A 125,499-nucleotide genomic window follows, 5' to 3' on the forward strand; every position below is an offset into this window, starting at 1 on the left:
TATATCGTGGATCAGTGGAACATACTACAGGGAAGTGACGACTCGTAAACAAAGCCGATCACTCTACAACTTAATCTCTCACATGATCACTGCGCATAAAGAAGTAGCATGCATGACTGCATGGGAAAATAGAAAATATCAACTTCCTCTTTATAATTACATTTTTTATTTCTAGAATAATTTATAGCGTACAATACCAATACAAGGAAGCATATTTTTTTTGGATTTTGAACATTAAATTATCGAAATAAAAATTGCAGTCAGTACGATTTTCTAAAGATGCCACGAAGTGATATTACTGCGCAATATAAAGTTTTGATGCGCAAAGCAAAAAATGATGTTCATAGTACTTTTTTGAAAGCGCATCATGCATTTTGGCAACTCGGGGGAAAACACTGGTTTATTGCACGTTATCTACAGTACATACATAGATACACTAAAACACCTGCTAACCGATGGGAAGTTGGAAAACTATGATGTTCGGTAGGTTAAGGTTTGTTAACCTCTCACAAAAGGAGACTACTTGGCAGGGAAGGTTCCTCTAATTAGGAGTCTCTCTAAGGGGTGAAGACCTTAAAGCAAAATAAACATGTTAAAATTAAAACACGTTATAATTAAGGTTCATCTACTCTCAGGTCAAACAAAGTATAAAATTTTACTCAAACGATTATGGTTTATCAAAAGAAATCTTATCTATCAGTAATACAAATAATTTCAAAATTGTAAAATAATGGCAAATATTTTAAGAGAGAAATTAATGACATAAATGTCTATTATTCCTTTAAAAAGTTGAAGTGTCCTTTTTGTCAAATTTTTTGCTATGCTAAAATTGTTTGTATTTTACCTATAAAATACATTTTTATGAAAAGGAAAACATTTTATTAGAAATTGAAGAAAACAATTAAAAATCATCTATTAAAGAAAGAGTTATCTCTCTTATAAGAGAGTCAATGAAACTTTAATGAAAATTGATTCACTCATAAAATTCCATCTAGTCAATTTCATAAATAAAACCGATTGGCAATGAATTTAAGTCTTCCGACAAAAAGAAATGGAAATATTATCCTATTTTATCTCAAAATAAATCATCAAATAATTTCCGAAACAGATTTTTCTGCGTACAAATTCTTGAAAGAATTTATTATAAATTTTATATCTTACCTTCAGACGCAAAAGTGTCAAAAGGAGAAATAGGTGCCGTCATAAGATGGAGAGGTTGAGGTATCCGCCTTATTTCACAAATTGATGTGACGTCACGTCCTCGTGTTTTAAAAATAGGGTCACATGAGTCGCACGAGCGCCTTGGAAAAAAACCCCATAATTATGATATACATAATAAAATGTTTATATATTATTAAATGAAACATGGAGACAACGAATAGTATCCAAGATCAAAAGTCCATAAAACAATATAAAACAGGAGCAAAGCAAACACGGATCTCAAAAAAAACATCAGAGATGGGATCAGATGTCATGGACGAGTGAGCATCCCCTGCTAACCGGTCACATCCGCCGTGTGCTCCTTGTCATGATCGGGAAATAACTGAGAAATCCTTTGTCAATTCAGTGCATAAATAATGGACTAACAATTTGTATGATAAACTTCAGTCAGCATTTGACTCAATGATAAATTGTACATGTATTTGCTAACAAGGTCATTATATCGACCATAGAACTTACAAAATGTGTTAGCTCTTGGATCTGAAACCAAATCAATCTACTCCCGATTGTTTGAATGGACTTCAAAGCTTGAATACTGTTTGTTATACATTTCATAGATTAATAACCATTTAATCATCATGACAATAATTTTGGAATGCTTTTTATCATGTTCGTATTAGAGACCATGTTTTACATTTTGTGTTTTTACCCTCTATTGAAGATTAAGGGATGCTTTTTCTTTAGAGAAGTGGACAGGCTTTCACCTACATGCACAAATGAAGGCCTATCCACTTCTCTAAAGAAAATAATAAAAGGATACTAGTATTTATGATAAATAAAAGCATTTCTATAGTGATACTTACTCGCACTGTACCCCAGCTATATTGGAGCAGTCCCACGTGGCACATGGATCTGGATTACACTGGGCCTGCACTCTACCGCTGGGACACAAAACGGCTGGGGCTACAGGATACATATGTTATCAGGACCGTGTCTTATATGTATTTATATTCAATTAAGATTTAAATTCTGCATATAAACAATTAATTTTATATGATGCATATCTGCTTACCTGCATACAGCTGTTATATATAACCTATTTTATGTATATTAATATAAAATCTTCATATTAGATTGCTTTCTGAATTATTCCTTTCTAATGACCTTATATTTTAAAAAATCTTCTTTGTCTAAAATAAATGGTTGTAAAAATTACTCGTATACAAATGGCAATGTGAATGCACATCTTTCATTTATCATGAATATAATTCACACATGTACGATCCATTGAACTTTAAAACTTGAGAACTAATTTAAATAATGCTGTAAAACCACTTATTTTCGTGACATGTTTTTGTGGTTTGAAGCCAAACTATACAATTTAGTTTCATGGGATACCGGTAGTACTTTCCAGATTTGCAAGATGCTGCAGCATGTAGTATGAGAATTTTGTGAGTAATCTAAATTAATGGTTTTCTTATTCCATGAAAAGAAAAAAATCAAAATCACGAAAAAATGATTTTACAGTGAAATAAAACTTGAAAAAAGGGAAATATGTATGAAATACAAAAATAATATACTACAGTAAAAAAATCATACAATCGCCGTTATCTCGATCAAAACCAGAAAATCTTCCTGAGATTTCTGATGACTCTGAATACGAATGTAACAATATGACATATTTTAACATTCTCTGATCTTCGAGTTATTGGTTATCGAGATAACGAAATTCAACTGTACATATCTAAAACAACATAAACATGAATGTAGTACAATACCGTGGAATCGTTTCAATTCGTGAGGGTTAAAAATCTTTGGCAAGCAAATTTTTGTTGTTTTGCGTGAATCTAATTTCTTGGGGGTAATTATATATATACAAAAAATATTTAACATTTTGACAAAATATAGTTGTTTGGGGGGTAATTATATATATGCAAAAAATATTTAACATTGGTGATTGTAAAAAATAAATATATCTAATTAAAATTTCGTTGGGGGCATGCTACACCAACATCTAACAACATCCCATTGAGGGATAAGGATGAACATGCAAAGTTATTCGCTTCAACAATATGATGATTTTGCCAGCGGCGATTTAATTGGTTGTGATTCCAATGGGATGTTGTTAGATGTTAGAGTAAAAAATACATATTAGAATAACATCTTAACTACATATATTACAAAACTGCATCTAAGAACACAAAACTACGAAGATATTCTAAGTGAGGGATTGCTGTTATTAATGAATATCATATCAATGATGGATCATTCTCATTAATATACTGCGTGTAATCTTACAAACCATAATTACTACAAACGTTGATTAATGGCAGAATTCATAGGCCATTAAAATAGGAACGAACTAACTCTTCCACCATTTATAACTTGGAGACATATACCAACACAATACCAAATATGTATTATTATATTACCACAAATATGTGAGAAAAATATATTATTCTTGAATATTTTGTATTTTCAACAATTTGTATCAAAATGGATATCAAAAGAAATTTTACGAAAATAAAAGCTGCCAAGGTACATGAAATTTTTCTATCTATCTGTAACATGTGTAAACATATCCTTATTTTAAACCTTAGAATGAAATAAACACAAACTTCTGAAAAAAAGAAAGAAATCAGTATCAAACATGCATGGTCGATGAAAATATAACTAGGTAATCAGTCTGGAACTCGTTAACACAATTTTCTAACAATACTTTTCTGCGAATATATGACTACCTTATCTATAAGAAGGAAGGGAACTTCACCTAAAAGCAGAGAGAGAGAGGAGAGAGAGAGAGAGAGAGAGAGAGAGAGAGAGAGAGAGAGAGATCTTTATTAAAATGAGGAAAGGAAAGCAGAAGTCAATTTGTCAGACAATTTAGTTGTGACACATCTTTATGAAACAGATTTGACACACTCTGTGTCTTATACTTAATGTTCTCACGTATAATATCTTTCTACATGTAGTCCGCTTATCTTTGCATTAACGCCTACAATATTAAAGAGTTAAAAGTGTCTCAAGACTAGTCACAGTGAGAAATCTACAATAAAAGAAAGAGAGGATGCTAAAAACAATGAGTAAATAAATGCCTCTATAACATTCCAGGAAAAGTTACTAGAAGATTTCCCAGGGAACCTGTAATGGTAATGTTATTGCATCCAAGGGAACCACTAGTGGCGGGAACTTTTATGGGGATTTTTACCGATATAATTTTTGTTTACTCTAACCTTCGGTTGCACTGAGGAATTGTGAGAAGGCATCGGTGGTGGAAAAAGGAGGAATGGTGGAAAAACCTAGTGATGGAAATAAAGTGTGCTGTATAAAGTGAAAGTAAAATGTGCTGTTTTGTCTAGTTGTTCATGAAAGGAAGAATGAGAGATACATGTAAGCTGGCGGTGTAATCATGAAAAGGGATAAAAATTCTTATTCTAAAGAAAAAAAAAACAATATTTTCTTACTAAAAAAGATATTTTGTCAATCGGATATCTATCAAAACAATGTGAAGAAAATCTCATCATGAATTCTAAGTGAATTCTAATTGAAATTTAAGTGAATTCTAAGTGCAATTGTTTTAATTACTAATCGTAGTCATGAGCTACCTCCAGAAAATGTGTCCTTCCCAGCTGGAATAAGACTGCCTGCTGAAACATTGAGATTTGAAATAAAAATCTTACACATTATAGAAGCAAACGAAAAAGCACCAGTGAAGCACAAATAACACATATACATGTATGTATAAATTAGTAGTTGACTGAAAGACGAGTAAAAGCACATGTATATTTTCCATTAAATGCATTACGTATTGAAGCATATACTAGTACGCTTTTATGAATATTTGAACAAAACTTCTATGTCATATTTCATTTCCATATCAACCTTACCACTGCCTCGTTTTAAAATTGAAAGAAGCTGGTTGGCTGTGTCGGCAAGCGTCTCTGCTAACTTGATTGCCTCTGCGTTGTTAAGGATTGGTTGGGCACTCTGGTTTCCTGCATTGTTAGTTATTCCTCTGTGTTGTGTGGCTGTAAAGATAATCAATTCAGCCTTTACATATACACACACTGAATTGTCGACAGGTTTTTTCCCTTATTTTGTCATGTGGAAGAGTACGTTTTACATTAGGTCTAAATTTTCCTGAACTCTTAAGAAATGGTTTGTTGGGTAATAGACTAAGTGTGTATTTTGTGATAAGTCATAATGATAAATTATCACTTATATAAGTATGAATGTTTATATAACCCAAAAAATAAATTTTTTAATAATTTTGTTCATTTTGTAAAGAAGCTTTTCAAAATGAAATTTGGTTATAAAAAACTAAGACAACTGAATTTCTTGGATGATTTGTAAGGCACAGCACCTTAATATGAACTACATGAATTTTGAGTGATTTTAAAACAGAAGTTCTTTTGAATGAAAAAAACATAATTATGGGATTTACATTGTGTGAGGATATCTTTTTCCACATTGCACCTTATCAATCACACAAAATCGTGAAACCCACAGATACAGATTTATTTGTTGAAAAACATGGGGAGAGTTAATGAGTATTTTTTCTTTCATCTTCATTTTTTTCAGTAAATTTTTTTTAAATTTTGTATTCTTTTTTCAGATGTATAGTACATAGCGTGTACACATTACAACTTGAAAGAAATAGAAATAAGTTCTATTCGGGAGAGTATTTACTGAAATGCTTTTTTTCTGGAAACGATTCTTGGTAGAAACAATCAATTTCATTGAATATTTATATGTTGTTAGTTAATAAATAGAATATTAGCATAGTTAAAGGTACATGTTTGTTATTTGCTAGTTTTTATTCCCACATCAAAAGATAGTTCTATAAGAAAAAAATGCCGCACTACGGTATCCTTAAGTAGGGATAAATACCATTTTCTCTGAGTCAGAATTACAAAGGATTTCTTAACATAATTTTTGTACATGCAATGCATATAGTTTGACAGTGATTTATACACGGTTCCATATTTTCTGACATTAATAGTGTAAGATATTTTAAAGATAATGAATTCATAATTAACTCATCATCTTATGTCAATTACAATGAAAGCTGAATAATGTCATAAGGTGTATTCTTAAATGTGGAAAGACAAGATATTCTAAAATTGTCTTCAAAAAAACTATGGTTATTTAATAAGTGAACTTTTTCTTGAGACTTTGATCTTTGTGGGATTGCAAACCATTAGTTTCTGTGAAAACGAATTAGAATGTAACAATTAAATGATTATTAATAGTTTTACATTATAAAGACTTTAATTTATACTTACAATTTCCTTGTCCTTCCACTCCAAGAACTGAAAAAAAAGAATAAAATATTTATTTATTCATATCATACTTAGTATAAAGTGCAATGACATTGAAAGATTTATGAGATTGATTCTAGATTTTCCTTGGAATCTAGTATCGGGTACTTTCGTAATGTATGCACATTGGTTTGATAACATAATCGCAATGGAATTTCTAATTATATTTAAAAGCATTTCTGAATTTCCTTTTTCATATAAAACAATGAAGGAGTAATTTGACACATGGGATGCTTCTTTCTCCATTAACACCTGATTCCATTTCTTATGTATCCTCCTCATTTGTATTTATCAATTGTTTAATGAACTATTTAATAGAATCTGTTCGTTATTTTCTCATATTTCATTCCACAAAGACAAATCGATCAAAGAAACATTAAGATTTTCGCCAAGATTGATGGAAAAAGTCATTTGAATGCAACACGAGTTAGACTTTGCTTTTTTGAAAATATGTATTATGTTTTCTATGCATATTTTAAAACTTAGAATAATAGAATATATTACAGAATTATCTGCTCTTCTATTGATAATGAAAAGGTATTAAAGATGTTCTATTTCTGAGTTAAGGGATGATAACAGGAAACAGGCTTATCAATTGAAGACATAACAATATTCCCATTGAAAGTGACAAGTATAAAAATTCAGATACTGTGTTTCTTCATGTCAGGCATGTAGAAATTGTTTTTAAGTACGTATACAGACACCTCTGACATATAATTACAATGTCATTATAGGAAGGGATGCTTCTCAGAGATATGTCCTTAAAAACTCTTCTAAATGTGCATATCAATAAAATGACTCACATGACTTACATATTCACTCCAGAGTAATCTGTGAATGATGCAAGGTTTGTCAAAAAAAAGTTCTTTAATTCAATGAATGTTACATTCATTGCTTTAATTGTATTGATTTTTTTTCCCACAAATTAAAACTAATGGATGATTAGCAGTTAAACATTAACTAGACTACATGTGTTCATATGTTTTTCGAGTTTATGCTTTAATTTACAGATTTTTAAAAGTGTTTTAGAATTTTTACAAAGCCTTACAGACACTTTTTATATAAATGTAAAAACAAACATTTTCATTTTTCAATTTTAATGAATTTTGCATTCTGAAACTTTTTAGTGCATTTGTTAACACAAATCAGGCCCATCAAAAATGATGAAGAAATCACTTGTCATAGTTTTGCTAGAAGTAAAAGTTTAGGAGAGCGGAAACAAGATAAAACAGCGAGGAGTAATCTCGTAAATGAATACATGTAATGACAGCACAAAGTAAAAAATAAAGTCGTTATGAGAATAATAATAGGCTGTGAAAAGGAAATAGATCTGCAATATTAATTTGATTTGACATTCAAAAAGTATTCAGTGCATTTCAAAAAATCTCAAGTAGTTAACGTCTTCCCTTTATCAAAAGGTAATACATGTATAAATAGTTTTCAGAATCTTGTCTATTAGAACGAAATTAATTACATTGTAATTGGAAGTACCTACTTTTTTCTTGGACGTTTCTATAATTTTTATTTTTTACTTTGACAGACTCAATTTCTAAATCTGGTGCATATATATGCATTTTATGAATATAATACTAAATATTAAAAGTGGAAATGAACAAAATTCATTACAGGGAACTAGTGCTATATAACCTTTATCTTGGTTTGTGTTCATTTTAATGCAAAAAATTTACATGTATATAGAAAACGAAAAGTATTCGAGATCAAAAGTCTATTTACAAAATTGGAGCAGAGCAAACACGGACCTCCAAAACATTAGAAGTGAAATCAAATGCCAAGGAGGAATGAGCATCACTACCTGAGGATGATTCCACGGTCACCTTCAGTGGTTTGGAAGTTCTCTTGTCTATATATTCAGAAAATAATTTTGGGAAAATAATATCAGTTCAATTCCTTCAGAGTTTTCTAGGTTACTAGAATATGGCCAGATATTTCAAACTATCAACATTATATTCCAAGTTTTCTTAGATTAAAAAAACTATCGCTTTAAAATTAGGTTTTTCAGTTTTACTTCCTTTATAATAAACAAAATTACAAGATTTTTGTAGTTTTCTATAACATATCTGTGAATCTAATTCAATGACCCGAGTTCTGATTTACGATAACATTCGCCTTATTTTGGACAAAATAACGTTAAATTAATATTAATATTCAATTCCTTCAGAGTTTTCTAGGTAACGTCATATATCAAACTATCATTAAACTTTTCTTATATAATTTTGATAATACTGCCTTTAAAATCAATAAGTTTTCTCTTCTTTATAATAAATAAAATTATAATGACAACATACTGTGAATCAATAGCAGTTTTATGATAATCATTAATATATAATCTCTTTGGTAATGCAAACGGATTACCAAGAACTATAGATTTATTTTATCAAGTAATAATGAGTAATAATAATGATAATACAATTGTGCATTGTACACGTTATATTTTTCGGGTCTTGTCCGCTGAAAAGAATTTGTGGTTCCATGTACATTGTTTTTGATTAATTATCTAACTGTCAAACGGTGTTATATTTCATAATTCTTTAATTAATTGTTAATGTAAGCTTAGATAATACTTTATGTAGGGGGAAAACTATTATAGAAGATTACTTATTTTCTAAAAGCTTTTAAGACAAACTTCTGTTAGAAATATCTATATTAGAGGATTACGTTATAAATTGATGTAGAAAAAAAATGCATTGGCATATTGTGATGTATTCTATTGCTGTAGGTGCATTTCGTTGATATTAACAGAGAATGTAAAAGGTAATCTTTGCTTTTTCTTTCTCATCTATATTCAGTCCTCCTAGTTTCATAACCAAAATTTCATTTCCTCATTGTAAGCCATCTCTGCCTCTGACTAATTTTTCAGAATTCGAAGTTCATATATATCCTACCAAATTATTAATTAACGGCATTATTTAACTTAATAATAAAGTTTCATGTTTGTGTTGTAATTAACATGCTGAAGTACATAACTTTTGACAAGGAGAAATTGAAATGAAGTAAATTCAAGATAGCAAAAATGTAAGAAATGAAAGTGCACACATCGATGAAATTCCATTCACATAAGGATAATGTGTTCATGTACCAGATATGATTTTTTGTTACATATTGTTAGAAAAAGACCAATTCTAAACATGCCTGCAGTAAAATAATTATTAAGATTTCTTCAGGAAATGTTTTTTTATAACATATTGTCAGAAACCCTTTTTGTTTACTTGCATTTGGAAAATACAGACAGATATTGCATTCAGTTATACTTGGTCATGGTATGAAATATAGATCAATAATTATGTAATGGTAACAATACTTTAGTCCATTAAAATTATAACGTATTATTCTTAATTCCTTTGCCTATATAGACTGATCACACCTCCCGTGTGCATTGTTCAGAGCTTCTTAAAGAGGAAATGGAACAGCTTCCTTCCTATAGAAAAAAATATTTAGAGCTTCTTTCAAAGGAAATCATAGATCTTTCTTTTTTTCCGATAGACCACACTTTTCAGGGTTTCTTTAAGGGGAAAATATCTTCCTTCCTATAGACTGAATGTTCAAAGCTCCTTTATAGGAAATTATGGAACTTTCTTGTTTCTTTTGGAGGCAAAGAAATTTCCGTCCTATCGACAGAATGTTCAGAGCTCCTTTATAGGAAATTATGGAACTTTCTTCTTTTCTATAAACTGACTGTTCATAGTTTTAGGGGGATTAGGAATTTCCTTTCTACATGTATAAACTGACTGTTCGAGATTTCTCAGGAACTTACCTAGGAACTTTTCTATAAAATGACTGTTCATGGTTTCTGTAGGGGAAAAGGAACTATCTTTGATTTCTTCAGGAGAAAAAAAAAGAACAAACTTCTTCCGTAAAGGAAGAATATTTAGAGATTCTTTCAGAGCACATTATAGAACTTTATCCTTTCTACAGACTGAGTGTTCAGAATTACTTTAGGAGAAAAAAGAACTAACTTCCTTACTATACAAAGAGTGTTCAGACCTTCTGAAAATAATATACTTTTATTCTTTCATGTAGAGAGAATGATCAGAGCTTCTTTTGGGGGGGGGGGGGAGGGTGTTATATGTTTCTTCTTTTCCTATCGACTGACTGTTCATGTTTTTTTCAGATGGGTTAAGAATTTTTCTTCATCTCTATAAACTGACTGTTCAGGGTTTTTTTAAGAGGAAGAGAACTACATTCCGTTCTACAGACTGACCGTTTAGAGCCTCTAAAGGAGGAGGAGTATTAATAGTACCTTCCTTCATATAGACTAAATGTTCATGGTTTTTAGGGGGATTGAGAATTTTTTTTCCTTTCTATAAACTGACTGTTCGGGGTTTCTTTAAGAGGAAGAGAACTATCTTCCTTCCTATAGACTGACCACAGATTGACCGTGGCTAAGTCCACGGCTATTTTTCCCTCATAACTGTCCACACGTCATAATGTTGCAATCATTTTCATATGATTAAGCTATTTGGTGTCCCCACCACAATACTAGAGTCTTTTATTTCTGGTTCTTATGTCTTAACCAAATAATAATCTCTAGGGGTTTACTAGATATTTCGTATAAGTCCCCATTGTACTACTATAGAACAATACATGTATATTCTAAAAATAATAAAATACGTAGAGTGCAAAAACTACATTACCTGTAATTACAAACTTAATGTTTGGAAGTTATTTGTTCCCTGATACATATATTTCATACTGGAAAACTTTTGGAAAACATTATCTATTTAAAAAAAATGAAAATATGCAGTTTTAAAAGAAACAGCATTTCTCTCCATTTTTTTTAAAAGAGGCAGTTTAAAAAATCTGCCTTCCTGTTCAATTAAAAAAATGTCTTCAATAACTTGAACTCTTATAAAAATAGAGAACCAGACTGACAAAGACTATATACATGCTCATTCATTAATTGTGCTTTTATTTCTTTCTCAGGTGCCAACTAGATTAATAAAAGCAATAAACCACGAATCTGAGAAAAGTTCAAAATAACATATCAAAGAAATAAAACATCTCTGACCATAATTAATTAATGATTGTCAATTTTCATTACGCGTGGTTAAGGTTACGTAAAGAGAACGGACAATCTCGATTTAACCATATGCACCGCGCACCTGCCAAGCTCATAAATTATCAAGGCATAATTGCCCAATCATAATTAAATCTACCAATAAATGCTTCTGGTACGGTAAATTTTGTAAAGACAAGGTCAAGTATTTTTCTGTTTCATTGTTATTATTTAGAGGTACATTGCTGGCCTTTCTTCATTAATCCCAAAGACACATTGTTTCTAATGGGAAATACATAAATGTATGTACATGTATAATCTGCATTGTCCCTATGTTGATATGCAAAGTTATAATAGGACTGTAACTGTCATGTCAAATAAGGTTAATATTTGTTCTGCCAAGATATGTAGGAATTTAGACCAATTTTTAATGAACTTTTCGTCGTTTTCAGTCTGAGAAGTTGAGGTTTTGACGTATGAACACATTGCACAACGAAGTATGGAGCGACATTGTAATTGTTGCAGTGTTAAAAATAAATGTTCTTATACACTTGTAAATGACATTAAAAAGATATTTAAGGAAAATAATTATGAAAGGCGTTTCTGTCGTTTTTTTTAAATATATTAATAAATTCACATATTTTTGTGAAATTTTTACAGTCTCTTAAAGTTAGTCTGCACAGAGAATTTTAATTTTTAAGGTAAAATTATCTGTATTCAGATACATTAAAAATTGAGACTTCTTTACCTTCAAAATGTTCGGGATTTTTTTTATATACTTTCATTAAAATTTAGAAACGATGTGCATAGTACCCAAATAATATTAACATCAAACTACATGGAGAGAGTGACTGAGGTGGAGAGAGAGAAAGAGAGGCAGAGTTAAATTCCAATGTCGCTATTGATGGTTAATTACTAAAAATAAAGAATAAATTCTAAAACTAAATCTTTCAAATGAGAATACTAATTAATTAATTAATTTTTTAAAATTAAACAAAGCTATCTTACCTACAGCAGACGATATTACCAATATTAACAACATTTTTCTGTCTGTTGAATCGTTACGCCGATACTTCTTTACTACCACACACCATATATAGGTCTTCTCACCTGCCAAAGACCACGTGACGCATACAGGTATGATAATTTATGAATACAAACAGACATAAAATATTTTTTATATAAACAAAGGCACTTTCTGCAATCCTTCTCACTTGTAATTAACAGAAAATTGGCAATAAACTCATGCATTTTTCCTCACATAAATTATTAATAAAATTGTATTGTCATCAAAATATAAACGCACAGTAAACATATAACATAAAAAAATCATTTCATTGCATACAAATAATAAAAAAGAAAAAAAGTTTGATCAATTTTAAATGAAAATGCCATGTTTACCCTTCCCTATCCCGAAAGAAGGACTCTAATCTTTGCATGAGTGTACATCATTTTTTTTTTTTAAACAATATTTTATTCACAGATGTTGTCATATTTTAGCCCTCTCCCTACATTTAGGTCAAGGTACAAAACAAATAGTGATATTAAAAGAATGTACAAAAGAAGAAAAAAAAACACAAACAAAATTGAACAAAGAAGCAGAGAAAAAAACAGAAAAAGTCATATGTAGAAAATTAAACAAAAGAGAAAAATAGAATGAACAAAATAACAAAAAGGGAACATTACAGGGGGAGACAAAATACAAAGTAGTACCGGTTTGGGAGTACTTCTAACAAATAAAAATTATATCTATATATAGATATGACAGTGTTTATATAAAACGTTTTGTTGCTGCTATAAATGTATGTACAGCTTCAAATATTTGTATATTAATGTCAAGTCCATGGTTAGAACTACCATTTAAAAATAAAAAAGCTTATAATATTATGTGTTGATTGAAAGAGTACATCTTGGAATTGTATATTTAGGACAAACAATAAAGTAATGATGCATTTTCAATACAAAATGTTCACACATGGAGTTTCAGCTAAATGTTGATTATATAAATCTGCTTTCAGATTACTAGCATTATTCCTTATCTGGCAATGTATTATATTATACTTTCTTTTTCCAAAATTAAAAAGTTCAATACTTTTCCTACAGAAATGAGATTTTAAAAGACTTTTGAATGAAAATATTCCTGGGGCATTTTTAATATAATCTGGCAAGGTATTCCATCGTTTGACTGTAGAGAGAAGAAAACTTTCCATTTAAGATGTTGTTCTAATGTTAGGAATTTTAAATTGAGCATCATTATAGTTCTGAGATTATACGAATGACTGGATGGGCGATAAGGTTCAATCAGATCATACAGATACTGTGGAGAATAACCATTAATAATTTTATAAAATAATATTAACTTATGAATTTTTCTCCTTGTTTTTAGGAGATCCCATCCAAGTTCATTATACAATTTTGTACGAGAAGAGTCATTTACATCATTTACATGTAACTCTGCTTTATTCTTTCAGTTGTACAATTTCTTTTTGAGTGACTGCTGTTAATTCTAATAAAAGACATAACGTTTGAATTTTCACAAACAAAAATAGTAAATAGTATGCTTAATTTTAGTATTTTTCAATCGGCTTTGGATTTTAGTAAACTTCGAAATATATTAATGATGTACATGTATAATGTAAGATCTTTCAAAAATCATTTTGACACTCAGTGTACTCATGAATTTAATGGAAATTATTGAGAATATTAAAATTTAGATTCGGGCAACAGGAATGGCATTGAGATTCTGAAAAAAGATATTTGACAAGAAATATGTTACATTTAAGCTGTGCAATTTAATTAATTAGCTGTGCAATTTTATTAATACTGCAATATAGATCAACTAATTACAAGTTTCTGGACCTTTATAGGGTTAAGAAACACAAGGCTACACAAACTGATGTTATTTACAATCATTTAAGACTTTCAAAAGTAGCCATAAGCATCTTGTTGTTGACAGTTTTGAATTTTAATAAAATGTAACAAATTGATAAACTTGAATTTGTGTTATATTATTAGGTTTTTGATTAAATCTTATCATAATTGATATACATGTTTTTGTGTTAACAATAAAATGACTTTATCTCCATATCTTTCATTCAAAAGTTCGTCGGCCAGTAACTGTTATGATTGTAAATAACATCAGTTTGTGTAGCCTTGTGTTTCTTAACCCTATAAAGGTCCAGAAACTTGTTATTAGTTGATCTATATTGCAGTATTAATAAAATGTCAATACACATGATAATTAAATAATACTAATCAGATAAGATCTTTGGCTATTAATAGAAATAATCCGAACAATGCCTTGAAAAGGAGGGCGCTTCTCCCTGACAAAAAATTATTATGGTTAACTAAAGTTTACTGTAGTTTATAGTAAATACTTCGATACTTTGATTAACAATAAAATTTTACTTTAGAACTAATCTTTTTTTTTTTTTAGATTTTGATGCTTAAAATCTAAAACTCAATAACAATGAGGTAAAAAGGCGAATATAATAGTCAGAAATACTTCCATTAATATTTACAAAAGTATGCAATTGTGAATTGTAGAACATAAAATATAACAATCTGAAATCCATAGTAAAAATACATTGATGTAATATAGTAAAAACTTTATATACTATAGTAAACATTTATACTATTAAAAGTAAACTATGATCACCTATTTTTTATGCTTAATACAGTGTATTTGATTGGGCTTGAATGGACTTCTATACAATGTACTGAGTATTTGAATTAAGTGTACCTGGTAAAGACTTTTTTTTCCAAATACGCTATCCTTCATCTTAAAGTAATATACGCTATAACGTGCGCCATTTTAAAATACGGCTGGAAATTTATATATACGAAAATGCTGTAAATTACACCATTTTAATAAAATTCGTTATAAAGTTATCAAATTATAATTATCTATTATCCTGCAAGGAGAATAATGTCTATTTTTAAGTAAATCCACCACGTGACGCCGTCGCTACTTTTAGATTGATAAACAAACACGGCGTCAAGAAAACGAGGTAAGCCCTTTGAGATACAACTCACTTTTGACATGGATGGCGTGTTACTATTAATATAACTTATCTTTAAATGTAATCAGTATCAACCATCTATACTCTGTTATGACGCATATTAACCTTTTATTAATAATCGTTGTCAAAATGCAACGTGCCTCATTGTCTATAATTTCCCGTGGACATACGTATCTATATTTAGACCTACTGTTTACGCACTTCCTTTATCAATATTCATGAAAAGACTGAATTCTTGATTGCAGATATTGCTTTATTGTTCTGTTATTACAACGAGTTTTATAGTTAAATTTTGTGGAAATATTATTTTTTCATTACACTTTACGTGTTTCAAATCATTTAATCATTTTGTTTCACATACAAATCGGCATCCATACGGCGTATATTACTTTAATATTGTTTATATAACTCTTTTTCTAAAGCTGAATGCATGTAGGCATACCATGTTTACAAACACGGCAGTCAGATTTGATCATTTTTGGGGCATTGCTCTGAATATGATTGTTAATACACGATATATTTACTAGCATTTTACTACAATGAAAATTGTTATCTTATTAATATTATTGCATTATATTACAACCAATAACAAAAATTTGAACCCATCTACGGTTAATGCTCATGATGTACAAATTGTAAGCTATTTACAGGAGTGAATTGGTCGTGAACTTTGAATAAATGCCCTTTTATGAAATATTAATTTTCAACCTAATTTTCCATTTTTAGCAACTAACATTATAAAGCGATCTTAATCTATTGATTCTTAAATTGGCGTTAATTTACGGTGACGAGGGAAATGCATTGTTACTAATAAATTGTAAGACGTACGGAATTATATTTTATAAATATTTTTAGTTTATTGTTTTAGAAAGGTTTTCGGTCTAGTAAAAAAAAAAGTAATTATTTTGAAACTCAACATTTTTAGAGTTATTTTTCACAAACATACCAATAAGTAAGATGGATGAAAATTTTAAGTTTCAAAAGTTTTCTCTCCTAAGATTGAGTTATATCAGTCGCGGTTATGTTTGGTTACCGCAATCGCCGACCCTTACCGCATGATATCCACTAATTACAACCAAATAAGCAAAATGACGCAAAGAACTATACAATGTACTTTGTTCCTTATTCATTATTTCCTGAAAAGTTTCACCTATTGTGTATTCTTTTAATTAGTTTATATGTCTATGTTATCCATATCATTTCATATATTACATACATTAATAGTAACCCAAGGTATACTGTATAACCTGGGTTGGGGCAGTTTACGCTTTGTAAACCGCAAAGCGGTTTATAACAAGAGGCCCACGGTCCTTATAGGTCACCTGAGTATCATGTAACAACTTTCAAACAATTAAATTTGGTCCGTGTTTTAAACCAGAGGCCACGAAATTCGCAATTCACAATTCTGAAAGAGGCACCATTGCTTATCATGATAATTATAGACTTAGCATGCTTACTCTATTTACTTAATACCCAGAGGTAGATCAGAGTAACAAAGAGAAAATGCACTCCCACTGTATAACCAGTTGTGCACCTCACCCCAAAGGAACCACTGACCCTGGGGCCACATATTTCACAATTTTGCAAATTTTATCATAAAATGGTTGATTAATACCAAAGAGCAGATTTCAAAGCATTAATTTATTTTCAGACCATTTCGCTAAATGCACCTTTCTTCATCATAAGTATATATACGTGGATCATTGGCATAAAACCCCGGAGCAAAGGAAAAGATTTTCAAAGGATTAATGTATTTTCACTATATAATCAATAGAGCCCCACCCTAACACCAGAACCCCTGACCCTGGGGCCATAAAATTCAGAATTTTGAAAGAGGCACTCTTGCTCATCATAACTGTGTGCTTGGTTAGTTTATCTAATACCCAGGAGCAGAGAAAAAGATTTTCAAAGAATTAATGTATTTTCACTAAGTAATCAATATAGCCCCACCCTAACACCAGAACCCCTGACCCTTGGGCCATAAAATTTATAATTTTGGAAGAGGCACTCTTGCTCATTATAACTATGTACTTCATTAGTTCACTTAATACCCCGGAGCAGAGAAGATTTTCAAAGAAATCTTACAGTTTCACTATATAATCTATATAGCACCACCCTAGCACTAGAACCCCTCACCCTCGGGCCATGAATTTCACAATTTTGGTAGAGGACTCAATGCTCATTACATTCATGCCAACAGTTTGCCTGCTTGATGTCCAGGAGTAAAGAAGATTTTCAAAGATTGCAATAATTTTAGTGGTTTTGGCCCCACCCCTCATGCCTCAGGGGGGCGGGGATCACAAAATTCAAAAATTTTGTTCCCCTTCACCCATACATGCTGTATACCAAATTTGGTTAAAAATGGTTCAGTAGTTTCAGAGAAGAAGCTGAAAATGTTCAAATGTTAACACACGACACATGACGCACGATGACGGACGAAAATGGATAGCAATAGGTCACCTGAGTTACTCAGGTGACCTAAAAATGACCTTTCAATCATTAAGTATCCTAGAAAACAAGACAAAACTTTCTTTCTTAAAAATGTCTTTCAATTGTTCATATTTTAAACGTAATGTCAAGAGGATTGATACGTTCTTGACGTACCGCCACTACCGGTATGTCATTGTGACGTAGGCAACCCAGGTTATACAATTTAGATAATTTTTTTATCCAATGAAATGAAACGTTAAAAAAAATTATTCGACTCTACTTGAAAAAAATTACAATGTATTTCCTTCGCTCTCTTGTTTTGTCTGTTCATATGTTTGTGTTTTACAATATAGTTCTCATACGGTTGGATCAGGCTATCTTTACAATAATGTTTGCATGCCCTCTACAGACTCAAGTTAAAATTATTGGGTCGGTAGGTAGATAATTAGGTGGGAAAATCTTTTTTTTTTCCAGAAAATTTAAATATACTAGCTTGTTGACGGGATAAGAGAAATACAATATTGTGTCTTGGGATGTAAAAAAGGTTTGAGTAGAACCTTTTTACTCAGTCGTTCAGGAGAGGGCAACCAAACAATTTTCTTAAAGATGACCTTGTGTACATTTCGCTGCAATACTTTGAATAACGAATAAATGAAGCTGAAGTATTTCGAGCACCAGTAAAAACATACATAAGATTGCTATGGAAACAAACATGGGATGCTGACGTCGATGAAGATGCTCTATATATAGTCTCCCTCCACCCCCACCCCCACATCGCCGAAACATGGATGAAATATTGCCGACTCGGTGTTAAAAACAACAACCAATGAATCCCACAACCCCAAAACCCAACCCTGGAACTTCGTCTGTTTCAGCTAAAAGTTTTCTTTCTGATTTTCATAACAAAATTTATTTTGAAAATAAATTTCAACGATATGAAAATGGAATGAAATCAGTATTTCTCTAAATAAAAACACAATATATTCCATTTTAAAACATATTAAAAAGAACTTGGTGGCTTAAGCCTGTAAATTGACATGAATATGATGTGTCAAGTCTTTTACTTCCTGAAAAATTTTATCCTTGTTACAATCAAATACCAGAAAATATTATGTACACTACTATATCTGCTTTCATCACTTGAAGACAGATTTTCAAAACATTTTCAAGGTTTTCTACCACGCAATCTCCTATTCATATTTTCAATCATCACACATAAGTTTAAACATATTAAAAGACAAATAAGAATTATAACACAACAGCCAGTGTTGTTTGTTCACTTTGTTGTGCTGAAAAGGTTCTCGTTACATTTACACTGCATTCCTTTCCTGTTATCATGGTTATACAACATTCTGTCATATCAAATTACAAGAGGCCCAGGGGCCACATCGCTCACCTGAGCATATCGGCTAGGAAAAAACACAGATCAGATCAGAACTGAAAGTACTTGGGGTGGGGGGCGCTTGAATTTTACACCCCCCAGGGGGTCATGATTTGAACAAACTTGAATCTACACTACCTGAGGATGATTCCATATAAATATAACGAAGCCTGGCTTTGAAGTACTTGAAAAGAAGATTTTAAAAGGTTTCCCTATATGTTCCTATGTAAAACTTTGATCCACCATTTTGGCCCCACCCTACCCCCGGGGGTCATGATTTGAACAAACTGGAATCTACACTACCTGAGGATGATTCCACATGAGTTTCATCTTTCCTGACCCAAAGGTTCTTGAGTAGAAGATTTTTAAAGATTTTCCCTATATATTCCTATGTAAAACTTTGATCGGCCATTTTGGCCCCACCCTACCCCCGGGGGTCATGATTTGAACAAATTTGAATCTACACTACCTGAGGATGATCCCAAATGAGTTTCATCTTTCCTGGCACAGTGGTTATTGAGAAGAAGATTTTTAAAGATTTTTCCTATATATTCCTATGTAAAACTTTGATCGGCCATTTTGGCCCCACCCTACCCCCGGGGGTCATGATTTGAACAAACTTGAATCTAAACTACCTGAGGATGATTCCACATGAGTTTCATCTTTCCTGGCCCAGTGGTTCTTGAGAAGAAGATTTTTTAAAAATGCCATTAATTTTTCTCTAATTCATAATTATCTCCCCTTGGAAAAGGGCCTGGCCCTTCATTTGAACAAACTTAAATTCCCTTCACCCAAGGATACTTTGTACCAAGTTTGGTTGAAATTGGCCCAGTGGTTCTTGAGAAGAAGATGAAAATGTGAAAAGTTTACGACGACAACAACGACAACGACAACGACAACAACGACAACGACAACGACGACAGACAACGGACAAATTTTGATCAGAAAAGCTCACTTGAGCCTTCGGCTCAGGTGAGCTAAAAATTCAAATCAATCACTTTGCATTCCATCATTTTTAAACAATATTTCATTCAATTTCATTTTTATACTCTCTTGCACCTGAACTGCATCAAGATGTGAATCACAAAACTAAGAAAATCATGATTTAACAGTATACAGATAAAATTGTACACCCATATTGACTTTGTTGTAACAACTTTAACAATCAACAACTCACAGCAATTATTGGCTTTAAAATTTACAGTTATCTATGATTGGGTAATGAGTCAAGCTTCTCTCAAAATTTTGAGGCTTCTGTGTTTTTTTTTATGATTTCGCAGTGACTCTAGGTTCCTATAGGCCTTTGTGGTGCTTTTTTCTATGATTCTGAAATGACTCTGGGTTCCTGCAGACCTTCGAGCTGCTTTTTTCTATGAAATCTTGGACTCAGTTGTGAGTCAAACTTCTTGTAGACTTTTGTAGTGCTGTTTTTCATGTTTCTGCAGTGACTCTGGATTTCTGTAAGTCTTCAAGGTGCTGTTTTTTATGATTCCGCAGTGACTCTGGATTCTTATAGGCCTTTGTACAGACGTCACATTTATACTCCCTTTCTTTAGAGTGACTCCTCATGTGGCCAGTCAGCACATCTTTCCTCACAAAGCTCTTTCCACAGACATGACATTTATGTGGTTTGTTTTCTGTGTGATTTAACCGATGTTGTGACAGATACTTCTTTGACTTGAATGTCTTCTCGCACTGATCACACTCAAAAACTTCCCCCGAATTGTGAACTCTACTATGTTTCTTTAAAAGAAATGGCTTTGAGAACAATTTTCCACACTGTTTGCAGGAAAACTTCTTTTCCCCATGGGTATACATATGTGTACGTAGGGTGGAGGAGTCGCTGTACGCTTTATCACACAGTTCACATTTAAACGGCTTCTCCCCCGAATGCCTCCTCATGTGTCCTTCTAGATGTTCCCTCCGGGCAAACTTTTTACTGCAGACTTCACACTCGTGCTTCCTGTTTTCGGGGTGTGTCAACATATGCTGCCTATAACTGTTATAGATGGAGTACGACTTCTTACACAGAGTACATTTATAGGGATTTTCGTCGGTGTGGAAGATTCTGTGTTTTTCCAAAAGATGAGCTCTGGGAAATGACTTCTCACAGTCTTGACAAGGAAATGAATTTCTTTCATGAGTCCGTTTGTGTGAACGTAGCGAGCTAGGGTCTTTGTATGTTTTGTCACAAACATCGCAATGGAATGGTCGTTCGTTTGAGTGAATACGCAGATGGTCCTTCAGCGAAGATGTCCTCGTGAAACCCTTTCCACATTCTTTACATTTATGTCGCTTTTCCCCTGTATGTGTTAAAGCATGAACTTTCAAATAGCTCAATGTTTTAAATGCTTTATCACAAACATGACATTTGTAAGGAGTTTCATTACTGTGAATAATGCTGTGTTTTTCTAACAGTTGAGTTCTTGGGAATGATTTTCCACAGTCTTTACATGGAAATAGTTTTTCTGCATGGGTCAACTTGTGTGAACGCAGAGATCCAGGGTCTTTGTAAGTTTTATCACAAACACTGCAACGGAATGGTCGTTCATTTGTGTGGACACGTAGGTGGTCCTTCAGCAAAGACGTCCTTGTAAATCCCTTTCCACATTCTTTGCATTTATGTGGCTTTTCCTCTGAATGTGTAAGCATATGGACTTTTAAATAGCTCAGATTTTGAAATGGTTTACCACAAACATTGCATTTGTTTGGATTTTGTTCAGAATGAATAATCTGGTGTTTTTCCAAAAGATGAGCTCTGGGAAATGATTTTCCACAGTCTTTACATGGAAATAGATTTTCTTCATGAGTCAACTTGTGCGACCGCAAAGAACCTGGATCTTTGTATGTTTTCTCACAAACACTACAACGAAATGGTCGTTCATTTGAATGAACACGTAGATGGTCCTTCAGTAAAGATTTTCTTGTAAATCCCTTTCCACATTCTCCACATTTATGTGGCTTTTCCCCTGTATGTGTGAACATATGGACTTTTAAATACCTCAGACTCTTAAAGGATTTATCACACACATGGCAGATAAACGATCGTGAAGGGCTGGACTGCCCTGACTGTGTGTGAATTTTCTTATGACGGTTTAGAAAAGCCCTTAAAGCGAACGACTTTCCACAAGCTTCACAACTGAATGGTTTTATGTGTGAGTGCAGCATTTTGTGTCTACGTAGAGAAGGGGGGTCTTTAAATGCCTTGTCACAGTGATCACATTGATAAGGTCTGTCATTGGTGTGAGTTATCATGTGATCCTTTAAAACATTTTTCCTGTGAAATTCCCTCCCGCACACTTCACACCGATAGGGCCTGTAACCGGAGTGAACATTTCTGTGGTGCTTTAGACCTGTGGGTCCAGAAAAGGATTTCTGACACAAGTTACACTTATAGGGTTTAACCCCTGCATGCTTGGCCAAGTGAAGTCTCACAGATAAACGACAACGGAACCTCTGCCCACACACCTTACAGGTGTACGGTTTCTCTCCAGTATGGATTCTTCTGTGTGCCTGCAGTGATGATGAACACGCCAACGCTTTACCACAGATCTCACAAGTATAAGGCTTCTCTCCTACAGGTAGGTGTGTTGACATATGTCTCTCTAATACTTGTCGCTTCGAAAAGGTTTTTCCACAAATTTCACAAATTCCTCCAATTTCCTTCACACTCTTTGCCTGGCTCACATTATGGGTTGCTCGATGACGTTTGAGTCCATTAAAGGATGTGAATTCCAAACTGCATTCTGTACATTTAAAGTGATCCCTATGGGTCATTCTGTGTTTATATAAAGTTGAACGTTCTGCGAATCTTTTCCCACAGGTTTCGCAGCCATGAGGCCGGTCACCTGAGTGGGTCCTCATGTGACCTTGAAGCGTACCTATCCTAGCGAAGGTCTTCCCGCAGAGGTCACACGTGTATGGCCTGAGCCCGGAATGAGTTCTCAGGTGAAGGGATAGAGAAATCACAGTTAGGAAGGTTTTTGTACACACTCCACACCTAAACAGCTTATCACTTGTATGTGTCCTCAAATGTTCTGAGAGCTTTTCGCTCTGACGAAACTCTTCCTTGCAGACTTCACACGTAAAAGATTTCCTTGTTCTACCTCTTCTTCTTGTCACTTTTGGAGAAATCTCTCTCTGTGGTCTGGCTATTTTGGTTGACTTATTTTTGTGTGTTAACTTGTGTTTATACAACGTCTTCCTTGATGCCAGATTTTTTCCGCAGACTTCACAATGAAACGGAGTTCCACCTAGATGATCCCTGATGTGAAGTTCAAGGTCAGACGGTTGATGGAATGATGACTCACAGACAACACACTGGTAAGATTCCTATATAAAGAAAAAAATTATTTTAAAATTAGCTTTGAGCAGGCTAGCTTAGTAGGTTACTTTATTTTGTAAACTCAATTCCCTTTAAAAAGTCAAATGGTCCTTCCCATATGATACCCCTCCCCTTTTAAAAAATATGAAGGTCTAAATATGGAATCAAAGATGTAAGCCAGCCCCTCAAACCAAATACTCTAATAATTGTACTACACATGTATTTTTCCCAATTTTGGCCAGGCTAGCTAAACATATTACCAGTCTAGTAAACATTTTTTTCAATTTAATACTAAAGTCTTATGTCATGATTGAGCTACAGCTAAGGCAAAAAAAATTTATTTCTTGGTTCTCAGGCCCTCCCTCATCTCTTTCAAGGGTGCCTCACTGACCCTTTTTATTGCTAAATCAATAAAATATAAACACCAAATCACCTCCCTCATCATTTTTTGAGGTTTTGTACAATGTAAAAAGCTGCCTCATCATGTTTTGGGGGCAATAAAAAAGAAAAAAATGCCTCCCTCCCTCATCATATTTCTTGAAAAAAGGCCTGAGAACCAAGTAATTAACTTTGCATGGTCTAAAAAATTCTCCTATTCTTTTATCATATTTTATGCGTATCATATCATTATTTAGACTCTACAAGTGTTGTTGTGATTGTGCATTTTTAAACTCTTAGACTATCACATTTCCTAGGGATATATCATTTTTATAAAGCAACATGTCAATAAACCTATGTTCTGATTTTTTTTTAGGAAACATATCTGACTCAATAAACCCATTGTCTTAATAAATTTCAAATTGATTCATTACCCAATTCACAATGATCACAACTCTTTACATCTTAACCACATATCAGAATCAATGTTTGAGACCTGTGACTTCTGTTCATCTTCATCTGACTGGTTCGTGTTCCATGGATCTGACTGGTTCATGTTCTGATCCTCACGATGTGGTGTTTCATCATCCTCCACTGGTTCAAAGCCCCCATCTGGTTCATTCTGATTTTTATCAAGAACCTGCATCTCTGATTCATCGGGAGACATTGCACTGAAAACACATATAAGTTTGATTTATTATTTATATAATATAGTAAGGAAGTTAATAAAACTGTTTCATTGACAAGTAATATTTAAATACTACAGACATAAATACATGCAACACAAAAAAATTGTTAAAATTTATAAAATTAAATCATGAACATGCTGGGGACACATTTTATACAGTCTCATCTGAAGGAACGGCCTCCACATCCTACTGTACGATTCTAACCAGTGATTTCTCCGTGATCCGTCCATCTATCAGTGATTTCTCCGTAATCCGTCCATCTATCAGTGATTTGTCCGTAATACGTCCATCTATCAGTAATTTGTCCGTAATACGTCCATCTATCAGTGATTTCTCCGTAATCCGTCCATCTATCAGTGATTTGTCCGTAATCCGTCCATCTATCAGTGATTTGTCCGTAACCCGTCCATCTATCAGTGATTTGTCCGTAATCTGTCCATATATCAGTGATTTGTCCGTAATCCGTCCATCTATCAGTCATTTGTCCGTTATCCGTCTGTCTGTCAATCATTTGTCTGCCGTCTATCAACTTTTTCACATTTTAAACTTCTTAAAAAGAACCACTGGCGTAGTTTTATCCAAGGATTGTAAAAGTATCACTGTATAAAAGGGATAATGAAGTGCTAAAAACCTTTTAAAGGGGGAGCTAATCAAGGAAAAGCAATTTAAAATTAAAATAGGATGTTGGTATGAGTCCCTTTGTGCAGGGTCTATTTGCCATAATTCTTGTTTGCCCTGTATTCTATTCACAATGTATCTCGATTGCCCTATAGTAAATATTTTATGTCAACATTTATGTTTCAATTTGAAGTCATTTCTTTCTTTTTTCTTTACTTTACACGGAGAACACCTCATCTCATCTAAAAATACAATTTTATCTGTAATGTGTTATTTAAATCTTTTGTATGCGGATATTCTTCACATGACATAGAAAAGTCATCTTGAATCCCCAGCTATATAAATTTAAAATGTCATATAGGTTAAAGCAATTGATATAGAGTTTTCTTAGGTCCCTGTGAATTTATAAAAGTTGCTGTCTGGGTTATATAAAGTAATGATACAAATAATAATTCTTATAAATTTATGTCTTTAATAATTTTCATAAAAATTGCACACACTGCCACATATATGGCTTTAATTAAAATTATTGCATATCACATAGATTACTTTTACAATTTCTCATTTTTTTTTTTAAATTTTACAACCACATTTTCTGAATGTTAAAGAATAATCAAATTTATATATTTTAAAAACAAAAACTTATGAAAATCAATAAAATTAATAAAGGAAATGAGGAAATTTTGAAAATTAATTGACTGAAATATTATTCTAGTGGCTTCCAAATAAACTTTGTGCAAACTCATTTAAGACTACAAACTATCTGTGTGATTTTTACATCAAATAAGGGGCCAGATTTTTACCCTATCTTGTCCTTTAATTAGTTTGTTCAAACTAATTTTCCACAGATTTTATTACTTTGAATTTAAATGCATAAAACCAATGGTTGAAGTTAATTTTTTCAATTGATCTTAATTTAATAATTTTAATGTGAACATTTTTAATTGTATACACAGATTTGATGTTAATATTTTTTCTATAATATTACAACTTATATATTTTAATAGCATTTCACACAAAAATTAATGAAAAATCTTATTTCGTTTAAAAGTTATTAAAATTTTAATTTTTTTGCGCGTTTGATTGACACATCTTTGCACTTTCACAAATTTTAACTTTATTCTTAATCCTTAGGAAAATTGACATTCTTGTTGTTTATTAATGAAAAATATTAATACTATAATCCAGAAAATTCAGAGTTGACATGTTGGAAAGCAAAACAAACACACAATATATTGTCAGTCCGTGTAGTTGTTGTGAGCAGACTTTGGCGTTTAAACGCACCCGGTGAATCAAAACACCAAACAATAACAAAGCTTTCGCGCTGTTTACACAAACTGTGTACATAACACGAGTGTGCTCGATTTGCTAAACTCTGTACACAACGGAATGACAATACTTGTGAAGGAGTTTTGCTTTCTAACATTTTTACTCTAAATAAAATTATTTTCCGGATTTAAGTTTTAATGTTTCTCATTAATACAAAACAAGATTGCCACTTTTCCTAAGGATTAAGAATAAAGTTAAAAATTGTGAAAGCTAGTGAAAGGATGTGTCAATCAAACCCGCCAAAAAATAAAAAGTTTTAATAACTTTTAAATGAAATAAGATTTTTAATTAATTTTTGAGTGAAATGCTATTAAAATATATAATTCGTGATATTATGCAGAAAAAATTAACTTCAAATCTGTGTCTAAGTACCTTTAAAATTATTGCATATCACATAGATTACTTTTACAATTTTTTTTTTTTTTAAATTTCTTCAACCACATATTCTGAATGTTAAAGAAAAATAAATTAATATTATGATTAAAACAAAAACTCATGAAAATCAATAAAATCAATAGAGGAAAAGAGGAAATTTTGAAAATTAATTGACTGAAATATTATTCGGGAACAAATAAACTTTGTGCAAACTCATTTAAGAGCGAACTCTGTGTGAATAAGAAAAAGAGTGGATGGCGTCAAGGGTGAATGCATTAATTTGTGTCTAAAGGCTAACAAACATAAAATCAATTAATGGTTGAATTAATTTTTTCTATTGATCATAAAATTTTGCTGTGGCAAATGCATGGTCTGATGGTGGGGGTGTCTTTCATATGGGCCGTAGTGTCAATGATTTTGGGCCAACCTGTTTTGGCAGAGGTGTCAACCGTCACGGGCCGAGGAGTTGTTTGGCCGTGATGTCCGTCTATCGCTGGGAGGTGGGCAAATAGGGACAATGCAGCATTATGATTATATACTGTCCACATGCACCAGTGCAGTAGACAGACTACTCGGCCCAACGACACCTCGGCCCGTGCTAGTTGACACCTCGGCCCTGACAGGTCGGCTCAAAATCATTGACACCTTGGCCCATACCGAAGACTGCTCGGCCCGTTAGGAATAATATTAAATTTAGTTTGTTTAAATTAGTTTAATTCTTTTTTGTACTTTCTATGCCTCGGTAATGTAAATGTCTACTATGTATATTTAATCACTATACGTATGCGATAAATATAACGATAATTTCAATATTTCAGTATTTTCTAACAATCCACAGCACAATATCAAATTACAATCCGTTCATTGGGAGGTACATGTAATAGGTCTACACATAAGTTGATGCCCTGGTTTGCAAGATTTATTGATTTGTTTATTTTTTATATATATATTTTACTGCTTAATTTTAAAAACTCATATTTTTTTTCAAATCAATTCAATAAAATATCAACAAGGGTTTCTTAAAAGAACTTTTCATTAAGATGAGTAAGTCTCCCAATTATGGCTTCTCGTAAAATTTTAACTCCTCATAGTCACCAGTCCCACATGACATGCGTCTTCTTGTTTATTTAATGATTAGCACTTATGATCAAGTTACTAATGGATTTTCTTTCTTTAATTACCGTCAATTTGCTGTCGTGTGAAAGATTGCAAATGTATCAAATTAATTTTCTTCTGCATTTCATAGATATATAACAGCATAAATAATAAATATATTTAATTAAAATATTATACATGTGTATTTCTGTTTGGGCCGAGGTGTCTTTTATGTGAGCCGAGGTGTCTGCAAATTTGGGACGAGCCGTCGGCGCCGAGGTGTCAATGGGCCAAGGTATCGTTGGGCCGAGGTGTCGTTGGGCCGAGCAGTCTGACATTCACCAGTGCTAACCAATCAAGACTGTGCATTAACTTAATGATTAAGACTCTTGAATACATATAACATCATTTTTCTCTATGTACAAATTAACATAAATCATCATAATAATAAAGTTAAACACAAATGTACCTGAAACATGCCTCACAACTATCCTGTCGCCTTTTGAGCTTTCATTTTGCATCACGAACCCGACTTTTTAAAGAAAAATTGAATGCCTAAGAACTAATCCAATTAGTGATAACATTATAGAAATACACACAAAAGAAACAGTATCAGCATTATTTGTTATTAAGCATATTTTAAGGGAGAAAAGACTGAGTTATTTCAACTTATTTGACATCGATGTTCAGTAAAATCGAGATCGAGATACAAACAATATTTTTCTTTGTGAAAGGAAAACACAATGTCGGTGACAATGTTCAATGAATGATTTTTTTTTTTTATTTTACATTGTTTCAGTGTGACTGCTATTCTTAAAGGTACTGTAGGTATATTTTTTACACTCTGAATTTGTTTAAATTGATGTAAAACAGCTGTAAAAAAAAAAAAAAAAAACTAGCTGCAGAACTGTAGCTCTCCAAAAAAAAAAATTGACAGACCGGAGAGCTACAGAGCCATTTGTAATGCCCTGTTCACACGGAGAGTTTAATTCGAATTAAACGTAAGTTTACTGCGAATTAGCTTCGCTTAGCGTTCACACGGAGAATGTAATGCAAATTAGTTTACTTCGAATTAGTTTACTGCGCATTATAAATTACTTCGCATTAGCTCCGTGTGAATTAACGCTAACCGAAGCTAGCAAAATATGACGCATGCGTAATGGCAAAATTTAGTCAAATGCCACTTGTCGGTGGTCAGCTATAGGTACTTGTGCTATTTTTGAGTGGAAAACTAAGGAAAATTTTGTTAATCATTAAAATGTGTATACAGACACTTTGCCATTATGTCAAAGGATCTGCGTCAGCATCAGGTGACGTGATTTGCTAATGACGTCATAATAGCCGTGCTGACCCTGGGCTGCAGAAACAAAATTTTAATTGGCTTAGAAGTTTACTTCGCATTAGCATGATTAGCTGTCGTGTGAATGCAATTTAATTCATATTAGTTTGATTTGCATTAGTTTACTTTGCATTAATTTACTGCGAATTAAACTCTCCGTGTGAACAGGGCATAGAAACTCTATCTTTTTATTGCGCACAAAAAAGTGCGTTGTTTATTGATTTATTTCACTATGTTTCTAAAAGTGGCATCTCAAAATATTACTTACCATGTGATCCTTACATATTTTTTCATAATCCGAGATTCCTCTGACTCTAACCCCCACTTTTATATTATGACTTGTGCGGGGGAATGCATTTATGTGTTTTTTCACAACACTTTCATATTTTTCCAAAAGCCACACACTTGTTTTGAGCACATGTTACTTTCAAAATGAATTGAATTTTGTGTATAATTTGTGTGCTGACGTCATGCGCAAAGAAGTCAAATGGCGAGGAGACGACCAAATTCAAGTGATGCTTCATTTGTCTTTGAACTGTTTTGGGGAACCAGGTTATTGTTTTTACGAGAATGTGTACCAACTATGAGTGCAAAGTCTCTTGTCATGTAGTTTCGACAAAAAACATTATTTATGTACTTTCATAGATAGCCTATGTACCCATGTTTGTTCTGTTCAACTGTTTATTCAAAACCATGCAGAGTTAAATTGATGACAAAATGCTAGAAAAGCAAAATTTGAGGATTTTTTAAATGAATTTTGGTTATCCAACTATTCCCTATATGAGGATAATTTTCCCAATATGAATGGCCCCGGCCCCAGTCCCAAAAAGTGGTGTGAGAGCCCTGGCGTCCGCTCTGACTCTCCCATATAAGTCATAATATAGAAGCGGGGGTTAGAGTTGGAGGAATCTCGGATTAATTTTTTCACTGTTTCCACAACAAAACATTCCTGATTAATATTAATAACTACCTCCTGGCCTTGAGATCATCAAAATTGCCGTCTATTTATACTGCCATTTTGGTTTGCAGGATAATTTGGCCAGCGCACTTTGTGCAGATGTCAACTACGAGATTACTTGACAGAGGAGTAAGGAATTAATTTAAAGAAATAATATATTTTTTGCGATTTAGGTAAGAATTTGGAAGAATAAATCTAGAACTAAGCGCAACTTTTTGTGCACAATGAATATACAGTTTTACAATGGGTGGCACTGTAGCTCTCCGGTCTGTCAATATTTTTTTTCGAAGAGCTACAGTTCTAAAACTTAAGCTCCAGAACTGTAGCTCTCTATCGATATATTTTTTTTTTCAGAGAGCTATAGTTCTGCAGCTATTTGTCTGTTTAAAACTGATTTACTCAGAATTCATTTTGCATAATTGCAAACAGTAAGACAGTAAGGCCAAAACCTACCCTATTTTTTTGCACCTGAGCCTCAAGTTTTTTTTCAAGTTAATTGGAGAGAAAAATTTTGGAATTTCATTTTCAAAAAGGGAAGAAAAAATATAATCAGGTGACATTAAAATCATGAAACTGTATGTAAAGATTTGATATTACATGTATCTAATTTTAAAATATTTTAAAATATAATACTGACCTATAACCTATATGACATGTTTTATATGGTTTTGTACGTATTAGTTTACATCCCAAAAATACCACTGGAAAAAATAGAACAAGAAAAATAATAATTTTCCTTCTTACCAACCTTATTTTTTTCAGGATGGTAGCAGGAAACTAGGCTATTATTTTTTTTTGGTCTGACTTATGTCTATATTCATGATATTCAGTTTTTAACTATCAAATCCATCTTTTTAAACCACATGTGATATTTAAGAAATAAGGTATTATTTAACATGTTTAAGGTTGAATTATTATAAATTTTTTCTTTTGAAATATGTATAAATATATTTTTTGCAGGTGCTTCTGAAAACTGTTAAGATATTTATTGAAGCTTCAAAATTCAAAGGATGATGGACCAAAAGTCTGATGAGTATTCTTGTGATTCTGCAGAAGTGATGAAAAAAAGGAACATTGCACACAAAGAAGAAGTAGACAAATCATTGGAAGAGTCCAAGGAGAAAATTCACAATCATCTGGCTCATGATGACGATGAACAAAACATGTCTAGTGAAAATGAAGAAGAAGTAGTTAAATTATCAATATACTCAAAGGAGAAAATTTGCAATCATTCAAGTGATGATCAATATGATAAAGTTATTATGTCAACTGAAAATAAAGAGGGAAACACATCATCAACAGAAACAAAGGATAAAATCAACCATTATTTTCATGAGAGTGATGATGAGAATAATGATGAAGATGATGATGAACAAATTTTGTCAAGTGAAAAAGATGAAAAATCATCAAGAGACACAAAGAAGAAAATCATCAATCATCTTACACCTGATGATGATGATGATGATGATGATGATGATGAACAGGATGTGTCAAGTGAAAATGATGCAGAGGAAGATAAAATAGTAGATGGACAATTGGACGCCAGTCACTTAGTAGAGGAAAAGAAATCTTTCATTAAAAATGCTGTTGGTGTGAAGAAAAGTGAAGGAGAAAAACAGAATAGAAAATTATTGATGTCATCTGAGGATGATTCCTATAATTCTGTGAATTGTGAATCTGAGATGAATCAGCTCATAGAGGAAGTTGATGATCTGAAACATAATGGAGAACTATCTGCCCAATCACAGGAGGTGTTAGAAGACACTGGAGAATTATCTATCCAATCACAGGGAGTGTTAGAAGACAATGGAGAATTATCTGTCCAATCACAAGAGGTGTTAGAGGACAATGTTTACATTTGTAAACTCTGTAATAAGACCTTCTCTCGTAAAAGCACTTTCCAGTCTCACATGAGAAAGCACAAAAACAAAGATCGATATAAGTGTGAAACTTGTGGAAAGTGTTTTGATCGCCGGGCGAATCTAGAGGGACACATCCGCATACACACAGGAGAGAAACCCTTCATGTGTAGCGTGTGTGGTGAAGCTTTCAATCAGACATCAACGTTACAGGGTCACATGCGAGCACATACAGGGGATAAGCCATACATCTGTACAGAGTGTGGCAAAGGTTTCAGCCACTCCAGTGATCTGACTAGGCACGTTCGTATTCACACTGGTGATAAGCCGTTTGTATGTGACCACTGTGGACGATCGTTTGCCCAGTCTTCTTCTCTGAACAGACACGTACAGATACACCTGGGCGGGCAGATAAAGCCTTACCAGTGCGATCAGTGTGAGCAGGCCTACACGTACGCACACCAGCTTCAGATCCACAAACGGACTCACACTAACTACAAGCCACATCATTGCCACATCTGTGGAAAAGCCTTCAACCAGGTTAAATACGTCACCAAGCATATCCGCACACACTCTGACGTGAAGCCCTTTGTGTGCTGTATTTGTGGGAAGGCGTTCACTGACTCGGGCTTTCTACAGAGACACATGAAGATACACTCGGGTGAGCGTCCACACAGGTGCGAGGTCTGCGAGAAGACGTTCGTTCTCAAAGACAGCTTGAGAAAACATTTCCGCCGCCACACTGGGGAACGACCGTATAAATGTGAGGTTTGTGATAAGGCTTTCGCTGACTCTTCTGCTTGTAGGAGACACGCCAAAAAACATGAACAACTCTTACCCACATCAGATGGTGTGGAATAAAGCCATATTGTGTTAACACAGATCTGTGGGGATGATATGACATGGTGTCATATTGGTGTGAAATTGACATTGATCTGTGTGAACTGACATTTTTTGTTGATGTCAATTTGTGTGGAATGTCACAATATTGTTTTTGGCATTGACCCATGTTGATTAACATGACACTGTACCCATAATCAATCTGTGTTGATAAATATACATGTAGTAAGTTATGCATTTTATCTTCATCAATCAGTATCATTTAAGGTAGTACAAAACACCCCTGGATTCTATTATACGCCCGTCTTAAGACGGGACGTATTATGTTATAGGCTTCATGTCCGTCTGTCTGTCCGTCTGTCCGTCCGTCCGTCTGTTAGCTTTTCTCGTGTCCGGCTCATAACTTGAATACTATAAGGCCTAGAGTTATCAAACTTTGTCAGCTGATACATCTTGGGTAGAAGGTGTGTCGCGCACAAAAAGTAGGTCGCTCTGACCTATAATTAAAAAGTTATAGCCAAATATGGAAAAATCCTGTCCGGTCCATAACTTGAAAACTATTAGACTTAGAATCATCAAACTTGGCCACTTCATGCATCTTAGGTAGAGGGTGTGTCGCGACCTATTTCAAAGGTCACTGTGACCTTTAATTTAAGTGAAATTTTTAAAAAAAATGTCTTTTTTTCTCTTCATTTACACACTCCAAAAAATGTAAAAGTATTGCACTATCCTCATTAGAAAAATGTTAAATCAAGAAAAATACTTATTTTTTTTAGCATATACTTGACAGCAATCTATAACAAATGTAATGTATGTTAAAGAAATTCCACCACTCCCATGAGTTTAATTATCAAGCACTGGTCAAGAAGAATTTTGATAACAGAAAATTGCATGTCAAATCAGAGCGAGAAATTAATGAGTTTAGTGTGAGGAAGAGCATCGGTGCTATCTATATCCCTTGAGTATTGGGCCAAATGGGTAATCCTGTTGGATTAAAAATAGCTCTTGTTGGCTAGCATAAGTTTTAAAATGAATTTGATGAGAAGTAAATAAAACTAATTTGATTTTGCATAATAAACTGTTTTGATATTACATAAAATTATGAAATTTAAAAAACTAATTTTATGGGGGTGGGGTGGAATCAGCATGTCCATATGAATTGCATATTAAAACCTGTCTGCCATTAAATCTAACAAAAAAAATCATTGAGGTTTTATATGTTTTAAAAATGCTTTATGGTAGATAGTGCAGATCCAATAATCTCTTGGGAGTAATGAGTAGACAAGCATCCAGTTAAAGATTAATTAATATGTTCAATGTAGCAAGGCTATAGCTGTCTCAATTATTTCTTCAGAGCATTATCTTAACTGACAGTGTATCCTTTGGGAATTAGACAGAAGAACTGTTGGTCATTTTATATTTGATGGCCAGCCTTTCATTTTCAAAATTAATTAGGTATAGATTAAGTTGTTAAGCCTAATTTGATATTGTTTAATATGATAGGCATTTGGCAAGGTCTAACACAACCAGTATAGAAATCTATGAATGATGCAATACATGTATATGTTATAATTAATGCCTACACCACAGGAAATGGATAAACAAATTTTTTAAGGAGTTTAAAAATCATGGAAATCTGAAATCAAGGTTGACATGATTTTCTTGCACTTTTGATTGTTTAAGATAATTGTAATTTTTTGAAGGGCGTATCATGCTGTGGCGTGGCACTTTATTTTTACTAAATTCTTAAAAAATACTGGGGAAAAATTTTTTATTAACTAAATTGACAACAATGAATGTCCCCTGTAAGAAGAATAACAAGTTTTGGCATGATTGCAACATATTTTGTGAAAAATCAGAGAATCCTATATGTTGGTCACTTGGGAGTTTATATTTTGGAATGTGTTTACACTATCTAAGTGCAATAAACAAGCATATAACAGTTTGATATAAAATGCAGTGTAACTTTTGTTCAATAAATAGTAGAGAGCCCATATTTGGTCACACATACAAGGAATCTTCGATCTTTGTGTACTATACAGGTCATGGTCATATCAAGAGGTCAGAGGTCAAATATTGTGACGTCATCTACTGAATCTTTTATTTTTTTGCCATTTAAATTTTTTAATCACAAAAATATCAGAAACTACAGGGGCTGACAAATAGATTTTAAAGGCACTTGCCCAAGGGCAAGTACATGGTCAAAATTCACTTGCCCTACCTGAATTTTTGCCTGCCCTACCATTAACTTATACTGTATTTATAAATATATATATAAAAAAAATAATGAGTAGAATATTTGCATACATATTGATTTTATTTTTGATATTTGATTAAGTCACTTGCCCACGGGCAAGTAGTTGATAAAATTTCACTTGCCCAACCCTAAAATTCACTAGTATTGGGTATCCGGCAATGGGATTTGTCATCCCCTGAACTACCGCTTCAGTTTTCTTTAATTTTACACATTTTTTTTCTGGGACCCATTTTTATCATTCTGTTAATTTTTTGCAAAAATTAAATAACATTGTATTTTTTTTTCTTTACTTAAAGTGTAGGATATTTACTTTTTAAAAGTGTAGGATATTTACATGTGAATTTTCAATACTGACTCTATGTACATGATGTATGTTCTATTTTGACTTAATATTTTTCTCAAATGGTCCAGTATCCATATGACTAACTAAGTAACAAATAGGTTATCTTCACTATCAAAATTATAACACAAACTTGCAATAGATCAATTGCATAAATTCTAAAATAAGGCACATTCTCAAGTCAAGTGTCTGATTTCGCAATCTTCTTACAGGGGTCTGACAGACCATATTTCAGACTATGTGGGCAAAAAATGTGCAGTTGAATTTCTTTCATATTATATATTAAGAGAGATTTGTTTCCTAGAAAAAAATATTAAAGTTTCAGAAAAAAATGAATTTGAGGAAAAATATGGCCTATCTATTTTGTCCTAACTTAAATAATTCCCATTGATCTACACAAATTTTAGAGACAATGTTTTCATGGTAGACTTCATCACTGTTCATCTTTTAAGACCAGTATTTAACATACATGATGTATTTAATACAAAGTGGTTTGATGTCCTTATTTTATTGATTTAATTATTAGTCTATATTCTGATATATTATATTCATCATACATGTGTAAGTTATTTTTTAAAACACACAAAGTTATTTGTAAGCATTGTTGCCAACAAAAAAAATTGTGTTATAACTTCTAAGTAGTTGTAAGTAAACAATATTACTTTGTTATCAAGTTTTTTTTGTTTGGATAGTTATACAATAAACAAGATGTGTTTGTGAAACACTGATGCCCCCGTATGGCAACATAGCGAAGGTTAAGCTTTCTCAAATGCAGATCAAATATGTTGGTAACAAAGTAAGGCCTTTTCACAAGAAATGCCAAATATAAAACGCTAGCTACACCTGTTCCAGGGTTATGACCAAGGTTAACATTTTATAATATAGGACAAACTCCATTTCAAGGTGAAGGGTCAAGGTTGTTGCATGGGTTCTAAAGAAAGGCTTTGTCTCAAATATTACATATGGGAAGTATGAAAGCGCTGGCCCTCGCTGTTCAAAAGTTATGGTCAAGGTTGTAGAAAGTACTTCAAAGTCAAGGTCAAAGGGTCAAGATTCTTGATATCCAATGAAAGGTATTGTCACAAAGATTACACATGTGAAATATGAAAGCTCTAGCCCCTACTGTTCAAAAGTTCTGATCAATGTTAAAGTTTGTAAAAATTAAGTAAAACTCCAAGGTCAAGGTCAAAGGGTCAAGATTCTTGATATCCAATGAAAGGTCTTGTCACAAGGATTACACATGTGAAATATAAAAGCTCTAGCCTCTACTGTTCAAAACGTATGGTCAAGGTTAATTTTTGTTAAAAGTAAGTCAAACTCCAAGGTCAAAGGGTCAAAGGTCTTGATATCAAATGAAAGGTCTTGCCACTAGGATTAAATTTGCGAAGTATGAATGCCCTATCCCGAACCCTTCAAAAATTATGGTCAATGTTGTATTTTAAAGTAGGTCAAACTCAAAGGTCAAAGTCAAACGGTCAAGATATCCAAAATAAGATCTTTTCATTAGGATTATATATGTGAAGAATGAAAGTCGTAGTACTTATTGTTCAAAAGTTATAGCCAAGTTTAAAGTTTTTTCATAGGTACAAAAATTTCCAAGGTCAAAAGGTTAAGGATGTTGGTATCCAATGAAAGGTCTTACCACAAAGAATATTTACATGAAATATAAATGTCCTGGTATCTATTGTTCAAAAGATATGGCCAAAGTAAAAGTTCAAAATTTTTGTGTAAAGGTGGGTCAAACTCCAAGGTTAAATTTGGTGGTACCCAAAGAAGTTCTTGTCACAAGGAATACACATGTGATATATAAATGTCATAGCTCCACTAAATCAAAAGTTATAGGCAAGGTTAAAGTTTTTGCAGACAAACAGAGAGACAGATCTAGAGAAACAGAGAGACAGACAGACGGACACGACAAAAACTATATGCCCCCGAAACTTCGTTTACGGGGGCATAAAAAAAACTTGGCTTGAAAGAAGTCACAGGAAGTTTAAAATTTGCTTTTTACTATTCGAATTTTTTATATTTAACGGTAAGGATTATAGCGAAAAGACTTGATCTCCAAGATTCAGGAAATTTACCTTATAACTATGATTCCTTATAAGTAGGATGTAGCAATTTGTACAATGATTTGCCTCTATAATTCAAGTTTTTATATGGCATCCGAAGCAAGTTTGAGAGTGTCCATCCTTTAAAGTTCTGCATCATCTATGCAAATTTGGTTCAGATAGGCCTTATGGTTCATTAGAAATAGATATGCATCAAACACTTTTATCTGGCCTATTAAATGGTAAATGTATGTTAGATTCAACATCTGAATGTGCACCCTTAGATGTTATGATCTTGTAAGTTTGCTCAATATTGGGCTTAAAGTTACTTAGAAATAAGACCTGCAGCAAAATTTAACTTGTTGACTTATCCAGTATAAGGTAGGTCAGATCCAGTATATGAAGCAATCTTGGTAGTATGCCTCCTTTGATGTATCAGATATGCAAGTTTGTCGTTAAAGGACTCATAGTAAATTAGAAATAAGACTTGTTCCAGAACCTTTAACCTGTTTAACCATCCGAAAAATGTCCGTAAGATCCAGCATCCGAAGCGAGCCTGGTATTGTGCATTCTAAGGTGTATCTACATGTATAGTCATAGGGCTCATAGTTACTTGGAAATGGGACCTGCTTCATTATAACTAAGCCTGTTCACTCAACTTGAAAATGTAGGTCAGATCCAGTATCCGAAGCAAGCCTGTAGTAAGCATCCTTAGATTTATCATCCATGCAAGTTTGATTAACATACGAGGGCTGTTCAATAAATAATATCCTCTATGACAACCAACACAGAAATCATATGACATTAAGCTTGACTTCCTCTCATGATTGAATCTTTAATGGATTGGTATCAGTTTATGTGACCACTTTTCATCTCATATTTTCATTGTGAGAAGCTGGAAAACCAGGGCTATTTGAGACACAGCATTAAAAAAGAATGATCAAAAATCAGTAAACAAAAGTAAAAATAAATGCTTCATTAAAGCAGCTGTAAAACTTGTTAAGAATCCGAAGAAATATTCACTAAAATATGTGAAATTTATAGCAACCAATGTCTGTTTTAAAGACACATGAGCAGGTAGATTTCAATGAACAATAATGATATTATGATGGGCATCAAAAATGGGTACCGTTCATGGCGAAGAGGACTTACAACAACCAATGTTCTGTTTGCCAAAATTCAACAAATTAAATATCACTTGTGATTTTTGATTGGTTGTAAGACACTTTGCAAATATAATCAGCATCAATTTGGGACCACTTAACACTATTTTAAGGAAAGATTTGAGTTTTAATTAAGAGAAAATGTTATTAAATCATTTAGGCTAAATCATTGGAAAGCGTCTTTTGCTTCTTTCCGAGCACCGACATTATTCATTGAACAGCCCTTGTAGGGATATAGCTTATAGATACTTAAAAATAAGATCAGCATCAAAAACTTTAAACCGGTTCACCCAACGGTCAACCGGAAAATACGTCAGATTCAGCGTCTGAGGCAGCTTCGTAATTTGCATCCTTTAGATGCATGTATCATTCACAAGTTTGGTCAACATAGGGCGTATACTATAGCACATGTAGTTACCTGGAAATGAGACCTGCACCAAAAAGATTAACATGCACCAAAAAGATATTGAACATGCAACAACAAGAGATGTTTGTAAAACGCTTATGCCCCCTCCCCCCAAATTGGAATTTTTCCAAGTCCAAAAGGGCATAACTCTGTCAAAATGGCGCAATTGTACCCAGATCAGAACTTGACCTAAATAGTCATTTGATAAGTCTGTATACCAAATTTCATTTCAGTATGTGCAACCTCTGCAAAGAAATAAAAGGAAAGTGCAAATAATTGGAATTTTTTGTAAGTCCAAGGAGCATAACTCTGTCAAAAATGGCGCAATTGTACCCAAAACAGAACTTGACCTAAATATTTATCTGATAAATCTGTATACTAAATTTCATCTCAGTATGTTCAACGGTTGCAAAGAAAATGAACGGAAACTGCAAAAAAGTGGAATTTTTCTCACTTTTAACTCTGTCAAAAATGGTGCGATCGTACCCAAAACAGAACTTGATTCAGATATAAATGTGATATACAGTAAAATTTGTCCAATCCGGACTCTGAGTACTCCGGATTTTTGTCCATTCCGTCTATAAATTTTAGTCCCATGCACTTCTTTAATAAATTCATTAGAAAAAATTCTGTGTAGTCCGGATACTGTCTATTCTGTATTCCGAACGGCCACACTGGTCCCAACTGCTCATAATTAACGGTAATTATTTCCCCTAATCCGGCCACACCTGAGTTACTTCTAAGCAATTAACACCTTTCGTGGTGGATGTGCTAATCTGTGTTTACATTAGCATAGTGCCATAAGACGAACTCATTGAAATGCGGCGGTGATACAGCCCGCTTGAAAAAAATATTATGATATTAAATTACAATTTAAAAGAAAAATTACCCTGTTTTAACTCATTTTACCACATTATAACATAAATACAAAAATATAATATGTACCCGATTTACAAATCAAAATATAAATCGGGATCGAAAATCGAACGCATTTCAAAATGGCGCCATAACAGTGTGGGGAAGACGAAATGTTTTACATAAAAATTAAAAGTTCAATCCAATAATTATCACATCCTAAATAATTGTGCATTACTGGTTAAACATTGAATGTGCTCTTTGACAAGCGAAACCCGGTCCGCTTGATATATAGTAGGCCTATAAAACTCGTGTCTGTAGATTTTGATTTAGGTAACATTTCACCAGACTTTCAAACCTCGTGAACAAACAAGAAATACAGTAAGTCATGCGAGACTATTTTATAATTTCTAGACTCCAAAATGTTGATTGATTTTATAATTTAATTACACTTTATATTATGTATATGATGTACTTGTAAATAAACAACGAAATGTCAAAATTAATATTTTCCTGCATTTTTCCTGCACTCCGGATTCTGTCTAAACCGGCCAAATTTTATGGAACCGGCGGTAGCCGGTTTGGACAAATTATACTGTATCTGTATACCAAATTTCATTTCAGTATGTGCAAAGGTTTCAAAGAAAATGAGCTGAAACTGCATATAATTGAAATTTTTCTAACTCCAAGGGGCATAACTCTGTCAAAAATGGTGCAATGGTACCCAAAACAGAACTTGACTTAGATATAAATGTTATCTGTATACCAAATTTGATTTCAGTATGTGCAGCGGTTGTGTAGAAATGAACGGAAACTAAGTGGACTGACAGACCGACCGACCAACCGACAGACAGCAGCAAAGCAATATGCCCTCCTTTCTTCAAAGGGGCGGGGCATAAAACCATTAAATCTGCTCCAAAAATATTAACCTGCATGGTCATTCCTTTGCTGAAATTGCAGCATCTGAACACTTGGCTGGTACAAGGAAACACACATAAAGCACCCTCCGTGCTTCTATGGCTTATGTATAGGGCGTAGAAGTACATGTACTTAAAAGAAAACTGGACCAATAACTTTAACCTGGGACGCCAAGGGTATCATATTGTCCACTACAAAAATTTGAATTTTTCAATTAAAATTTGTATATTACAATTAATTTTAATTGAAAATTTCAAATTTTTGTGGAGGACAATATAAACTCCCCCCTGGCCAACTTCGTTGAGGTGAGCTAAAATGTCTTCTTGCAAAATAGTTTAAAGTTTGTTCAAGTTCGACCTGTAGGTTTTCGGACTATTGGCTGTTTGACATATTTGTCTTGTTAAATTTATATCAAACTACACAGCATATAACCCAATGTAGCTGCATGACTCCTGTGAGACAAATCAAGCATCATAAGCTCCAGCTGTCTCCTGCCATTTTTGGTCTACTTTATCTGCAATATTTACAGCTGTCTTTTTTTCAACAATATCCACTAGTTAAACATTATTACATACAAGTATTACAACACCTTACAAAAGTACAATACATCTGTCCTTTTCAAGTGCGAATAATCAATAGAAACGCGTGCTTCGATTAGAAACCGTGGCGCGAAAAATCGACCCACTTTTCCCCGCCCTATCGATTCGTTAATTTTCGTTTTTATCTATTGTTTTTCTTTCTTTGTCAATATTATTATAAATTCATTAGGGCATTAAGATATGTCTGCTTCTAAACATATAGCAAAGTACAAACATTTTCAACCAGACAGGATTCTGAATAAACTCGGATAGATTTATAGAGAATTTAAAATTTCCACTAAGTTTCCATATGGAAAAGAATTTATGTTGTATCGGATGTGAAGGTTAATAAGTTTACTTTATACTTATCTCATAAATTAATGCTTTAATTAAGCGTTAACGAAAATGTCTAAAGAATTTATTAAAGGGAAGCATTGCAGATATTTTAAAAGGACAACTTCAGTGGCATAGAAAAGAGAAGTATACTTCCCTGCCGTTAAAAATTTCGTAAAAAATAAACAAAGTTGTATTTGTGTTTTTGAAAGTGTATGTTTTAATGTCACTGATGGATTATGTCTGCCTCCAAGAGAAGTAATAGTGTTACTAGATCCCGCACCTCATCTGATTCAAACTCCGGACAAAGCACCCCAGGACACGGAACTAAAACTCCACGCTCATCTGCCAAATCCAGAATTTCATTTGCACGGTAAGTGATTGAGTGTTATATTTATTCAAAATAAAGATAATGTCTATAAAATGTTGACACGTGATCACCTTCCCCAGTTTTAGATTACATCATCTCCAAATAAATTTAAACAATAAAATGCTTTCTTTGTTTGTTATTACTGGAATAAACGGTCGCAGCTATTGCAGGAAAAAAAATGATGATTTTTTTCTGCAACAGCTGCTTCCGTTAATTCCAGTAATAACAAACAAAGCAGGACATTTTATTGTTTATATTTATATTTGTTTAAATAATCATTTAAAGAGGCTAGAATTAAAAAGATTATTAATTGTATTAATGATGCGAACGTCTTTATATACGCTTCATTGATAGAACAGCCACTGAGCAAGAAGTCTGTACAGGCGACATGCCTGTAGTTCAAGCAGTGATTAACGCAATGGGTTTTCTTAAGAAATAATGGAGAAAATATTCAGTGGATGTAAATATTACTTGTATTAATCTTTAGTTTTAGTTTTGGATTTATTTCCATACCAAAATTATTTAATTAGGAATTTTAATCATTTTTTGGCGAAAGCTTTTTTTTTTTTTTTTCCCGAACAGAAGGGTCAATTTTCCTTCTTTTTATTTTAATTTTGGTAAAAGACGCAACAATATACTGCATACACGGCTTCAGCACAATTGCGTGCTAAACGCTGATCTTTATAGATGTAATATAATATCTAGTCCACTATGTTCCTGCGGTAAGGTAGAAAATACACATCATTATTTTTTCTCGTGCCCTAACTACAACGAGGCCAGGATAGAGTTTTTTTTGATACGTTCTTGAGATTTAATAAAGTCCATATTGTTGACATTCAGACTTTACTCTGGGGGGATACATCACTCAGTAGTGCTGAAAATGAGTATCTATTTTCTATTGTACATTCTTATATTCAGCATTCTGGTATATTTAACTGATTGTACACATTTCTTAAAACTATGTGTATAAACAATAATGTAGCAGTCTATATATGTCCACAATGAGAGTTTATTTAATTTACTTGTTATTTATCTTGTACAAACTGTTGAACACTTCTAATTCATCCTGTTATAATATCTCATGTAGGGAGAGGGCGATTTAAGTTTTTAGAACTTGTGCCCAATCCACTGTATATATTTTGTGCAATAAAATATGTTCAAACCAAACCTTCTTTCGAAGTATTCAGTTTTAAGTTTGGATTCCTGATTCAGCCTGCCCACAGAGTAGTTTGTGCAGTGAAATGTTCTACGCTGTTCCTAAATCATATATACTAAATTTACTGTCGTGAATTCCGTCATCATATTTGGCAAATATATTAAATAGATGGTGAAAGTCCTTGAAATAAAATAGCCCAATATAAGATTAAAATTAGCACTATTTTAGTAATATCTATAAATTAACATCACAACCCCCACTTTTAATTTTATTTTCTGCATATATATGACAATTTCATGTTTTCTCTACTTGATTTCAGAAAAATGTCATTACTTTCAATTGATTTTATTGTATTTCATAAACTATGAGTACTACCAACAAAATTATTTAAACTGACTGATACCTTTGATTATGTACTAGACTTCAAACTATCTAACATATCCTTCATTAACCTGCTGAATCACTATCAATTCATTATAAGCCGGGTGATCGTCACAGCCCCAATATAACACCAATAAAATTGAATGAAATCATTAAGTCTTGCAAAATTAAGTCTTTGTTGTACTCGAAGTGGATATTTACGTGACTCTGTTTTGTTGGTCTCTTTTATTGTCTTGTCAGTCTAAAAATGAATTATTAATAGCACATTATTATGATACTAGCTACATGTAGTACATGTATCCACGTGTTCTACGTTTGCTCCACTTTAATTCAAAATAAAAAGAACATTTATTTACCTGTATTATGATAGTAGCTAGCTAGTATCCATAAAGTAATTGTGTTCTACAAATGCACCACTCAACATTTCATTCTGTATTTTACATGTACATGGTATTAAGTGAAAAAAATGCTACTCTTTCTTAGTGAGTTTGCTACTTCAAAATTCCACAACATATATGATCAAATTTATTGAATATATATTCTAATTGATATATTGATATATAAATGCTACCCTGATTAAATTATTTTGTATCACATGGCCATCTGAGAATTAGTGATGTTTTTCAACTCAGTTAATTACACCTGCACTCAAATTAAGATTACTGTATAATAATGTTTCCATTTTGGTTTTTTCTATCCTGACTCCATTAAATATATATATATACATGTATATATATACAAGTGTATAAAGTGTATAAGATGTGTTGGCCATGGGGTGTCCTGATACTGTAGATCATGCACTCAATTTTTGCGACACCTTATTTTCGCAAGATACATGTAGTCATTGATCGACTCTTTATTAGCAAGACAAAATTTTCACGAATAAAAATTGTGTTCATTGCTTTATATAATCTTAAGGAACTCTATCAAACGCGAGAATGAAATTTTTGCGAGCATATCTTATCATCTCGTGTACTTGCGCGAAAATAAAGTTCTTGCGAATAAAAAGTGATCTACAGTAGTTGTCTGTCTCACAGTCTGTTACCCTTGTCAGCCCCATCTCTTATCTGTCAATCCTTAATTTACTGGTACTTTACTTATCACAGAATAAACTCTGGTGAGGCTTTTACAGATTCCTAATATTGCAAAGTGCCATTGTCAAGTGTACTTTCTATATTAATTTGATGAGACATTATACATTGGGGTGTCACATTAATAAGCAAATTTTTTTTAATATAACAAATTATATTAGGAGTACAGTATTCGCAACTCCTCCTAGCTATAAAAGAATGACTCTTCATAACATTGCGATCTGGCCCCTTTTTAAACACGGATTTTTGCCTTTTCAAATCAGAACATTGACATATTTTAGCTAAAATGTACAAGTATGGTATGAATACAAACACTTCAAAATCCTTTTGATAGAGAGACTCTCAATATATACAAAATATCAATGAAATAAAATTGCATACATCAGTGCCAAATCTCAACTTCGCCATTGTGGCTATGTAGGTCATTCACTGATTGTATTATTTGAATAAGGAGGCGGAGCGTCAATCAAGCGTGCGAATAGTTTGAATATATTATCGAGTGTTCGACGTGTACTTAATATAGTTTTTAAGTGATATCTTATTAAACAACTAAACAATCTTAAAAACCCCTCACCTTTTCTTCGGGCTTGGGACCGACAATAATATTATGTAATAATTTTGGCAGGTTTAGGATTTGTTTTTACTGCTTAGCTTTTAAACGAGTATATCAATGAAATAATTCTTTTTGAAATTCGTTGAAATAAAATGTAAACACAATGATATGGTGTCTGTAAACATAATGTCTTACAAACGATGGTATTTTTAGGACTTAGGAAAGTATTTTTAAGATTTTACAGTAACCTAGCTTACTCACAGTATATATTTCTCAAGGGATAATTATTTTAATTCAAAAGCGATAATAATTTCGTTAAAGTTTTTTTTACACGTAGAATTGATTATCAATAGCTTATAATTTTGCAAAAAAACTGAGTGTTCCAACAAATATATGTATGCGGTTGAATATTGATAGAAAGCCAGGATAATGCTGATCTTTAATTATGCGTTCATTGGACAAGTGAGAGGGGCATACACGTGCTTTTTCGTGCAATATAAAATTATGTTTAAGAAATACCTGTCCACAGGCTTTCTTAGAAACAGTTTTCATTGACTTTTTACGAAATATGCAAATAGCACATTTGTTTGACTTTGTGTCGATGTAAAATGTTTTAACTTCAACATTGCCCCCATAAGTCTGAAGCTTCCCCCTATTCATATCGAGGGTGCATTTTGTGCAGATGTGGTCATCCCCCGTGACCTTTCCTCCCGTAATATGCGCTAATTCAGTCCTCCGTACTTCGTTTATCTTTCCCGATTAGATTTATTTGTGCTCTTTTTACAAACAACACAGTTTATACTTTTAGGCATGGTGAATACTAGTAAGTGTTTTCCGATTGTAACAGTGTATAATGACGGTTTTTACAGAAAAAAGGACTATAATTTTTAATATCTTCCAGCAGTTTGAGTGAGAGTTTATTTAAAACAGACGCACGTGTATAATATATAAACACAGTAAAAAGCAGAATCAACGATACCTAAAGAGAATTTTTAATTATGTTTAATAAATATATGCAGTGATTAACTAACAGAAACTAACCCCCCCCCCCCCCCCCCCCCCCGAAGTAGATCGATATATACTTACCGAAAGAAAAAACAAACAAACGGAAAATGGCAAAAATAACGCTCAATAACAGGTAAATAAAACAATTCAACCTTGGAAATAGATAAATCAAGTTTGCACTCCTCCAAAATACATGTTTTTTTTCAAATAGAAGGGTTGTCCAAGTTTTTTAGCCGATGGAATATTAGATTTGACAATGGATAGCTTGCAGACACTCTATAGACACTATGTCGAAATGGTGTGCTCAAAGCGTGAAAGTGGATAGATTTAAATCACATGTTCAATGCTTTGTTATTCATGAGGTCAAAGACGGGTTGAACTTTGTAAACAAGGTAGCTTTCAGGGATTTATCAAGGCTGTTTTTACTACCGGTAAACGGTACCTTTCCCCTCTTGAAAAAGGTGAAAAATTCCCCTTTTTCAGATAGAAAAGTCTCCAATTAAACGGAGAATATTTAAAACATCGTACTGAAATTTTCCGTTTTTGTCCGATTGAAGTTTAACAGCATATCCTAATTCACAATCCTAGTCATTCAAGGGCTTTTAAAAGCGAGAGTAGATTATTCAAGCTTCGATTCTAGTTGATATTGATCGGTAAACATGTGCCATGTCCATGATGTCAAAATATACGTATGCGATTGCAGAGTTATGAAAAGTGTAGATGAGTAAGATGGAGCTTAAATCACTATGAATTGGAAGAATGGAGTAACAACAAAAACAATGTTAGTAGTGAAACATAAAAGACAGAATTGATTTGTGATAGACATTGAGAGAAAAAATTTAATAAAGTACTGACTTGGTTCAAATTTTTTTTTTGTTAATATTTTGTCTCAAAAGTAAAGTTTTTATGGCCTTCGTAAAGGTCTACAAATGACCCTCAGAAGCTCTAAGAATGCAGGATTTTGCTCCATTTATTTAAAAATTTTCAGGGGGGGGGGGCATGCCCCCGGACCCCCCTTCGCGCCTCCGGCGCTCAGATCGAGCCTGCGGCTCTCATTTTTCCCCTTTACTTATAAAACGGTAGTAAAACAAAATAGCTAGATAAATCCCTGGCTTTACTATAGAGACAAGTACCCATGATTTTGAGGTTTTTGGAAAAATAACACATGAGCGCACGATTGTTTCAATTTCTTTCATGGATGTAAATGATTAGTATTACTTTTTACGTTGTCCATAAAAACAGCAAATTGAAACATCTATGCGCTCATATAAAAAATTGGCTTACAAAATGGGGGTGTGGCCTAAAGTCTATGAGAAATTGATGTAAACAATGTACCCCTGCTATATTAATTAGAAAAATACCGAATTACAGTTTATAAAAGCAAATTTTTAAATTGAAATTAATAAACTACAATGTTTAATGGAAAGATTAGGGCAAAATTATGTAAAAAATCTGCAAGTTATATTTTTGCAAATATTTGGGGGGCCAAATGTGGACGTTTAAACGATTCATTCTTTAGAGACTTCCAAGGAATTTTTATCACATTATGTCATTGTTAACCTCCTATTGACCTATTGTACATTTTGATTAGGGATATATTTAGGGTTTTCCATGTATAACAATACATGGACACTGCCAGCACTCCTTCTGTAATACCTGGCATACCCATCACTTGGAAGAGCAAATTCTTATCGAGATAATTGCATGGTTTTACTTTTTATTTGCTTAACTTTAAAAACTATGGATAATTATTTCCTTATTATCTTCTACATACTCAAGTCAACTTTGAAAACAAGGGGGAGTACTCTAAGTTTTTATACATGTAAATTATATTTCCTTAACCAGAAGTCTCTGTCGAGACTGTAGCTCTACTGGTTTATACTTAAAACAAAGGAAGAGAAAAGTAGCAGTTGGGACTTAAAACTTTAAAACAGCAATAAATAGAAAATGATCCTTGCCACTCATCAAAATAAAAACTGATGCAGAGAACTATGTATCTTAGTATAGTCTACTTGTGCGCCAAGTTATATTGAAATCAGACCAAAACTGTAGTAGGAGTAGTATTTTGAAAGAATTTCACAGAAATTTCTACTTTTAGCAACCAAGGCAACACCGTTCATCGAAATCAAAAACCGATGCATAGAATTATGTATCTTAGTGTAGTCTACTTGTGTGCCAAGTTATATTGAAATCGAACCAAAACTGTCGGAGGAGTAGCATTTTGAAACAATTTTACAGAAATTTCTATTTTTAGTAACCATGGCAACACCGTTCACTGAAATCAAAAAACCGATGCACAGAATTATGTATCTTAGTGTAGTTTACTTGTGTGCCAAGTTATATTGAAATCGGACCAAAATTGTAGGAGGAGTAGCATTTTGAAACAAATTCACAAAAATTTCTATTTTTAGTAACCTCGGCAACACCGTTCACCGAAATCAAAAACTGATGCACAGAATTATGTATCTTAGTGTAGTTTACTTGTGTGCCAAGTAATATTGAAATCCAACCAAAACTGTAGGAGGAGTATCATTTTGAAACAATTTCACAGAAATTTCTATTTTTAGTAACCATGGCAACACCGTTCACCGAAATCAAAAACCGATGCACAGATTTATGTATCTTAGTGTAGTCTACTTGTGTGCCAAGTTATATTGAAATCGGACCAAAACTGTAGGAGAAGTAGCATTTTGAAAAATTGTTTACAGACAGATAGACAGACAGACGGACAGACAGACGGATTGACGACGGACGCATTACTATTGCATAAGCTCTTCTGGTCTCTGACCAGTAGAGCTAAAAATGGAGTGCTGCCGATGTATACTTTAACTATTTTTTATTCATTTATTTTGGAAGATTTAGATATTTTGAATGTTACAGAATCTACACAAGTCATGCAGTAATCAATAGTATTGTACATAATAAAATATATAACCAGAAGTCTCTGTTGAGACTGAAGCTCTACTGGTTTTTACTTAAAGCAAAGGAAGAATAAAGTACTTAAGCAGTTGGGAATTGAAACTTTTAATTATCCAAGGTAATAATGTTCATTGAAGTCAAAAACGGATATAAAGAATTATGTACCTTAGTGTAGTCTACTTGTGTGCCAAGTTATATTGAAATCAGACCAAAACTGTACGAGGAGTAGAATTTTGAAAGAATCTCACAGAAATTTTTATTTTTAGTAACAACGCCAACACCGTTCTTCGAAATCAAAAACCAATAAACAGAATTATGTATCTTAGTGTAGTCTACTTATATGCCAAGTTATATTGAAATCAAACCAAAACTGTAGGAGGAGTAGCATTTTGAAAGAATCTCACAGAAATTTCTATTTTTAGTAACAACGCCAACACCGTTCGTTGCAATCAAAAAACAGATACACAGAATTATGTATCTTAGTGTGGTCTACTTGTGTGCCAAGTTATTTTGAAATCAGAACAAATCTGTAGGAGGAGTAGCATTTTGAAAGAATTTCACAGAAATTTTATTTTTTAACACCGCCAACACTGTTTAGTAATCAAAATCCGATACACAGAATTATGTACGTATAATCATATATGCCAAGTTATATTGAAATTAAACCAAAACTGTAGGAGGAGTAGCATTTTGAAAGAATCTCACAGAAATTTCTATTTTTAGTAACAACGCCAACATCGTTCGTCGAAATAAAAATCCGATACACAGAATTATGTATCTTAGTGTAGTCTACTTGTGTGCCAAGTTATATTTAAATCAGATCAAAACTGTAGGAGGAGTAGCATTTTGAAAAATTGTTTACAGACAGACATGCTTTAAACCAATCAGATTGACTGTATAATTCTGAAGGATAAATTAATATACATTATGTCGATCAATACAGACCAATCTTCCCATACCTTCGCTTTTCTGGGTCTTTTTTCCTTTTGCTCCTTTACTGGTACTGAAAATCTAACTGTCTGTTTCTTTTCTATAGATAAAAAAAACTAAACCTTGATGTTTAATTTTACATGAAATGGTATACTGGTATTTAATCCTAAACATTATCAATGCATAAAAAAAATTATTTAAAAATTATAAATCATAGCATACATTGCACCTCTCTTTAATTTAATATTTTATAATTCAAAACTTTTAATAAATAAATTAGGCTACCTAAATTTAATTCCTTGGTTCTCAGGCCAATTTCCTCCAAAAAAAGATGCGGGAGGGCGGCATTTTATTTTTCATTTTATTGTCAATAAAGTAGATGAGGGGGGTATTTTTTTTTATTTTAATTTCCGAATTTTCTTTAACATAAAGATAATTTTTTTAATCACAGATATATACTTTTCATTTCTGGTCAAAATTTCTGCTTTATCCATTGCTTAACAGAGTGTACACATCATAGGTAATGTCCTCAAATGTATTTTCAAACGAAGTTACGCCAAAATCTCATTGTAAATGGCTACCGGAAGTGATATTTGAATACTAAACTACGATACAAATGAGGTCAGAATTTTTTTCCCGGATTGGTCTCCGCAACACCAACTTTTTATTTTTATCAAAAATACAATAAAATTTGCAATGCTGCTACCTCAAAACGGATGCGCGCGGGCCTGAGAACCGAGATATCAATTTTATATGGACTTAATTCAAGAATATTTAATCCTGTTAAATACCATTATTTCAGTCTCCATATTTTGATAATTTAAGGTATCATTGAAGCAAATTAAAAAAGTCAAGATATTTACCAAAATAGTGCAGGATACTAATAAAAATGCAAATTCCAGCAATATTTATACATGGTTAGAATCTGTGAAATACTGTGCTATGCAATGACAGTGAACATGTCATTATGAACCAACTAAAGAGGAAATTCAGGGCAAATTAGAGGGAGTGAACCAGAAAAAAACAAAAGAGAGAAAACTGTGCAAGAACTGTCAGTGAGTAGTGTAGTAATAGTAAAATATTTCAGGTACTGTACCCCTCGCAGACTTGTAAGGCGTCCATTCCTCATCGCTGTCCGATTCTACTTTCTTTGGTTTTCTTTTTGCTCGAGATCTGGGTCCCTTCATAAACTCAGGCATCACTGCTGGTAATCCTGAAATTATTAAATATATATATAAATCAATTACGAAATTGCTAATTAGTGCATTTGAAGTTAACCATTAAACATATACATTGGATCATAATACACAGTGCCTGGAGTTGTACCCCTTTTGCTGCAACTTCAGATCATTTTCAAATATAAATCTTTGGAAGAAATATTATATACTTTTAATCTTTAAGTTGAACATACCAACAGCCAGCATTATTTCGTAATTCTTCCTCATGTTTTTGTATCTAAGCAGTTCCACTTCAGAGAGTTTGGCCAGCTCAGCCTTGGAGAAGTATCCCTCTATACTGTACTCTCTGTTCTCCAGTTCTCTGATCACTTCATCACTGGGGAAATCCATTTTTCCGCTGAACAATCTTTTAATTTTAAAGTCTACAAAAAGTAAATTAAATTTCAAATATTGTACTATATTATAGCACAATCTCTTATTTTCAAAAAAAAAGTGTTCAAGATTTTACAATTATAAGTCAAACGTGAAATAAGCCCTTGTTTCTATTAAAGCCCCATTCTTATTTCAAAATGATCAGAAATATGTGTGAAAATAAGTACTTTTAATGCTTTATTTATATTTTAAAAATCTTGTCTTTCCTTTCAATACTTTGTGTGCAGATGGAATGATGAACTTTCATAATGCCTGTTGCATAGTGTTTAGTTTTAAAACAAGCCTTACTATGTAGCATGTGTGTCATGCAGCCCTCATCCATGTTATTTATTCAAAAGTATAGGTCCACTCCCACCCCCACCTCCACCCCTTTTTCAAAAAAAATCCCCCTATGAACTTTTTTTCATTCTCAGTTTCTTCATCAGACATACACATATGCTTCCTTAACTAATATTATTCATTTTTTTTACAAGAAAGTTAAAATTCATACATATGCATACTGCTCCGTGCTCCCTTCTAGTGTTAAAGTTGTCAGACTAGGAATTGTACATTGTAATGGAGAGAGGACCCGGGAACTCCCCAGGAAATAACAAATATTCGTTTGAAATATTGGATGTCAAGAATGTCAGAAAAGTGAGACTTGGAAAGAAAGAAAAAAGTATTTGCTACGAAATAATTTCAAAGAAACGTTCACATAGAGACTGTTCGTTAAAAAACTTAACGGGGATTCTTAAAAAATTGAAATTGTAAATTGAAATATGCATGCTGAATTTAGCATAGAAAGAAGGCAATTTTAACAAAAATTAATAAAAGTCAGGAAAGGAGAATATATGATACAAAACCAATTTTAACTTGTGTTGAAAAAAGTGATTTTAGAAATTTACAAAAGACTTTTTAAAAAGAAAAAATTCAAAATTTTATCTTGAAAGACATTTTATTGCCATATATGCTTCTAATTTAGCAGTTAAAGCTGCTATATTTATTTATTTATTTATTCAAGTTTATAAATTATTATTTAGATAAGATATTATTATAGATTTAAAAAATATAAAATATATATAGTCAATAGAATTCAAATTTACTTATACAACATGCATATTTAGAGGATGAAAACTTGCAGGAAGTGGAAAAATATTTCTTGCAAAACTGTATACAAACTATACTTGATGAAGAATTTCATAATGATATACATGTATTATTAAAAAGATTTTGAAAAAATTGAAAAAATATTTTGAGAATATGTTTATATAGAGGATATACAAATAAAAAATGATGTTCTACTGCCAGTTAATAAGTCAAGGGAATTTTTACAAATTGAAATACAAAATTTTTCATCTCTTGGTATAATTGGGTTACAATAGTGCTCACAAATTACTGTAATTTGTGAGCACTTGTAACCCAATTATAAAAAGAGATGAAAGATTTTGGAAATGTAAAAATTTAAGTATGAAGATGAACATGATCATTTTTTATTTGTATTCCCTATATAATTAACTGGCTGTGGAATTTTGATAATTTTTTGATAATACAAGTTTTTCTCTGATATTTATTATATCCTTAAAAACTATATTCTCAAAATATTTTTTCAAATTATTTTCAAAATCATTTATTGATAATGCATTAGCATTTGAACAATAAATTAATAAAAGTATAGTTTGAATAACAGTTTTGCCAACATGTTTTTCCAAAAAAAGTTTAAAAATTATCTAAATATTTGTAAATATGGTGCATGTTGTAAAAGTAAGTTTGAATTCTCTTGATATATTTTCGACTTTTATAAAGTGCATATATTATTAAACATGCATTGTAACATAAACGAATAAATATTTTTGATTTTATGAGCAATTTTACCTGTTTATAGAACCAATATAGGCCTATACAATTTGTTCCAGTTCGGTGACGGGTGACCTTCTCGTTAGTCGAAGCAGACGACAGAAATATATATTTTTTGACTGCCGAACCCGATTTAATAAAATTGAGCGCGTGACTTTTCAATCGAACTCGGTGCGCAAAAAAATTTAAATATGAATTAAATCTAATTATTTTTTTTAAGCGGTCAATTTTTTTGTAAAGGAAAAAATTTATAAAATTCTCTTTTAATAGCCAATATGTCAGTGTTACAAAATTAAAATTAGATCATCTTCTATATCTCCCCCCCCCCCCACCCCATGATTTTGCCCCTATATATAGTATACTTTACAAAACATTGCTACTACGTACACGTGCACCTTTTTTATGCTTGTCATAAGAATTTTTTGGTAATTTATATTGCCCCAAACTGAAAATATTTGGATTTGCCCCCAATAATTTATTGCAGCCACGTAGTATCGTTTTTGGAGGGGTGTGTGGGAGCTAGAAGGAGTTTTTTTTATACTAATTTGAAGAGTTTGACAAGAAAAAAAGAGGTGAAATTTTCCACAGTCGAAGAAAATCCTATTCCGTGGGAAGGGGGGGGGGGTTAGATGCCAACTTTTTTTTATACCAACTTCTTTCAGTACCAATCTTTTAACCTACAATTATTTTATTTTATTACAAAAAGTTGGGGGGGGGGGGGCAACCAGATTTTAAATGAACATTAAGTAAAGTATTGTTTAAAAAAGTGGGGGCTGGGGGGGGGGGGGGGGAACCCCCCCCCCCCCCGCCCCGTTGCTACGTGCCTATATTGTAACTCTATCCTCAAAACATAATTAATGTTAAGTTAATTTTATTAATTCTCTCACTTGGTTGTGAAATTTAATAATGACAACGGACGTCCTTTCAATATAAACATTTTCTTTTCATTAAATTTCAATTGTTCGTGAGTATACGCCTGTCGCTATTTGTAATAGATAAGACTAAATACCAGATAAGTCCCAGATAAGCGGATCACTGGATATCAATGACGAGGTTTAACACTTCCTAAATCAACCTGTTATTGTATCACTTCCTTAAATCCTCGCTCTCATAACAATAAGTGAACATGCTATAGGGCAGGGTGGTCTTAAATCGTATATCATTCTTTTTTATGTTGAACTTTTACCTAATTTTTCGCAATTTCTAAAGTCAAGTACCACGTGGCTCTTACCCGTGTTCTTTATAAATGCATAAGTAAAAAAACATATAGCCGAAGAAAACGAAAGATTAAAAAGGAAAAAAAAAAGAAGTTTTTCAGATATATGATAAAAATTGCATCAAGTCATACATGTCATGAGTATAGCTAAAATAAGATTTTTTAAAAAGCCGTTGGACATTTAAACAATAAACAGACATTGTTGACAGCTTTGGACATAGAGCCTGATTGATGATAGAACTTTAACATGTGTCTCAGGAAAAGTTTGACCAGGTCGCTCCACTCTAAATATTGATTGATTTCTATCTGAAATGAAAGGAGACATTTGTTTATCTTAATTTTCGGTTGATTCTTTAAATCTCTTAAATTTCTAAAGGATTTGGGTATAACAACTATACCCCAACCCAATGTTTCAACTTTAATATTACATCTCTTATTGCTTGTACCTAAATCAGCGAAGATTTCGAAGGAATTTGTCACTGGGGTTTTTCTCGAGTGTTGTCGTGATCCTTGGACGCCTGATTTCTAAGAACTGGATTTTCGTACCGTTTTCGTAAGATTTTCTCAAGTGAGCATTTTCAAGAGATTTCTGTGAGATTTTGGATTTAAAAAAAACAAAAGAAACTAAAGCAAAATGACAACACAAAAATTGACTTTTCTAAGGTATGTGATTTTCTCTATCGTTTCACCATGTACATTTTGTAATTATGTTACAGTCGTAATTTTTTGGAATAGTTAACAAATTGTTTTAAAGTCTTTTCATAACATTTTTTTCCTTTAAACATTCAAAATATTGGAAACAATGGGATTTAAGCAAAAAAGCCATTCAATTTACACTTATCCCTTTGAAAAGGGTTATATGCTGAAGCGTTATTAGTTTCCATGTACGAAATCATTGAGGCAGTTCTAAAAGTTTCAGATTTCTTTTTATTAAATGAAGATTTTGATGAAACTTTTTCACTGCGTGAAATCGCTATGTTCAGTAACATTTACTTTAATTTAATCGGCTTACCAATAGATCTTAAATATCAATGAGCCATCTGCAAATTTCAGATCGAAAACTAATATTATCAATGCATGTACATTGATCAATAACTTATTATTGAATGATATCTTATAGGTCTACCTTCATTTCGTTGTAATATATAATTATAAGGTCCAAAGTAAAAAAAAGACTAACAAAACTAGATATAGTGAGTCTACCAATGTATCTTCTCCATGACGATATTTGTACTTTTCAAAGGATAGAACGACAATTGTTTTTACTGGAGATAAGTAACTAGTTATATGAATTACAGTAAAATTATTGGTAAAGCGTTTGATATACGTTTAAAATATATTTTTTTTAAAAATCGTGGGTTTTAAACAGAGATATATAATCTGGTTTACAAGAAATTAGGTGTAATAAATTTACCACTAATAAAACTTGACGCATTGTGTGTATGAAGAGAGAGAGAGAGAGAGAGAGAGAGAGAGAGAGAGAGAGTTACACTGAGAATAGTTGGTCCCTCTTTTTAATACAGAACTTTACTTTCCAGACTCAAATAAAACTATATTTTCTTTAGATCGACATATTATTTTCTGTTCCTGTTTTTCATTGTTTTATGAGAACCACTTTTTACAGTAAGCAATTACCATGATTGTGTGATTGCACCACTTATTGAACATCTACTACTATTAAAATGTAATAAACGTTTTAGTAATACTTGCATTTTACAGGTAAAATTGCAGCTTTTTACGAGAGAAAATATCGATAAAACATAAAACGAATTGGATCCTGGTTTCCACGTCGAATTTTGTTCATTTATAAAGACGGTGAATAGGGAACAGACATTCCCTTTGATTGTACAACAAATATTTATGTAATTCCCAATGCAATTATCTATCAATTAAGTTGTAAATTCTGGATACGGTGGTACATATGTATCACGGTGCTCGCGGTCGAAACACGTATCATGGCCGTAGGAACAGGGGAGGGGAGGGGGTTCGGTTGAAAATATAGGGTTGCCCCCTCCCCCACCTCCGCTCAAAATGAAATTGCTTCCTATGGGTCTGAGTATTGCTGATCTTATTTTATGAAAATGTCCATTGAAGGGCCATTAGGATGTACATGCATCTGAATTGTGGATCCATCTACTGGTGGAATTAGGAGAGGGAGGAGGGTCCCCCTTTGTCTCCAATATATACATAAGATTTGATTAATTATTAATTTGGATTTGGCCCATATTCCTAGATGCGCCACTGCAATCCCCCTTTTCGATTAAAGCATATAAAACACGGATTCTTACTAAATTACTTAGTCCTCTTTTTACATATAGAATAGTAAGTAAATGTCCTTCCACGTTTTCAAACCTATAGAACATCTGAAAATCTTCATTTTTACAGAACCAAATTGTTAGAACCCTAAGGATATTCAAAACAAATAAAGATCAGGGATGGGCTTAAGTCACTGTACAGCAAATATCATCGGACAGACAAAAATCCAGCTCCTGGGTTCAGATTTTGTGTGCCAAAAGTTTTTTCAACGTACGTCAATGACCAATTTTAAATGGCTGTGATCTTGCTGCCAAAATATATAAAACTGTATACTTCTTCTATTCTGTTGCTGATTGCTTTAAGTTCCTTATCTATCTTTATATTTATTAACTTTCTATTTTTTACATATACTTATAACTTATATCTCGTCCAAAACATAAAATTGTATCTGAAGAAATTGATATGAACCTTTGACAACTAATAAAGTATTTTGATAATTTAAAAGAAAATATTAACTGCAAATAACACATAGACAGTTTTGACTGTGTGCATATCCTTTTATCGAAAAATTATTAGTTCGTACCTGATGAAATTGTGAGTTAGTAAAGTGATGTCAAATCTGAAAAAGTGAAGTATATTCTTATAGTTTTGTTTTTAGTATGTTAATGAAAAAATAAAGTTGTTATTAAAATAAAAAAAAAATCACATTTGTGAAACCCACAAGCCAGTCTATACTTTGATATATACAGAAGGCAGGACAAGAGAAATGTGATAGTAAAGTGATGTCACCTGCTAAGTCAAGATCTTCTAGTGACTATAGAATTAGACTCACAAGCCAGTCTATACAGAAGGCAAAGAGAAACGGTGAAAACATACATCCCTGTCGTACCCCGTCTGGATTGGGAATGTGTCTGTCACTTCTAAATCACCTTTAATTGAAAGCTCTTGTAAAGCATATATATGATGTTCTTGTTAGGGATGGCATAATGATTAAGAATCTTCCATAAAGCAGGAAAATGTACACTGTCGAATGTTTTGTCAAAATTCGATGAAACTGGCATACAGCGTGGTGTTCCATTCATTTCTCTAAACCTCTGCTAAAATTTGTCTCAACAAAAACATATCTGGTCTGTGCATGATTTTCCTTTTCTGAATCAAGCTTGTTCTTTACGAAGGTACGGGTCTTCCACTGTGTGTCTTTTCAGGTACATGTAGCATGTCAATTATTTTTCTGATTGGTCCCAGCCGCTTTAAAAATAATTCCAGCTACCTTTTAAAAATGATCGGCGATGCTGCCTATCGAATGTTTCAAAAAATTTAAGGTCTGTTTTAAAAATGTTTGTACATCAGTGATGTATGTTATGATGGTACACATTCAATGATGTCTCGCCATGAATTATGGGGGCATACTAGAAATGAAATTTAGAAAGTGAGTAGACAGGCAAAAAATGAAGCAGAACCTGTATTTAATGTAAAAGGTATGTAGCTATGGCACCTGATCCCACCTCTGATATTTCGGAGGTTCGTATTGCTTTGCTCATATTTTGTATTGTTTAATGGACTTTTGATCTTGAATACTGTTCGTTATGTCCATATGTTTCATACACAAGAAACATATTGTCGCAAGCGTCAAAAATCGGCCGCAAACCAATTAATTCTTCCTTTGATAGAAGTAATTCGAAACTGAAATTTGCGTGATGTAAAAATTTATCTGTTAAAATATAGTGACATGAAATACTTGCATGCGACATTGCCGATTTTCTTCATGCATAATGCAAAATATTATATGTGTAAGGTAAAGCAAACTGCCCATAGACATCTGCATCTCTGTCGCAGTTTTAACTCTGGTGGAAGTTTGATGTTTAAGTAATTATTACATAAAAGTACACTTAAGTTTAGACTCATAGCTATAGTTTTACTTTAATTTAAACGGAACAAATATGAAATATGTGGGACTCTCTTAGAGGATTTTAACAACCCCCCCTCTGATCCACCATACATTTCTTCTCTTTCAGTGTTGAGATGTGGCGGGAAAATGCTTGGCACATTGTAAAAACGCGCTTTATCTTAGCCTCATGGACAAAATTGTCGTACGGTTCTGTGCTTTTATGAATCAATATTTCATCAAATTTTTGAAAAAACTTCCATAGGTAATGTATAAATATACGCGGCATTTTAAAATGTACAACAAATGTGTTTAAAAACAGAAAGTAAAATTGTTGATATGTCTTTGTTTTAGACTATGCCTACATAAGATTTCTCCGCACTTCAGTAATGCCAGAGTCTGTCAATCAGGATTGGATGAAATATTTACCCAATTATTTATAAAAAAAAAATTATTTTATGATTATAAACAATATTTTTAATAATTTTATTAAATATTTTTAATCAAATTGTTTAAAACAACTAGTTAAAACTTTCATTACGGTAATGTCAGAATCCAAATTATCACATCTTTAATAATTTGTTTTAAACAACTATACAGTTATATTTCATGTCGTCTTTACACATAATTGTAAGCTCTCAGACAGCACGATATTATCATATGTCCTTGTTTGTTTGATCTTTGTATAATTTTGCACCTCACTTGAGATCACGTCATGGCGGCAATTGGACCTCGTATCACCATGATCACACGAGCGCTTTGATAACAGCAACAGATAGCATTATTTTAATGACATTTAATTGACAATGACTGAAAGCGTGCACGTGATGCGTAATATTTAAACATTCCATGTCCATTGATGGGGCAGATCGATAATTTTGAGGACTTGATCAAATTTTATGATATAATTAAAACCCAGCAGATGATCGAGTAACACGTTTATAATATGATACCTGACACGTTCTTAATGAAGTTAATCCCAAATCAGCACACAAGCTACATGTGTAACCTGACAGATTAATCCAATACTCGACTGAACCTAAAATTACGGGAACTTGTGTTTGTTTATGCATTTACCGCATTACAACTTTATGCACATATCACAGAGGAATATACAAAAGTGTTATATTTTATAACGCTCGATTGAATTTTGAACAAAAAGTCTGGAACCGCTTGTGAATATTGACCTTTTGTCTTGAGCTAAAATTTGGGATGAAAATTAATGTTGTTTTTGAGGAGTTGAAATTCTAAGGATCGTGCACTTTGATCTCATATAAAAAATAAGGATCTGAACTATCTGACACTTGATGCAAAGGATTTAATTTGACAGATTACGACCATTTTTTTTTTTAAATTTTCACATAAGGTCCAACTGAGTTTTTGTGATGTCCAAGGCAAAGGGCTCATTCTTTAAGTAAGTACTAATTTGCAAATACATGTTCAAAGGGATTAGACACCTCAAAGGGATTAGACACCTCAAAACTTGATGATCGATCATTGCACATGTCTTAATTTAAAAATGTAAAAAAAATTAAAAAAAAATCTATGCTTAAACAGTGTGTGTGTAAAAATGTATGAAAAAGGGGGGGGGTGCTGAATACAAATTTTACATACAGAATGGAAGCATCAGTAACGGAAAGTTTTCTACTTTACTGCATAAATAATACTGAGAGATATCCAATAGGCAAGTTAAATAGACAATACATTGTGTAAAATTTATATACTAGTAAATGTACTTTTTGATAAAATTAACTTTTCATCAATACCCTTACGTTCTTCCTTTGCTTAAAATTCAAGATGACGTAAAATAAATCCAAAACCTATGCATTTTTAGCAATTCAGTCTAATCTAACATTTGATTATATGCAAATGCAAGGTGAAATAATACGATTTACCGATTAAAATAACTTTGGTTGTAATACAGCTTAACATTTATTCTGTTGTACTTAAGATATCATTCACCAGAAAACTATATAGGTACAATGAAGGTGTACATTTTAACAAAACTTGCTACAGAGTATAGTTTATATATACAGAAAATTACTGGAAGGATATACAAATATTATACAGTTTTTGTGTAAAACTAATGATTTTTAAAATTTGTAAAAAAAAACACACACACACACCCACAATGACAGATAACTGTGATTAATTTGTTGTATCTATTTAAAACGAAGAGACCCCCCCCCCCCAAAAAAAAAGAAAGAAAAGAAAAACATAAGATATTGCATAAACGCTTCTGGCCTTATTTTCAAAAGCTCTCTGAAAAAAGAATAGAGCTTATTAATACGATGTATTTAATCAATTACTAGTTCTTGATTTTACGATCTTTGATTTGACAAGGGTCCACGTGCTCCAAGTCCTGCTTCTGAATCCACTAGGTTATGTCCCGCCATGCACGTGTGTTTTTTTGGAAGGAGAAATACATTGATGGAGAAATAAAGTACATTTACATTTGGTAATTTTATCTCGGACAAAGACATTGGAAATGTAAATATTCAGTGATGCATATGGAAATCTACGTTGTAAAAATTTATAATATCTTGCACTATAATTCTTCAACAAAATATTTACAAAATAATAAAACTCCTCTAAAAGTCTTAAAAAGAAAGCTACAGACAATTTGAAACAAATCAGATGAAACACAATTTGAATCAAACTAAACATAATTAATTTATAACAAACTAAACACATTCATTAAAAATTATCTGCAATAACTTAATAATTTAAAATATATAAAAAAAAATGAAATGAAAATGAAAAGGCACATGATATTGGATTCCTAAATCTTTCAAATCGTTTCGACTTTTTCATTTCAATATTAATGGTCAACTAAGCGAACTTTCTGATTTACTGCTTATCTGGAAAACGCTCTAAGCCTGCATGCCAATAGGAAGAAAAAACAGAAATTGAAAAGGAAAAGCGCATCGACTTGGCAAATTGTGCAGATTTTGACATTGTTTTGAGTTTAGACTTTACATGTTAAACTTAAATACTTAACGTCAAATCGCCCCTTAAAAGTGTCACTTTTAGACATTTAAAATTTTTATTTGAAATGAGATTACGTCTGAATACTACTTAACAGGGATTAATTAATTAACACCCGGCAAATGTATATCAGGTACATACGCTCACTGTTGATGTTCTTGCAACTTGCACAAGATATACCGGTAGATAAATCATGATGTCTCAGAGATTATAAATTAATTCATGTATCATGTCAACATCTCGTCCCACGTTTTACAGGTAAGAGAAAATCTCTATACAAATAAGGTGATAATAATATGACGAATTAGATGCATTTTTTAAAAAAAAATAATTATTTGAATATTTTATCTCGAAATAAATATACCATATGCAAACATACAATGTATTGAGTGAATATTTAGGTATTATGTTTTAATGTCTTTGCATGTTTCTCTTCCTTGGGGCAAAATTCTATTCACAATAATGATCATGTAAACTTTTGCGATGATTAAAAAATGTTAATTTTTAAAATTGTTTGAAATTTTATTTTGAGCTTATCAATCAATATCTTTTTAAGGTACATTAATACTCTGATAAGAGAGATAAATCTTAATGAGTCTATTATAACAGATTTGCCAAATTGAAGTGTCTTTTTTGTCCAATTTTGACCTGCAAGCTATTCTATAATTTTTTGTATTTTACTTATAAAATACACTTCTTTTGAAAATCATTAAGGTTCAAGCACCATTTTATATGAATGAGCAGAGGGTTTATGAACCTTTAGACTTAAATACTTTTAATTTCCTTATTTTGTATTTTCCTTTTATTCAAATGTTTTCTGATGTTACATGAGAAACGTGCACTATATAAAGGGGTCAACAATGACCCCTGGTCAGTTTTCACGGGGGTCGTTTGAGATTCACCACTTAAACATCAAAATTAACAACAACCTTTAAACTGTTTAATCATACTTGTATAGTTAAGTTTTTGGAGAAATTCATCCATTTTGAAGAAATACAAAAAAGGTTTAGAATTAACCATGTAGTTGAAAGTTAATTAGCACAAACTACGCAGGAAACATATTGTTTCTCCTTGTATGGCGGGCACGGTAAAGAACCACATCTCGCTTGTACGGGAAAAATCAGCCTTCCATCGGCATTAACAGCCCGAGTTCCCTCCAAATATTCCGGATTTAGGTCAACACAAATATAATCTGACCCCTTATAGTCTGACCTCTCTGCACTCAGAAACCCACTGTACTGTAATTTCCAAGTTTGCGGGCACACAAGTTTGGCGGGTATCATTAATGCGGAAGTAGACGTTTGCGCATGACAAACTGCGCATGGTACATCATCATCATATGCCACGTTCTTGTAGTTTAACTGGTACTCAGCCCCGAATATATAGGCTGGTCCTGGGTGATCGTCAGTTAGGGCGGGAAAATCAGCTGGAAGTGAGTCGGGGTTGTGAGGGAGACACAGAGTTGTGACGCCACTTCCCTGGTTGTACATACCACCCCCTGTTATTCCTGAAACACATCAAACGTAAATATAGCATAAAATATCATCATGGAGATGGATCTGGGGCGCAGATCAACAATGTGCATAAACGTGGACTTCGCTTTTAGGATCTGCCTTCCAGTATCTTCCAATATCTAAACGTCGCCCGCGTGGCGCAGTGGTTAGAGCGTCTGCTCTGGAGTCGCGAAGTAAAGATTTGATCCTTACATAGCGTGCTCGGATTTCACTGTGGGATGTGGAGACCGGTCCTTCGGGCGAGACCGTATAAACCTATAGGTCCATTGTCGCAATAGGTGCTGGCACGAACAAGATCCTTCCCTGCTCAGTGGCCCTGAGTGGCGAGTATAGGACAAAATTTGCAGCTCTACACCGGCAGGTGGTGGCGTCTCTATATGAGTGGAAAATTCTCGAGAGGGTCGTTAAACAATATAAAATCAATCAATCAATCCAGTATCTAAAATACTTATTCGAGTTTTGTTTCCCGCTTTGAAACAAGTCGTGTTCAGCTTTAATCTGCATATAAGACTGTACCTGAATAAAGTGTCGCCGTGCCGTTGACAGCAGGACATGATGCTCTTCCCCAGATTGTATATACCGCCCCTGAAACATTCAATAAACGGTGAAAAACAAGCAAATTCAAAGAATTGTGGTCCCCCGCTTTCGGTGTCTTTGTGGGTGAGATGTTATCTTTTATGACATATTATGTGTAATATGAATATCCTATCATATGTAACACTGAAGTTGATTTTTTTAAGGATGAAAACCCTAATCCTGACCGTTAAAAAGTAATGGCCAAAGTAAAAAGTTTTTTAAAAGTAGGTCAACTCCAAGGTCAACATCAAAGGGTCAAAATTGTTGATATCCAATGAAATGTTTTCTCACAAGGATTATATTGAACATTCTCCAATTTTCAAAATTTATCATAATTGTTTTTTCGTTCATGTTTAATGTGAATTTAGCGTTGTTGATATTGGTGTGCTTGCCACAAACAAACATATTTGAAATATAATAGCCGTTCGTGACGTTGGAAAGCCGTTTGTGACATAGGAAAGTTAAATAACGCAAATAAAAGTTGTGTGGTATCCAAGAAATGACAAATTAAATTTTAGTGCACATTTGTTGTGATTTTATGTTAATTTTAAAAGGGTAGATTTTTTAAATGAAATTGAGTCAAATCAATATACATTTTGTTGATATCCAATGAAATGTATTGAATAAAGTGAAATATAGTCCCTACTGTGTACTGTTTAAAAGCGGTGACAAGGTTAAAGTTGTTAAAAAGTAATTTAAAACATCAAGGTGGATTTCAAAGGGTAAAAGAAAATTACACTGAATGTAAATATTAAACAGTGAAAAATTAAAGGGACATTGAACTTTTTAAAACAGGTTGTTGGTATCCTGAAATCTTTTGCCACAAACAATACATATGTGAAATATGAAAATCCTAGTTCCTACTATTCAAAAGTTATGGCCAAAGTAAAAGTTTGAAATTTTTGTGTAAAAGTGGGTCAAACTCCAAGGTCAAGGTCAAAAGGTTAAATTTGGTGATACCCAAAGAAAGGTCTTGTCACAAGGAATACACATGTGAAATATGAAAATCATAGCTCCACTAAATCAAAAGTTATGGGCAATAAAGTTTTTTACCTGATAACCCTCTGAGATTTAATGTCCCATCGCTTTCGCGAAAGCGGGGGACAATTGAAGGGACATTGAGCTTTTTAAAACATTGTTTACCTTATCTTTTGATAATGTACAGTACTTACCATAACCTGATGACCTGACACTAGTCTGCGCCTCAAGCGCCAGGATCCTCCCCAGATATACAGTACTCATCATTACCTGATGACCCTTTGACACTAGTCTGTGCCTCAAGAGCCTGGATCCACCCCTGATATACAGTACTCACCATTACCTGATGACCCTCTGACACTAGTCTGGATCCTCCCCTGATATACAGTACTCACTATTAGCTGATGACCCTCTGACACTAGTCTGGATCCTCCCCTGATATACAGTACTCACCATTACCTGATGACCCTCTGACACTAGTGTGTGCCTCAAGAGCCTGGATCCACCACTGATATACAGTACTCACCATTTCCTGACCCTCTGACACTAGTCTGCGCCTCAAGCGCCTGGATCCTCCTCTGCATTTCCTGCAGCTGTACCTGCATCATTTGTGGATCACTTAACAATAGACGCTTATCTTTGTTGTCATGCCCCGCCCACCCAAATGTAGCAAGATTTATCCATAGGATGTATAACAATAATACCGACATTTTGTCTCCGTTAAGAGCTCCTGGTAAGAGTGATTTTATCATTGATAAGGATTTACTAATAAGTACACTGTACATACTCCATAATCTGACCCTCAAGATTTCAAAGGTTTCCTTATAATGCTCGGAAAGAAACAATAAACATTTTTCAATGATTTCACTTAAATATTCTCTTTAAATTAAATACATATTCGTTACATTTTTATCCAATATGATATTGTATTTTAGAACACATTTTTGAGTATGGTCCTTCATATACTGGAATATAACAGATCCTATTTACTTCTTGGGCCTATTTCTTCTTTCTGAAAGGTGTTTTTCCAACTTCGGAAAATGAAACAAGTCAAAGGCTGAAAGTTCTTGGTGAATATTTTGGAATGACAAGATATTAACTTTCTGTTTATCCATACAACTCCCTTTCTCTTATGGCCAGTTGGTTTGGACGCTGTAATAAACCTCTCATAAACCTTTCGATTGTTTTGGAAAAAATTTCTTTCTAGACATCTCCATAAATTGAGCTGACTCTCCGAATAAGGATTTGAACAACAAGACCACTTATACTTAAGAAAATGGCTTATAAAACTGTTTTTGTGATTTTGCAATTCTTTGCTCTTTTCAGACTTTATCTGTTTTGTCAAGTGAACCTTATTGATTAATTTGTTTTGATAGTTCAAAGCAATGGATTCAAGTTTCACTATCTACTTGAATTTCGAAATTCAAACAAACGTGGATAACTACAATTTTTGATTTTTTTAAAATAGTTGTTTCTATTTATTTTTATACATGTATTAATATATTTTTACACACAGTCGTCCTCACTCATTTTTCAAAACATAGGGTGACAATTAAATACTAAGTACTATGCGTTTCTACTTTCAAATGTTTCCATAAAACGGTGTAAACTACCCCCAAATGATGCCTATCAATGTCCAGGCTATGTGTCTTAAAGTTAATCAATCATCATCAGTGATATTTGTTGAATTTTGGCAAACATTATATTGGTTGTTGTAACTCTTTGTCGCCTACGACGGTACCCAATTTTTTATGCCCATTATATCAATTCTGTTCATTTAAATCCACCTGTTCATATGTTTATATAACAGATATTGATTGCTGTCAATTTCATATACTTTAGTAAATATGTCTTTGGGATAATGGCAGCTTTCATAAAGCGTTTAGCTTCACTCTAGTATACTGATTTTTAACATTCATTTTTAGTCCAATGTGTCGAATAGCCCTTGTTTTCCAGCTTCTCACAATTAAACTATTTGGTGAAAAGTGGTCAAATAAACTGTAATCAATTCATTAAAGATTCAATTATGAGAGAAAGTCAAAATTCAATCCATATGATATCTATTTTGTATGTCACAGAGCTCAGGACATTATTTATTGAACAGTCCCTCGTAGGTTAGAGTGTCTTATCATGGAGTTGCAATGTTTACAATATTTAAAATTTTGTTAGATGACACAAAATTTTCATGCAGGAAAACATCAACATCATAATTATCAAATTAACAATTTATCCCACAAGCTTTGTAATATATGTTATACTGTTTAATAAGGTATATTTTGAAGAGGATTTGGTCCCTAAACCAAGACCTAGAACAGATATCTAGAACTAAGCAAAAGGACAAGACAGGTTAAAGCCCGGGCCCTTTTGGCCCCTGATTTGTGATGGCTATACGTCGTTATTCAAAAACTCATTGTCATCCAAAGTTTGGCATGTCCGTTCTTGTGGTCTTTGGGTTGATACCTTTCAAAATGTCGTGTTCGTCCTTTTCTTGTAGCAAAATTCCCCACTTTGCTCAAAAGGATTGAAGTGTTGAAATATACCTCGAATAACAAAATACTTTAAGTTTCAAAGAGTAACCATTACTCGCTAAGGAATGTAATTCCTAATTCAGCATGTATATTTTAAATAGAATACTCTGCAGCTTTGAAGATAACTGCAAGGAGTGGTATGAAACAAATTATGATTTAGTCTTCATTTCCCTCCCGTTTTCTTTTCGACCTGTGAACTACAGCTTTGAAATTTAACAGCTACTTCGAAAAAAACTGTTGGTCAAGAGATGTTCCATTTTGCAAACTGGAAAACGATTAAAGATAAAAGTGTGTCGTCTTGAATTCAAGTTATTTTGTCATGTGTTTTTTTGGTTCCAACAAACTGATTCCTTTAAAACAGGCTATTACCAATCATTGATCTGAATTTTTCGTTATATTAAATTTCGTGTAATATTGTTGAAATATTTTTACATTGTATGATGCATTGGAAAGACTTAATATTCAGCGAGTGTGGTGTAAGGTGTGTGGTCTGTATATACCTCATGTACCTATGAATCTTTGAAACTTTTTATTTACATGTAGGACCATTTCAAGCTTAGTTTGGATTTTCAGTAAGGCGCGGCATTCTCGACGTTACATAATTAGCTTCTGAAATTTACACAGCTTTTCTTCACTGTTGAAATTTCATGTAATATTGCAAATGCCAATTAGTGTATAGAAAATTACATTGTTTGTGCAAAGAGGTTGAAAGAAGGTCAACAAAAATTTAAAGTTCCTGATGTTATTAATTTCTTAACCAAGGTGTGTGCCAGGCGGTAAACAGTGTGTACCTCATGCCACACCTTACTGAAAGTCCAAATACTTGAAATTTCATTGGTTATAAATCTACTTGGAACATACAACACATGTAATATACTGTGAATTAGTGTAAGGAGGACAAGGCAGTGAGCCACATATAGCCATCACTGGGTAAAATAAGCGGCCATTCAGATTATGCTGCCGAGCCCCTTCTGTCAAGTATTCTGCGTTGTCATGGAGACATAAATACTCTGATGGTGATCTTCCATCCGTGGTGCTCTGTGACGTCAAAAACCCGCGATATTGCACGTTCCAGCCACTGGGACATGTTGTTTTAGATGCAATCATTAGAATAACACTGGAATGATCCACAAGACATACTGCACAAGGCACGTCATCATCTAGAGCATAGTTCTTATATGTGAACTGGTATTCGCTTCCAAATAATTGTGCATATCCTTCCTTGCTAGTAGGAAAATTAGAGGGTGCGTGATCAGGATTATGTGTAAGGCACAGCGTATTTGATCCCCCACCTCCATGGTTGTATTGTGCACCCGCACTTATTCCTAGAATTGACATAAAATATATAACTTTTAAAATATTGATGAAAAAGACGTTATATTTACCATTCAAATAAGTGAAAATTGCAAAACGTAGGGTAATCTAATTCGAAAGAGCTGAAAGTGATAAGTAACTCATTAATTTTAAACAAGAACCCACATATATACCTGTTGTAATATTTTTCCTAATCTATAAACTGAATGGATAGATTTCAAGAAAAGGTTGCTTCCAAGATAACAAAATTAATGTATTGAAATGTCTTTAGTACGAATAGTTACAATGTATTTGAAAAAAATATGTCCATAAACATACACTATGCTAAGTCTTGTGATAAAATCAAGATCATAACCACTATGTAAAAAGATTACATGTAGATATACAATCTTCAGGATTCACTAAATCTAACAATTAAAAAAAATTGAAGATTGGGTACATGTATTAAGCATTTTTAAAATGATTGACGAACTTGCTTCTGGCTTGGCTTTTCTGCAGGAGTTTAAAAATTAAAAAAAGGTTGTCTTTGCACCGTCTTGATTTCCAAGAACACATTTAAAGTATACTTTGCAATTTAAATCAAAACAAAGCAAAACCAACAACCCTTACCTGAATAAACCGTGGTTGTTCCGTTTATTTGCGGGCAATTCTTTCTTCCCCAAACCGTGTATGTTGTCATGGATTCTTTTGAAATAAAAAAAAACTTTATACACTGTAATAAATTTTTTACAGTGGGTTTGAGAAACATACTTTCTTACATAGGGTTTATTCTTTAGAATCATAGTAGTCCAACATACCTCCAATATTAAGCAAAAAATTGAAAGAAAACATTTCAATATTGCCTTTCACAACTAACCAGATTAATCAAAATGAAGTTTTGAAAGATTCATATGCATTTAGGCAAAGAATTTACTTCAAACATTATAAATATTTTTAAAAAGTATGTTTAACTTTTTGAGCACAAGTGATTCTTTAAATGGCAATTCAAATAGATGAATATTTTAAATATTTTTACATTGTTCAGACTCGTGTTAAAGATATTGATAAGTTGTTATATTAATTGAAGTATTAGTCATTAATGATCAGTGACGTCATACCTTGGTCAGGAGATTTGTTTACTTGACTTTGTAGAGACTGGATATTGGTCTGTTGTGTTGATACTAATGATTCCAGACTTTGTATCTTATCTAGGGTTCATAAAAAATATTTTAAAAAAAATACCGCTGAAAAAGGATGTCAATCATTACCTTACAAATCACATGTAACAGAATGACATACGGAATGCAGTTTTGAACCTTATTAATTTATTCCATTACATTACCGGGGTATTTGTATATGTATACTATAAGTTCTAATATTTGTTGGTCAGTATTGAAACTGATATAATTTCTCATATAATTCTATGGACCACTTCTAATTCAATTTGTAAGAAAATACAGGATAAAAACATTTATTATACTTCTGTTAAAATGTTTCTTATCTAAAGTTAGGTAAAATGTTTTTATAGTACCATAGCAGAGCTATACCCCGGGGTATAGTTTTTAATATATCGGAAAATTTTCTTGTAATTTTTGCCGCCAATTTTGATTTAATAAGGAATGATGCCATAATGAAAATTGTAAGTTGAAAGGTATATATTTCCAAAAAAATTCAAACCTCAAAAATTATATTACATGTATAATAAAATGTTTCAAACCCTTTATAAAATTAAGAAGGTATAATATTAAAATAGCACAATGTTTTTATTACCTCAGTAATATATCTCGCATTTAATAAGGAATATCTTGAAAATGTAAGTTGAAAGGTATATATTTATGTTTATTATACTTCTGTTAAAATTAAGAAGGTAAAATAGCTAACTTTGATAGTCCCCGCATAGCAAAGCTATACCCAGGGGTATAGTTTTTGCTATCCACCCTCGGAAAATTTTCATGCAAGTTTTGTCACCAGCGATAAATCTATTGACTGATGATGTCATAATGACTCCAGTAGCATTGTAACGTCATCTTGATGTCAGATTATTCTTGTAGTATTATCATACTCAAAAACTTTAAATCTAAAAAAATTGTATTATACATCAGTATAATAAAACATTTATCCACTGGTTTTGAGTGGGATAGCTGTTTCATCAAGCCCTCGGGGAATAGTTCCCTGTCGCGGGTTTGATAAAAGAGCTATCCCACTCACAACCATTGGAAAAATGTATATTATATATACATGCTCTTAAATTTGAATAATGTGTTTAAAAAAAAATGAATCTATATTATAACTAAAAAAAAAAAAGAATGCAATATCTATATATTTGTTTTATTTTAAAAAAGAAAAATCGAATTTTTATAACTTACTCTGCAGTGGATCGACTTGGGATTTTAACGAATTCATCTCTCTCTGCATTTGTTCTAACTGAGTCAGAATTGTCTGGGGGTCATTTAACAATAGGCGGCGATCCAGATCATGAGCCCGTTCTTTGTCCATTGTGATAATACCATCTAGTCCAAATACCGTAAGAAGTAAGAGAAGTAAAATGATTTTCTGGTCCACCTTCTCCACAACATAGACGTTATAACATATACTACTTTATGTACTTGTAAATAGATAAGAAGAGAGGGAAAATGTCTAATACTTTATCTTAGTCAAAGAGTGTCAGGTGTTAACTGAAGAAGGCTTTGTGTTTACCTGGTCTTTTATCTTGTTGATGAAGGTAAATACGAAAAATACAATGTTCACACTGTGCAGGCTGCAGTAATTGGCCATGTCAGTCTAACTCAACAAAGGAATAACTAATATGAAGCTTATTTAGATGCAGTTGGTCTGATATATAGAAAATTCATTTACTCACTTTCGTAATACATGTAACTATGTATCATTCAAACGTTCAACTAAAGCACGCCTGCTCAACAAATCTTTCGCGGGCAAAATCTTCCTTGGAACTGGATAGAATAATTTTATGGTTACATGTACCATGCAGATGAGTATGATTTGGGATGGTGGACACAAGGTGTCTAATTCCTTTTCCACCTGTCATGGACTTTCTGTTGTTCTGCCCATCAAACTGAAATAGCTTTCTTGGGCCTGCTATTTAAGGTTTCTGTCAAAATAAACTGCAATTGTCTATGTTTAATTAAACATACATTATTTTTTACTTTCATTCATATAGATATACCATTTGAAACATTGTTAAGAGATATACATTACAAGGTCATGTAAACTAAACTTATGTAAAAAAAGCTTTATTATGACGAACAAACAACACATGTTATATATTGTCCTTGTTTATAAGGGGGACAAGGGAGAGAACCGCAAACTGCTGTAACTGGATAAATAACATGGCCATCTCTGTCAAACTGTCTCGCGCCCTCTGTCAGATACTCCGGATCTAAGTGGAGACAAATATACTCAAAAGCATAGTGACCTCCATTATAAAAGTCGGAAATCAAGTATATCCGCTATATTGAATATTCCAGCCACTGGGGCAGGTGGATTTTGCTGGTATCATCAGCGCTGATGTATGTTGAACATGGCAAACTGCGCAGGGAATATCGTCATCCTTGGCAATGTTCCCGTAGTAGAATTCGTACTCACTTCCGTATAAATGGGCGGTGTAATCCGCCCCCACCAAATTTGTAGGGAAATCACGAGGGGCATCATCCGGGTCATGTGGCAGACACAGCGTGTTTACACCATTTCCTTGCTCACCACTACTTTTGCCACTGGTTATGCCTTCAGCGTATCACGTAAAATGACAAGAAAATATACAGCATTATTATTAAATCAGTTTGTTAACACATCTTTTGACATTTTAGATATATCAACGATGTTTTATCAATTAACAATAGTTATCTTCATTCGACAGATCCCAGTGAACTTCAAATAAAAGACACAACAGACTTTGGGACATCTGTTTCCTATCTAGATTTTTTCTTAAGGCCATTAACAACTAAATTGTGTGATAAGGAGATGACTTCAGCTTTTCCATCGTTAACTTTTCTTATTTTTGTGGTAACTTTCCACTATCACCTGCTTATATCGTTTCTATGTCACCAAACTTCTTTGCTATAATTATGTTATTCAAGCAACACTTACCCGTGTACACTAAAGTTGTGCCATTTACTACCGGACAGGATTTCCTTCCCCACTCTGTGTACACAGAGCCGGCACCTGCTCAAAATGACAGGCTGTTACTTACTATTGGGGAAATTCTTTCTGATATTAGACATTGTAAATGGGAGACTATTCCTGAATTAGACACTGTAAATTACTCTTTGAGAAACTCTTTATAAATTAAACACAGTGACTGTAATTTACTCTTGGGGAAACTCTATCTAAATTAGACACTGTAAATTACTCCTTGATAAACTTGTTCTGAAGTTATTAGACACTGAAATTACTCGGGTAGGAACGAACTCTTTCTGAATTAGACATTGTAAATTACTCTGGGGTAAAGTCTTTCTAAATTAGACATAGTTTAGTTATTTACTGTAAAAGGAATCTGCTCAAAATCAGATGCTTTTATTTCCATTGGCAGGCAATAGGGATCACCTCTCAACAAGAGTGTCGCTGCATGGCGCGGTGGTTGTAGAGCTTCTGCTCTAGAGTCGCGAAGTAAGGAGTTGTTCCTTACATCGCGGGTTCGAATCCCACTGCGAGGCGTGGAGACTAGTCCTTCGGATGAGACCGTATAAATCGAGGTCCTGTGTCTCTGTAGGTGCTGACACAAAAAATATCCCTCCATGCTCAAAGGCCTCGAGTCACGAGTATAGGACAAAATTTGCAGCCCTCCAATGGCAAGTGGTCGCTTCTCCATATGAGCGAATTTTTTTCCGAGAGGGACGTTATACAACATACAATCAATAATCACATAAAATTTGTTTCTTTTGTTAGCTAACAGAATAATGCTCTAAGTATTAAAACATTCACCTTGATTAAAAGTTGCGATAATTTGACTTTGTAAAGACTGGATACTAGCCTGTTGTGTTGTCACCAGTGATTCAAGCGACTGGATCTCGTAAAAAAATGAAAAAAAAGAATACAACACTGCACAAAACTGATTAATTAATTCATAGCAAACAATATAAATAGCATTTGATATGAAAACTAAGAAATATTATGCATATCTATAAACTCATATATCATAAAAACGACAAATCAGGGTTTTGTCTTTTCGTCTATAAATTCTAACTTACTCTGCAATGGATCGACCTGTATTCTAACTTACTCTGCAATGGATCGACCTGGGATTTTAACAAATTCATCTCTCTCTGCATGTGTTCTAACTGACTCAGAATTGTCTGGGGTCATTTAACAGAAGGCGACGATCCAGTACATGATCCTGTTCTCCATCTCTTACGATGGCTCCATCTCGTCCAAGTGCCGTACAAAGTGAGAAGAGAAGTGAGATGATTTTCTGGACCATCTTATGCATAACATAGACGCAATATATTAAAACAATACTAGAAATACTAATGTGTGCATGTACTTGAAGACTGATAAGGAGCAGATATAGGGAATACTTCCTTTAGTACCTTTAGTTGAAAAGCGTCATGTGTTAATTTACGAAGGTCTTGTGTTTACCTTACCGTATTAAAGAAGGTAAATACGAAATGTATACAATGCTAACTCATACTGTTCAGAAGTTGGCTATGTCAGCCTACCTCAACAAAGGAATAACTAATGAAACCTATCTAGAAGGTTTATGTAGAAAAATAATTTACACACACTGGTAACTTTCGAAACAACTATGTATCATTCAAATTTTCAACTTAAAACGCCTGTTCTACAAATCTTTCGGGGGCAAAATCTTCCTTGAAATTGGATATAAGATATGGTTACCATGCAGACGAGTATGAATAGGGATGGTGGACACAAAGTTGATAACTTTTTTTCACCTGTCTCGAAACTTCTTTTGCATTTGTTTTGTTTTGCCCACCAAACTGAAATAGATTTCTTCGGGCCTGCATGCTATGCAAGGTTTCGGTCGAAATAAACTACAATTCGCTATGGTTAATTTACATTATTTCTTACTTTCAGTCATAGCGCTCGATACTTTGTTAAGAGATAAAAATATAGACTGAAGTTCAGTAAATATGCTTTATTATAACGAGCAGACAACACATGTTATATGTTGTCCTTGTTTATAAGGAGGGCAAGGGAGAGAACCGCAGACCGCTGTAACCGGAAAAAGGATATGTCCGTCTAAGTTATGTTGTCGTGCCCCTTCAGTCAAATACTCAGGGTCTCCGTGAAGACAAACAAAATCTGTTGCATGATATCCGTTACTAAAGTTGTCTGTTATCAAATATCCATTGTATTCCATGATCCATCCAGATGGACAAGTTGTTTTCGCTGGAATCATTAAAATGGAGCCGGCGCTTTGCACGCGGCAGAGTGCACATGGCACGTCGTCATCCCTTGCAATCTTTCTGTACGTGAACTGGTACTCACTGCCGAACAAGTGGGCTGCTGATTCCTGACTTGTAGGGAAGTCATGTGGCGCATTGTCCGGGTCATGAGGGAGACACAGAGTATTCACACCGCCCCCTGGCTCGTAATGAGACTTACCACCCGTTATACCTTAGATATAAGATAAAAAATCCTTGTAATATCATTCTAATTTATTGATTCATTGTGTAATGTTATGATAAATACAATAAAACTGCAATGCTCGTTAAAGAATCATGTTATATAAAATTGTTGATATAATTATAATATCAAGAATTTTGTGCTTGACGCCATGGGCAAACAATTTAGTTCGATGGGTCTACTGCTCGAGAACACAGTAAATAAATCTTTTGTTACACTTTTTTCTCTATATAAATTAAGGAATGAAGCTTATATAAACTTTTGTTATACGATATTACGATATTGGGACAGTTTACGCTTTATGAACCGCGAAGTTATGTTATATCGTATAACATAAGTTGAAATAAGCTTCAATCCTTATAACACTCGGATACTCTCTCTGACCATCACCCGTATAAATGAATGAATAAGGCAGTGAATGAACGTAGTAAATTTCGCAGTGACAACGGAATTCACTAGTTACTATACTAATATGATGCCTTATAATAAGATATGAAAATGATGCGAATGATAATTATTAATTAATTAATTTTAATTCACCCTGTGACATTAATTTTAATGTAGACAATGAGACAATTTTTCCATTTCATCCTTCAGAAAAAGGCTTCAAATATCGCCAAGCGGAGTAATACGTTTTTGACGTAGCTCATTGTGACGTAGGCAAGTTATGTTATACAAAATGGATACAACCGTTTAACCAATCAAATGACGTGTTACAAGTAAAATTAAACTATTGTGATATATCACGATATAAATATCGTTGTGCAGTACACTCAAACTCCTAAAATGAAGCTGACCACGCCCACCTCGTGACGTAGGCGGTCCAACATCTCTTCGACAGGTCCAACATCTTACTCCGCGGTCAAATATCGATGTTTTTATGACTGCTCAGTAAAATATTGAAAAATGTTACTTTAATAAGTATGTATTGAATCATATACATGTTAGAACATTTTTTTCAAAGTAAATCAGTTTATATACACATTCAATCAATATGTCTTCCCCTTAAAAAATTGTTTGATACTATCACAAGAGTCACTCATAGTATATTTTAAATACGTTAAACCCTTAAACCTCTAAAGGTTTGATGAATTGTTGTTTTATCTTTTTCCAAATTTTGGTAAAATTTATAGGTATGCGAACTCTTGTAGTATCTAGAACTTTTTTTTTTTTACTTTTTTCTGTTTTATTTCTAATTTAAAAACAGAGAGACAGGTATCTGTCAAGGTCAAAGCTTTTTCTCCGGAATCAAACACTTAGAATGAGGGTCTGAATGATCGTGGTCTCTTCTGTCCCTGTTCTACTTACCTGTGTACACCATTGCTGTTCCGTTTCTCGATGGACAACTTTTCTTTCCCCATATTGTATAAATAGCCCCTGGTCCTGGAAAACAATAAGTTAATGCTGAGGTTGTGTGCATTTTAAATCGATAAGAGTTATTTGTGAAAGTAATTACATGTATCATTACAGCTATGAAATTTAATTTTATTTCACCGTATAACAGCATGGTACCTTGTTCAGCCTTTGTGTTCAGTTGAATTTGCATCGCCTGGATCTGAGTTTGTTGTGTGTTAACCAGACTTTTCAGAGTCTGCATTTCTCTTTGCATTGCTTCTAACTGTACCTGGAAAGTATGGGGATCATTTAACAGTAACCTGCGGTCCTTGTCATGACCAACTGCTTGTTGTAGACTGAGTATGACACACCCAATGATCAGCACCAAATCCACAGTTTTCTTATTGTCCTTCTTAATGTCAACCATGCTTTATAACAACTTCGAAGGTGCATGTATAAAATCTGAAAGATAACAATGCTGTGCTAGTTTAATGGAAGGTCGCTTTGATAACATTGTGAAAAAAAACTGTTTTGTACATTAGTTGTATTAGCTATTATAAGTCTAGTAAGAATTATACATATAAAAAAATAAATATCAAATAAAAATACCTTTTCCCTCAACAAACTGCAAAATTAAAATAGTTTTGAAAAGTTCCAGTCTAAAACAAAGCATAAACTATCAATAATAGTTCAGTTCTATGCTTCTCTAGTGTGTCATCTGTAAGGTTTTCATTGTTTTTGTGGATGGACCCACGGTTTACACTCAACAGAGGGAGAGGAGTGCTTTTTATAACAATTAAAAGAAATGCATTAGTATAGTATAGTCGGTTCTAATGGTATTGTCAGATTCATAAGTGACTTATGCTTCTTTCTGTAATAACACATTCTAAGAGATTTTTTAAGAGGAAGGAGATACACCAGTCCTGACGCCATCTTTTAAAAAAAATTGTTTGGTTGCCCTCTCCCGACCGACAGACTCAAAACTTCTATTTTACATTCTAGGAGATGAGATTTATTTATTTTCCCCCTTTTCTCTTCTTATCCAGTCAACAAATTATATATATATTGAAAATTTCACAACTTCCTACCTTTGACCCGATTATTTTATCCCGAGTCAGGAGATGGCAAAGAAATAATTTATTTGAAAGGTGGCCTGGCGATACATGTACTTATTTTTCTTATATAAATAAAATAATTTACTACGTAATTACCTTATAAGCTCTATACTCAATAATTACCTACACACAAGTGTATTATTGCTTTTTTTAAAAATATATATATTTATATATAAAACACGTTTTGTCAGGTGCCTGTGCACCTTAATACATTCAATGCCTGTTATGTATTAAAATGAAACTTCATATGAAAAATGTTACGGTTAAAATAACTCCAAATATTTAATTAATTCCAAGTCAAACAGATTTAAAACGTGTAATTTACTTTATTTATTTATTTTAAATATACCTGGTCGTGCCGAGCACATACGTTTAATTGCCTTTCTTTATACATTTATGTTTATGGACCTGTGGCCTTTTCAGTAAAATGCCAGCAAATCCTTTTAACTTCACTTTAATGACAAAATCTTTATCCATTTAAAACGTTACGATGTTTCACCTTGTCTTTTTATCGTGTTAGCTTCTACAAACTAAGATGTGTGTGATTTATCTTCGCATTCTTCAGTAACTTCTTCAATCTTTTCGTGTGGATATCACTTATAAAGCTCCATTGATTAGGAAATCAGTTATTACGTTCTACTGATTGTGGATATTGTTTGTTACTTTCCTCTGATGTGGATATCACTTGTTACTTATTTCTTTCCATTGATGTGGAGATCAATTATTGCTTGCCATGAATTGATCGTGGATGTCAGTAATGACAATATTGAGTGTGGATATCAGTTATTACTTACATTAATTGTGGATATCAGTTATTACTTACATTGATTGTGGATATCAGTTATTACTTACATTGACTGTGGATATCAGTTATTACTAACTGATATTTTATTTTATTAGTAACCATTAACTGTGTCAGTACTAGTCTACATGATGGAGAACCCCGGTACAAGTAACGGATCATCAGTAATGCCCGAATTCAAACGAGCGCTATCTTCCCTTCGGTAATACTTTATAACGAGATTATAACAAGGAGAGTATAACGAGAGCTTCTTTATGAAAACGTGCAAGTGGTGATGTAATATACCTGTTTGCTGATATAAAACATGTAAAATGAAGATAGATAATATTGGTCTATGTTCAGTACATTTTATGGAATTTTTATATTTTATACCGTATATTCTTTCTCTTCTGTGTCTTTCTTTATCTTTGTATTTTCCTAATATTTTACTAGCTTAAATTGTCTTTTCTCACAATAAGCCAAAAGAAACTGTTAACATTAACTAAATGTACAAGTTTCAAGTTTTTATTTTTAAAGACAAATGACCAATAAAAGTAAACCGGTATTTATGTAGACATTAAAATAACGTCTGGTGACTTTTTCTGTGTCGGCTGTGCCCCCCCCCCTTTCCTCTTGTAATTGATCTTTTGTTCGTTTGTTCCTTTAGACAACATATATTGGCAAAATTTTCGATTGATTTGATTATTTTTTAAATTGTCAAAATTTAAATAAATAAAATATTTATTTTCAATTTATTTGCTTTTGCTATCATTTAACTGTTTAAGGGGAATTTACAAACAAAATATATAATGATACACAAAGGTTTCAGGAACAGGTATAATATGTCGCATGAGTAATGAAGCATGAGTAATACACTGAGAGCTGAAGTAGAAAATTTCGATCTTAAAGTTTAAATTTATGCTATAATTGTCTTTTTTCCAGGTGCGGGTCCGGGATTTTTTTTTCCGGGGGCGGGGGATTCTATCCAACGCAAAAAAAAAATCCAACCCAGAAATATCTTTGTAAGAAAAAAAACACACATGTACAAAAAAGGTTTTAGGTAAACTCTTCCATAAGGTGAAAAACCAATCTCGGGAGGTGGGTTTGTTGATTTTCAGTTTCATACCGATGACATAGATTCGTGTTTTCGAGGAAGGGTCTACGTTTTCTAGGGGGGTGGAAACTCTGCAAATTCCGAGAGGGAAGGATGGGCCCCGATCTTCTAGATCCGCGCATATTTTATTTAATGACATGCCTTAATTTTTTTTAACTCAAACATTTTAATTTCACTAAAATTTTTATCTTGATCAATGATGTTAATTATTTTAAATAAACTCAAAGCATTAAGAAAGTTTAAAATCTATTCCTATTAAAATGCTCCTTATTGAATAATAAAAGAAATCATTTTAAGTTTGTGGAGGATCTCAACCGGCCTCCATCACGATACAGTGGCGTGCCAAAAGTGAACATAATTTTATTTTTTCTCTGTATATTTCATTGAAAACAACAATTTGTAAAATCATAGGTAAATGGTCAATTTTTGTTCAATTTAATTATTTATTTCAGTACTTAAACCAGAAAATGTGTAGTTATCTTTCTTTAAAAGATCATTACACGTTTAATATGTAGTAAAATATAGTTCATCACTAAACATCAGTTCTAAAATTCAAGATCAATGTTGACTAGACTCTATATAATTCATTGTAGTATATGACTTAAAATTTCATGTCACACTTAAATTACGATATTTTTAAATTATCAATGCTTATCAGATAAAAACTATTGTTTGTTTTTTTAACTACAACAATTTCTTGGATTATCAAGAATTTTCTTTTTTATAAAATCTGTCAAGAAATGTTGTCATACCAGCGATTTTACAAAATATTGTTTTCAATGAAATATATAAAGAAAAAATAAAATTATCTTCACTTTTGGCACACAACTGTACACAAGTAAAGAAAGGTAACTCGTACCGAGGGTTGTCAATGGAAGCGGAAGTTTATTGGAGGATAGTACATACGCATGCTCCATTAAATACATTGTCGCGGATTAATAATTATTTGCTTAATTCAGCATACAACGTGGAAAAATGAATAATTTTGAATACACATAAAATCGATTTGATAAGAATTAATCAATTTACGTTATAGCGAAAGAAATTGAAACAGGAAATCATAGTGACTCTTTGCACATTCTTTTCTCGTGGAAGTTGATCCGCCAAATATTTTAGCTGTTGTTCGGTCGTGTCAACACTGAACTGTGAGGTAACTTCTGTAGAATATTATTTTTAATATTTTATGAAAAAAAATATATTTTATGAAAAAAATATGAGAAACTTCAATTCAGTGCTATTTACTTTATTCAATATGATACATAAGTCCATTAATTAAAGTTAATGTGTTGTTTGAAAAACATGCTAGAAATATTTTGCAATCATAAATTTTGCACACGGAGTTCGTGATCTTCAGAGTAACGTGCGTTATGTGGCATGTTTCTGGTTCTTAATTATTGGTTACAGCAATTTCACAAAGGTCGAGTTCATTTATTAAGAGTTGTCAGATCAGTTTTTTATGGACATTAATTTTGGACTTGCAGTTTGATACATGTACAAAATTAAGTCTTCAGTCAATAGGACAGGGTTTGACACTATCATTTTTAGGCTTTGGTCCAGCCGGACTAGTGCTTCTTTACGTTTACTAGTCCGAGGGCGATTTTCATGAGTCCGTCAAAGAATATCAATAAATAAGTAGAATAAAGACAACATTGCAATATTGTAACTTTTTATACCTTTTTTGAAATAAACAAAGCATTTGCGTGAAATGTTTTATACCAAGATTCAAAAGAAATCATGTGATCAGGAACTACGATCATATTCCCGATCTCATTCGTTTTTCTCTATAGATGATTACATTATCCAAACATCCCACATCTTTCTTTATGTGTCGTACTAATTAAATCATGATTGTTAAAATGTTTCATTTCAAACCAATGAGTCCTAAAATTAAGCACTGAATTGACTGAGAAATACCCAACTTCCTGCCAAGAAGCTAGAAAGCTTAAAATACATATGGGGTTTTCCTGTGAAAGTTGTCAATAATTGAACATCAGTAAATTTTTTATTTTTTTTTTAAGAAAACTTTGTTAGTCCGTTCGTACTAATTAGCCACAAATTTTTATAGTCCGAATGAAAATGTATTAGTCTGAGACTAACAGACTAACGTTAATGTCAAACCCTGTTTGGATCACTTGTCATGCATGATGCAGATTTATGATATTTATTGCCAAAATAAAATTTATCATTTTCTGCCCTGTAAATTTATATCCCATTTTGGATAATAATTCCCAATCGGACTATCATATCCCATTCAGGCAAGTGGTCCCAACCTGTTCAAACTCAAAGTGTAACTTGTTTATAGTTACAGTAACATGTCTCAAAATGTTTGTTTTATTTAGGCCTAGTGCTTGCATATAGCCAAGCAATTCTATGAACGTTAGTCATGTTAGTATCTAATAATAGAATATATTTTCACAATCTGAATTTAACAGTTAATTATTTTATTTATGATACTGTAGAACAAACATGTTTAACCGAACTTTAGAGGTTTCGGGGTAGGTACCCTCAGTTCCGGGATTTTGTACATTTCTCTGGTTTTTCTTTAACTCTCTTGTATCTTTCTGTCACCTTGGGATTAATCTGATTTGGGCTGTACTATTAATCTTTCATTATAAACTTGACATTGTAAGGGTACAGTATAAATCTTTTAAATATCTTGTAGGAAAATTTTTCTGTAAATTCAGGGTTTTAAAGATACAGAGGCTGGGGAATTTTCCCGCTTATAATGATGTAATCCACTAGGGGTGTGCAATATTACCGGTATATCGGTATATTGCGGTATTATCCACCACGATAATATATCGCGATATGAAAATCAGATACCGGTTTTTCACGATATTTATGAAAATATATATTTAAAAAAACCCTTTATTCTAGAAACTGCTGAATTAATACTTGTAACTTCCCCAGGCCTTTTCAATCTAGTTTTAAAAAATACTGCGTCAGCTTTCAGAGGCAGATAGAGAGAAGAGAGAGAGAGGAAGCTTTTCATTCACTGTCGCAATTTTAAAAAGCTTACTTTAAAATAAAATTAATAATTAATAAAAAAGACTTTTAAATAAAATTATTAAGAAAGAAATATAAAACATTTCTACAGGGTGTATACCATGTGTACTGTTCTCAAAATCTCATGGAATCTACACGATCGACGATGAATGTTAAGTTCAAGATAAATAATGATATTACAAATAAATGGCCATCCATGTTTTCACTTGATACAGTGTTGCTTTTTATTATTTTTTAACAAGTTTCATGCCATTTTAAACACCTTCATGCTATACCAGGAGCATGTATATTAAAACGATAGAAATAGGCCAATACAGTTCCTGATCGTATGTCATAATGTGAAATTAGGTCGGGTCAGATTAAAACACCAAACGCCCGAAAATAGGTCACAATTTCTTTCTGGATTGAATTTTATTCTGTGACCACTTTAAATTTCCATATAGTATGTATTGTTTTAATCATTTAGTTACATTTAATGCTATTTCAATAAAACACCCCCCCCCCAAAAAAAAAAAAAAAAAAAAAAAAAAAACGTAAAAAGAATATACTATGCATAAATTTTTTTTTCAATTTGAAAATAAATCAAATAAGTACATTTTGTTTTAATGTTTGACCTGGTATTTGATTAAAAGTTATTATAATTCTGTGTGCAATTAATGTCTTATCCCGCCCCCTTTAAAATTTATAGATAAATTCAAATAGTCTTTGAACTTGACAGCATTTTAAACTTTCTGCACAAATTTATTAATGATAATTAATCTACAATATATCGCAATATATTGCAATATTCAACGTCAAATATTGCAATATATCGCAATATGGTTTTCACTCGCAATACCCAACTCTATAATCCACTGGGTTTTTTGGTATTCCTCCTAAACTCCCCACCAGGGGAAGAACTTCAGGTCCCTTTATACTTTTGCACCCCCTTATATTCTTATTCTTATGGAAATCCTGAAAAGGAAACTAAATTTAAAGTCAAAAGAAACAAAATCATATAGGAGCTTTGTTTTTGAAATAATACAGCAATGGTTGAAACTTTTATCAGATAAATTGGCTATAAGAAAATATTTTGCACCAGTTATATATTTATTTTAAGGAACAGAATGTAAAGCTTGTAGTTTCACTTTTAAAAGATAATTAGACTAAAACACGAGCGAGTTCCCTTTGTAGACTTTTATCACATTTATTCTTTTGGGATTCTCTCTGTATAACACATGACTCTTCTGTCAATGGAGGAACATTTTTCATGTTTATTTCTTATGCATTTCTGCACATAAGGTGTTGGAATCTGCATACAGTCATGTAACTTAATAGAATAATACCCATTGTAAGATCAGTCACTGGAATCTCTTTTTATCAATCTTGTTTATAATTACATTTACATGTATGTTGGGACATGGATAAATTGTATGTACAGTTACAGATATGTATTCTATTTTTATGACTTTGTGTTTGAAACAAATATAATAAAAGAAAAACATTTCAACGCATATTTTACATGTTTTAGCTAAAAAAATCCTTATAGCCTAAAAATGTAGTCATGAAAACCTTTTTTTTTTTTAGAGCAATCATTTCAAGCCATTGAAAAATATTGAAAATTTAATTCTTTGAGAACTGCATTATTTTATTTTCCAGAAACATACAATTGAAAGACCAACACAACTCTTTTTTTGCAATAAAAATAAAATTTATTTTGGAAACATACAAATAAACATGAAGCTGTAGAAAATATTTCATGTGTTTGTAGAAATTATTTTTTTAGTTACTATACAGGTTATGAACTTATCATTGTAGTGTTGCCAACAAAATCAAGATGGGGAAGAAAGTTGAGAAATCTCTGAAGGGGGAAAAAAACCAGTCAGCTGTAAGCCAAGACGAGGAGGATCCAAACAAAACACCAGGTAGTCATAGTAACATGAAAACTAGGTATAAGGTATCCATAGTAACATGTAAACTAAGTACAAGGTATCCATAGTAACATTAAACTAGGTATAAGGTATCCATAGTAACATGTAAACTAGGTATAAGGTATCCATAGTAACATTAAACTAGGTATAAGGTATCCATAGTAACATTAAACTAGGTATAAGGTATCCATAGTAACATGTAAACTAGGTATAAGGTATCCATGGTAACATTAAACTAGGTATAAGGTATCCATAGTAACATGTAAACTAAGTACAAGGTATCTATAGTAACATGTAAACTGGATATAAGGTATCCATAGTAACATGTAAACTAGGTATAAGGTATCCTTAGTAACATGTAAACTAGGTATAAGGTATCCATAGTAACACAAAAACAAGGTATAAGGTATCCATAGTAGGGTATTCAGAGATTTTTTTATTAACCAATGGCAATTGTTTCATTTTAAATTTGAAATTCAAAAATCATGACTGTGTAAACCATCTTCATTCATGTAATTCATGTACAGTAAAACTTGTCCAATCCAGACACCAGTGGTTCTGAAGGATTAAACAACATTCCATATTACGGAAGACAATATTTTAAATATTATTAATTGAATTTATTGAAAGGAACTTAATGAACATTATACTGCTTTGGGTGGAAGCCGCATTATTGGAATACACCGTTTCTGGATTAGGAAAGTTTTACTTACATGTATCTTTCCTTGCTTCATCTCTTTTTCTATTTCTTTTCTTTCTCTCTTCTTTCTGTGTCTGTTCATCTGTCTGCCTGTCATCTGTCTGTCCATCTGTCTTACTGTTGTCTGTCTCTCCATCTGTCTGCCTGTCGTCTGTCTGTCTGCCAGTACCTATAGAGAGTTTTCACAAGGAGGCGTCTATACGTTTTCTTACTCCTGTAGATCCATCCAGACCGCTAGGTGAGATAACGCCATTTCTTTGCCTATTTATAACTCCAACAGCATGCTGCCAAAACATGATTGTCCTAATTAGTTTGGCGTCAAATTATTTTTAATGACCACGGCACTTTTTTTGGCTTGTTTAATACATGTAATAATTTCAATTTTCTTGTTCTATGTTATGACATTACAACTTAACTTGTTTCCAATTTTGCCTGTTTTTCAAAAATGCATGTGATTTTGAGAGATTTAAACTGTTTGTTTTAAAAAACATAGAGTGGTCACTTCTATTTTAAAATTTTTGGCTTAAAACATGCAATTCTTTGTGTGTACAGACTGTAAAGGTATAAACACTTGCAGACTTTTTCACTCTATTTATAGAACACTCTGATTATCTGTTCTATTTATAGAGCCATACAGCTGCACGGGGAATTTCCAGGCTGACTTTACAGAACTGTGTCGCCGTAATGCCATGGTAGCCATTCCTCCCGTGATCCATCGAGCGCGACCGCCCACACAGGCGGCACCAGAGAGCAGTAAACCAGAGAAAGGGAAAGATAAAGGCAAGAGTGCGGTTCCTGAACCGGAACCGGAGCCAGAGGTGGATCCGGAGGGTGGTGGGTGCTTGTGCTTGTTCTAACCCGGTAACATCTCATGTGCGATTAACCGGCCCAGTGATTAAAATAATTTTGTTATAATACTGTTAAAAATTCAGGCCTTGGGGCCATAAAACTTAGTAGAACTCACTTTTGATCTCAGTCTCACTTTTACCAAAGGAATATATTGTGGAAAAGTGAGACTGAGATCAAAAGTGAGCTCGTCTTAGTTTTATGGCCCTCAGGCCAGGTTCCAGGGTCATAAAACTTAGATGAGCTCACTTTTGATCTAAGTCTGAGTTAGTCTTAAGTTTTATCACCCTGAAGCCAAAGATGGAAATGATCTGGTAACAATATTTTTAAGTCATGTAGTATCTTGTACTATATACATGACTTTCTCCCCCTGCAAAGAAGTAAATTTCACTGTTATTCAAAATATGAATCAGACTGTATCCTTCTTTATTCCCAAATCTTAATCACCCATACCACTCCCCCATTCATTCTCCACAAAATTCACCCCACCCCCTTCTCCCTCATTTTATATTCTTCTCCACTCTTTATGCATCCCAACACAATAAAAAAATCTATACATATGTATCAGAGAAAGAATTGCAAATTTCGAGATTATTTTAATGGCATATGATTGTAATGCTTAGTTTGTCATGAGGAAGTGAATTTTTAGATGCCATTTCCAAATTGTTTTTTTTTGTGAATAATGTATAAAAAAAAATTTAAGCACCGACAATGAATATCATGCCAAAAAATGATTATACTCTGATGGAATTGAAGGTAACAGTTTCTTATTCAAATCTAAATCTCTCTGTCAAATAAAAGATAAATAATATCTTAACAAATAAATCTCCCAGCTAAAAATGTGTGTTGTTTTGAATGGGAAGAGGGTTATTTCTTTAACATATTCTGACTTTTATATATTCGTTTGAATTCATACCTTAAGAAGACTCTGCATCCTTTATCTGTTAATATTATGTTTTAAATACCTACTTAAAATACTTCCAACTAATGATGTTGTTAAAAACAATATCTTGTTTGTAATTATTTCCTCTGTCCTTGTCTTTGCTGATGTAAGCTTATTACTTAATATGTTTACAAGTTATATATAGGTGACTGAACAGGTGACCTGGATGTCAGACTCTCAGAGCTCTCAGTACTTTGATTGAAGACATAGATCTAAAAAAATAGGTCTCATCTGATTTTGATGACTTACGTGAATATTTATAAATGCTATTTTATGTCTTTTTGTGAATGTAAGAATTCATGATATTAACTTCTTTTGATCTAAAACGCAAAAGGAAAAAAAATCACCCCTCCAAACACGTGTGCAAAAGTGCTGCAATAGATATTTTTAATTTTTTTTTGTCCAAAATAAAAGAACACAGTCATGCATAAAAAAGTTTTTAAAATGTATTACTTGCAACAAATGAGCCTTCCAGTGTTTTGATTTGTGAACTGTTTTTCAAGCTAAAGCTTGTGATTGCTCTGTGTATTTGTTGACGTCATCAAGTTTTCTGTCAGTCACCTGTATATTGAAAACATTTATCATTTAAAGTAATTCTTTGTTAAACTAATAATAAAATGATAAATAAATCAAAATTACAAAAAATATTCCACAGTAATAGAAAAAAAATATGTACACACTCATAATTGATTCTGCTTGATTTATTACAATGAGTAGCTATATATACAGTAAAACATGTTAAAAGTGCCAGAGATCAACTGTTTTGATTCATAAGAAACAAACTTTGTTATATCAGTTAATATAAAACTACAAGGAGTTAAGATCTACTTTGCTCTGCTATTTGATTCAATATATTAAGCTGTTTTACTGTACATGTATAATTACTGGTAAAGACATAATCTTGTTTTAATACTTTGATTGACGTACACAGAGAATGCCGAGCCTCCACCTAAGACCTATGTTATTAAGGATAAGTTTGAATACTTTAAACCGGCCATCCAGGTAGAAATGGAGAATTATGACAAACCAGAGACAGTCACAGAAATCTACATCAGGGGTAGGTTTACATGGTTATCATTCAGACAAATATAGCTGAACTTGAGTATCTCCAACACTGATATATTTACTACCATGGATGTTTCAGACTGGTCTGAAATAAAATTTTCTTGTAGGTTGGAAAATAGATGATATCATGATGAATACACTAAAGCAGTGCTGGTCTGTCATGGAGAAACTACATACCATTAAGTAAGAATCTGCGACTAGCAAACTCTAAATAATTTGTTATTCATTTTATTTTTGCATAATAAGGAGGATTCCTTCTCCTTGCCAAATTTTCTTTCTCACAAACAAATGGTAAAGATAAAATGATATAATATTAACATGAATTTATGGAAATTTTGAGGCATATAAAAATGCCAAAAACCTATCTCAGGTGTTTCAAAAATTTGATCTACTGTAAATTTGTAAATAATTAATGGTTGCAGGTGTTGGTAGAAATCTATGCCCTTTTTACCATTGGATAAAAATTAAAAACACATTCGTAATGAATGAAGTGTTTTCACTAGACAGGTTGTATAAATATTGATTGTATTTTATTCTTTTCAGTTTATGGAACACAGGTTTAACAGGAGAAACTGTCAGTATTATGGCGAGCACACTGCCAAGTATAGTCAACCTAAGGTAATTCTACCTCTCTTTCTCTCTCTCTCTCTCTCTTACCTCTCTTTCTCTCTCTCTCTGTCTGTCTCCCCCCTTAAGCACAATGCAATGTAAGGTCTATCTTATGTAATCCATGTCTCAAGCAGCTTCTTTTTTCACCTTGCTAATAGTACCTAATGGACTCCGTGTATCTTGATTTCTGTTGCAGGACTTTGATTTTAGATGGGAACGCTGTTAAAGAGGAGAATTGGCATGAACTGATCACAGATGAAAGTCCGTAAGTACATTGTCTTGAAAGTCCATAGGGACTTAATGATTAAAGTCCTCAAGTATATTGTGATAAAAGTCTATTTTTACATTGTTTGGAGATGAAAGTCTCTAAGTACATTGTGAAGTATTAGTGTCTTCCTCTTTTCATTCCAGGCTTTAAGTTTTAAATGTTGTTAAAATCTTTTGTAATGTTGGAAATTGTATTTTAATTTGTAATTCAAAGGATTGTTCATAGATTTCTACAACATTTACTTGGAAACCTAACATGTGTTTTTCAGGCATGCTTTACTGTAAAAGAGACTGGTTTTCAGGCAAAACTGACAAAGTGTGTTTTGTTGTTGTAGTGTACAGAATCTCTCTCTGAGGCATTGTGGCATCACAGACAAGGGAGCCAAATCTATTGGGGAGGCCCTCGGCACTGTGAAGAGGTCCAACAATAAACTGGTCACTCTCAACCTGGCAGGGAACCAGATTTCAGATCAAGGCACAATAGACATAGCAAATGTAAGCTGTTTAATTTTTTTTGGTTGATTTTTCCCCCTTAATTTTGTCTTGATCATCATCCAAAATAAAGGCTGTCAGTATTGTTATTGATTTGTTTGGAGTGTGTATACACTGTACTTATATTTTCAGGGCCTGAGGATGAACCGTACTCTAATGTCTCTATCTCTATCCAGTAACCAGGTGGGAGACAAGGGGGCCATCAAACTAGGGGAGGTAAGTAATGACATTGGTCAGTGTCTGGTCAGATGAAAAGAAATATTTGTCTGAGAATTCAAAAAATATTTCAGTATTAACAATTTTACTGCTTTGATTACAGGTGCTTTCAAGGTTCCCTCTGACACATGAGGAGGTGGTAGAGAGGAGGAAACAGAAATCTTCACTGGGTTCTCCTGACAGGAATAAATCAGTAAGGGGGCACTTTGTAATCAGATATCTCAGTAATCTTCACTGTCACCTGACAGGAATAAATCAGTAAGGGGGCACTTTGTACTCAGTGACTTCATATATTGACAGTGCTCCAAGTCACACTTGCTCTTAGGTCACAAAATGGCGACCTAAAAATTTTTTTAGTTGCCATTTCAGAATTTCTTGTCGCCATAATCAAATATTTCACTCGCCAAGTAAAAAAAATACATTTTCTGAATAAAACATGATAATTTAAATAAGGATATGTATTATGTCTTTATTAAATCAAAGATTACTTATTACTATGACTATAAACAATTTGCTAGGTTGAAGGAAATATTGTTTATTAAATACATGTTCCCTTATTGTTGTACAGTACACAGAAGAACACAAGTAATCTGATCAAAGAAATAAAATTTTATCAAATGAAAATACAAGCTTGACAGCTGTTGAGACAGGACTTTGCATGCTGTTTGTCATGTTTACTTACAACTACATACCTAACCCATTACACAGTCATTATAATATAAATGCCGCCAGAACACTCTTTATTAGCATGACTCATTGTGATATGCAAGCAATTGACCAAATGCTTCAATAACAAGGTCGGATCTTAGAGAGTTTACAAAGTTTGGATGCCATTCTATAGTGATTCAGCGATAGTCGCCGATGATCGAAAAATCGTCGTTGGAAGCTTGGCGATGCCGACAATCGATAGCTTAACAGCAAAATCGATTGTCGCTATAGATACTCTAAAAATAATGCTAAATCTTAATATATATTGTCTTTTTAGTGTAGTGTACCTTTTTTCTTTTGTACAAAGATGGTACCTTGATTATTTTTTATGCATCTACTATGTGCACACAAGTTCCTGATCGTCGCCTGTACTAAACGGTGCTTGTATATTAACCCTGGTTACTGAGTCAGTGAATAATTCGTAAACATGCTTTGAAAATAATAATTATGGCTAAATCTAAATAATTCCCCTTCCATTAGACATAATTCATATAGACAGCAAAAGAATTGATGATGAAATATAGCCACTGAGAGCACCACTTAAAAAAATCGTCTTTTCATCTGAATTTCCTCTGCTCTCACATGAAACGATATTTTCTACTTTCCACTCACATTTTGTGTATTATTTTTTATAGTTTAAATATTAAGAGGTCAGTCAGAACACAGGCACCTGAATTTTTATCAGTAAGTAGCTAATTAAGCCAAATATCGAAACATTCTACCCCCTCTATATATAAATATATAGAGGGGGTAGAATTTTTCGATATTTGGCTTAATTAGCGACTTACTGATAAAAATTCAGGTGCCTGTGGTCAGAAGTTAAACAATAAGCTTCTATTTTTTTTATTATATATAGGGAATTCAAAAGACGTAGTGTTATTTTTATTGTGCATTTTACCCATTCAAATGTGAACATTTATGAAGGTAGATAACTTGTTGAACTTTTACTTTTTTCTTAATATATAGGAATAAAATTTTGATTTTAAAAATCTTTAAAAATCAATTAACTTTAAACAAAATTTAAACATGTTAAACTGATCAATAGTTTAATTATGAACTTGATAGATCATAGATGTTATCAAAAAAATGAAACATAATTGTTTATTAAATTATCAGTTTAATAATTAAATATTATAAAAGTTAATTTTTTTTTGATATTTAAAAAAGTGTAATCCTTTCCTTTAATAATAGTAGAAAATCACCAGATTCATTAAAACTAAAATATAGGCCTACGTGTTCTGTATAGTTCTTTGTCAATAACACAATACTGGGCCTTTCATTATGTAAAAAAAATAACATGAGAAATGTCCGATTATTTTCGATTATGAATCAAAATGGTCTTTCCGATTCGATTCGATAATCGATAGTATTTTCCCTCCGATTCTGAAACACTACCATTCTATCAGGAACATTATTTATACACGTCTCTGGTTCTATCAAACTTTGTACAGCATGCTGCCATAACATTACGTGATCTAAGTCTATGCAACGCTTTGTAAAGTGTATTTAAGTGTATGCCTTCAAACATTTTCTTGATAGAGAATCTTGACAAATGAAATCTCGATCCCGATCTTAAAAATGGACGTTTCCAGCCCAAATTTTCTCAGTCGCAAAATTGCGAGTGTGTTTTCATTTCTAGTCACAAAATCAATTTTTTGGTCGCAAATGCGACCATTTTAGTCGCAACTTGGAGCACTGATTTACCTGAATGTTAATTAAGAAATTCAGGAAGGGTCACATTGTGCTCAGATCTTCCTTCTTTTGACTTTTTAAATTTATTTACTCATTAAAAAAATAATAATTGAATGTTAAGATATTTTATTAGGCAGTCCACATATTCCTTTTGATGATTTTTTTGTCAAAACAGTAGCAGCATATTAAATAAATAAACTCATACTTAAACTACTTCTGTACCTGCAGGTTTTTTGTTGCAGTATGAGGCTGCAGATATTCTGATTCTTTTGATTAACATTTCAGCCTCCACCCAGTCGTAGAGCTGACTCCAAGGACAGGCCGGGGAGTGTCAGGAGTAGTTCACAACACGATAAAACGGACCGCAACAAACAGAAACAGTCCGCCAAAACTAAAAAGGTAAAACTGTCTGCAACAAACAGAAAAAGTCGACCAAAACTAAAAAGGTAAAACTGTCTGCAACAAACAGAAAAAGTCGACCAAAACTAAAAAGGTAAAACTGTCTGCAACAAACAGAAAAAATCGAACAAAACTAAAAAGGTAAAACTGTCTGCAACAAACAGAAACAGTCCGCCAAAACTAAAAAGGTAAAACTGTCTGCAACAAACAGAAAAAGTCGACCAAAACTAAAAAGGTAAAACTGTCTGCAACAAACAGAAACAGTCCGCCAAAACTAAAAAGGTAAAACTGTCTGCAACAAACAGAAACAGTCCGCCAAAACTAAAAAGGTAAAACTGTCTGCAACAAACAGAAACACTCTACCAAAACTAAAAAGGTAAAACTGTCTGCAACAAACAGAAAAAGTCGACCAAAACTAAAAAGGTAAAACTGTCTGCAACAAACAGAAACAGTCGACCAAAACTAAAAAGGTAAAACTGTCTGCAACAAACAGAAACAGTCCGCCAAAACTAAAAAGGTAAAACTGTCTGCAACAAACAGAAACACTCTACCAAAACTAAAAAGGTAAAACTGTCTGCAACAAACAGAAAAAGTCGACCAAAACTAAAAAGGTAAAACTGTCCACAACAAACAGAAACAGTCGACCAAAACTAAAAAGGTAAAACTGAGTGCAACAAACTAAAAAGGTAAAAATCGACCACAACAAACAATCTGCCAAAACTAAAAATGTAAAAACCGACCGCAACAAACAGAAACAGTCAACCAAAACTAAAAAGGTAAAACTGAGTGCAACAAACTAAAAAGGTAAAAATGAGTCCACAACAAAAATCTGCCAAAACTAAAAATAAAAAAACCGACCGCAACAACACTTTTTATTTTATAAAAAATAAAAATTTGGTTAGGCTAAAGAAATTTAATTCTCTGGTTCTCAGGCTAATTTTCTCCAAAACAGATTTTGACTTTATTGTGCAGGATAATTAGATTTCCTAGTACTAATCCTGATTTTGACTTTATTGTGTAGGATGCGGGTAAAGGAGGAAAAGAAGCCCCCAAGGAGGAGGACAAACATGACAAAACAAAAGGAAAGAAGGATGATAAAGCAGCAGCTAAAAAAGGTAGGCGGATCTAGGAATTTACTGTATGTGGTAGGCGGATCTAACAATTTATGATGTGTTCAACAATTGTCAGCACACTGTGTGCGGTGACATGTTTTGTCCTGTGTGAAGTTCCCTCTATGTTTTTGTTATTTTTCTCCCTGTTAAACTTATCTAATATTTCCTTGTTTTAATTTATTTTTTAAATGTCCTTGGAAGTTTTTTAATATTCCCTTTTAAAATTGTTTAAAACGAGATGTCCATAAAAGTTTTAGAAGTGTAATTACACAAAGATTCTTGAAATAAACAAAAAAGATCCAAGAGTATAGAAATTTAAAAAAGACTTGAAAATGGAAATAGAAATTGAATAATACAAAAGGATAAATGAAATAACTACTGTAAATAGTGTTTTATTTGCAAGATTTTAATTTCCACTTTGTTAAGCTAAACAACATGCTGGCAAATATTTAATACATTATTATCAAATTAGATTATATTTAACAAGAAACTGCAGTGGGTTTGTGAATATTTGGGTCTGCTTGAGGCTTTATGTTAAGAAAATATTAAACTGAAGATTCGTAATGTCTTGTATTTTAATGCTTTTGCTTAAATAAGATGACATTATGGCAGTTGTTAAATGACACAGGATTTTACATTTGCTACTCCAGTAGAGACAAATATGGCTTAATTTTATGATTAAGTTCAAATAGTCAAATTGTTATATATCTTAACATTTTCTTTTTCTTCATCTTTTTTTTTTTTTAAAATAAAAATTGACCTTGAATTTTGTTAAACTCTGGATTAATTAATAAACAAAGAACAAAATCAGTGTCTACTGAGAATTCAATAGTAAGAAATGCCAACTTGTGTCATATTTTTAAAGATTATCATTAATTTGGGATAGCTTAATTGATATTTTCTTAATACTGATTACATTTAATTCTGATAACATGTTACACCAACAGATACCAAGAGCGGAAAAGGTTATATGTTACAGATTATAATTTTTATATATATCTTTGTATATGCCATTTTCTTTTATTTCTTTTTTTGGGGGCTATATGGTATGTTATACAGTCATATATATGTATATTCTTGTAGTGTACATATTTAATTACTTTTGAGTCATTGCCTTTTTTAATTACGCTAGATCGTAATTTGTTATGATTTTCTGGAGTTGATGTACAAGAGCTTTTACAGGAGAATAACAAATTTTGCTTTTTTTTTCTTTAGTAAAAATTTAGAAACTGGAATTCTAATGAAAACTAAAAGCTTGAAGCTTTTAACAATAACATCTTAAGTACATAATTATATACTAGTTTTAAATAGAAAATGGCTTACAAAGACTGCAGGACAACAACGTTAGTTACGTTACAGATGCATACATTTTAAAAAATATCAAAGAAAGTGTACCATTTTATGGTACCATCCTCAGGAACACCACCTCTAATTTTTGAATTAGAAAGGTATAAATCTGCAGCTGCAGGACTCTTTCAGCAAGCAGACATGAATATCATACAATATGTAAAGACTTGAATTACAAAGGTTTTCTTTGGCTTTGGGGAGTTACAGCATTTTGCAATTACTGTAGAAACACAAATTTTCTTGGAGATCAAATTTTATTGATTTGGTACCTAAACTAGTTTCATGGGCATTAAATTTAATTTATAGTTTTGAGAATAAGTCTATTCAATTCATAGAAATATGACACTTTTGTGAGGGATTTAATTTTGTTGATAATTGTTAAAGACAAAATAAATGAAATTTAATCATGTTAATCCCTAATGAAAATTTCTGCATTTACATTATTTAATTATTTAAAGCATTTGCTGACAAAAATGTCATTTATACTCACAGTTCTGTTCTGCTGATGTTTTTTGAAGATTACAAGCTAAATTTTAGTTTTCTCTTTCAATTTTCTTGATCAGAAGGTGGAACAAGCAGTAGGAAAGGTATTCCTTGACCTTCAGTCCTTGATTTTGAGTCTTTACTTTATTTGGCCAAGTTTGCTATTGAACTCAGCCTTTATTGTCACTTTAAATATTTCAGACAGTGTCTGAATTCTAGACATGTGCTCTGTTTTCTCATTCAGTAGATGTGCTCTCAAATTCCTGTCATGCCTGTGTTGTGATTTTTGGCTACAGTTTATCTGTTGATCAATGTGACATTTTCTCTCATTTTTCATGGAATAGTGTTTTTCTGATTTTTCTATTACATCTATCTGTTATCAAGTCAAGGTTAATTACCCTTACACCATAACTTATCTGGAGTACAGAGTTTATCACATTATGATGCCCTATAAAGTCTTACCTTTATTATATTATTGGACATGTGTTGATCATGTTTTATCATGTTTATGGACATTGATGGTGAGATGAACTTATTTTAGTAACGTATCCTTTCATTGAATGTAATTGATTTATAGCTAATGAGGAAGAATCCAGGAGAACCCAGCACCGGGGTTCTATAACCAAAGGTATCTCAGTACCACTACCACCCCACAATTATACAAACACTCCCAGACACCCAGCATTGGGGTCCTATTAGGCCTGAACTGTGCCTCCACCCTGAAGCATGGCCTCAACTCCCAGATATCAGAATTTTATATATAGTAGCCTTGCTTTGCTTAATTTAAAAGTAAATTCTGAATCTAAGCTAAAATTATATCTAATACCATGCAAACATAGCATGACAAAGATCATAATTATACCAGTAGTATCTTAGTCTTTCGCATTTTAAACTCTCATTTCTGGTTCAGAGGTTTGAGACAAAACTGTAATTCAAATTTGTTCACTGATAATGAAATACATGTAGTGTATAAAAGAATCCCATTTACCTCTTATTTTATTACTTTTGAAGAATAACCAATTCTGGCTGTATGTCACCACAATGAATTAGGAAATGACTTAATTTTGACTTTGCCCCAGTTGAATATCTCCTACTTAGTGAACAGAGTCAAATTTATTCCAACTCTACCTTCCACATTTTCTTTCTACATTGTAAAGTTTTTTGAAGCATGTTTTGTGTGTTTGTATCTTGTTTAATGTCCCTTTCAAGATTGTTCCACTCAGATGGAGATGCCACCACTTGTTGGTGGAGAGCTGCACATTTTGTCCTATACTTGGCACTTACAGCCATTGAGCAGTGAGGGATCTTTTACTTTATACGGTCTCATCTGATCTCCACGTCCCACAGCGGGATTTGAAACCTGGACATAAGGATTTGTTTGTAGGTAGTTGGTAAACCCTACATTCTCCTTCTTCCTAGGAAAACTCTATATATTTCTTTGGATCATATTATCCCCTTTCCCCTTCTGTAAAGTTTTCTTGTTATGTAAAGAATTCCACCTCTTTAGGCGAATTCTGTCATTTTCTATTGTTTGTTTAAAACATTATTGACTATTGGCATTATTTCCAAATGGAACAGAAACAAGTTCCAGAAACTTAGATACTCCTCTCCCAATATTTTCTTTGTTAAAGGAATGGTTTAAAAGTTTTTCTTAAGTAAAATTTAATCTTGCTGTGTTCTCTGGGAGAGCCACATGACTCCACTCTTTTCCAGTCACCACTTTCTTGACACCTGAATCACTCTGTCAAAGACTTATAAGTGATCAACAAGAAAATAGTCTACTATGTCAATTCTGAAAATATTTTCTGTGAAATGACCACTCAGAGTCATAATTACTTTTATCTTGTCAACTGTGATTATAGGATTCAGATGCTTGTAATTGAATTTTTGGCTACAGTTTACTTATATGTAAATGTAATCCTGTTTATTCTATGGACAGTAATAGCATTTTTTCTTCACCCGAATGGTCTTATACTGGGTGGCCTCCCCTTCACCTAGGATTATAATATAAACAATTAACTTTAGCTTGAGCTTATATCTTATATATGTTTGGCTGCATTCTTGTATATAAATATATACTGGATAATACCTTAGTGTATAGCATGTTATATACGGAACAGGTATTAATGAAATATGTTAATTTTTTGGTGAAATATTGCATTTGCATGTAAACATACTTTAATATAATATTGATACATTAACTTAGATGGACTTAATAGAAATTAATATTTTTTAAGAGTAGAATTCAGCAACTCTACACTCAAATAGAAAATGCTGTATAAATTATTTTTTGAAATAACCTTTTTCAAACTTTATCTTATGACAAATGTAAATTAATGAAATATCTGGACGGTGTTCATTGCCTCATTGTATACATCTTCATTTCATAAACAGTGCTCATATTTAAAACTTAATTAACAATCAAATACTTATCATTTCACTCATACAATTTGGTAATAATATTCCAGCATCTTGATAAACTCTCTACATGTAACATAATTTTTACATTTTACATTTTTTCACTATGCTGCTATTAGTGCTATGACCGGATACTCTTTTTGTAGTATAGCCCATAATTTTTCAGGATTAGGAGTTTTGATCATGAATACATGTGTCTTTATTCTTTTTTTTACATCATAAATCATAAATCAACAATAAAGTAATGTATTGTTTGTTTCTTACAACAACAATATTATTTAAAAACTATTTATAATGAAATTTGAAAAGAAAATTTTTTTTCAGTTGTATTTTTATTTAAAGTCTTATTTTGTCTTGTGATAAGTAGTTTTTGTTATTTATTTAAAATTACCTTTAAAACTTGAAAGAAATTAGCTAAGCAAGGCTAGTAATTCTTTACCAAAAATGAAATGCATAATTAACATTTATCTTGGTTTTTGACTTTGGGTAACCTGATTGCACAATCATACATGTACTTTGCATATTCCTTACTGACACTGCATTCATAAATGATACTCATTCATTTTAATTGCCTAACAACCTTTAAAAAATCCTTGTCATTTCTATGAGTAAACCTCATTGCATTGTTAAATTATCTTGCCTTGTGTGATATTTTATGTTTTTTTTAACTTTCACGTGTGTGTTTTGCTATTCCTTTTCCACATGTTTGGCTAATTAGATTTTGCAATATTTATTACATTTTTTGCACAGACAAAGGCGGAAACACCACTGGTCGAGGCTCTGGGGGTAAGTAGCTTAAAAAATGGATCGACAATTTTATTGGAAAATTAACAGACACCCTTTAGCGATGGGGCATTTACATGTATCTAGCATAGAGGGTCTCTTTACATATCTAATCAGTGGCAGAGATAATGGAAGAAAGGTTTGAATTTTTCGAATTTTTATGATTACTTTGTAGCAGCTTAGAAACTAATTAAAATTATGTTATTAATTCTTCTTCCTTTTCTGATTTTATAGCTTAACTTTAGGTAGAGAGAGAGAGAGAGAGAGAGAGAGAGAGAGAGAGAGAGAGAGTTGTTTGTTGGTGAAATATACACTGGAATTTTGTTTTTCAAATATAGTTTTGAATTCAAACCAATGTGTGTTCTATCTAGAAAGTAACATTTTGAAAAATTAACAAGACTAAGCTACATTATTTCATTTTCTGCATCTCAAATCATGCATATGTATGTGTTTACATGTAATCATTTCATTTCATTCATTAATTCATCTTTGAAATTATAATTACGTAACTAGCTAGAATACAATTACCTGCCTATGTTGAATCCAAAGACCATACTATTTAAGTATTATGTAGGTTTCTGTGAAAAGGAGCCTCAGGGAATTAGTGAATATTTTGGTATAGGTGGATACTTTAAGTGTTATAGTCTTCAGAACTTTTAGTACTTTGATTTTAAACATGTAACGGAAGTGTTTCTGTTTCTATGACATTAGCTACTCGATTCGTTACAAAACGGTTTTTGGCCACAATAAATGGTACACTTGCACTGCTTTATGAATATTCATAGAAAAGATCGAAAATTAATATTTAATTGAACATTAATGATTATTTTATTATGCATCTAATAAATATTCATAGGAAGAGCATGCAATATAAGCTTTTAAAATGCACAGTTTTAAAGAAAAAGGAGTGCAAATAAAACAGAGACCTTTTTATAGAGAAAATATTGCAAATTTATCTTTTTTATAATCCCAGCGGCTACAATGCGATTGGTCACATCTTTTGCCGGTAAAATGCTATATGTTTGTTTCCCTTGTTGGAATATGCACATCAGAAATGGGAAAGCAAGCTCTTATCAGTTTTTATTTAATATATCACTTTTAAAAAAAAGCTAAAATCGAGAAATTATCCAATAAGATGAAAGATATCAGGACAAATGATTAAACTTTTATTTTAAAAACGAATACTGCAATCCCATTTCTGATGTAGGGACCCCCTCCCCTATAGAATTCCTCTTGGTGACTTAACATTCCATAATCTTAATTATTTTTTGTTACTGAAACAAAATAGCGAAATATATTTTCATGTATTTTGTTTTTTGGTACGGTTTTTTTGCAATGATTTTTACCCCCTCCCCCTCCCTTTAACATGCCCATACTCTGAATTTTGAGTTCTTCAAGGTAACTTGGGCATTGTCTTTGATTAATAACATATTTCAGTACAATATATAATATTTATTATGTCATATAAGAGAACCCTAAGACTTTAAATTAAAATTTTAATAGTTCTTGTTTAACAGACAAACTTTAACCTTGATTCATACCCAAAACACTTGTGGTGCATGCGAGCACTCAAGCAAGCATGAGGCTTTTTATGCACACTGTCTGCTTTTTCTCATAATTTGAAATTATAGCTTCTGAAGTTTATTGGAGCATATAAAAATGAAGTATTTTGGGGAAAAAGCTAGCATTCTTATTTTATGAAAGGGTCAGGGGTACAATAATTTTCTTTTGAGATTTTATTAAAGAAATGTTTATCAATAGAAAAATTTAGTTGTAAAGGAAATGACAAAATTTTTTACAGAAATAAAATTTACTTGAATTTTACTCACTACCCCGCATGCTTAGCTTAAAATAAAAATAATAATTTGCTTCCAAGTGGCTAAAGTGGGAACAAATTGTTCTGTCTGCTCAATGTGTGCATTGTTAAGTGTTACAATCACAATTAACATGATTCCTTTAGATAATGCATGGTTATTGTAGTAAACAAAAACATTTAGGAGAGGAGAGGAAAGATAATTATTTATTTTGATCAATGATTGAAATGCTTCTGAGGAAATAAGACAAAGAGAAAATATTTTCTTGATTTTCTTTAATTCATGTGTCAAAAACAGAATTTTTCTTTGAAAAAAAAATCAATGAAAAAGACCTTCTCAATAGTGATAGTGCATAATTCAACCATTTTATTCCCTTAGAAAGAGATGAAATATTAAGATAAAAATGTATAGTTTTTAAAAAAACATTGTGTGTGTACTGTATTGTTTTAGCCAATTTAAGCTCTCTGTGACTTCACTGTATTTTATTTGTAGCGTCGTTAGTGGCTGATACAAAGAATGCAGCCAAGGGAAAAACAAAGGGGAAAGACAAGGGCAAGCCATCCCAGGCAGAACCAGAGGTGGGGACAATTAACACAGGGATTTCAGTTAACCATCGAATTATGTCTGGAAATCTTCTTACTTTGTGTACAAGATTAAAAATCTGTTGCCTTTAAGAGGGCTGAGTGGTTATAGACATTTTAAAGACTATATTGATTCTCCTTCAGAAGGAGAGCTACATATAGAGATACACAAAAATTATCAAAAAAAGTTTTTTTTTTTTTAAATTTTAAAACTAAAATTATATGAATTTTTCTTTGCCAAATGATAGTTGACAGCTCAAGATGTCTTCTGTAAAAATGTAATGATATTTGATGTTTAATTTGCTGACCTCCGACAAATTGAATTAATTTTGAATTTGCCATTCATAAGCAAATTTACTAATAGGTATTGATAGACTAATGATATTTGAAATAATGGATGTGATGCTTCTTGACAGGATATGGGAGATTCATCCTTTATAAATCCCCTAACAGATGAGGCAGATTTTATTGATGGTCAGCTGTGGGTGCCTGGCAACCGTGCTCTTATAAATCTTAATCTGTCACGTAAGTCAAATACTTCTTAAATGTTAACAAAACAGTTGCAAAATGTATAAATGCACTTCAGTAGTAAATATGGTAATAATAAGCTGTAATCAAGCTGAAATGTCCATTTAAAAAAAAACCAATTCTGAAAAGATCAAACATGGGCCTCTAAATCAAGAGGTAGATCAGGCTCTGGGCCCCAAAAATTAGACAAGCTGGGCCAAGAAATCTAGACAATCTCTCCTTTGATTACAGTCTCACTTTTCCATATTTTAATTCCTTAAGGTCAAGATCTAGTAAATGAAAGGTGCCTACAGATTAATCAAACTTGAGAAATAAATTCCTTTATTGATGCTTTACAACTTTAGCTTGGTCAGATAAGGTGTTTCGGGGCATAATTTGTGGGTAAACAAGATGAAAAATATATTCTCATTTTCAATGAAAAATTAAGAAAACCAGACATGAATATGGGAGTTTTTTTCATATTCGGAAAAGGAAATGTATCCAGATTGCCTACAGTCTCTCAGAAAACAGTAATTAGTTTGTTCCTAGCCTCTTCTTTAAATCAATATCAAATTTGATATAGGTATCCGGTTTACTTTTCATATGATTTCAAATTGAATGACATGAAAATACCCTATTTCCGACATAATTCAGCTAAAGCCGTAAAGGACGGGAAAAAGAAAGTTGAAATTGATTATGACGTCATAGTGCATCTTGCACCAAGAAATCAGTCTCAAGTTATTTATTAGATCTTGACCTTAAGTGAGACTGAGATCCAAAGTGAGCTCTTCTAAGTCCCAGAGCCTAGTCTCACTATTTCGTAACAAGTGTACAGTTAAAAAGTGAGACTGAGATGAAAATAATCGTCAGAGTGCATGGCCCCCCAGCCAAGTGTGTGACAAATCTTATACCCTGACTCTATGTATACAGGGAACCAGATTGGTGAACATGGAATGGCTGCCATTTTGAAGGCTATGCAGTATCAGACGACCCTTGCAATGGGAAGTAAATCTGGGGGAACTGGACTGATGAGGATCTGTGTGTTTGTAAGTTATATTACATCTTACAGGTTAATTACTATCCATTTCTGAGTTCACTGAAATTACTAGTATGATGTAAACTCACCTGCAATGGTCTGGTACCCTTTACAGAGGAAGTGTTATCCACTTAATTAAGTGCGGATTAGTGACTATCGCTTTCTTAGCTCATTGAAATTTCATTTAGTAAAACTAACTTGCAATGGACTGCTTTCTCTTTACAGAAAAAGTGTTATCCACTTAATAACATAAAATGGGTTAAAATTTTGTCCCATTGATTCTTATGGCTCATAAGAATTCAATTTAGCAAAATTGAAATTTAATTTTTTGTTTATTACCTTTCCTTTACTAGTTTAAACATCTTTTGAACAAATTAATTATATTCTTAAGTATTTCATATTCTTTCAGATATTTAATATGAAAGTGTTTCAATCCTGTTTTATTCCAGAAAAACAAGATTTCCTCCGACCATGACATTGTCAGGAAGATGAATGAGATCATGCTTCCCAAAGATCCGTTCTACAAACCCCCTCCCCAGACACCGGAAGTGGAGTCTACTTCCTGAGTAAAATGGCTGCCTAATAATGATATACATAAATTATTCTAATTAATTTATCAAAACTGTGGCGTAAATGGGTGTAAAACAGACACTATACCAGTGGAGATAAAGGAATTCTCCTGTATTGTTCAATAATTGTGTGTGTGGATGGAATGTGGATACATCAAGCACATTACTATATGGCTGTGTTGAATTTGAATGCATTAAATGATAAATATTTAAATGAATTTTGTCCAAAATTGCACCGTCCAACAAGGAAGTCTGTGATAATTTATATACATGTATGTTTTATAATGTACTTTATGTTGAAGTTTTGTAAGCTATGTTTATGTGAAAATTATGTTGTTATATATAATTATTTTAGTAAACAATAATGTAATGGATACCAGTTTTGTTTTGGTTTTTGGTTAGTTTTTATTAGTATTTACGTGGACCAGAACAGCTATCATTGTAGCATTGGCGTTCTTACATGTAACCTGCAATCCCCTAAGGATTTATAACACAGACAAACTTTTTTTTTCAGAAATCAGCAATATTCCTCATAGATTATAATTCTACTGGGTAATCTGGGTATTATCAGCGTAAAGTTGGGAAAAAATTGTAAAAACATTCAAAAGTGTGTCAAAAGAACTGGAAAATTATACAAAGTGGCGGTAATAACAAAGAATTCAATTTTTTTTTATATTTGATTATTTATCTTATTTCCCCCAAAATCAAACTTTGATGAAGGAAGGAGATATATTTGGAGAAATTAAGGGATTCTATTTAAACTGAGGTCCTGTGGAGTAGGTATGCATGAAAAAGATCCCTCCCTGCTCAATGGCTTTTTGTGCTGAGTATAGGACAAAATTTCAATTCCCCACCAGCAAGTAGTGGCGTCTCCTTATGAGTGAAAATTTCTTGAGAGGGACGTTAAACAACATACAATCAATCAATCTATTCAATATCAGTCATAAAATATATATATCAATCCATACATCAAATATTTGTTTATGGTATTATTTTTTGAAAATGAAAAAGATTAATTATATCCAACTAATTGTTTTTGAGTTAAAGTTTGCTGTAAATGAATGTATCATATTAATATCTAATGAAACATGTAAAGAAAGGCTGGTTAGACTTTTTAATTTTTTTAATAAAAAAATATTTATGGAAATAAAACATTATTTGTGAATATTATTTAAACCTATGGTTAGAAACACCATAAAACTGTGTGTTCATATTTTAAAAAGAAATTGAAACGAAATTGAGAAATTTTAGAGAAATTAATTTTTTTTTTGACTTAACCAAACTAAAAATATAATGTGTAACACAAAATGAATAAACTACTTATTTATTGCCTCTTCATGTATTTACAATGAAGAAATCTATTTTATTGTCAAGTTCAATAATGTTTTAACTCTTTTTACACCAAATCAGACTAGTGTTCTTGGGGGAAATGTTATTTATTTCCAATAATTGTACAGTTATGGTCGGTATCGGTTTAATTTTGATCGGGATTGGCCAAAATTAATAAAAATAATTTCTCTAAAATTTTGCTATTTAGTTTCAATTTCTTTTATAAATATGATTAACAAACATGTTCTCCACAGTTGTGGCTGGTTTTAAGAAAATTCTAACCACAAAGAACTATATGCGGTATATTGCATATATTTGCTCCCACAAAAGTCAAATTTTGAAAACTTCCTGAATTGTGCTGAATTCAATAAATTGTATGAGAAATATAAATTAACAGAAAACGTTATAGTGTCAAAGCAGTTTATTCACAATTTTTGTTTTTGACACCATATTTCATATCCTTTTCAAAATGACAAAATTTAATTTTATATTTCTCAGGAACAATATTGACATATTTATTGAATTATCATTCTACACAGATCCTGAACACACACATTTCAAAATAGACGAAATAGTACATTTTTCTGTAAAATTCATAAAAAAATGAAATTTGTCACTCATTTGTACATATGGCGTCATTACTTATAAAAATTTTCAGTGCTTTGAAGTCAGCATATACTCCCCTATTTAAGAACTTAATTAAATATATCTCCATCAAAGTTTGATTTTGGGGGCAAATATTGGTTATTACATTAAAGTTCTTTAAAAAATATTCTTAAATTTTGTGTTTTATTTTCATAAATATTTTTTTATTTAAAAATTTTAATATCTATACGGCTTTTCTTCACATATTTTATTAGATATTAATGTGATGCATTCATTTACAGTAAAATTTTTACAAGAAACGTCGTATTTTGATGGAAATAATTTTTTTCATTTTCTTTGAAAATACAAAAAAATTCATATAAAATTGAGAGCTAATGTCGGCCTTTCAATGCTGAAACCATTCTTTAAAAAGGTTGACTCAGAGATCTCTAAAATAAAAAGTTGGTGTGGCATTCCACCTTAAGAAATATAAATATGAACGCTTACTTACAGTGTAGTATACCAATCTAATTTGATTTAATTTAAACTCAAAAAATACACATACACACCTTCCAAATACGTTCTCATTTTTATTTGTATCAAATCTATAATTTATGTTCAGCGATTATTGAACGAAATCACCCCCTTTTTTGTTGCTATTTGCAATTTTCCACATCTTATCTTTATTTTCTCTATATATTATGTTGACATTTAACTCCATTTACATGTGTACTGTATGGTCGGCCACCAAAAATGATTGCTTCAGTCTGACTGAGTTACATGCATGGTGGTTATTTATCTATCATTTATTTATTTAAAAAAAAATTAGTAGATGTACTACGTAGTATGTCTACACAATCATACAGAGGCCTGTTCTATTATAAGAAGAAAATTTTTAATATTTTTAGGCTGGAAGCACTAGGTGAAAAAATAAGAATCATAAAAATTCTTAGCACGAATGACTGATAAATAATAGTTAGATTTAGATAAAATCATCCAATATTTTTTTGTGGTATGTACCCTTTAGAAGTGTAAATGTGAATGCTTACTTTCAGTGTAGTTTATCAATCCACAAAGTTGATTTGATTTGAACATATTTTATTATGTAATAAAAACATAAATGGATTGGGCAGCAGGCATAGCCTATATAAGCCCTCTCCACAGGTACAAAATAATTAAAATAAATTATACTAAACATATTATCACAGGATCATATATCACTAATAAGTTACAGATAAGTAACACAAAATATTAAATGGAATTTAGGAGAAAAAATGAAGAAAAAAAACAAACAAATGAATACCATTTTATGTAAAACTTATAGAAAAAAATGGGCATTTCAGCAATTTATATAAAATACGATGAATATGTATTTTATTTAAACAGAACAAAATTTTCATAATTTCACATCATTTATGAAACCTCTTGGTTTGTGAAATACTACAATATTTATGAAGACAATCAAACAATTCCATTTTTTTGCTTAAGGAATACCGGTATTACTATCGCCAAATAATAGATTTAGTGTCACAGAATGTTGTAGGTCTATACTATATATACTAACAATTAAATAGAGTTTTTCTTTGTTCAACATAAAATGGATACGAAAAGAATGAAAACCACAGTTTTCACATTTATAATATATAAATATAATTTAAAATACAAAACTTATAAATAATAATTTTACACAATAAGAATTTAAACTACTATAAATATTATATGAATCATTATTTCTTAGTTGATCATGAACAATATCTTGACTACGATTTCCATGATTAAAAAGCTTATTGGGTGTTTTAAAATGAGCCTTTTTAATAGCATTTGTAAAAGAAGATAGTGTTGGTAACTTTCTAATCTGATAGTTTTTGAGATTTGTAGATGGGAAATAACCCTATAATATATGAAGTGGTCCTTGTTTGAGGAATAAAAAGTAAGATCATCATTGTTTCTCAATTAAAACAGGAAGCGGGGTCTAATACAAGGTCTTAGTGGATCTTGAAGGTATTGTGGTGATATCCCATATGCTATCTTGTATATGGGATGTTAATTTATGTACTTTTCTTTTGTCAATTTATGTTTCCTTCCCAGTTAATCATATAAAAGTGTTCTTTATGAGTTCACTCTCACTCTTGCAATAGTTCTTGCAGCAGTAATTAGAACTTCTTCAAAAAAGATGAATCATTTACATTACAATTATCCCAAACAAATCACCGTATACTAAGAGTTTTCAAATAAATGACATACATACATAATTTTACAATGTTAAAAGGTATAGAGTTAACTATCTGTCAAAATTAGATTTTCCATTAGATTTTTAAAGGAATAGTAGAAAATATCGGTCAAAATATCCAAATAAAATAATTTTGAAACCCACTTTACATAATTTGAATACCAGTATCCGTGTGATGAGCAACAGGAACAAAATAAATACAGTAACTGTAAAATCACAAATTTTCGAGCGATCAAATTTTAATGGTTTGAGGGAAAAAAAATGGTTCATTGGGATTTGATTTCGTGGTTGAAATATTGTTAAGTAGTGATATATGTGTTGTGAATTTCTACGTGGAAATAAATTTAAGGATCTCTTCATACTTTAAAAACAACAAAAATCCCTTCAACAAAAATAAGTGATTTCACAGTAATGTAATGATTCTAGATAAGATATGCTAATTTACGAGATTAGCATCTTTAGCCATCTTGTAGAAGACCCCGGATTTATCTTCCAGTAGTTTTTGAGGGGCTCCGAACTCGACTATCAATCCTTTGTCCATCACCATTATTCTGTAAAAAATATAACATTAAAATTCAACATAAGGCGCCCATTAAAAATGTCCTACAAATTAATCATTAAAGGTGTAATACGAGGGGTAATCAGAAAGTTTGCGAACTAATTGAATAACATTAAAAAAAGATATGATTTAGGGTTTAAAATTGTACAAAGTAGTCGCCTCCAATTTTAATACGCATCTACAATCGTTTTGCCCATGTGCAGATCACGTGATATAGGCGGTCACGTGGCATGCTCCTTAGCGTTCTGTCATAGAAGCATAAAGATTTTTCTGACTGTTACATTTCTTCCCGTGCAAGTTATTATTTTTTTTCCCAACAAAAACAGTCCATTTGTCAGAACTGGCCAAATCTCGTCAAGAGTATGGGTGGATAATGGTATCCTTTTGCATAATGAGCATAGTGTGCATAGTGATTATAAAATCCCATGTCCTCTGTCTTTGGAGCGTCGTTTATTCAATGTGAATAAAGTATGAGTCCCTTCTTTTTATCATATCTGATATGTTTAAAGTCTAAAGTAAACGATATTCTAGGGAATAAATAATCATATTATTGTTGCTGATATATTCAACGACACACTTTGCAGACTGTAAGTTGGCGATCTTTCGTATCATATTGCTCAACAAAGGGTACACCTCTTCCCAAGTTTTGTTTCATTGGGCAACAGAACAAACATCAATATTAAACATCTATCTTCCTTCACTTTAACAATCAATCCAATTAATGAAAAAAGTTCTGGCAAGTATTTTGTCTTCATTAATCGTGCACAAATTATTATAAGCTTCTTCAAAGGAATTTCCAAGATATACATTTAACTTTACACCCACTCGTTTCTCAAATACGACTGAGTCAACTATTTTTTTGTCACAAATGAACTGCATATTGATATCATTTTCACATTATGACGCCATAAGCATGGGGCAAAACGTTTCATTACATATACTATTTACAGAACACGTGTATGACTCTATGTGTGCTAAATTTCATTCAGATCTGAATTGTCGTTTTGTAAATATAGTGATAGTTTGCGAACTTTTTGATCACCTCTCGTATTATCATTCCGTATGGATCCATGGTGATCTCAGAGAAGACAATATTCGTGGAAAATATTTACTACTTACTTATTAAGTAGAAAATATTTTCCACGAATCTGAGAAAAAAAAGTATAACAGTCCTGAGTCTATGAGCTATAGACAGTAACTCACCTATCATAATCCATTACAGTGTTGAGTCTATGAGCTATAGACAGTATCTCACCTATCGTAATGCATCACAGTGTTGAGTCTGTGAGCTATAGAGAGTAACTCACCTATCGTAATCCGTCACGGTGTTGAGTCTATGAGCTATACACAGTAACTCACCTATCGTAATCCATCACAGTGTTGAGTCTATGAGCTATAGAGAGAGTAATCCATCACCTATATCAGAGAGTAACTCACCTATCGTAATCCATTACAGTGTTGAGTCTATGAGCTATAGAGAGTAACTCACCTATCGTAATCCATCACAGTGTTGAGTCTATGAGCTATACACAGTAACTCACCTATCGTAATCCATTACAGTGTTGAGTCTATGAGCTATAGAGAGTAACTCACCTATCGTAATCCATTACAGTGTTGAGTCTATGAGCTATAAACATTAACTAACTCACCTATCATAATCCATCACAGTGTTGAGTCTATGAGCTATAGTCAGTAACTTACCTATCGTAATCCATCACAGTGTTGAGTCTATGAGCTATACACAGTAACTCACCTATCGTAATCCATTACCGTGTTGAGTCTATGAGCTATAGAGAGTAACTCACCTATCGTAATCCATTACAGTGTTGAGTCTATGAGCTATAAACATTAACTAACTCACCTATCATAATCCATCACAGTGTTAATCTATAGTCATTAACACAGTAATCCATCACAGTGTTGAGTCTATGAGCTATACACAGTAACTCACCTATCGTAATCCATTACAGTGTTGAGTCTATGAGCTATAGAGAGTAACTCACCTATCGTAATCCATTACAGTGTTGAGTCTATGAGCTATAAACATTAACTAACTCACCTATCATAATCCATCACAGTGTTGAGTCTATGAGCTATAGTCAGTAAGTTACCTATCGTAATCCATCACAGTGTTGAGTCTATGAGCTATACACAGTAACTCACCTATCGTAATCCATTAAAGTGTTGAGTCTATGAGCTATAGAGAGTAACTCACCTATCGTAATCCATTACAGTGTTGAGTCTATAAGCTATAAACATTAACTAACTCACCTATCATAATCCATCACAGTGTTGAGTCTATGAGCTATAGTCATTAACTTACCTATCGTAATCCATCACAGTGTTGAGTCTATGAGCTATACACAGTAACTCACCTATCGTAATCCATTACAGTGTTGAGTCTATGAGCTATAGAGAGTAACTCACCTATCGTAATCCATTACAGTGTTGAGTCTATGAGCTATAAACATTAACTAACTCACCTATCATAATCCATCACAGTGTTGAGTCTATGAGCTATAGACAGTAACTTACCTATCGTAATCCATCACAGTGTTGAGTCTATGAGCTATAGACAGTACAGTACAGTCACTGAACTCTGATTTAATCGTCCTCTGGATCAGTTCGTCTGTCTCTACATCCACGGCTGCCGTGGCTTCGTCCAGAATCAGGATCTTTGTCTTGTGTAGTAGAGTTCTAGCCAGACAAATCAGCTGTCGTTGACCAACGCTTTACAATATATATACATGGATTAATAGATATGATAAAATGGAGCTTATTTTAAGACAAGTTACAAAAATAAACTTCAGATACTTCTTACATACAATTTCATTGTCAACTAGAAGACATTTTATGTCGACTAGTTTCATGAAGGTAAAAAGGTAAAATATGGAAACTTTGTAAAAATCGCCTTCATTTGGTATGATATGTTTTGAATTATTCACATTCTAAAATTAGATACTGCGATTCTTAAAAGATTATCTGAAGTTCTCACATAGACTTTTCAGATAAGGCTTTAATCCAAGTATTTAGCTGCAAGTCTTCACGTTAGTTGTAGTCTCATTTAAGTTCTAAATTGAACTCTCTATTGAGATCTCACTTAAGTTCTTATTTGAACTCTCACTTAATTGAGTCCTCTCTTTTTCACCTGAGCTCTTACCTGAAGTTTTGACCTCCCTCCCCACATTCGTAATCTAGCTGACCTACACAGCTAGTGACGAAGTCTTTCATGTGAGCCTTCTCTATCGCCACCCAAAGATCCTGATCTGAAAATATCTCGAGCGGATCCAAGTTAGAACGGATTGATCCAGAAAATATGACAGGATCCTGGAAAAATACAACAGGATTAAAAATGTCGATAATAAGTCTGATACTGATCTTAAATGACCTTAAACTGTCTGTGTTTTTGAAATTCTTGAGTAATAATAACCTTTCGATAATATTCCTATTGTAAACTATATTTCTGCATTATCAATATATCATTTGACTAATAATCTTTATGTTCAATGTGTCACTAAAATTCTACTGTGCATTTCTTTTTTTGAAGAGTGCATCAATATTAAAAGTAAATATGCTGTTATTTATACTATAACATTGTAAGATTCATAAATAAAAGTCAAAGACTTTTTGCTATAAAACAATTTCAAAGATATCCCTGATCTTATTTTGGAGGAATCACAAACCTGAGGTAGTATTGTTATTTTAGATCGTAAGTCATGGAGGCCCATCAAAGATATCGACATATTGTCAATTCTTATGTCTCCACCTGCTGGTTCAATGATGCGGAACAGTGCAAGCGTCACGGATGATTTCCCAGCTCCTGTTCTACCTACAATACCTATCTAGGAAAGAACAAAAAAAAAAAGATTTAAAATTTTAAATGTATCTAAAATACGTATTTCTGAATAAATCCTTGAATTTAAAATGAAAAAAAAAAAAATGATTTTTCGATTTCGATATTTCCTATTTTACATCACTTTGACATGGCGAGAAATTTTGAACAACCAACATAGCTGTTGATGCATTTTGTATTTTTGCATTTTTGCAATAATCTGGCTTAATATTTAAAATTTGCTTTAAATGACATAATGTGTACCTTTTCTCTTCAAAAATACTTTATCAAAAACGGACTTTTTGTAGCCGAATGAGAAAGTTGCTAAACCTTTTCGCCCCCTTTAATGACACAGTCGAGTCCTCTCAGCACGAGGTCTAAACCCTCCCGGTACCGGGTGGTGTAGGACTTAAATTCCACCTCCCCCGTTTCAGGCCAAGTAGGAGATGGACGGCTGTTTGGTTCAATCCATTCAGCCTGCAGACGTAACAATGCAAATATCAATGAAAATTAAAATGTGAAAGCAAATTTAATTATTTTTTCAAAGATAAAATGATTTATGTGGACGTTGATAAGGGTTGGGAATGATCACACACACAATTATTGATCTGGTTAAATTTAAATTAATTCAATAAATGTTATCCATTAAAAAATCTGTAATGACTGCAGAAGTACTTTTTTCAGCGTGGTATTAATTCACGTTATGTACGCGGTCATAAATTTTCCGAGGAAATTTGTCTAAGCGTACTTAATATAAATGTAAGGTATATAGTGACAATCTAGAAAATCTGCGTAATTTTCTACCCGCGGATTAAACAGAAATTTAGATTCAACGGAATTATGACCCCGTGGAAAAAAGTACGTTTACAGTATATTTTCAATATTTTACTCATCGTTTAATGTGGTCAGGACTATTTCTTTGTATGAATTAATTCACCTCTGGTTGAAGTCTCGTGAACTCCTCTACCCTTTCTGCTGACACGATATACATTTCCATCTGACTCACAGACTGGACGACCAGATTCAGGGAGATTACAGCCTGTAATTAAATACAGGGAGATTACAGCCTTTAATTAAATGCATTTTCTATGCATCTTGATTGGTTACAGAGTTGGGTGTAAATTTCCATGCACCAAACTTGAGCCCGGGATAAATAAAAAAAATGACGTCACAATGCATATCTTCACTTTGATAATAACCAAATAACATCGCAACATGTTCTGAAAATAAGATATTGTACATACTGTGAAATCACTTTTTTTTCGTAGGGGTTTAAATTTCGTGTTTTCAAGTTTTCAAGTGAGCCACGAATTTATGTCCACCACGAAATAAAATTTTTCCTATAAATTACTACTGACCAATTCTTCAACCACGAAATCAAATCCTCATAAATGAAGATATTTCCTCAAACCACAAAAATTTTATTCCTTGAAAATATGTGATTTTACAGTACAGAGGTACATTGGATATTTTTAAAGCTTAAAAATATTTCGTAAAGTTATATAAAAAGTAGCTTTAAATGCATTTACTACACACTACTATTTACAGGAATCTAACGTACAGATAAGATATGTGTAAATAAAATATATTTAAAGAGTAAATCCTCATAAATGTTTCATTTCGAATGTTAATCTATATTGTTATAGAAATTGTACATACGTAGAGTATGTTCCTGCAGATCAAATCGACTAAGTGACATTAACTCCATATGCAGGTGATGAAAGTATATTGCTGCCAGTAAGCCAATATTCATATAATATGTTTCATACTTTGCATGCACTATGCCCTTGATGTAAAGTCAGGGTGTACCATCATAATGTTTTTTTAATTTTAAAATTTCATGCTTTAGATATAATTTACAGATAATCTTGCGGAATAGTCGTTCAAGTCACCGGCATAAATCGTATTGATATAGCAATAGAAAAATTATTTTAAAGAATTATTTTATATATAAATGTTAATTTAAACACTTTGCAAATGTTGGGTATGGGTTATAAGTATAAAATTTTGACAAAGTCTGCATATATAATACAGTAATAGGTCCCGAAAACGGGGCGTTATATGGCTGAAATATTGCCAGTAAATTGATTAAAAAAAATCATGTTAATCAATAATACGTGTTGAGGTGAACTGTATGTACTTGTGTATAAAATGAGAATGTTTTTAACAAAATAATTTTATTGAAAAAGAGCTGTCAATGAAACAAAAAAGGCTGGATTTTAATTTATTATGGTGGTGTATAAAGTTGAATAGTCGCAAATTTTTAAGCTGTTGATTTTGTAAAAATAGAAATCTTGTGATTTCAATTTTTTTTCAAATTTTTCAAAAGTTTTTACACAAATTTTAATACCTGAAATGAGTATGTTATACCTGTAACGATGACATTATATACTGTAACAGTATGTCAAAGCCCTTAAATGACATATTATATACTGAATAAAAGTATGTCATTACATAGATAATAAATTATAGATTGATTAAATAGTTTATTACAACAATCCGTACATGGAAAACGCAGATTAAAAACCTTATTGAGTAAACATAGTTCCTGTAACGTGAAGTTATATATTTGTTGTGAAGTCAATTTTGAAAAAGAAAAAAGTTTATCGGATACATATCTAATAATGAAGATAATTCAAACCCGAGTATTTTTTTTTCTCTAAGTAGAAGCCTTTAGTCATAATACATCTTTTCAAAACTAAGAAATCAATTGAATATAATCCATAGTAACTTTTATATTAATATGCATATTTAAAGAATAAAGGAAAAATCAGATATTTTAAATGATTTTTTAAAGGAGCTCAAATGTTGTCCGTGTACAGGTAATATATGTACTTTGTTGTGAAAAAAAATGCTCGGGTTCGTTCTTCATGAGATAAACATGTAAGCGATAAATTTAGTTTTTCAAAGGTGATTTCACGCGATATCAACTATGATAAATAGGATTATTTTTTGTGTGATAACAAAAATTATTTTTTTACTTTTGAATTTTGATATCTTTTAAAAGAAAAAGACTCTCTGGGGATATAATTTGACAAAAGTTGAAACAATTTATGGACAATTATTTTTCAAGGAGAAAAACGAATATATATTTTTGGCGATTAGAATCGGACCAAGCGGCTTTAAATTTTCTTCTTTTCTACTGTTAATATCCTAGTGAGGTGTAAAAAAATGTTTGGTTGAAAATTTACTGGAACCCCCTATGTATCTGTTTGTAAGGATTTCCAAGTAGTTTTGGAATCCAATTCAGATATGGTAATTCATTATGGTTGTTTGTGATATGAAAACGGACATATGACCTTGCAGAATTTCTTTCTTATAAAGGGATCTATGTAATCTATCTAATTATTTTTTCGCTTCTTGAATACTGAATTGAATACAGAAGGATAGATTGTTTTCATATTCTCCCCCAATCTTTGAAAACGGGATTGTAACATCGATCTGATACATTACATGCATTCTGACAATCTGTGATGTTTATGAAATTCCAACGCCAGTTGAACTCTCGGGGTTCCCCATATTTAGGACAATTTAAAATATATATGTTACAGTAAAAATGTAAAATTCATGAATTTCCTAAACCATTCAGTAAATACATGTATTTACTGGCCATTTTAGGAAATACGCGTAATTACTGAGTTGCTAGGAAATTCATGCATTTACTGATTGTTTTAGCCAATTTTACACGTTTTTACTGAACTAATTTTAAGCTGGATGAATATACATATCATTTAAAACGTTCCGTAAGTATACAAATACCGGTACTAAAAATTATTTTTTTAAGCAGCATTTGATAAGAACTGTTTCTATAAATCTGAAGATATGCATTAATTTTGAATTCCTTTTTGTACTGTTAATATTAAATGGATGCCCTGATATTCAAATATATTTGTAAAGAAGTTATTTATTTGGAGATTTAACATCAGAATGATATATTTGAACTAGTTTTTACATAATTTTTGTTTTGAAATTTAGCAAAAATGTACGATCTTTAAATGTTGATATACTCGGTTCTTCTGTTAATTTGAGTCTTACGTCTTTAAAAACATGATAACATAGATATGTTTGCAATTATTAGTTAATTCAAACTTAAATTATTAAGCAAAAATAATGTTTTTTTTCTATTTTGAACTATCAAAATATGAGGGTGGAAAATTTCTTTTAGTAAAGTTTCATCTTGAATTACTGAATTCAATATCGTTAAATTATGTGAATTTTACGAGTTGTTTTTTGCATTTTTTTTTGAGAAGACCGAATACGAATTGTTTTATTTGCAAATAAGATGCTTTAGGGTTTTTAATTTACTGTCAACAAATGTAGAATTGTATGAATATCTAATCAAACAAAAAGAAATGCCAGTAAGCGATTTTGGTTTTTTAAAATTAAATAACATAAAATTAGTGAAAGTATGCGGTGATATAGAAAACACATTACAGAAAATGAAAGCAGAATATCAATAATTTTTTGGTCAATATTTACAAATAATGCATTTTTAAAAATTCCTAACTAATCAAAAGTTTATTTCAAATATTATTTATTCACGCATGATAATTATGCTAACTGATAACTCAACATTGAATGCACTGTGCATCTGTTTATATTTTATAATTCATATTTTAAATCATCTCACCAAAATTAATGACAATTCATTTCTGTTTTTACGTTTGGTTGAATTTGAAAGTTTGCTGAATGTTTGAATATTCCTTACAGAAAAGAATTTTGTTCATTTTATTATGAACTACCGTGGATGAGCTTGAACAGGTCCTTTGTTACGTCATAATACCACATTTGACTTCAAACTATTGTGCAACCTGATTTGCTTTTAAAATGACAGTTGAATGGCGTAATTTGTGGCAACTCATCAGAAAAACAATGTAAAAAAAGAAGTGGTTTAATTTTTGAAGATTCATGGGGTATATATATGAACTACAACGCTTCACGCCATCATATTTATCATGAAACGCTAATGAGCCTGTTATTGGTATGTCATAACAGTAATGAGTGTGCTATATCTACGTAATAGGTGTGTTATACTTTTAATGGGTATGTTATATACCTGTAAGAGAATGTTACACCTTTATTGAGTATATTACACCTGTAATGAGTTTGTTAAACCTAAAATAATTATGTTAACATGCAATGAGTTTGTTTTATACCTGTAATGTGTATGTAATACCTATTCTGAGTATGTTATACCTAAAATGAGAGTATGTTATATACCTGAAATGAGTATGTTAGAGATAGCCCTATCCCCGCCCCTGACAAAGTATCAGAAAGAACAGAAAACACAGCGGCTGCTAGCACCAGAACATTCGCCAAGAATTCTAGACGAAGTGCAATCCACCTGTTGGAAATAAAACAATATGTCTTCTACTTACTAGTAAGTAATAATCTATCTAAATTAGTTGTGTTCGTTAATTGCTATTGTTTTGTTTTGTAATGGTCAGTCGTTGTAAAAATAGAAAAGTACAAAAGATTTTTTTTTTCAATTCACAACCAACACACTGTATCTGCAAAATCTCAAACTCTTGAATTAAGTATAAAAATGTAATTATAAAGTACCTTAAAGGATTTATCGTTTTAAGAAAGGGATTACTACAGAATCATACCATGACGCTGTATTTGCGGCGTGATAGAATGTTGAGTTTGTGTCGACTCGGACCTGGGACTCGGTAATAAATCGGTCCACCGCCCGGTAAGCTCGGATACAGCTGGCACCGGTAATAGACTCACTGAAGTGGTTATATACAGGGGAGCGAGTCACGCCCTCAATTCTTTTCAGTTGCCTGGCGGTAGGGAAGTAAAACCTCTGAAATCAAGCAACAGAACAGATTAAAAAACTTACTGGACAATTAATTCAGTTATTTAAAACACTGACAACAAAGGGAACAACCTCTTTATGTTTTTTTTTTTACATTAGAAATCTTTTAAAAGACACCTTATTGAAATATACATTTTATTAACTGGGTCAATGACTCTTCAACATTAACATAACAATAATAAAATCTACTTTTTCATTAAAGTGAAATAAAACACAAGACAGAAGGCAAGTTTTCATAAGAAAGAAGGAGTAATATTTATGAAATTACTTTCAAAATTCATAAAGTGTTGTTCATTTATGGACGTAACTGAAACACATTTTATCATTTTAACTAGGCATATAGGTCAAAATGTTTACTGCCCTTTTTTGAAATTGTATAAGGTATAAAAAAAAACGTTATAAACATAACCATATATGTTATATATTGTTATTTTTCCAAATTGGTGATTTTGTAAAAAAAGGGAAATAACAAATGGAATATAAATGTAAAAGTTACCTAAATCTTACCAGAATTAAAATATAAAAAATGCCCACGGGTAGAATAACAAAAAGAAATTTAGGCGTGTTCACGGATATCACAACCAAAATGGCTAACAAGGTTGACAACATCACAGCCCACAAATTGAAGGACCGAAGAAGGCGGTCATCTAATATGTCTATATCGCTAGAGAAACGGTTCAGGATCCGACCAACAGGCGTTGTGTAAAAAAATGACATTGGTGAACGTAAAATACAAAATAACATGGAGGAATGTAGGGATCCGGAAGCAGTTATTAATCTTCTTAGTCCGAGGTAAACAAACAAAAACAGGAAAATTCCTAGAATAAGAACATCAATAAAACATTATTGCATCCCAACAAAAAAGTTAGGCAACTTTAAATATTGTCAATATTTTGCATTTTTATCTTTATATACATGTATTTAGTAAATCAAATCAAAATAAAATATAAAAATATTTTTATCTGACCTTGCAGAACTCCTAGGACTGTATAGATTGCGAGGTAGTAGTTCGTCCGATTCGAATATTTCTGCGTCGTAATCAGTGAATAATTTTTGATAATTTCATCCTCTGTCCAAAATGTCAACCAAAAATTTCCGTAGGCATTAAGTCCTTGAAAAACTATTACAAACAACAAAGAAAGGACGGTACCGATCACGCCCATAGCTTTTATGTAGGTAAAAATAACGGAAAGTTTTACCTGAAAATTTTTTTGATACGAGTTATCGAACGTTTTTGCAAAACAGAAAATTAAAACTAATAAATATTTTTTAAAACAAAATTCTTAGATTTGTAAATATGATTTATTTGTTGTTGAAATTATTTTTTTCTGTTTACTTTGACATCAAATATTTGAATGTGTAATTAATATAATACAAAAGAAATTAAATATTTAGTGAAAAAGAAATCTATTCTTTTTTTTAATATATGTTAGCATTTTCAACAAGTTCCAAGTCAATAAATCTTATGAGTACATACAGTCCCCTCCGCCGATTTTTCGTCCTGGATCAGTTTTCCTTCTTTCGGTTCGAATTCTCCGCCACTTTTGTATGGTAAGATTCCCTCCTGTGATAACGACCTCTGCAGTTTTTCAAGCGTAATCTTTTTCGACCTCAAAAAATGTTGCTGTGACTCGAAATTGTTCATTGACTTCATCAAATAGGCACCTGATTCTGATTTGGAATTTAATTCTGAGAGTTTATTTTTGCTGTTTGTCGGAATAAAAACTCTGGAATTTCTCCGCAATGATGCTTTTCTGAAAAAAAATACAGGAATTTTTTCTCCAATTATATACATACAATTTGTTCTTGTAATTACTAACAAGTACTTTTTTATGGATTTAAACCTGATACAAACAATTTTTTTCACGGAAAAAGATTTAATATCATGTCACAAGATTTTTCCAATGTATAGTATACTTTAGTAAATATATGTTTTTATGCTTGAAGAACTCAATAAAAAGACTTGGAAAATGTTTTGTAATATTTTAATGAAAAAAAAAAAAAATATAAACTTTAAATAAGGCTCAGTAAAGGTTTTTTGATGAAAACAAATTTAGAATTTTTAAAATAAATGCTAAAAGTGTAATATAAACTTAAGATAAAAATACCAAACCTTTACTGGATGTGATTCGTCTAAATTTGGTTTTTATTGAAATATTACTAATAAGTCTATTTCATTTTCCAGTTCTTCAGAGAAAAAATTCATATCCCAACAAAACAAAAATATTCTAATATCTACATGATATTAAATCTTTTTCAAAGAAAAAAATTGTTTGTATCATGTGTCCTTAATGATAAATTTCCATCTAAATGGCCATAGGAACCGGGGAAAGGGTTAGTAGATCAGATCTATTAGATAAGATATAGGTTTAAAATGTTTCGATCTTCCTTTATTCAAATTCAAATATTTTTCAAATAGCAGCATTTAAGGTAACAGCATTTGTTTAATGAGAGAGAGAGAAAGTGAAATAGAATAGAATTTATTTATTTAATGCATAATACCCGGCAATTTGCAGTTTAGACAGGTCAGAATCATCCGCGGACAAACCATAGTCCGACACGCACTCTAGCTGTTCCCACATCTCGTCCTGTATATCGGCAACTAAGAGAAAAGCAATCAATCGTCTGATAAAAAGTGGGCAAGTTATGTAAGAAACGAAAAGAGAATAATTATTAACATGGACTCATAATTTTGGGACTTTGCAGAGTTCATACACAATTTAAAGAGAAACTCTGATAACAGTAAGCAAAGTAACACGGCAACGGAAAATAGATGGACCTTTTATGTTTCAGAAAGGGAATTTTAAGAGAAAAATGGATTAAAATTGGACCCATTTTGTTGGCAACTAAAAGAGGAAATTGTATTTAAGGTTGGACTTATTGTCTTGGCAATTGAAATAAAAAAGTGGATTTAAATACAACCCAATGATTATAAAAGAGGAACTTTGTATAGAAAATAGACATCATGTCTTGGAAAATTATATATTTAATAATATGTCTTCGCAACTAAAGGAGAAAATTGAATGCAAAAAAGATCCTATTTTTTAGAAAAATTTGCAAATGAAATACTGATAAAAAAAAAAACCACCTTCATTTGCAAGTAAAAGAGAAACTTGATAAAAAAGTGAACCCTTTATCATACCCCCCCCCCCCCCCCCCCCCCCCCCACTAAAAAAAAAAAATTCTGATAAAATGCATCTCTATTTTGGCAACTAAAAGAGAAATTGATAGAAAGTGAACCCCTTATCTTGACAACTAAAAAAAATGCTGATGGAAAATGAACTCCTTATATCAGCAAAAATTTAATAAATGTAAAAGACAAACAACAAAGCAATATGATGACTACCACTAAAAAAAGATGGTAGTTATGTAAAACATTAAAAATGAAAAAGGTAAAAAAGATCAATAGAAGTTTTTATAAATAAAATCAGTCAATATCATTTGAATTCACTTACCTACATTATAAATTATTCTTTAAAAAAATCATTTAAAAAATTGCGAAACTTGAAGATTTACAACTGAGGAAAACTGAAAAACAGGCTCCTGGTGTGCAGAAACTTTTATATCATGTTTATCAACAATACCTGTCTCATCTTCACCTGAAAAAGATAGACCAGTGTAATAATAATACAAAATGTTGCTTTAGTGATATCTTTAGCTACCAATCATCCTTCGACAAATACTGTAGAATGACATATTTTTGTTGGGTCAAATTTTCGTGGTTTTAGAAAAAAAAACTCTTGGTTCATTGGGATTAGATTTCATGGATGAATAAATTGTTGAGTAGTTATGCATGTAGCATTTTACAATTTTGAGAAGGTATCATAAATTCGTGGGTCCTTTGATACCTGGAAAACAACGAAAATTAAACCCCCACGAAAATTTGTGATTTCACAGTAAATATTTCATCCATTTTAGTTTTAAAAATTCACCACTTTTGCATCTCTTTTAATGGGACTCTTCCTTTAAAGATCAATATACTAGTAGTCTAATAGTGGCCACAACCATCTAAATACATGTACATCTATTGATATTTATTTATTCTCCAACAGACTATATACGTCTTCTTTTTTCCCCACGAAAGGTGTGAACTATAGAAATCTTTTTAGAATGCATCTTTAAAGAAAGACCTTACTTTCTGAATCTGTGTCGTCTTCCTCATGAAGAAGGTAAGTTTCAAGGAACTCTGAGAAAGTCCCTCTCTTCTGCATCAACTCTTCATACGTTCCTACCTCTGAAATGGTCCCTTCATACATCACTACAATTAGGTCTACCTTCGGTAGCCAGTGTACCCCGTGCGTAACCAGAATACGAGTCTATTATACAAAGATAAGTAATGAAAAAAAATTATAACGAGAGTTGATCCAAAAGTAAGTTCAAAGTGTCAACATCTTTTATATTTGGCGTTATACGAGGGACGTTCAATAAATAATGTCATCAGCTCGATGATATACAAGATAGAAATCATATGCCACTAAGCTTAACTTTCTCTAATTGTTGAACCTTTAATGAGTTAATCACAGTTCCATTGTCAGAAGCTGGAAAACAAGGGCTATTCGAGGCACTGCATTTAAAATGAATTTTAAAGAATCAGTAAACTAGAGTGAAATTAAACGCTCCATTAAAGCTGCTGTAAAACTTGTTAAGAATCCCAAAGATATTTTAACTGAAATATGCCAAATTTACAGCAACCAATGTCTGTTTTATACACATGAGCAGGTGTTTTTAATGAAGAAGAATGATATAATGGGCATCAAAAATGGGTACCGTCCTTGGCGACAAGGACATACAACGGCCAATGTATATTTGCGAAAATTCAACAAATTATTACTGAGTATATTTGATTGACTTTAAGACTCAGATTCAATGGACATCATTTTGGGGGTAGTTCACACTGTTTTAAAGAAACATTTAATATAAAAAAAAGTTCAATACTAAAAGGTCACCCAATATTTTGAAAAAAAATGAATGAAAACGACAGCGTGTAGGAATATCTAAACAATATCTGGGTATTATAAATAATAAAAAATAGTAATTATCCATGTTTGCCTGAAGGTTAAACAGATAAGGAAACTTGGATCCATTTTGCTTTGAACCCTTAAAACAAATTTACAATGAGATACACTTGACAAACAGCAAAGGCCGGAAACGAGCAAAGAATAGCAAGAGCACAAAAACAGTTTTATATGATATTTTCTTTAATATTAGTGGTCTTTTTGTTCATATTCTTATGGGGGAGTAATTTCAATTTCAATTTCAAGAGTCTAGAAAGCAAATCTTTTGAAAAAAAGTAAAAAGTTTATGAGAGGAAGGAGCCAGAATGAGGTATTCACTACATTAAATTTTATCATGACAGTGTCCAAACCCACAGGCCATGAAGAGTATAGGAGTTCTAGGGATAAAAAGAAAGTTAATGTTTTGTCACATCAACAATATTAGCCAGCACTTTCAACATTTGACTTGTGTCATTTCCCAAATTTGAAACAAAACACCTATCAGAAAGAAAAAAAACATGTACAAGAAATCATAGGATTTGCCATTTTCCAGTATACGAAGGGTCATACTCAAAAATGTGTTCTAAAAACAATTAAAAATTGAATAAAAATGATAGAAACATGTGTTTTAATGAAAAGGGAATCTTTTAGTTTCATCAATAAGACTAAATCGTAGAAAAGCGGCAAAAACGCCGTAACGAGCTGTAATGCTTTTTGCATTTTAACTTTGAAATAATAAAACTATCAATAGGATCTGTTACATTTATTGCTCAGACGTAGTATAAAAATGGAAATAAGGACCTTGTTTTTAGATGATTTCAGCGATTTTGGGGAGGATAATGGGTCACTAATTCATTAACAGAGGACAGGAAGATCGAAAGAGAGGTCGGGCGGAATCGTTTAACTGGTGTCTCATATTGTCAAAAACCATGCGTGTTTCTGTTACGTTAAGGGATATGAACACTTTGTTTTTTTTTTGTTATGTTCAAATAATTTGGACAAAGAGTGGGTGTACGATGGGTAAAAGAATTTTAAAAGAACAGAAATTTGTGAACGTGTTTGTGATTTTCAAATTTTTTCATTGGAGAATGAAGAGTTCTCCACATTTGAAAGTTTAATCATTGTTGAAGCTGCGCAAAGGCGATATGTGACCAAAATATGAACGTGTGTTAGACTTCATAACATTTATAAATCTATGATTGGTTTCACGAAACTTAACCACTGCAACACAAAAAAAGTGAAATAACAAATATTTTTTTGAGCAAAAAGAATATAAATGAAAAAAAAGATTATGTATCTTACTTTACAAATTCTCGAGGGGGGACTTTAAAAATATACAATCAATCAATCTATTTATATAAGGTACCTTATGGCGTAATAATCCCTCTGGGCCAATGACCTCTTTGAAGAGAAATTTTCCAACATGGCTGTCCACAGCAGATAAAGGGTCGTCCAAAAGATACACATCAGAGTTGCTGTAGACTGCTCGAGCTAAACTTATTCTTTGCGAACTCCAACAAGCAAAATATACTGGCATTACGAATTAAGCTAGGATCTTTCGTTATGGATAGATTCATTTACAATTTTATATACATTGAAAGCTGTTTATGACATTATCACATAATATAAACAAGACCGTTTTAGTTTTTACTTAACTGAAGGGAATCTCATGGAGATACATGTAAGTGTATTGAGACAAAAGGAGCAAGTAGTGAGAAATCATTACGTTGTCAGACGTCATGAAACGTAAACGACAATAGCTCCGGGTGATCGTATGTTGTGCTTTTTATTTTATATAATTTGGTTTGTTGTCAACGTATCAAGCTAATTTTTTTTAAACATTTCTCAAAATTTTGTTGTTTAATAAGCCGTACAAATTTTGTAAAAACAGGCTACATAGTATTGAATTCATGGCATCAGTCCAAGAACGTTTTGATAACACCTCGATATGAATATTCGGGAAAGAACGTGATAAATCTTTAAAGAAAGAAATATTTTAGCTGGTAATTACATTTAATCATAATATTTGCTTTAGTTGTACCCTTTCTCCGATCTCAGTATTATCACCAGCGCTGAGAATAGCCAGATCCGGTAACAGTGCGCATGCTTGAATGATACGTTTGTATTTCTTCTCTGAAAATTTACTGCCAAACAAAATGTTTTCTTTCACAGTTAGATTTTGGATCCATGCTTCTTGTGGTACATAGGCGACCGACCCCTTTAAAAGTAATGGAAGTTTATATCATTAGACTTAAAACCCTACTACCTAAAAACAAATAAATGTAAATAACAACATTTTCCATTTTCAAGTCACTTCATTATTGTCCATATTTGTGTATGAATATTTTGGGCCATTAGTTTACGTTATTTATTTACAAAAAAAAAAACAAACAAACAAAAAAAAAAAAAAACAAAAAAACAAAAAAAAAAACAAAAAAACAAAAAAACAAAAAAAAAAACAAACAAAAAAACAAAGAAAACTGGTATAGATTATTCATACTGTTGTATATCTAATTTACCATTTATTTTTTAGAAATAAAAACACACATAGTGGCAAATTAACTTGGAATACATATGTTTTTAGCTTT

The 125,499-nt window shown here is 32.3% G+C and overlaps 8 protein-coding genes and 1 pseudogene across 32 annotated transcripts; 2 read left to right on the top strand and 7 right to left on the bottom strand.

The window, feature by feature from the left end:
• Window positions 1-20,756: 20,756 nt before the first annotated feature.
• LOC134263524 (zinc finger protein 208-like) lies at window positions 20,757-28,658 on the bottom strand. Its single transcript, XM_062745881.1, has 3 exons — window positions 28,607-28,658; window positions 24,528-24,702; window positions 20,757-23,661 (listed from the first exon to the last, which is right to left on the bottom strand). Exons 2-3 carry the CDS (start codon window positions 24,696-24,698, stop codon window positions 20,761-20,763), a joined length of 3,072 nt encoding a protein of 1,023 aa, XP_062601865.1. The 5' UTR covers window positions 24,699-24,702; window positions 28,607-28,658; the 3' UTR covers window positions 20,757-20,760.
• Window positions 28,659-28,886: 228 nt separating this feature from the next.
• Window positions 28,887-33,422, top strand: LOC134263522 (zinc finger protein 436-like). 2 transcript variants are annotated; one of them, XM_062745879.1, is made up of 2 exons: window positions 28,887-28,956; window positions 31,395-33,422. In XM_062745879.1, exon 2 carries the CDS (start codon window positions 31,445-31,447, stop codon window positions 33,152-33,154), a length of 1,710 nt encoding a protein of 569 aa, XP_062601863.1. In that variant the 5' UTR covers window positions 28,887-28,956; window positions 31,395-31,444; the 3' UTR covers window positions 33,155-33,422. The 2 variants fall into 2 exon arrangements, with proteins under 2 accessions (XP_062601863.1, XP_062601864.1); XM_062745880.1 differs by lacking the exon at window positions 28,887-28,956 and adding an exon at window positions 30,121-30,563.
• A 10,601-nt stretch (window positions 33,423-44,023) lies between these two features.
• Window positions 44,024-53,979, bottom strand: LOC134263514 (histone-lysine N-methyltransferase PRDM9-like). The gene is made up of 5 exons (XM_062745865.1): window positions 53,898-53,979; window positions 51,848-52,036; window positions 51,533-51,649; window positions 50,466-50,536; window positions 44,024-44,179 (listed from the first exon to the last, which is right to left on the bottom strand). The coding sequence occupies exons 2-5, from the start codon at window positions 52,002-52,004 to the stop codon at window positions 44,024-44,026; spliced, it is 501 nt and encodes a 166-aa protein (XP_062601849.1). The 5' UTR covers window positions 52,005-52,036; window positions 53,898-53,979.
• Window positions 53,980-60,401: 6,422 nt separating this feature from the next.
• LOC134263525 (leucine-rich repeat-containing protein 71-like) lies at window positions 60,402-103,935 on the top strand. Of its 21 annotated transcripts, none has more exons than XM_062745884.1 (21): window positions 60,402-60,650; window positions 84,862-84,968; window positions 85,841-85,912; window positions 86,302-86,508; window positions 88,395-88,520; window positions 88,636-88,711; window positions 89,072-89,146; window positions 89,334-89,402; window positions 89,740-89,899; window positions 90,029-90,112; window positions 90,216-90,305; window positions 92,798-92,911; window positions 93,933-94,026; window positions 94,971-94,988; window positions 95,934-95,957; window positions 99,022-99,057; window positions 100,028-100,060; window positions 101,361-101,446; window positions 101,866-101,974; window positions 102,887-103,002; window positions 103,442-103,935. In XM_062745884.1, the coding sequence occupies exons 1-21, from the start codon at window positions 60,622-60,624 to the stop codon at window positions 103,556-103,558; spliced, it is 1,842 nt and encodes a 613-aa protein (XP_062601868.1). In that variant the 5' UTR covers window positions 60,402-60,621; the 3' UTR covers window positions 103,559-103,935. The 21 variants fall into 21 exon arrangements, with proteins under 21 accessions (XP_062601868.1, XP_062601866.1, XP_062601867.1 ...); XM_062745882.1 differs by lacking the exon at window positions 95,934-95,957 and adding an exon at window positions 96,431-96,481; XM_062745887.1 differs by lacking the exon at window positions 85,841-85,912 and adding an exon at window positions 96,431-96,481 and having other exon boundaries at window positions 60,404-60,650.
• Window positions 63,209-66,064, bottom strand: LOC134263516 (short-chain collagen C4-like). Of its 2 annotated transcripts, XM_062745867.1 has the most exons (4): window positions 65,826-66,064; window positions 65,630-65,639; window positions 64,255-64,323; window positions 63,209-63,731 (listed from the first exon to the last, which is right to left on the bottom strand). In XM_062745867.1, the coding sequence occupies exons 1-4, from the start codon at window positions 66,042-66,044 to the stop codon at window positions 63,256-63,258; spliced, it is 774 nt and encodes a 257-aa protein (XP_062601851.1). In that variant the 5' UTR covers window positions 66,045-66,064; the 3' UTR covers window positions 63,209-63,255. The 2 variants fall into 2 exon arrangements, with proteins under 2 accessions (XP_062601851.1, XP_062601852.1); XM_062745868.1 differs by lacking the exon at window positions 65,630-65,639 and having other exon boundaries at window positions 65,819-66,064.
• LOC134263517 (short-chain collagen C4-like) lies at window positions 68,655-74,632 on the bottom strand. Of its 3 annotated transcripts, none has more exons than XM_062745871.1 (4): window positions 74,350-74,632; window positions 70,232-70,321; window positions 69,744-69,818; window positions 68,655-69,145 (listed from the first exon to the last, which is right to left on the bottom strand). In XM_062745871.1, exons 1-4 carry the CDS (start codon window positions 74,396-74,398, stop codon window positions 68,667-68,669), a joined length of 693 nt encoding a protein of 230 aa, XP_062601855.1. In that variant the 5' UTR covers window positions 74,399-74,632; the 3' UTR covers window positions 68,655-68,666. The 3 variants fall into 3 exon arrangements, with proteins under 3 accessions (XP_062601855.1, XP_062601853.1, XP_062601854.1); XM_062745869.1 differs by lacking the exon at window positions 74,350-74,632 and adding an exon at window positions 71,480-71,720; XM_062745870.1 differs by lacking the exon at window positions 74,350-74,632 and adding an exon at window positions 70,995-71,145.
• LOC134263531 (uncharacterized) lies at window positions 72,350-74,260 on the bottom strand (annotated as a pseudogene).
• Window positions 75,214-77,534, bottom strand: LOC134263519 (uncharacterized). Its single transcript, XM_062745872.1, has 3 exons — window positions 77,226-77,534; window positions 77,022-77,096; window positions 75,214-75,704 (listed from the first exon to the last, which is right to left on the bottom strand). Exons 1-3 carry the CDS (start codon window positions 77,473-77,475, stop codon window positions 75,226-75,228), a joined length of 804 nt encoding a protein of 267 aa, XP_062601856.1. The 5' UTR covers window positions 77,476-77,534; the 3' UTR covers window positions 75,214-75,225.
• A 4,163-nt stretch (window positions 103,936-108,098) lies between the features above and the next one.
• Window positions 108,099-124,448, bottom strand: LOC134263515 (multidrug resistance-associated protein 1-like). The gene is made up of 14 exons (XM_062745866.1): window positions 124,278-124,448; window positions 122,053-122,233; window positions 120,420-120,519; window positions 119,395-119,671; window positions 118,885-119,116; window positions 118,425-118,735; window positions 117,706-117,905; window positions 117,317-117,440; window positions 113,034-113,135; window positions 112,427-112,573; window positions 111,948-112,106; window positions 111,425-111,591; window positions 110,800-110,994; window positions 108,099-108,256 (listed from the first exon to the last, which is right to left on the bottom strand). Exons 1-14 carry the CDS (start codon window positions 124,446-124,448, stop codon window positions 108,142-108,144), a joined length of 2,481 nt encoding a protein of 826 aa, XP_062601850.1. The 3' UTR covers window positions 108,099-108,141.
• Between the last annotated feature and the right edge of the window lie 1,051 nt (window positions 124,449-125,499).

Source organism: Saccostrea cucullata, unplaced genomic scaffold (genome assembly GCF_032062105.1).
Source record: "Saccostrea cucullata isolate Sc308-1 unplaced genomic scaffold, CSIRO_AGI_Scuc_v1 ctg1150, whole genome shotgun sequence".
NCBI classification, from domain to species: Eukaryota; Metazoa; Mollusca; class Bivalvia; order Ostreida; family Ostreidae; genus Saccostrea; species Saccostrea cuccullata.

Coding starts and splice junctions, on each gene's coding strand:
- LOC134263524 (XM_062745881.1), bottom strand. CDS start 24,698: ATGTCTCCCGATGAATCAGAGATGCAGGTTCTTGATAAAAATCAGAAT. Junction 23,662..24,527: donor AAGATGAACAGAAGTCACAG/GTCTCAAACATT, acceptor TTCTTTATATAG/GAATCTTACCAGTGTGTTGT.
- LOC134263522 (XM_062745879.1), top strand. CDS start 31,445: ATGATGGACCAAAAGTCTGATGAGTATTCTTGTGATTCTGCAGAAGTG.
- LOC134263514 (XM_062745865.1), bottom strand. CDS start 52,004: ATGGATTTCCCCAGTGATGAAGTGATCAGAGAACTGGAGAACAGAGAG. Junction 50,537..51,532: donor GCCTTACAAGTCTGCGAGGG/GTACAGTACCTG, acceptor TTTTATCTATAG/AAAAGAAACAGACAGTTAGA. Junction 44,180..50,465: donor AAAGACCCAGAAAAGCGAAG/GTATGGGAAGAT, acceptor ATTCATTTTTAG/ACTGACAAGACAATAAAAGA.
- LOC134263525 (XM_062745882.1), top strand. CDS start 60,622: ATGTCCAAGGCAAAGGGCTCATTCTTTAA. Junction 99,058..100,027: donor CACTGGTCGAGGCTCTGGGG/GTAAGTAGCTTA, acceptor TTATAATCCCAG/CGGCTACAATGCGATTGGTC. Junction 101,975..102,886: donor TATAAATCTTAATCTGTCAC/GTAAGTCAAATA, acceptor CTATGTATACAG/GGAACCAGATTGGTGAACAT.
- LOC134263516 (XM_062745867.1), bottom strand. CDS start 66,044: ATGATAAAATCACTCTTACCAGGAGCTCTTAACGGAGACAAAATGTCG. Junction 63,732..64,254: donor CACGGCGACACTTTATTCAG/GTACAGTCTTAT, acceptor GATGTGTTTCAG/GAATAACAGGGGGTGGTATG.
- LOC134263517 (XM_062745869.1), bottom strand. CDS start 71,609: ATGGACAAAGAACGGGCTCATGATCTGGATCGCCGCCTATTGTTAAAT. Junction 70,322..71,479: donor CCAAGTCGATCCACTGCAGA/GTAAGTTATAAA, acceptor TATGAACCCTAG/ATAAGATACAAAGTCTGGAA. Junction 69,819..70,231: donor AAACAAATCTCCTGACCAAG/GTATGACGTCAC, acceptor TTATTTCAAAAG/AATCCATGACAACATACACG.
- LOC134263519 (XM_062745872.1), bottom strand. CDS start 77,475: ATGGTTGACATTAAGAAGGACAATAAGAAAACTGTGGATTTGGTGCTG. Junction 77,097..77,225: donor GAACACAAAGGCTGAACAAG/GTACCATGCTGT, acceptor ATTGTTTTCCAG/GACCAGGGGCTATTTATACA. Junction 75,705..77,021: donor AACAGCAATGGTGTACACAG/GTAAGTAGAACA, acceptor CTTATATCTAAG/GTATAACGGGTGGTAAGTCT.
- LOC134263515 (XM_062745866.1), bottom strand. CDS start 124,448: ATGCCAGTATATTTTGCTTGTTGGAGTTCGCAAAGAATAAGTTTAGCT. Junction 119,117..119,394: donor AAAAATCGGCGGAGGGGACT/GTATGTACTCAT, acceptor AAAAATTTTCAG/GTAAAACTTTCCGTTATTTT. Junction 113,136..117,316: donor CTCTAACATACTCATTTCAG/GTATATAACATA, acceptor ATTTAATTACAG/GCTGTAATCTCCCTGAATCT.